Source organism: Ranitomeya imitator, chromosome 4 (genome assembly GCF_032444005.1).
Source record: "Ranitomeya imitator isolate aRanImi1 chromosome 4, aRanImi1.pri, whole genome shotgun sequence".
NCBI lineage: Eukaryota > Metazoa > Chordata > Amphibia > Anura > Dendrobatidae > Ranitomeya > Ranitomeya imitator.
Window position 1 is genome coordinate 71622287 of NC_091285.1, and position 144179 is coordinate 71766465.

Sequence of the window (144179 nt, forward strand, 5' to 3'; positions counted from 1 at the left end):
AACAACTCCAGTTAAAAATACATTTGAACAAAGAGATCCCAGTGATGACGCGTGTTGGTGACATGTGATCACTGTAACAGTGACATATCAATACCACCAAGGTTGACTATGCAGCCACCGAATCATCAGCAATCACAAGTTGACATGGCACTGTGCAATGGCAGCCATTCTAAAGGGGCTTTTCAGAGCTCCATTTTTCGAATTAGCAGGGGTTCTAGACCACCCTTTGTATCAGTGATAACTCACTTTTTGGGGACAATCCCTTAAAGATATCCCTCATAGAATGATGTCCATTTTTCTAACTATCCATGTGATAAGGTCCTGGCTATATAGGTATTGTAATAAAAGACTACATCAGACACAGGAGCCATATTTGGGAATGTTTAATGACTGGTAGCTTAAAATTGGGGAGAAAGTATATTACAAAAATATTAACAAAATACACAACAAAATGAAATGACATGATCAGTAATGCACCAATTATGGATCCATAAAAGAAACATTGCAGCTCTCAATACACTGAAGTGTAAAGATATACACATACATACCTGATTTACAGCTCACACAACTCCACGAGAACATAGGAAATGATGACCCCAATTAAATAATAGTACAACTATACATTGGTAATGTGCTCATAGTTGTTATCTGTGAATGTGCAACTTTACTTATGTTATATATACTTTAAGATATAGCATCTATTCAGCTCTCTACAGCATTCACAGAGGCTTGACAGAATTATTAAAAAAGGAAACAAAAATTAAGCTAGAAATGCGGAGGGAATAAAAGGACATATGGTGCTTTAAAAAAAATATTTAATCAAGCTCGATTCATTCATGTTCTCCAAGATTAATGTAAAAGATAGAATGTTGGAGTTGGAAGGGACCTCCAGGGTCGTCGTATCCAACCCCCTGCTCAATGCAGGATTCACTAAACATCTCAGAAAGATGTCTGTCCAGCCTCTGTTTGAAGACTTCCATGGAAGGAGAACTCGCCACCTCTGGTCTGATGGCTATCATACTCACAAATTCATATATTTAAAACACCACTTCTAGAATTCACTTTGTTCTCTTCCTATATGAAGCTTGAAAAAAAAATCTTTAATGGTCTTTACAAATATGTAAAATTTACTAATTCTATCACTATCCAACCGACAGATATCCGACTGCAGCATTGTTCCAATGGCCTAGGTTGGAGTCAGGAGACACCTTATCTGTGCGGATACAAGACCAGTGCCCTCTGTAAAGGGGACTGGCCAACCTCTTATTTCAGTAGCTAAACCAAATCAATGAGCAGGAACTAGTCTCAGAAACCACATCGGTAACTGCCTGGGGTTGCCGGACAATAGCCCTGTGAATCAGCTCCTATCTGCCAGCATACATGATTTTTCTTTTGATTAGCTAGCCTAAATGTGCATCACGCCAGAAGATAATGTCATGCCAGGCTGGTTAATCAAAAGAAGATCTGGGGATGCCGTCAGATAAGAGGTGGATAGTAAGGCTTCTGTCTTGCGGCCACAGATTAATGACGTGGCTGCTGGATCTGGTCCTGCAAATCAATTTGCACCATCGCTAGTGACAAACAATGCAGTGAAAAAGAATGGGGCTGGCTTATCAGTACAAGATGAAGTAATCCAGGACCATTCACACACGTGATGTCTTAGGCTACTTTCACACTAGCATCGGACTCGGCCTGTCGCAGTGCGTCGGGCCGAGGTTCCGACGCTAGCAGTGAAACGGAGGCACAATGGAGGCAGCAGATGCATTTTTCCTGCACATCCGCTGCCCCATTGTAAGATGGGGGAGGTGGGGGCGGAGTTCCGGCCGCGCATGCGCGGTCGGAAAAAGCGGTCCGTCGGCAGCAAAAAACGTTACATGTAACGGTTTTTGCTCCTGGCGGTCCGCCACAACAGGGCGCAACCGTCGGACGACGGTTGTGACGTGTGTCAATGCATTGCAATGCGTCGCTAATGTTAATCTATGGGGCAAAAACGCATCCTACAAACAACTTTGCAGGATGCGTTTTTTCCCCTAAACGACACATTGCGACGTATTGAAGAAAACGCCAGTGTGAAAGTAGCCTTACTGTCACGGGAAGCTTTCTCTTGTGTCAAATACAAGCCCAATGATAAGCTACTAGGACTTGATCTTTGTTAATACAAGTATATCAGTAAGGTGTACATATTTGTATTTCAAACATCTTAAGATATTTTTCTATAGCTGGACCACCTCTATAATTTCATGATGGTTCTACAAAGCATCACGTCAGTTAGAGCCAGTATCTCTGCCTGCTGGAAGGACAGCGTGATTATTATACCTTCTATATTCTCCTAAAGAAACTCAGAGACCATGGAGGATGAGCGGTCATCTTTTTCATGCTAACAGTGTGACAGGAACTGTCTAATCATCATCCGTAATAGGCATTTGTGTCCACCTTGTGATGAACCTCAATGGTACAGTTCATGCAGTTTCATTATACAGGAAGTTCTCATAATTGAGATGGTGACCCCTTGGAAAGAACACAAAGGTGTGTAATGCACAGGGGTCACTGAGATCGAATTACTCTACTTAAGAGAACGAATCCATGAATTTTCAGACAAAAAAGAACAAATGAATAAGATAATACTAGTTGAATCATAAGTTACAAAGTGAAAAAAAAAAAAAAAAAGATTTTGTATCGGAAAGCTTGTTTAATGACGTTGGAAGATGGTCCAGAGACTGCTTGGTTTAAACCAATCTAATATACTGAATCTAGCAAGGCTATATCTACAAACCAGAAGACTCCTAAGACACAAGACTCCTTGTCATGTTCTTTGGGTGAACTTTGCTCCCTCCTGTACGCTTTGGCCAACATTTAAGGGGTCTTCTGAACTGTATGGTCATCCTGCGATTGCAAGCACCAAGGTTTGGTATGGGCTGTAGTATAATAAGCTTAGCGCAAAAGTAAAACTTAAGTGCCACTACTTTAGTTAAGGAGAAATGAAAACATCCCCATATTCTGTTCTCTTGTTTTCAAAGTATTGCTACAACAAAAGTATCAGATAATTTTATTGCTTCCCTTCACATAAAGCAGCAATTTTACTGTAAGCCTGGTCAGAGGTTAAAGGGAATCAGTCAGTAGGATCGTCCCTCCTGACCGGTCTATATGAGTAAGCAGGTCTTAGGAAGTTTAATAAAATGATACCTCGTTATTTGCGATCTGATATTTTATTCCAGAGATATCCACCTTTTCCATATATGTAAATGAGCTGTTCAGGACTAAGTGGCGGACGCTGATCTGCATGAGAATCTGCCTTCCGAGCCTATTTTATATGAAAGGGGGCATTACTAGTGTGAGACATTTAATAATTGCCACTTTGCTCCCATAACACAGGTCTACAAAGTAAATTTTTTCCAGGTGCCAAGGTTTTATTTTTTTTGACGGATTCAGGGAATTTTGAGGGGGCTGAATTCAAAACTTTCTTTACCTTTGCTGAATTGGTTCAAGTTTTTGAGAATTCATCCATGAAAATAATGCACTGCCCCAATGTATCTTGTGTGTGATAACAAATACAATAGCTTTTGGTCTTTTGACTCTATCAATGTCTTAGGTAATGAAATATCCCATTTAATTAAATATAATAGCAACTTTTTTAAGCCAAAATTCTACTGTAATTAAATGTCTGAGAAACTACAAGCAATCTGAAAAAAACAACAGTCATATTCTTAGTCAGCACCACAAGCTGAATATAAAACCATTCAGACATCGTTGGCGCCAAAATCACTGTCTACAAGTGAATCACTCACAGAGATGCAGTGAGATCAGAACTAACACAGTACAGCAGAAGTAAACTTTATCTTATTACAAACACATTTCCAGATGCAGTCCCCTCAGTGCTTCAGCCTCCATGTCACAGGCAGCCATTGTGGGGAAAAGCAGGACAGCAGAGCTGACAGCATTGGGACAGGACAACTGAAAATGTGCTTGCTGTGTTTGTAATGAGACAAGGCTCAACCTCTGCTGTACTGTATTAGTTATAATCAGGCCCAGCTATGCAGCAGAACTGTCAATATAATGAAAGGGAAAGTCATACTGCAAATGTTTGTGATGAGACAAAGTTCACTGCTGCTTTACTGAGTTAGCTCTGCTGTACTATTTGAGCTGTGTGTGATTATGAGACCAAAGTGATAGCCGTTACTTGGTTAAAATTGGTCACCTTTTATATAAAAAAAAAAAGCTCAGGGGACAGATTGTCATGCAGATCAGTGTTTAGCCCATTGCTCTTAACAGCAAATTTCCATATATGAAAAATGGAGTATCTCTGGAATAAGACATCAGATGGCAGATATCATTCTCTTTCAACTTTCTATGACCCCACACAGACAGGAGGGTTGATCCTAGTGACAGATTCCCTTTGAAGAGGACCTGACTGCTCTCCAGGTGTGCGTGAGCTTTAAAGGGAATCGGTCACCTGAATTTGGCGGGCTATGTAAATGCCCTGTTTTCGGTCCGATGGGCGGTGTTTCTTCTTTTTTCCTCCACCCCATCCTTCCCCGCTGTCCGCAATATTTTCCAGAATTGGAGTAGGTGTCCTCCATAGTTTGCGCGTGCACAATGCAATCTTGTCTCGCGCACGCGCAGTATGCTTTGCCCATCTGCGGGCAAAGCCGAAAAGCATTACTGAGCATGTGCCGGCGCACTATGTCCCGGAACACAGAGAAATACTTCCGGAACATAGTGCGCTGGCGCATGCGCAGTAATGCTTTTCGGTTTTGCCCGCAAATGGGCAAAGCATGCTGCGCGTGCGCGAGACAAGATTTCATTGCACACACGCGAACTATGGAGGACACCTACTCCAATTCCGGAAAATATTGCGGACAGTGGGGAAGGATGGGGTGGAGACAGAAAGAAGAAACAACACCCATCAGACCGGACACAGGGCATTTACATAGCCCGCCAAATTCAGGTGACAGATTCCCTTTAAGGCCGGATCCCATGTAACAATCAGTGTGCATGTTTGTGTAAGTGCCATGTACTTTGCTTAAAGCCATGTGTAATGACCAAGCTATTTCCAATCCATTTCTATTGATGCAGCAGAATGTCACTGACTATTTGGAAGGAAGTCTTAGCAGCCTAACCGCAGTCACTGGCAACAGTGGCACCAAACTACAGATGGCACCCCCGTCAGTAGTCACTGTAGTTTTAGCTGCATTCTTGCACACAAATTACGATAAAATCTGTTGTCAATTATAAAATATACGTGTTTTGGGTTGTGATGTTTTCTGGGTCAGTGCCATGTTTTTATGCTTTAAGTATGATGCTTTTTTTCGTAAATTTTTCCAACAGGTTTCTCTAAGAACTACATAAAAACACAAAAAATGACAATACAAAATGCGAAAAAATTTGAGTGCAATAACATTTTTTTACGTTTTTGCATGCATTTTATAAAAAAACAAAAAAACAAACAAAACAGGTAAAGGGGTCATAAGTAGTTACTGTACTTACACTAAAGGCCCAATTAATTATTGTACTTCTGCCTTTTTTTCTGTCTAGTTTTTAACCAGTTTTTCATTTGCACATTATTCTTTTAATCTGCACTTTTTTTTTTAATCTATTCTATACTTGTTTGTGCATGTGTGGTTTTTTTTCTTTGTGAGAAGGGTTTGGGGTTTCCTATTGTTTTCGCTGATTCAATTTCGACTTAAGAAGTCGCATCACTGCATACACTCAAGTCCCCCTTGATGAGATTTTATGTACAGTAAGTACTGTAAGTTTTGCAACATTTTAGCAGAACATGGAACCTGTTGGGCTAAAAGGTGGCAAAAGAGATTATTAAAGACAAAAATAAAGAAATATTTTTGATTTTATGCAAAATTCATTAACCACGTGCGCCATTTTGAAGACATGTCAACGAATAAAAAAGGACTTAAAAAAAAAAAACATTGTAGAGAAGTGCTGAGTGTAGTACAACAGGTCAATAGATTTTTCATTAATATGGAAAAAAAATGGTCATTTTTGATAAAAACAGTTTTACAGACATTAAAACCATTCCTCCGATGTCCCATCATGATGTATACTTATAAATAATGATCACAGCACAACGATAGGGGTTGTATTCCCAATGATGGAGGTATATGAGGACAACAGACTCATTCAGGGGAAAGATGCTGCAAAGCTCTGAATCCATTCAGCTGCCAGAAGGTGATAAAACAAAGATGACGTCCAGTCGGGCAGAACTACTAAGTATGATCCGCACGTTTCCGAAGGTCCGGACTGTGCACATGAACAACTGGAAGTCCAGAGCATTGTGTCCTATGCATCACTGCTGGCGCACATGAAGGCTTGCTGCTTTTTTCCTAGTAAGAAAAGCATGAAACATGATACGCGTTCTTACTCAAAAAAGAAAATCCTTTTTTTTTTTTTTTTTTAATCAAAACACCAAGTAGATGGAGTAACACAATCATTCACACTTGTCTGACACAGGACTGGGAAAGTGGCCACAGAATGACAGTGCCTGCCGAGGAATACGCCGCTGCTCAACTTCTACATTAATTTGGCTTAAAATATTCATCTATATGTATAAGTAAAAAAAAAAAGAAAAAAGTATGTGACCCCCTAGGATTATCAGCTCCAGAATGTGAGTTTACCCAATTTATATCCCACTCCTAGCTGTCCAGATGAAACAAGGCACCACTCCAGTTGGTTTCTATTGTCCCAGCGTTGGAGTGGTGTGTGTAATCTAAGGTCCCTTCACTTACCAGCCGGCGTCTTCACCTCTTATTGGCCGGCACAGCGCCATCTTATAACTGGCCAGAAGTCAGATGTAACAGTCACGAGCTCTCAATGTAAGTCTATGTATGAGAGCCATCTTCATTGACTTGCATTAAATAATGGCTCGCTCCCGCAAACACTGGAATGACAACCTGCTGTAGACAGACAGGAGCGGCGGCGATGGAAGGTGAAGTCGGCGTATGTTAAAGTATAAGAATAGTGACCTTAGATTAGAAGCACCACTCCAGTGATAAAATTTATTAAAAAAAAATGCTGGTGTGGCGCTTTCAATTGTAATAGAAAAATGTTCAAGAAAATGTCTTGACGGCCAATGGAAGGATCAGTAGAAGTTGACTTGCGACTGGTTAAAGGGGGTCGTCCCATCTCGGACATAAATGTGATATATCTATCCACAGAACGCACACATGGCAACCCCAATAGAAATGAATGAGAGCTGCACACGTCCATTCCTGGTGGCTTGTGACGGGACCCTGTTCTCACGATAGATGCGAGTCCCCCCAGACATTTATGATCAAGAGGACAATACCCCTCTAAAGTAAAAAACAAATATAGGTTACTTTCAATTAAGTTACGGCGTATGAAAAAGCTGATTGGCGATAGGGATGCAGTCAGCGCAGGAAACCCTCGTACGACACCAGCGCAGAAGAGAAACCTTCTGTGCAACGTATGTGACCTGCGCGTTATACAGTCTAACAAGCCTGGACAACCATTCAAAGGAAAATGACCCTTCAGTAGACTTGATTGTCATTTTTCAGACCAATTTCATGTAGAAAGTTAAAGAAATTCAAAGAATTGTCAAACTTTTTAGACCCAGTGTGCCTTTTATTAGCGTGTCGCTACTGTACCCACATCTGTAAAATGATAAAATAAGCTCTTAAGTCCTGTGAATGTGACAACGCTTCCACATTCTCATACTATTGGTCACTGTACAGGAGGAGCCGTGCTCTCCACATCACCTTTAATTGGTATTAAGAGAAGCTGGAGCCTATTGTCAGACTGGTCATTCACATATATGAACATCTGACATGATGACCCTCTCCACTGATGAGATGCGTGAAGGACTAGTGCAAAAAGCGTGCAAGGCAGATGCCATAGGGAACAGATTCCTAACCAAACTAGATGGGCAACCAGCCATCAGCTTTTTATTGTCTGCACTAGCATTTCTAAATCTCTGCCATTTGGATAAAGCAAAAAAGTTATTAAAAAAGCAGGTCGATTTATATACAATGCATGATTGGGGCTTTGTGCATTGTGTCCATTGTGCATTACACCGTTTTCCAATTTCAAAGTGCTATGAAAGTTTAAAGGGAATCGGTCACCAGGTTTTTGCCCTTATCGGAGATCAGCATGATATAGGGGCAGAGAAGATCCCGATTCCTGCAATTTGTCACTTACTGGTCTGCTTGCTGTAGTTTTGATAAAATCACAGTTTTTGCTGCTGTAGCTCTAGCAGTGCTCTGAATACTGAGCTCCTTAGAATCACGCCCATGCCACTGATTGGAAGCTGCTGATCAGTGATGGGGGCGGGGTTACACAGGAGGACTACATGGCACAAGACAACTAGTCTTATAGTGAACCTCCTGCTGATAAAACTCTTATTTTATTGAAACTCCAAGAAGCAGCCCAGTAAGTGATACATTGCTGGAATAAGAGTCTCTGCCGCTTAAATACCTGCTGACAGATTCCCAATTTTGCATGTAAATAATTAGGTCTAGCCACATGTACACGTCTAAGCTGTATCTTACATTTTTGGCTACATAACGTACGCTCTGAAAGTGAACGTACGCTCCACCAGACAGTATTTGGTATCATCATTCCACTGATAAGTTTGTTCTTACTTTATGGCCTTGTTATCATTGGAGAATAGAACTGTTGATGCCACAAATATAATGTTCCTACATAAAGAGATCACGGTAACACTGCATGCAACAGTTAATAAAAAAGGCAACCCCTTTTTGCCGCAAAATAAGTTACACAAGCCAGCAAAGAGACACATAAAAACATAAAAAGGTAAAAGTTACAAATGCCACGTGGCAAAAACTCAGAGAAATAGAGTAAAATATTCCTGGAAAAGTATGAATATGACTGAGACCAGTGTCTAGTCTAAACTTTAGATAAACCAGGTGATCATACAAACATCTGATAATTCCTCCTCCGTGTTTCTGCATACACACATGTAAGCTGCGACGCGCGTCTACTCGACAGGATGTTTGACGTTTGTATCCACAACAGAATGGAGTCCCCTGCTAAGTGCTGTGGGGTAAGGGAAAGCTGCATTGTTGCTTGTGTAACCTAGATTGGAAAGCCGCGATAGAGCTTTTATGCTACCTGGAGGTCTCCCTGGGCTGACTTTGTATCCTGCGGCTTTGGTAGTGCCCAGTGGTCTGCCAGGACTTGTTTTAAAGCCAGCAGCTTTGGTGGTTCCCAGAGGTCTGCCAGTGCTGGTTCTGTAACCTGCCAATTTGGTGGTGCCAGATGGCCGTCCACGTTTGCCAGCTTTGCCAAGGGTCTTCTTTTTCTTTAAATCACTTTTTGTGTCCAGGTCCCTGTTGCTTGTGGTCTGTAAATGTGCCTCATTGATGGTTTCCTGCGTCTGACAGGAGATATTCTTGTGGCTAACCGTATGGCTGTATTTACTTGGCTGGGTGGCGTACAAGCCAAATTGCTCCACACTTCTCATGCTGTCTTGACCAAGGCAGGAAGACTTGCCGCTTCCACAAAAAGCCACACTGTTATTCGCAACCGGACGCATCATTTTCTATTAGGAGAGAGCAAACAAACCTTGTAATAAGCAAGTCACACACAGTCACCCCAGTTCACCCATAGAAGGCATGACCAAAAAAGAGAGGACTCTCCTGTACAGAGAGTAAAGCTGACACGAGGGTCAGATAGCGGGAAGACGCTGTGTATTGTGTGTCTGCCGAAATACTATATTTCCCCACAACAAATAGATATGCCGCAGGGATGGCGTGTGCACAAGAGCGGTGTCTGCGCCACCCTTAGATGCTACACTTAATCGTGACTACGGCATCTAAGCAGTATACCAGGAAAGAGGAAACATACGGCAGCCCAATACCCACCTCCACCATATGGGCCATGCAAGCATAAGTAGTGCAGTGTATTATGTAACTGATCAGACACATACGGCAGTCCATTACCCACCACCACCATATGGGCCATGCAAGCATAAGTAGTGCAGTGTATTATGTAACTGATCAGACACATACGGCAGTCCATTACCCACCACCACCATATGGGCCGTGCAAGCATAAGTAGTGCAGTGTATTATGTAACTGATCAGACACATACGGCAGTCCATTACCCACCACCACCATATGGGCCGTGCAAGCATAAGTAGTGCAGTGTATTATGTAACTGATCAGACACATATAGCAGTCCATTACCCACCACCACCATATGGGCCGTGCAAGCATAAGTAGTACAGTGTACTATGTAACTGATCAGACACATATAGCAGTCCATTACCCACCACCACCATATGGGCCGTGCAAGCATAAGTAGTGCAGTGTATTATGTAACTGATCAGACACATACGGCAGTCCATTACCCCCCACCACCATATAGGCCGTAAGTAGTGCAGTGTATTATGTAACTGATCAGACACATATAGCAGTCCATTACCCACCACCACCATATAGGCCGTAAGTAGTGCAGTGTATTATGTAACTGATCAGACACATACAGCAGTCCATTACCCCCCACCACCATATGGGCCGTGCAAGCATAAGTAGTGCAGTGTATTATGTAACTGATCAGACACATATAGCAGTCCATTACCCCCCCACCACCATATAGGCCGTAAGTAGTGCAGTGTATTATGTAACTGATCAGACACATACAGCAGTCCATTACCCCCCACCACCATATGGGCCGTGCAAGCATAGGTAGTGCAGTGTATTATGTAACTGATCAGACACATACGGCAGTCCATTACCCCCCACCACCATATGGGCCGTGCAAACATAAGTAGTGCAGTGTATTATGTAACTGATCAGACACATATAGCAGTCCATTACCCACCACCACCATATGGGCCGTGCAAACATAAGTAGTGCAGTGTATTATGTAACTGATCAGACACATATAGCAGTCCATTACCCACCACCACCATATAGGCCGTAAGTAGTGCAGTGTATTATGTAACTGATCAGACACATACAGCAGTCCATTACCCCCCACCACCATATGGGCCGTGCAAGCATAAGTAGTGCAGTGTATTATGTAACTGATCAGACACATATAGCAGTCCATTACCCCCCCACCACCATATAGGCCGTAAGTAGTGCAGTGTATTATGTAACTGATCAGACACATACAGCAGTCCATTACCCCCCACCACCATATGGGCCGTGCAAGCATAAGTAGTGCAGTGTATTATGTAACTGATCAGACACATACAGCAGTCCATTACCCCCCACCACCATATGGGCCGTAAGTAGTGCAGTGTATTATGTAACTGATCAGACACATACAGCAGTCCATTACCCCCCACCACCATATGGGCCGTAAGTAGTGCAGTGTATTATGTAACTGATCAGACACATACGGCAGTCCATTACCCCCCACCACCATATGGGCCGTAAGTAGTGCAGTGTATTATGTAACTGATCAGACACATACAGCAGTCCATTACCCCCCACCACCATATGGGCCGTAAGTAGTGCAGTGTATTATGTAACTGATCAGACACATACAGCAGTCCATTACCCCCCACCACCATATTGCTGTGCAAGCATAAGTAGTGCAGTGTTTATGTAACTAATCAAAGGATCGCAAAAAAAAAAAGATGGTGGAAACAAGGTTAACATGAAAAACAACAAACTGAGTGTAACAAATAAAATTATTTATAATAATTAAAAACAATACAAAGAACATGAAGCGCATAGATTGTAAGCTTGCGGTATCTGTTTGATCTGTTTATTGTTATGCTGTAATGCCTATTGTCTGTACAAGTCCCCTCTATAATGTAAAGTGCTGCGGAATATGTTGGCGCTATAGAAATAAAATTATTATTATTCTTATGTTGGCATCACCTCATTTGTAATGACCAGAATTGAAAACCCATGATGCACAATCTAAACGTGGGCTGAACGGACAGCCTGGTGTTAGTAGACCCGTGGCTAGTCCGTGAATGACGGTCTGTGCACAGTGTGACACGGACGTCTGAATGAGGCTTTGATGGTTACATAGGTTGAAAAAACACCTAGGTCCATCATGTCCAACCTTTCTCCACCAATTGTACAGTCATGAGTTGAAACCAGCCAATTGCCAACGTTTGTGAAGGGTGAAGGGTGGCGGGAACGGGCTTTTTTATGAACACTTCTTCTATGATTATTGTACTACGTAAAACGGATTAGGCTAGGGCATACTGAAAAACTCTACACTCACCTACTTAGCTTGTGTAGTTATATTAACACCATACATGAAAAATGCACACAAAATGAATAGTAAATAATATTCCAGCACTTCCTCCCTCAGTCATGGCCATTACCTTGGTCCTATTTTGTCTCATATTGTAATATGTATACATATATACACAATACACTAACCCCAGCCCACCAGCTGAGCATTAACCCATTGTGTTCTCTGCAGGAATAGTACTAGACTGACTGTTTTAGGATCACACAGCCTAAATCAGTAAGGGAAATTATATTTTTTTTTGCTTAATTTAAGCGTTGATTTTCAGGTTTGGTGTTCCTTTATCTTCCCCATCATAAATGTTCAGTAGATATGCATAAAGTGCAGACGCCTTCCCCAGGAGTCTATTAAGACATGTCTATTGCAAAAAACACATTGTTCTTCATTATTATAGGGCAGATTATTGGTGACTGTGGTGATCTTCTATGACGGATTTATTTCATATGTATAAATCTGTAAAGGAACACTAAAGGAAAAAGCGAAGTGGCAATATGGCTCCTTTCTGGGGTATTTTTGAGTTGCGGAATTGTACACCACCCGCTCAGGCCCCATAAGAATGCGATATATATAACATCTTCCTTTAATATCTCCATGCAGAATCGGTAGTGCCGCAAGTCACCTAGTTATACAGAGCAAGTCAATGGTAGATGTACATGCACTCAACACAGAAATTACACATCAAGAAGGAAAAGTCATGGAATTAAGGAAATCACAGGACTGAGAGACAAGATACGCAAAGGATTAGTATGAGCACACAGAAATCCTCACACTTAACACCTTGGCTGCTATCAGTGTCTGAGGAATGTTATGCGACAATGAATGCACTTGGGCAGGCAATTCATCAAGATCCGCTTCTGGCAGGAATTGCCAATGACATCTCAGAGCTGCTCGATGGGACAAAAGTCTTGAGACGCTGTAGGTCATGGTAGTACATTGAAGCCACATAGGATGCCCACAGTAGCTCCAGCATCATGAAGCCTGGCATTGTCATGTTGCAAAAGTAAAAAAAAAAAAAAAAAAAAGTGGAAAACCAGCTCACCTAATAGGCATGTATTGTGGGGAAGCCCGGATACTGTGCAGTCATCACGTGGAACGATGGGGCAGACAGTTAAAGAGAAAATCCAGCTTCCAAAAATATCCACATTTTATTGAGAATAAAATCCAAAGTCCAATGACATGGTTCACAGGAGAATGAGTAGCAGCAGGCCACGCGTTTCGAACAGTGATCCTAGTTAGTTCACCAACCGGTATTGACTTCATTGTATGTATAGGGTGGCTACTTGAGGCATGCAAGATACTGTTGCCAGACAGTGGTTTGCAGTATGTGGCAGTAGTGATAACATCACCCACAATACCACGTAGGGTCAGGTCCAAAAAGGAAGTCATATGAGAATTAGTGCTAAAGGTAAAACGAAGATTGAACTCATTAGAGTTAAAATAACTCAGAAGTTCCGGTATGGCAGATACATCGCCACTCCAAATAAGGAGCATGTCATCGATGCGAAGCTTATTGGATGTTCTGCCTCAACACTTGCTATCCTGCGGGCTTAAACGCTCGCAAAGAAATTGTGTTCCACTATTAAGATATCACTTCTGTATTTAGTTTTTATGTTATTTTTTGTATCTTTGCATGTCAGTTTTCTTAATTGTTGGTTATTTGATGGTCTTTGTGATGTTTTTAACGCACGAATTTACTTATGTGTCAGGTGATAGATTTATCCATTCTGATTGGTTGCATCTGGTATTTAACCATGCTCTGATGCACAATGAGCAGCTTTGAAAAAGAACACACTGTTCGAAACGCCTAGCCTGCTGCTACTCATTCTCCTGTGAACCATGTCATTGGACTTTGGGTTTTATTCTCAATAAAATTTGGATATTTTTGGAAGCTGGATTTTCTCTTTTCCTGTTTGCCCCATTGTCATCTTGCTCCTGGGACATTTTGGAGACATGGCCTTACCACTGTTTCCATGATCGATCCATTCTGGACGTGACATACCAAGCCTATCACATCTAACAGTGTCTACATAACCCATCAGAAGACGTTTGCATATAATTGGGCTGACAGCCACATGTCCAGCTACAGCACAGTTCGTAACGGCTATCTGGGCACAGCAAGACAAAATGGAGGCTGGAATGGAAGCCTTTCCTTTTCAGTGAGGAGTCCTGCTTTCGTCTTGGATACAATGATAGCCATATAGTGGTCTGGAAACCATGGTGGGCAACACCATTTAAAAGGCCTTTACGGGAAAACATCAGACCAGTTCTTCTCCCGAGATTATGCTGTGGTGTAGTATAAAGTACAGTAGCCAGACCCCATTAGTCTTCAACCCAGGTACACCAACAGGTCAGGTTTAACAGGAATCTGTCAGCAGTTTTTACCACCTAATCTGAGAGCAGCATCTGAGACCCCAATTCCAGAGATGTGTCACTTACTTGGCTGCTTAGTGTAGTTTTGATAAAATCTGTTTTAACAGCAGGAGATTATCACTAGAGGACTACTAAAATTACTCCCGGGTAGGTATGCATATTCATGAGCTCTATATAACCCCTTCCCCACCCCTGGTTGACAGTTTACAGTGTACATGTTCTGCATGGGCAGAAAGCTGCCAATCAGGGGTGTGGGCAGAATTATACAGAGCTCAGCATTTAGAGAACTGCTGAATCTGCAACAGATAAAACAATGATTTTATCAAAATGAAAGCGAGTAGCCCAGTAAGTGATATTTCACTGGAATCAGGGTTTCTACCCTTACTTTATGCTGCTCTCAGCAGTAGCAAAAACTTGGTGACAAAATTCCTTTAATTGAATTGGTTGTGATGTCAGTGCCATGGCCAGTTCTTCAAAGTGTCCTGGGAGTTGTTCTTAAACACGACAACACTAAGCCGCATTTTTCCCGTGGCACTAAGAGCAGTCTGTGTGGCCTAAAAATGCTACCATGGCCTGCAGGGTCCCCGGACTTGTCTCCCATTGATCATATCTGGGACATCATTTGCCGGCAAATATAAAGGGTGCTGCCAGCAGCGGATTTTGATGATTTGTATCCCCAAGTGTATACAGCATGGCAGAACAAGTAATACCATCATGTATAGCAGTCAAGGCATGTAGGTGCGTGTATTTCTGCAAGTGACGTTCATGCCCGACACTGAATAAATTGAGGTCAAGGACTATTGATCCTGTGTCTTCCATAATTACACAACATTTCCTCCTAGGTGTAGCAATATCAGTGTTGAGGAGTGTATATTATTGTATGTGGCTATACAGATTGTAAATGAATACAAAATAAAGAACAGCAGAAACAAACAGCTGATCCTCTGATCGGTAACCTGCCTTGATATTTTGTTCATCCAGAAAAAATGGATCGCAAAAACCGGGGTGGGTAAATGATTCACGTACATGCATTCCAGGCAGGTCCTGACGTCGAAACATGGCAAAGTCAGAGAGACTGTATTTAGGAGAAATCCAGAGTAATGTGCACGCCTGCAAGCAGCTCTTCTAATAAAGTGCGGTCTGGAGACGGCCACAGAAAATGCATAAGGGCAGTCACCTCCAGGTTACAGGATTCAACCTGCAGGAGAAAAAAAACAAAACACGGTTTTACTTATCATTTTCTTTACAATGAAAAATACATATATGCACGCAAATCTAAGTTCCCAACGCTTAACCACAGTGGAGATACAGAGGGCTGCCCCATGTACCTTACTCAGAGGTCTCACTTCAGTTGGGACAAAAAACCAAGGTGAAATAGGCGCTAGCACGAGGTCAAGAACACGAAACCAAAACACCAAAAACCCATAAAATTATATTTTATTTATAATTGATTAACACACACAAATGGGGTATTATAAAGGGAGTATGGGTATGTGAGCAGTCTAGAGGGGCAAACCAACCAAAATTATGCCTATATTGCCCTAGCAGGCCCTATAGGCTGATGGCCTACCTGTCAGCGGACGCTGGCACCCTAGATGAGCGATGTGGCTCCCCCGCTCCTCGACGGCTGTCCCTTATTTATAAGCCCCTTAATACTAATTATATATACAACAGAGTCAGACAGATTCACTTAGACCCAATGTACGAATCAAGTAATTCTGCGAGTCTGCCTCTCGATAGTACTAGATCCCATAGAGCTATAGATGTACTGAGGACTGCGGACTTCTGTGGGGTATCTCTGTCTATTGTGAAGCAAAGAATTGCACTAGTATATGGAACATAGATAAGGGGTAAAAAAAATTGGAGGTACAGTGTCCTTGACCTCTAATGGGAGGCTGCACCAAGGGATGGTTCCCTCCATGGAAATCAGTGGTCTACACACATTATGGCAGAAATACAGGAATATTCTGTTCTTGGATCCATTTCAGAATGTTAGATGTTCACAAAGACATTTGGAGAAGTTATTACGTTCTAAAGTGCTGCTGTGCAATAGCCCACATTTCTGCAGTGTACCAGCCAATCTAATCAACAATGGTCGATCTAGCAAATAAAAAGTGCTATAGTGCATGAAATGTAACGTCTCCAAGATGAGAGGCCTCCATACAATATCAATGTTTTCTGGGATCACCTATCTGGTGTCTGGGGGAACCTTTAAGCCTCTTTGCAATCACCAGGAGTGAACAGTTCTACTGTATATTATTTAGAACATTCTTAAGGTACCTTTACACTACACTACGACCTGGCCGTGATCGTTGGTAAGTCGTTGTGTGGTCGCTGGGGAGCTGTCACACAGACAGCTCTCTCCAGCGACCAACGATCAGGGGAACGACTTCGGCATCGTTGAAACTGTCTTCAACGATGCCGAAGTCCCCCTGCAGCACCCGGGTAACCAGGGTAAACATTGGGTTACTAAGTGCAGTGCCGCGCTTAGTAACCCGATATTTACCCTGGTTACCATTGTAAAAGTAAAAAAAAAAAAAAAAAAAAAAACACTACATACTCACATTCTGATGTCTGTCAAGTCCCCCGCCGGCGTTCACAGGGTTAAAACTGCTTTCGGCAAGAGCGCTGCTAATGCACACGCTGCTGCCGAGAGTTTCCCTGCACTGACTGTGTCAGCACCGGCCGTAAAGCAGAGCACAGCGGTGACGTCACCGCTGTGCTCTGCTTTACGGCCGGCGCTGACACAGTGGATGCCGGGGGACGTGACAGACGTGGGAATGTGAGTATGTACTGTTTTTTTTTTTTTTTTTTTTACTTTTACAATGGTAGCCAGGGTAAATATCGGGTTACTAAGCGCGGCCCTGCACTTAGTAACCTGATATTTACCCTGGTTACAAGTGAACACATCGCTGGATCGGCGTCACACACGCCGATCCAGCGATGACAGCGGGTGATCAGCGACCAAAAAATGGTCCTGATCATTCCCCAACGACCTCCCAGCAGGGGCCTGATCATTGGTCGCTGTCACACATAACGAGATCGTTAGCGGGATCGTTGCTACGTCACCAAAAGCGTGACGTTGCAACGATATCGTTAACGATCTCGTTATGTGTGAAGGTACCTTTACACTTAAGGGGGATAACAAAAGGTTATTTTAATCAACAGATCTTAGAATAATAAGAATTTCCACAATTGGATTTGTTTAAATTAAATGTTCCTGTGCTGAGATAATCTTATAAATGTGCCCTGCTGTGTACTGTGTAATGTCTGTGTCTGACCATACAGGGACATGGTCTGATCATACCACAGCTCCTGGGCAGGGGAGGAAGCAAAAGAATATACAGATATTGCAGCACAGGATCACTGCCGATTCTTTTTGTGAGGTAAAACATTTCTCTACCTGTTATTAACCCCTTTACCCCCAAGGGTGGTTTGCACGTTAATGACCGGGCCAATCTTTACAATTCTGACCACTGTCCCTTTATGAGGTTATAACTCTTGAACGCTTCAATGGATCCCGGCGATTCTCACATTATTTTCTCGTGACATATTGTACTTCATGATAGTGGTAAAATTTCTTTGATATTACCTGTGTTTATTTGTGGAAAAAAACGGAAATTTGGCTAAAATTTTGAAAATTTTGCTATTTTCCAAATTTGAATTTTTATGCCCTTAAATCACAGAGATACAGTGGGGCAAAAAAGTATTTAGTCAGTCAGCAATAGTGCAAGTTCCACCACTTAAAAAGATGAGAGGCGTCTGTAATTTACATCATAGGTAGACCTCAACTATGGGAGACAAACTGAGAAAAAAAAATGCAGAAAATCACATTGTCTGTTTTTTTAACAATTTATTTGCATATTATGGTGGAAAATAAGTATTTGGTCAGAAAGAAAATTTCATCTCAATACTTTGTAATATATCCTTTGTTGGCAATGACAGAGGTCAAACGTTTTCTGTAAGTCTTCACAAGGTTGTCACACACTGTTGTTGGTATGTTGGCCCATTCCTCCATGCAGATCTCCTCTAGAGCAGTGATGTTTTTGGCTTTTCGCTTGGCAACACGGACTTTCAACTCCCTCCAAAGGTTTTCTATAGGGTTGAGATCTGGAGACTGGCTAGGCCACTCCAGGACCTTGAAATGCTTCTTACGAAGCCACTCCTTCGTTGCCCTGGCGGTGTGCTTTGGATCATTGTCATGTTGAAAGACCCAGCCACGTTTCATCTTCAATGCCCTTGCTGATGGAAGGAGGTTTGCACTCAAAATCTCACGATACATGGCCCCATTCATTCTTTCATGTACCCGGATCAGTCGTCCTGGCCCCTTTGCAGAGAAACAGCCACAAAGCATGATGTTTCCACCACCATGCTTTACAGTAGGTATGGTGTTTGATGGATGCAGCTCAGCATTCTTTTTCCTCCAAACACGACAAGTTGTGTTTCTACCAAACAGTTCCAGTTTGGTTTCATCAGACCATAGGACATTCTCCCAAAACTCCTCTGGATCATCCAAATGCTCTCTAGCAAACTTCAGACGGGCCCGGACATGTACTGGCTTAAGCAGTGGGACACGTCTGGCACTGCAGGATCTGAGTCCATGGTGGCGTAGTGTGTTACTTATGGTAGGCCTTGTTACATTGGTCCCAGCTCTCTGCAGTTCATTCACTAGGTCCCCCCGTGTGGTTCTGGGATTTTTGCTCACCGTTCATGTGATCATTCTGACCCCACGGGGTGGGATTTTGCGTGGAGCCCCAGATCGAGGGAGATTATCAGTGGTCTTGTATGTCTTCCATTTTCTAATTATTGCTCCCACTGTTGATTTCTTCACTCCAAGCTGGTTGGCTATTGCAGATTCAGTCTTCCCAGCCTGGTGCAGGGCTACAATTTTGTTTCTGGTGTCCTTTGACAGCTCTTTGGTCTTCACCATAGTGGAGTTTGGAGTCAGACAGTTTGAGGGTGTGCACGGGTGTCTTTTTATACTGATAACAAGTTTAAACAGGCGCCATTAATACAGGTAATGAGTGGAGGAAAGAGGAGACTCTTAAAGAAGAAGTTACAGGTCTGTGAGAGCCAGAAATCTTCATTGTTTGTTTCTGACCAAATACTTATTTTCCACCATAATATGCAAATAAAATGTTAAAAAAACAGACAATGTGATTTTCTGGATTTTTTTTCTCAGTTTGTCTCCCATAGTTGAGGTCTACCTATGATGTAAATTACAGACGCCTCTCATCTTTTTAAGTGGTGGAACTTGCACTATTGCCGACTGACTAAATACTTTTTTGCCCCACTGTATGTCACACAAAATACTTAGTACCGTAAGTAACATTTCCCACATGTCTACTTTACATCAGCACAATTTTGGAAACGTAATTTTTTTTTGTTAGGGAGGACATCACATTTGAAGTCATTTTGAGGGGTCAATATGATAGAAAATAACCAAGTGTGACACCATTCTAAATACTGCACCCCTTAAGGTGCTCAAAACCAGATTCAAGAAGTTTATTAACCCTTCTGGTACTTCACATGAATTTTTGGAATGTTTAAAAAAAAAATTAACATTTAATTTTTTTTTCACAAAAAATTTACTTCAGCTCCAATTAGCTTTATTTTACCAAGGACAAAATTTTAACAGGAGAAAATGGACCCCAAAATTGTTGTACAATTTGTCCTAAGTACGCTGATACCCCACATGTGGGGATAAACCACTGTTTGGGTGCATGACAGAGCTCAGAAGGGAAGGAGCGCCATTTGACTTTTGAATGCAAAATTGGCTGTATTTGAGATTGGACGCCATGTTGCGTTTGGATAGCCACTAATGTGCCTAAACATTGAAACCCCCCACAAGTGACACCATTTTGGAAAGTAGACCCCCTAATGAACTTATCTAGATGTGTAGTGAGCACTTTGACCCACCAAGTGCTTCACAATAGCTTATAATGTAGAGCCGTAAAAATCAAAAATAATATTTTTTCCCAAAAATGAACTTTTCGCCCCCAATTTTTTATTTTCCCAAGGTTACCAGAAGAAGTTGTACCCCAAACGTTGTTGTGCAATTTGTCCTGAGTACACTGATACCCCATATGTGGGGGGGGGAACCACCGTTTGGGCGTATGGCAGCGCTCGGAAGGGAAGGAGCGCCATTTGGAATGCAGACTTAGATGGATTGGTCGGCAGGTGTCTGCATTTGCAGAGCCCCTGATGTACCTAAACAGTAGAAACCCCCCACAAGTGACCCCATATTGGAACCTAGACCCCGCAAGTAACTTATCTAGATGTGTTGTGAGAACTTTGAACCCCCAAGTGTTTCACTACAGTTTATAACGCAGAGACGTGAAAATAAAAAATATTTTTTTTCCTAAAAAATGGTTTTTTATCCCCCCAATTTTTATTTTCCCAAGGGTAACAAGAGAAATTGGACCCCAGAAGTTGTTGTCCAATTTGTCCTGAGTACGCTGATACCCCATAGGTTGGGGTAAACCCCTGTTTGGGCACAGGTCGGGGCTCGGAAGGGAAGGAGCACTGTTTTGCTTTTTCAACGCAGAATTGGCTGGAATTGAGATCGGACGCCATGTCGCATTTGGAGAGCCCCTGATTTGCCTAAACAGAGGAAACCCCCAATTATAACTGAAACCCTAATCCAAACACACCCCTAACCCTAATCTCAACGGTAACCCTAACCACACCTCTAACCCTGACACACCCCTAACCCTAAAAGAGTAAATAGCGGCTGACAGCACTCTATATCGGAGCGTCCGTTCACCATCCAGGGAACCGTCCCGGATCCAATGTAGTCAGAGAAACGTAGAAAGAACAGCGCTCCATCCGGGTGTAGAATTTCTTAGAACAAATTTATTAAAGCCATAATCAAGCAACGTTTCGACCGGTATACGGTCTTTGTCAAGCATAAAACACAACAGGGGCAGCCATCTTAAATAGCAAGGGTGCCACACAGTGCACCAATCACCATCGATCACCTCCCCCACATATAATACATAACATCTAGAAAAAACAGACATCAATATTCAATATCTACATGTATCACAAATGAACCATCTTATAATATAAAAAACACCACAAAACGCCGTACAGATGCAGAGTTACTCCCATATTCATCCTGGATTCATACGGTGTTCTTTCCTGTATATTCGTTTCCATAGGGACACTCAGCCAATCATAGGATCCGTTGTCGATGTGTCCATGTCTCCAGGAGCGATCAGCCAATAATATCCTCCGATCTATGCAGTCTCACAGAGGTCACCCAACCCAGCGCCAGTCATTGGGGCAATATCCTATCCAGGTCAATCAACTCACCAAACAGAGCGCATAGATCCGCGCAGCCGCACAGGCAATGAATAGGACACCGCTCACGGCCGTGACCGCGATCCGCCCACCACGCATACCGCGCGTGCGCACCACAGGCACCCAGAACCCAAGTGCCGCATGTATGCGCAGGTGCGCCACACCGATGTTCGGACACCGCCACAGATCCGGAGACGCCGCCCCCTCATATGTCCTGAGAGCGCAACGGCCACCAAGTATGCGGACCGCCAGCAGGAACATAGAAGGCACTAGTAGTGATGCGCTAACGCATCACTATCAGGGTGATCTACACACGAGTCCTCGATCTGTAAATCAAATACACAAAGCACAACCCACATATAGGACACTAAAAAAGCCCCCCTCATATATAACGATCAAAACAGAGGTAACATATGAACAACAATACCACAGACCATATGGAGAACCCCATCCGTCCCATCACATAAAAGCATCATACCAATAGATTTGCACGGCTACACATGTGAAAGAAACCACCAAACCATATAGACACTGAGGCAATCAAATAGCACAACGGAGACAGGAATAGCTATAAATATCCATTCATTCATATTTCTCACAAAGGAAATCCTTCCGATACTAGAAGATCCATCTCCATCACCCTATGATCGTCCCAGTGTCTACAAAATATAAATAAAATCAAAATGTCAAATAAACAAATGTCTATTAAAAGCAAACATATACTGACGAATACCCTGCACAAGGGAATAGAACCAGATTAAACACAAGATAACAGATTGAAATCCAAATTTAAACCCTTAGGCTGTAACGTACCCAATGTGTAAATCCATCTCATCTCTTTTTTCTTTAATATTTGCACCCTGTCACCACCTCTCCTTAACACAGGGACACTATCAATGACCCGGAAGCGAAGTTGATTCACAGAGTGTCTCATTTCCATAAAATGCTTAGGGATTGGTAAGTCTGTTAGGCCTGTTCTGATCGTACTTTTATGCTTGCTAATACGAATTTTGACTGCTGTAGTTGTCTCGCCTATATACGCCAGGCCACATGGGCAAACAATCATGTATATTACATAACTGGACAAGCAAGTATACCTTTCTTTCAAACTGATTTTTCTACCAGTATGAGGGTGATGAAAAACATCACCTTTCAGCATGTTGTTGCAACAGGCACAACCCAGACACGGAAAATTACCGAGCCTGGTTGTGCCCAAAAGTTGTTGTACCGGGGTTCTCTCAGATCCGACATCAGACCTTACCAATTTGTCCTTTAGATTCCGCCCCCTTCTGAACGACATCATCGGTGGTGACCTAAAGCCATCAATGGCCGGCAGGCCACGTTGGAGAAACGACCAGTGTTTTTTCAAGACCCATCCAATCTGGTTACTGGCAGAGTTATAAGTAGACACAAAGGGGATGCGCACATCAGGTGGTCTACTAAGTGGTTTCTTACCGATCCCGTCTCGTGCTATACCGCGGGCCTTAATCCTAAACCCATCCACCACCGTCCTTGGGTATCCCCTCTGTAAAAATTTTTTACACATCTCCTCCAGTCTTTGGTCGACTTTCTCCTCATCAGACACGATGCGTCTAACACGTATGAGTTGACTCCATGGCAGAGAACCCACCATTCTCCTAGGGTGATTACTATCAAACAATAAAAGGCTATTCCTATCAGTCCCCTTGATGTAAATGTCAGTCCTCAACATGCCTCCCTCTTTATAGACCAAGGTGTCCAAAAACTGTATCTGAGTGACAGAATGGGTAAGGGTAAACTGCAATTCGGGGTACACACTGTTGATCTCCCCCCAAAATTCCTCCAGTTCTTTCAACTCCCCATCCCATACAACAAAAATATCATCAATGTACCGCCACCAGGCTCTGACGTGGCGCCAGAAGATGGAATTGTACACGAACCTGTCCTCGAATACCGCCATATAGATGTTAGCATAAGTAGGGGCCACATTGGACCCCATGGCGGTACCCCTAAGCTGCTGGAAATATTCATCACCGAAGAGGAAAAAATTCCTCCTCAGGATGAATTCCAGCAGCGTGAGGACAAGCCGTGCACACTCCGGGGCCACGTCAGAGCCCGATAGCGCACTAGACACTGCTTCTAGCCCCTTCTCATGCTCAATGGACGTATACAATGACGTCACATCGAACGAGGCCAGGATAGTAGAATCAGAAACCGTTACATCACGGATTTTATCAAGAAAATCACTCGTATCTCGGATAAATGACTTAGTTCTTACAGCAAACGGTCGTAATACCTTATCCAAAAAAATTGCCGTTTTGTTGAATAATGAACCTCTACCGGATACTATAGGCCTGCCGGGTGGGTTATTTAGATCTTTATGGATCTTCGGTAATATATATATCACGGGCACTATAGGTGCATCAACAATCAAGTATTCTGACAACTTGTGGTCAATGAGTCCCATAGCAAGGGAATCACTGACCACAAGTTGTAATTCTCTCTGAAGACAAGGAGTAGGGTTAGATGATAATCTCTCATACACCAAATGGTCATTCAATTGCCTACGAATTTCCGCCTTATATTTGCTAGTATCCATAACCACCACCGCTCCGCCCTTATCGGCCGGTTTAATGGTTAATGCGGTGTTCTTTGCTAATTTCTCAAGAGTCAACTTCTCCAGCAAAGTCATATTGTGTCTGGACCTCGGTTTAAAACTAGTTCTGATCTTCTCAATATCTCTTTGTACAAGTTCAATATAGGACTCCACAAAGTGGTTCCTATTCGGTGGTTGGAATCTGCTTTTATTATAAAGTCCCACCTGTTGTAATGAGAAGCTGTTGATTGGCTCCTCGATCTCCACATTACCACCCACAACCTTGCCGGAGAAAAACGATGTCAGCCTCAATCGCCTAAAAAAGGCTTGTAAATCGACCTCAATGTTGAACCAGTCTGGACAATTCGAAGGACAAAACGACAAACCCTTAGACAATACTTTAAGTTCTACTTGTGATAATTCAACAGATGAGATATTTACCACCAATTTGTCTTCGGTTACTGGATCTCCCTCATATTCCTTGTTCTCATCGCAGTATTGCGTATTTGTCGCTGATCCTTCGATGCTCCTTTGTTTCCTGTGCCTCCTGCCACCTCGGTGACCCCGTCTCCTGGAACGGTTCTGTCGACCGGTCCTCTCCCTAACAAAGGGGCGGGTCTGGTATTATGCCCAGTTGTAGATTCGTCCGTGGAATCCGATTCCGCCGTTGTAAAGCCAAAATTCGACTTCTTCCTCCCTTGCTGTTTCTTGTATTTTCTTTGGGTCATCGACCTCCCACGCCCATTACCGGGATTCTGGTTGGTCCTCGTCTGCCAGGCGAAGACCCGACCCATTCTGTAATCCTCTGCATCACGGAACCACTTATTCCTTTTTGTAGTCTCGATCTCACTCCTGTATTTCACGAGATTCTCCTCACTCTTCGTTTTAAGGGGGCCCCACCCCTGTGCTGTCAGCTGTGTTGTTATCTTTAACTCAAGATCACTTATAGTTTTCTTCAGTAGTTCCATCTCCTTTTTGAGAAATTCAATATTGAGGAGCATGATGTCAAAAGCATACTTATTAGAGATAGACTCAAACTTAGTGCAAAATTGCGCATTATCGGGTAACAGAGTAGGTCTCAGGTGTGGCCGAAGTCCCCTCGGAATCCTCCGGACTTTATAGTATTCCGTCAGGGTTACAACGTGGAGTTCCAGAGAGATAAATCTTCTCCTCTCATTCTCCCATTTTTTCTTAAGCATGTCTGCCGTCGGTGTACTTAAAAAGGCAGTATCCAAACTCGACCCAGATAAAATACGTGCAGCATCATCGTCAGTATATGAAAAAAACATGGCATTTTCTAGATCACCCATTTCTAGACTAGCACTTGCCTCCATATTAATGTCCAAGGTGCACGTCAGTCCTGGTTCCAACAGTCCAAAAGAGTAAATAGCGGCTGACAGCACTCTATATCGGAGCGTCCGTTCACCATCCAGGGAACCGTCCCGGATCCAATGTAGTCAGAGAAACGTAGAAAGAACAGCGCTCCATCCGGGTGTAGAATTTCTTAGAACAAATTTATTAAAGCCATAATCAAGCAACGTTTCGACCGGTATACGGTCTTTGTCAAGCATAAAACACAACAGGGGCAGCCATCTTAAATAGCAAGGGTGCCACACAGTGCACCAATCACCATCGATCACCTCCCCCACATATAATACATAACATCTAGAAAAAACAGACATCAATATTCAATATCTACATGTATCACAAATGAACCATCTTATAATATAAAAAACACCACAAAACGCCGTACAGATGCAGAGTTACTCCCATATTCATCCTGGATTCATACGGTGTTCTTTCCTGTATATTCGTTTCCATAGGGACACTCAGCCAATCATAGGATCCGTTGTCGATGTGTCCATGTCTCCAGGAGCGATCAGCCAATAATATCCTCCGATCTATGCAGTCTCACAGAGGTCACCCAACCCAGCGCCAGTCATTGGGGCAATATCCTATCCAGGTCAATCAACTCACCAAACAGAGCGCATAGATCCGCGCAGCCGCACAGGCAATGAATAGGACACCGCTCACGGCCGTGACCGCGATCCGCCCACCACGCATACCGCGCGTGCGCACCACAGGCACCCAGAACCCAAGTGCCGCATGTATGCGCAGGCGCGCCACACCGATGTTCGGACACCGCCACAGATCCGGAGACGCCGCCCCCTCATATGTCCTGAGAGCGCAACGGCCACCAAGTATGCGGACCGCCAGCAGGAACATAGAAGGCACTAGTAGTGATGCGCTAACGCATCACTATCAGGGTGATCTACACACGAGTCCTCGATCTGTAAATCAAATACACAAAGCACAACCCACATATAGGACACTAAAAAAGCCCCCCTCATATATAACGATCAAAACAGAGGTAACATATGAACAACAATACCACAGACCATATGGAGAACCCCATCCGTCCCATCACATAAAAGCATCATACCAATAGATTTGCACGGCTACACATGTGAAAGAAACCACCAAACCATATAGACACTGAGGCAATCAAATAGCACAACGGAGACAGGAATAGCTATAAATATCCATTCATTCATATTTCTCACAAAGGAAATCCTTCCGATACTAGAAGATCCATCTCCATCACCCTATGATCGTCCCAGTGTCTACAAAATATAAATAAAATCAAAATGTCACCCCTAACCCTAATCCCAACCCTATTCCCAACCGTAAATGTAATCCAAACCCTAACTGTAACTTTAGCCCCAACCCAAACTGTAGCCTTAACCCTAGCCCTAACAAGAAAATGGAAATAAATACATTTTTTAATTTTTTTTTATTTTTCCCTAACTAAGGGGGTGATGAAGGGGGGTTTGATTTACTTTTATAGCGGGTTCTTTAGCGGATTTTTATGACTGGCAGCCGTCACACACTAAAAGACGCTTTTTATTGCAAAAAAATATTTTTTGCGTTACCACATTTTCAGAGTTATAATTTTTCCATATTTTGGTCCACAGAGTCATGTGAGGTCTTGTTTTTTGCGGGACGAGTTGACGTTTTCATTGGTAACATTTTCGGGCACGTGACATTTTTTGATCGCTTTTTATTCCGATTTTTGTGAGGCAGTATGACCAAAAAACAGCTATTTGTGAATTTGTTTTTGTTTTTTTCTTTTATACCGTTCCGCGTTTGGTAAAATTAATAAAGCAGTTTTATTCTTCGGGTCAGTACGATTACAGCGATATCTCATTTATATTTTTTTATGTTTTGGCGCTTTTATACAATAAAAACTATTTTATAGAAAAAATAATTACTTTTGCATCGCTTTAGTCTGAGGACTATAACTTTATTTTTTCACTGATGACGCTGTATGGTGGCTCATTTTTTTGCGGGACAAGATGGCGTTTTCAGCGGTATCATGGTTATTTATATCCGTCTTTTTGATCGCGTGCTATTCCACTTTTTGTTCGGCGGTATGATAATAAAGCGTTGTTTTTTGCCTCTGTTTTTATTTATTTATTTTTTACGGTGTTCACTGAAGGGGTTAACTAGTGGGACAGTTTTATAGGTTGGGTCGTTACGGACGCGGCAATACTAAATATGTGTACTTTTATTGTTTTTTTTTATTATTTAGATAAAGGAATGTATTTATTGGAACAATATTTTTATTTTTTTTATTTAGGAAATTTTTTTTTTTTTTTAACACGTTAATTTTTTTTTTTTTACTTTGCCCCAGGGGGGGACATCACAGTAAAGTGACAGATTGCTGATCTGACACTTTGATGTGCACGGTGTCAGATCAGCGATCACACAGGCACAGCAGGGAGGCTTCCCGGCGCCTGCTCTGAGCAGGCGCTTGTAAGCCACCTCCCTGCAGGACCCGGATACAGCCCCGCGGCCATTTTGGATCCGGGGCCTGCAGGGAGGAGACGCTCGGTACAAGGTGAGCACATCGCCTTGTACCGAGGGTCTCAGGGAAGCACGCAGGGAGCCCCCTCCCTGCGCGATGCTTCCCTATGCCCCCGGAACGCTGCAATCATGTTTGATCGCAATGTGCCGGGGGTTAATGTGCTGGGGCGGTCCGTGACTGCTCCTGGCACATAGTGCCGGATGTCAGCTGCGATAGTCAGCTAACACGCGGCCGATCGCTATGACATACTATCCTGTCCCTGGGAATTAAGTCCCAGGTCACCTTGACAGGATAGTACGTCAAATGGGATTAAGGGGTTAAACAAGGTTTTACTTATAAGAAAGAATCATTTGCGATCCTGTGCTGTGCGGTCTGTATATTCTATTTTGCACTTACAGACATATGCATTGGAAAACTCACATGCACCCACACATTATAAATATATATTTACACACACAGTGGCATGAAAAAGTTTGGGCACCCCTGCTCAAAATTATTGTTACTGTTAACAGTTAAACAAGTTAAAGATGAAATGATCTCTAAAAGGCCTAAAAGTTAAAGATGACATTTCCTTTGTATTTTAGACAAAAATGCTGTAGATTTTCATCTTTGCACTTAAAAAATTACAAAAAGGAAAATAGGTCAATGCAACAGTTTGGGTACCCTGCATGGTTAGTACCTAGTAGCACCCCTTTGCAAGTATCACAGCTTGTAAACACTTTTTGTAGGCAGCCAGGAGTGTTTCAATTCTTGATTTTCACCCTTCTTCCTTGGAAAATTCTTCCAGTTCTGTGAGATTCCTAGGTCGTGCCGCATGCGCTACTATTTTGATGTCTAGTCACAGATGTTCAATGATATTGAGATCAGGGGACTGTGAGGGCCATTGCAAAACCTTCAGCTTGCGCCTTTTGAGGTTGTATATTTTTTATTTTGATGTGTGTTTAGGATCATTATCCATTTGTAGAAGCCATCCTCTTTTCAACATCGGATTTTTTACAGATGGTGTTAGGTTTCTGTCAAGAATTTGTTGAAATTTAATTAAATCAATTATTCCCTCTAACCGTAAAATGTGCCACTGGCTGCAACACAACCCCAAAGCGATTCATCCACCCCCATGCTTAATGACTGGCCAGATGTTCTTTTCCTGAAATTTTCTGTACTTCCGATCATGCGCAGTGCACCTCTCTGAAGCCGAGACACCTGTACCCAGCTTCAGAGGATCAATAATGAGCGGGGAAGAAGCCACGCGCATGTATGACGTAAGTATGGTGCTTGCGATGTCCTCGGCGATTGTAAGTTATGTTATCACAACCACAGTGGCATGATAACATGCTTAGTGGGCTAACTAGTCCAGGGACACTAATGCCCCCTTGACTAGCCAAAGCCCTCATCTGCATATCATAAACAGAGTTTATAAATAGTTTTACTAAAGATCTGTTTATGTATGTAATATAACACAGGAACTGTTAGGCAGGGAATGGATTTATGCAGACTAAACTGCTGGTGGTTCTGGGGGCACAGGGGACCTGACAGGTTCCCTTTAACTTTAGACCTTTTAGAGATCATTTCATCTTGGACTTACTTAACTGTTCACAATAACAGGAATTTTGATCAGGGACGCTCAAAGTTCACATGCGTTTTTATGTGTGTGTATGTATATGTGTATATATATATATATATATATATATATATATATATATATATTCACAATCAAACTGGCTACTTTCACACATCAGTTTTTTGGTTTCAGGCAAATATAAAAAAAAGGACCCGTCGCAAATAGTGAAAAACTGATGCGCCGGATCCGTTTTTCTGCTGGATCCGGTTTTGTTTTTTTAACCGGGGATGAGAGAGAGAGAAAGAGAGAGAAACACCAGGATTGGCAAACTCGCCACTGGAACCCTGTGCTCTTCACAGATGAAAGCAGGTTCACACTGAGCACATGTGACAGATATGACAGAGTCTGGAGACGCCGTGGAGAGCGATCTGCTGCCTGCAACATCCTTCAGCATTACCAGTTTGGCAGTGGGTCAGTAATGGTGTGGGGTGGCATTTCTTTGTAGGGCCACACAGCCCTCCATGTGCTCGCCAGAGGTAGCCTGACTGCCATTAGGTACCGAGATGAGATCCTCAGACCCCTTGTGAGACCATATGCTGGTGCGGTTGGCCTGGGTTCCTCCTAATGCGAGACAACGCCAACCTCATTTGGCTGGAGTATGTCAGCAGCTCCTGCAAGATGAAGGCATGAAGCTATGGACTGGCCAGACAGTTCCCCAGACCTGAATCCCATTGAACACATCTGGGACATCATGTCTCGCACCATCCACCAACGTCACGTTGCACCACAGACTGTCCAGGAGTTGGGGAATGCTTTAGTCCAGGTCCGGGAGGAGATCCCTCAGGAGACCATCCACAGCCTCATCAGGAGCATGCCCAGGCATTGTAGGGAGATCATACAGGCATGTGGAGGCCACACACACTACTGAGCATCATTTCCTTGTATTGAGGCATTTACACTGAAGTTGGATCAGCCTGTAATTTGATTTTCCATTTTGATTTTGAGTATAATTCCAAATTCAGACTTCCATGGGATATTAATTTTGATTTAAATTGATCATTTCTATGTTTTATTGTTCTCAACACATGCCACTATCTACTATATAATTGTCTAAGGGTCACTTCCGTCTGTCTGTCCTTCGGTCACGGTTATTCATTCGCTGATTGGTCTCGCCAGCTGCCTGTCATGGCTGCCGGGACCAATCAGCGACGGGCACAGTCCAGAAAAAAATGGCCGCTCCCTACTCCCCACAGTCAGTGCCTGTCAGTCAGTGCCTGTCGCCCGCATACTCCCCTCCGGTCACTGCTAACACAGGGTTAATGCCAGTGGTAACGGACCGCGTTATGCCGCGGGTAACGCACTCCGTTACCGCCGCTATTAACCCTGTGTGTCCCCAACTTTTTACTATTGACGCTGCTTATGCAGCATCAATAGTAAAAAATGTAATGTTAAAAATAATTTAAAAAAAAATAAACCTGCTATACTCACCCTCTTTGGTCGCTCCCGCCGGCCACCATCTTCCGCTGCAGTTTCCGGTGGCAAAGATGGTATGGCAGAAGGACCTGCCATGACGTCACGGTCATGTGACCGCGACGTCATCACAGGCCCTGCGCGCCTGCGCTAGAAAGATGTTTATTTTTTATTTTTTCACCTGTGACAAACCTGGCTGGGCAATATACTACGTAGCTGGGCAATACACTACGTGGCTCTGTGCTGTATACTACTTCTCTGTGCAATATACTACAAGGCTCTGTGCTGTATGCTACGTCACTCGGCAATATACTATGTCACTGGGCAAAATATTACGTAGCTCTGGGCAATATACTACGTCACTCGGCAATATACTACGTCACTGGGCAAAATATTACGTAGCTCTGGGCAATATACTACGTGACTGGGCAATATACTACGTGGCTGGGCAATATACTACGTGGCTGGGCAATATACTACGTGGCTGGGCAATATACTACGTAGCTGGGCAATATACTACGTGGCTGGGCAATATACTACGTGGCTGGGCAATATACTACGTGACTGGGCAATATACTTTGTGGCTGGGCAATATACTTTGTGGCTGGGCAATATACTTTGTGGCTGGGCAATATACTACGTGGCTGGGCAATATACTACAAGGCTGGGCAATATACTATGTGGGCTGTGCAATATACTACGTGGCCTGTGCAATATACTATGTGGACATGCATATTCTAGAATACCCGATGTGTTAGAATCGGGCCACCATCTAGTGTAATGAATAAAGATTTGCAACTGGAATATTTAATTCATTGATATCTAGGATGTGGGATTTTAGTGTTCCCTTTATTATAATTATATATATATACACACACACACACACACAGAGTGGTGTTCAAAATTCCTGCATAGGATAAATTGATTGATTTTTCAAGTTTGAAACGTTTTCTGTCGAATATCTTCGATGCTAATATTATATTATATGGTTTTGTTCAGAATTTTGAGTTCTCTCCCTGTAATATTTTTAGCTTTTGAAGCAGTTTTGCCTGAAATTATTGCAACAATATGGGAATTGAAAGCAGAACTAAATATTGTACAGCTTCAGATCCAAAATTAGCCAATCACAGATGAGGTTCTTGTGACCAATCATAACCTGGATATGGCAGCCAATCACATCTGCTGCTTTGTTTGTTTTATCTGTTGGTCTATCTAGTGAATCATACTGTAGAGTTTTTTGATGGGAGCCTTCTGTCAGCGGAGGATCGTGTGCGAATTGTGGTGCTACATGAAGAGGGTTATACTGGCCCCCAGATCGCAAGGAAGGTCGGCTGTAATCAGAGTACAGTCGTAGAATTTTGCAGAAACATAAGCAGCTTGGAATTACCCAGGATAGGCCCAGATCTGGTCAGCCCAGAAAGTCAATTAAAGGTACCTTCACACTAAACAACTTCACAACGATAACGATAGCGATCCGTGACGTTGCAGCGTCCTGGCTAGCGATATCGTTGTGTTTGACACGCAGCAGCGATCAGGATCCTGCTGTGATGTCGTTGGCCGGAGCTAGAAGTCCAGAACTTTCTTTCGTCACTGGACTCCCTGCAGACATCGCTGAATCGGCGTGTGAGACCGATTCATCGATGTCTTCACTGGTAACTAGGGTAAACATCGGGTTACTAAGCGCAGGGCCGCGCTTAGTAACCCGATGTCTACCCTGGTTACCAGCGTAAAAGTAAAAAAAACAAAAAAAACAAACACTACATACTTACCTTCAGCTGTCTGTCCCCGGCGCTCTGCTTCTCTGCACTCCTCCTGCATCATGTGTCAGCACCGGTCAGCCGGAAAGCAGAGCAGTGACGTCACCGCTCTGCTTTCCGGCCGCTGTGCTCACAGTCAGTGCAGGAAGCAGAGCGCCGGGGACAGACAGCGGAAGGTACGTATGTAGTGTTTGTTTTTTTTACTTTTACGATGGTAACCAGGGTAAACATCGGGTTACTAGGAGCGGCCCTGCGCTTAGTAACCCGATGTTTACCCTGGTTACCGGGGACCTCGGCATCGTTGGTCGCTGGAGAGCTGTCTGTGTGACAACTCTCCAGCGACCAAACAGCGACGCTGCAGCGATCGACATCGTTGTCGGTATCGATCCAGCGTCGCTTAGTGTGAAGGTACCTTAAGGAAGGATAGAGCACTGATAAGAACATCCCTTGCCTACCGAAAGCTCACCTCTCAGCTTCTGCAAGAATGGCGAGAAAAGTGCAATATTGCGGTAGCATCGTCAGCTGTTAGGAAGAGATGTTTGGAAGCAGGATTGAGAGGGTGCAAGGCCCGAAAGAAGCCATTGATGACAGCCATACAAAGACAAAGGCGAAAACTGTGGGCATTGAAATATTTAAAATGGAGGAAGGAGGAGTGGGAAAGAGTGCTATTTAGTGATGAAAGCACTTTTTGCATTTTAGGAAATGATGGCAAGTGTTATGTGAGAAGGTTCCCACATGAAGAGAACAAGCCAGAGTGTTTGAGCTTCTCTGTGAAACATCCGATGAAAGTAATGGTCTGGGGCTGTATGACAGCCAATGGTGTTGGAAGGCTTCATATTGTGGAGGGTATGGTCAATGCAAAAAAATACATAGACATCCTTAATAAGAAAATGCTGCCTTCTGCTCAACACTCTGAATTAAATAAAAAATAATAAATCTTAAAAAGTAAAATTGAAGTACTTGAAAACATGGAGGCCGTGGAAAAATTTTCAAGAGAATGATCAAGTTTGATTCTGCCAAATATCTCCACTTTTAATCTATTGTGTTAGATATTTGCTCATTAATGCGAACATGTGTACTGTTGTTTTTTGCTTTTTATGGTTACCCCTGCTTATCCCCTCATCTTCATCTTTAGTCCCCCCTATCTGTCCAATTCCCCTTCCCCCTCTTCCCTTAACCCCTTCTGATCATCCCTCCCTCTCTCCTCCCTCCTATTCCGAAAGATGTTTTCTGGTTTAATTCTCCAACACTAATGTTTAAGTGCATTTACGAAGCATATGTATTGTTGCATTCTTGTTATTCTTATTCTCTAAATAAAGAATTAAAAAAAAAAAAAAAAAGTAAAATTTAAGTCTGTGTGAACTTGCATTGGAAGTTAATGGACTTAGAAACCTGTTCACCATTCTACACACTGTACTGGTGTAGGTATGGTTATGCTGTAAAAAAAAAAAAATTATCAAAAATGTGCATACCATAACAATTAGTGAGACCGCTAAGTCTTCTGGGTAATTTCGCAATGCATCTCTGGGAACTGAAGCTGGCGGCAGCTGCGCGCGCATCGGCGGACGACGGAAGGTGAGAATAGCAGGTTTTTTGTTTATTTATTACTAGCTATTGAACCCGTTCTACGCCCGGGTGGCGAGCATCTATATTGGTATATGGTCTCCATCCTGGTATGTGCTGCTCCATCCTGCGTCCCCATCCTGTCATGAGCTGCTCCATCCTGCGTCCCCATCTTGTCATGTGCTGCACCCATCCTGCGTCCCCATCCTGGTATGTGCTGCTCCATTCTGCGTCCCCATCCTGTCATGTGCTGCACCCATCCTGCGCCCCCATCCTGCCATGTGTTGCACTCATCCTGCGCCCCCATTCTGTCATGTGCTGCTCCCATCCTGCGCCCCCATTGTGACATGTGCTGCTCCCATCCTGCGCCCCCATTCTGACATGTGCTGCACCCATCCTGCGCCTCCATTCTGACATGTTCTGCACCCATCCTGCGCCTCCATTCTGTCATTTGCTGCTCCCATCCTGCACCCCCATCCTGCGCCCCCGTTCTGTCATGTGCTGCTCCCATCCTGCGCCCGTTCTGTCATGTGCTGCTCCCATCCTGCGCCCGTTCTGTCATGTGCTGCTTCCATCCTGCGCCCGTTCTGTCATGTGCTGCTCCCATCCTGCGCCCGTTCTGTCATGTGCTGCTCCCATCCTGAGCCACCATTCTTTAATTTGCTTCTCCCATCCATAAGCCCCATAAGCTGCTCCATTATGGTTGATGGCCCCCATAAGATGATCCATAGTGTATGCCCCCCGTACACTGCTCCATAAAGGTTTATGGCCCCCATAAGATGCTCCATAGTGTATGCCCCCCGTACACTGCTCCATTAAGGTTGATGGCCCCCATAAGATGCTCCATAGTGTATGCCTCCGTACACTGCTCCATAAAGGTTTATGGCCCCCATAAGACGCTCCAGTGTGTATGCCCCCGTACACTGCTCCATAAAGGTTTATGGCCCCCATAAGACGCTCCAGTGTGTATGCCCCCGTACACTGCTCCATAAAGGTTTATGGCCCCCATAAGACGCTCCAGTGTGTATGCCTCCGTACACTACTCCATAAAGGTTTATGGCCCCCATAAGATGCTCCATAATATATGCCCCCGTACACTGCTCCATTATGGTTGATGGCCCCATAAGATGCTCTATTGTATTATATGCCCCCATTAGATGCTCCATTGTATTATATGCCCCCATAAGATGCTCCATAGTGTATGCCCCATATGCTGCTGCCATATATATAAAAAAAAAAATACCATACTCACCTATGGTCGCTGGGCGCCGAGTGCTGGGGGCCTGAGCAGGCGGGGACACCGGCACTGTGGGGGTCAGGTGCCGGTAACACCGCTAGCTCAGGCCCCCAGCACTTGCTATTCTCACCTGTCTGTCCCGTTCCACCGCTGCGCGCCGACATCTTCCGGCTCCTCTGGCTGTGACTGTTCAGTCAGAGGGCGGCGCCAGCGCGCATTAAGCGCGTCATCGCGCCCTCTGAACTGTGAACGTCACAGCAGAGGACCCGGGAGATGGAGTCGCATTCAGCGCTGGAACGGGGGACAGGTGAATATACTCACCCTCCTGGCGGTCCCTGCTATCCGGTGGAGATCGCGGTGTGCGTTCAGTGTTTACGCATACCGCGATCTCCTGGGAGCGTCACTCTGTGGGGGCCAGACTGCGCCGGCGCTTGCGTTCAGCTAGTTACAGTGGGGCAAAAAAGTATTTAGTCAGTCAGCAATAGTGCAAGTTCCACCACTTAAAAAGATGAGAGGCGTCTGTAATTTACATCATAGGTAGACCTCAACTATGGGAGACAAACTGAGAGAAAAAAATCCAGAAAATCACATTGTCTGTTTTTTTAACATTTTATTTGCATATTATGGTGGAAAATAAGTATTTGGTCAGAAACAAACAATCAAGATTTCTGGCTCTCACAGACCTGTAACTTCTTCTTTAAGAGTCTCCTCTTTCCTCCACTCATTACCTGTAGTAATGGCACCTGTTTAAACTTGTTATCAGTATAAAAAGACACCTGTGCACACCCTCAAACAGTCTGACTCCAAACTCCACTATGGTGAAGACCAAAGAGCTGTCAAACGACACCAGAAACAAAATTGTAGCCCTGCACCAGGCTGGGAAGACTGAATCTGCAATAGCCAAACAGCTTGGAGTGAAGAAATCAACAGTGGGAGCAATAATTAGAAAATGGAAGACATACAAGACCACTGATAATCTCCCTCGATCTGGGGCTCCACGCAAAATCCCACCCCGTGGGGTCAGAATGATCACAAGAACGGTGAGCAAAAATCCCAGAACCACGCGGGGGGACCTAGTGAATGAACTGCAGAGAGCTGGGACCAATGTAACAAGGCCTACCATAAGTAACACACTACGCCACCATGGACTCAGATCCTGCAGTGCCAGACGTGTCCCACTGCTTAAGCCAGTACATGTCCGGGCCCGTCTGAAGTTTGCTAGAGAGCATTTGGATGATCCAGAGGAGTTTTGGGAGAATGTCCTATGGTCTGATGAAACCAAACTGGAACTGTTTGGTAGAAACACAACTTGTCGTGTTTGGAGGAAAAAGAATACTGAGTTGCATCCATCAAACACCATACCTACTGTAAAGCATGGTGGTGGAAACATCATGCTTTGGGGCTGTTTCTCTGCAAAGGGGCCAGGACGACTGATCCAGGTACATGAAAGAATGAATGGGGCCATGTATCGTGAGATTTTGAGTGCAAACCTCCTTCCATCAGCAAGGGCATTGAAGATGAAACGTGGCTGGGTCTTTCAACATGACAATGATCCAAAGCACACCGCCAGGGCAACGAAGGAGTGGCTTCGTAAGAAGCATTTCAAGGTCCTGGAGATGCCTAGCCAGTCTCCAGATCTCAACCCTATAGAAAACCTTTGGAGGGAGTTGAAAGTCCGTGTTGCCAAGCGAAAAGCCAAAAACATCACTGCTCTAGAGGAGATCTGCATGGAGGAATGGGCCAACATACCAACAACAGTGTGTGGCAACCTTGTGAAGACTTACAGAAAACGTTTGACCTCTGTCATTGCCAACAAAGGATATATTACAAAGTATTGAGATGAAATTTTGTTTCTGACCAAATACTTATTTTCCACCATAATATGCAAATAAAATGTTAAAAAAACAGACAATGTGATTTTCTGGATTTTTTTTTCTCAGTTTGTCTTCCATAGTTGAGGTCTACCTATGATGTAAATTACAGACGCCTCTCATCTTTTTAAGTGGTGGAACTTGCACTATTGCTGACTGACTAAATACTTTTTTGCCCCACTGTATATATATATATATAGATAAAATACACATTTTGATAGTACATACATATTACAATCTGACCATGAGGTGGACAGTCCTAGGTAAGTGTATTCTAGGGTTCAATATGTAATAACACTTCTGTGAAATATGCCATCTAATCCATATTCTCTGATTACTAGGGTCCAGTCATATGTGACAGTGACACTATAAAACAGGAGACAGAAAATAGTAGCATAAGCTCGTCTCCCAACAATACTTATCTGTCACCCCTACAGAATATACGGTATGTGGCATTGGAGCACTAGATCTATAGAGCAAAGAGCCCGACATATTATACTGGGAGGTTTGGCTTTTAAAACAAAAAATACAATAAAAGAGGATTTATAACACAGGATGATATACGGTACATATGATAGGAAGCAGCATGTTTTATTATTTAGGATAAGTAACATAGACCTAGAGAAAATTCACAGCAATAAATAGAATAAAGCTAATGGCTGCTCCTGCGACGATGTCTATCTGCTGTCCAGACTGCACTAAAATGGGAGTAGTGCTATGAAATATTAATGTGCCAGCAAAACACTTACTTTATGAATGTAATAATGGCAGCCTACGATAGCACTGGATGGCTCGCAGGAGGAATATTGGCCAGCACATGGAAGAAGAAAGCACTTCTATAAGGCTGCCGTCACACTAGCAGTATTTGGTCAGTATTTTACATCAGGATTTGTAAGCCAAAACCAGGAGTGGAACAATTAGAGGAAAAGTATAATAGAAACATATGCATCACTTCTGCATTTATCACCCACTCCTGGTTTTGGCTTACAAATACTGATGTAAAATACTGACCAAATACTGTAGTGACGGCAGCCTAACACAGGGAATGTCGGCATATTCTATCCCAACGTGTACGCACAAAGCGCCCGTCCTACCCCGCCATACTACTATGCACACAAAATCCCCATCCTACCCCGCCATACTACTATGCACACAAAATCCCCGTCCTACCTCGCCATACTACTATGCACACAAAATCCCCGTCCTCCCCGCCATACTACTATGCACACAAAATCCCCCTCCTCCCCGCCATACTACTATGCACACAAAATCCCTGTCCTCCCCGCCATACTACTATGCACACAAAATCCCCGTCCTACCTCGCCATACTACTATGCACACAAAATCCCCATCCTACCCCGCCATACTACTATGCACACAAAATCCCCGTCCTACCTCGCCATACTACTATGCACACAAAATCCCCGTCCTCCCCGCCATACTACTATGCACACAAAATCCCCATCCTACCCCGCCATACTACTATGCACACAAAATCCCCATCCTACCCCGCCATACTACTATGCACACAAAATCCCCGTCCTCCCCGCCACACTACTATGCACACAAAATCCCCATCCTACCCCGCCATACTACTATGCACACAAAATCCCCATCCTACCCCGCCATACTACTATGCACACAAAATCCCCGTCCTCCCCGCCATACTACTATGCACACAAAATCCCCGTCCTACCCCGCCATACTACTATGCACACAAAAATCCCCTTCCTACCCGCCATACTACTATGCACACAAAATCCCTATAAGGCTGCCGTCACACTAGCAGTATTTGGTCAGTATTTTACATCAGGATTTGTAAGCCAAAACCAGGAGTGGAACAATTAGAGGAAAAGTATAATAGAAACATATGCATCACTTCTGCATTTATCACCCACTCCTGGTCTTGGCTTACAAATACTGATGTAAAATACTGACCAAATACTGTAGTGACGGCAGCCTAACACAGGGAATGTCGGCATATTCTATCCCAACGTGTACGCACAAAGCGCCCGTCCTACCCCGCCATACTACTATGCACACAAAATCCCCATCCTACCCCGCCATACTACTATGCACACAAAATCCCCGTCCTACCTCGCCATACTACTATGCACACAAAATCCCCGTCCTCCCCGCCATACTACTATGCACACAAAATCCCCGTCCTCCCCGCCATACTACTATGCACACAAAATCCCTGTCCTCCCCGCCATACTACTATGCACACAAAATCCCCGTCCTACCCCGCCATACTACTATGCACACAAAATCCCCGTCCTACCCCGCCATACTACTATGCACACAAAATCCCCATCCTACCCCGCCATACTACTATACACACAAAATCCCCGTCCTCCCCGCCATACTACTATGTACACAAAATCCCCATCCTACCCCGCCATACTACTATACACACAAAATCCTACTGTGATGCCTCGGTATAAAAATACTCACTGCCCCCGTCTAGCATCTGTCTTTTATAATACTGATGTCTTCCCAGGGGACAGAGGGGATTACAGGCCCCTTGGACACTAGGGCTTAGATGCGACTGTCCTTCCAATTAAGACAAAAAAATAAATAAAATCTGAAAAAGCATGAATGAATGTTGATAAAAACAAGTTATAGAATTTACTAATACTAGTTCCAGTACGGTGTGTTGGGTGCGCCGGCTGAACACTGGGTATTTCTGCAGGTCCTGGGTTTCGCAGCTCCACTTCCAATCCTAGGCCTGACATACGAGAGAATTCCCAAGTCAGCAGTGTTGTGCGTGAAGGAAACTGACTCCTTTCAATAGCTGAACCAGCCTCCTTTAAGTGTCAAAGCCAATGCATTGCCAGACATGAAGGCTGGCTCAACTATTGAAATTAGCAGCCAGCCAGCTCCCTTCACATACAACACAAGATATGCTCTTTTGAGTTGGGCACAATACGTAAAGTAAAAACTGCCAAACTAGAGTGCTCTATGGCTACGTTCACATTTGCGTTGTGTGTTGTGTCGGCGACGCAACGCACAACGCATGCAAAACGCATGCAAAAACGCATGGTTTTGTGACGCATGCATCCATTTTTGGCTTGCTTTTGGACGCCAAAAAAATGCAACTTGCTGCGTTCTCTGTGCCCTGACGCTTGTGCCAAAAATGATGCATGCGTCACAAAACGCAAGACAACGCATGTCCATGCGCTCCCATGTTAAATATAGGGACGCATGACACATGCGTCGCCGCGGCTGCGCCCGACGGAACGCTAATGTGAATGCAGCCTATCAAGAGGGGGAAATCTAGCCGATACATGACCGCAGTTATGAATATCACATGTGACCACCCACTTGCATGGAAAAACAGGGGAATCATGACAGTGTGAGCAATGCCACAATTCGGTAGTCAGCAGGTGGAAAGAGTGAGTACAGCCTTTTATTCTAAGCCCAGAAAACCCCTGCAGACAGATAATTTACAGAAACATTCTATTTTCCAGAAAGCTGTGCAGTAAGCAATGACCATATAGCTGTCAGAGTATGCAACAAGTGCTGGGCAATACAGTATTGAGCAAACAGGATATGATCAAGACTAGGGGGTCGGCAAGCCAAACCTCCGACTCTTGACTCCTCACTGTCCATGACTCACAGCTCTGACTTCATAGCACTGGTCACTACTGAGCATGTATATAAAGTGCAGCACTGCCTCACTACTGAGCATGTACATAAAGTGCAGCACTGCCTCACTACTGAGCATGTACATAAAGTGCAGCACTGGCTCACTACTGAGCATGTATATAAAGTGCAGCACTGCCTCACTACTGAGCATGTACATAAAGTGCAGCACTGCCTCACTACTGAGCATGTACATAAAGTGCAGCACTGGCTCACTACTGAGCATGTATATAAAGTGCAGCACTGCCTCACTACTGAGCATGTACATAAAGTGCAGCACTGCCTCACTACTGAGCATGTACATAAAGTGCAGCACTGCCTCACTACTGAGCATGTACATAAAGTGCAGCACTGCCTCACTACTGAGCATGTACATAAAGTGCATCACTGGCTCACTACTGAGCATGTACATAAAGTGCAGCTCTGGCTCACTACTGAGCATGTACATAAAGTGCAGCACTGGCTCACTACTGAGCATGTACATAAAGTGCAGCTCTGGCTCACTACTGAGCATGTACATAAAGTGCAGCTCTGGCTCACTACTGAGCATGTACATAAAGTGCAGCACTGGCTCACTACTGAGCATGTACATAAAGTGCAGCTCTGGCTCACTACTGAGCATGTACATAAAGTGCAGCTCTGGCTCACTACTGAGCATGTACATAAAGTGCATCACAGGCTCACTACTGAGCATGTACATAAAGTGCAGCACTGGCTCACTACTGAGCATGTAAATAAAGTGCAGCACTGGCTCACTACTGAGCATGTATATAAAGTGCAGCACTGGCTCACTACTGAGCATGTAGATAAAGTGCAGCACTGAGAAATGGTCATCCGCCACATCCAGCGTCCACATCCCCACAACAGAGACACTCTGAACCTTCCATGACTGGTGTGTGGACAGCGAAAGCTTCAACACAGAAAGCTAACGGAGACATTGTGCCCCCTCACATATAGGCAGTATACTTATACCCAAGGGTTCTTATTTTGCCCCCACTTAGTATTCAACTATCAGGCACACTTGTCCAACTTGAGGCACCCCCTGACTAACAGTATCACCCCATCTTGAGTTTACCATATATATTTCTCTTCCCCAGATCTGCTCTTCTGTGTGCGGCTAGAAGTCACAATCTGGAGACCTTCTCTTCATAGATGGTTGCTGGATTTGGTGCCAATGATGAGTTTACTAGTCCTCCAGTAATAATCTCCTGCGGATAAAACAGTGATTTCATCAAGACTGCACTACTCAGTCCAATAAGTGACACATGACTGGAATCAGCGTCTCTGGTCACTACACATTATCCAGCTGTCAGATTAGTAGCAAAAATCTGCTGACAGATTCCCTTTACCCACTACAAGCCCAAGCTAGTGGTAAATGATAATGTAATACCCAACATCCAGCTTTACATTTTGTTGTATGCCTGCTTCCTATTCCAGTAAATTGCTACATGTATATCCAGCTTTACTGTGGGGAATTCATTTCAGTCTAAACCGATAAATGTCAATTCTACACGGCGAAAAACAACCTAGCTCCTGACTACATTGGGCTAGGTATTATAATTTAGCAGTCTTCATATGTTATTATGTTTCTCCAGAGACATGGACATGAATAGCGGTTTGCGCACTGGAAGAATAAAAATTAAATCACAAAAGTAGGAAAAAAATGAGCCCTTCACCTCTCCTAGATTTATATAAATCTGATTCCAGTATTATAGACCTCTGTATGAGGAAAGTATGTCACATAACTATACATAAATGTTAAAAAAAAAAATTGTTCACAACTTCATCCAGTGGATCAATGGGGCATTGGGGGGACGCCACCAGAACGAATGCATGCCACTGCACCATTCACAGTCTAAGGGACAGCCAGCGACAACATAGCACGGCATTGCTACTGGGTATTTCAGAGCCCTGATTTGGGATTAGTGTAGGTCCCAGGCCTGGAACCCCCCTGATCTGCAAGTTATCACCTTTATTTTGGATAGCGATATCACTTAATGTTGGGAATAACTAGTAATGGGCAAACCTGAACAGTAAAGTTCGGGGTCCAAATCGAACACCTACTGTCCGTCCACGGTCACAGATCCCGAACACGTCCTTCTCCAGTAAGCCCGTGTTACTGTTCGTGTTTCCCATGCTGTCATTGTGTGACCGTGTGAGAAACACCAGTGGCTTTGATCAGCGATAAGATCGTTACCACCACTCACAGAGCGGCGGTTCACATGCTGTCATCTGAGCCAGCAGCTCTTACTAGCGGTAAAAAGGTTACTGCAAGTCACAGGCATCGGCTGATGAGAGTACTACTCATCATCCTACACTTGCTCCCTCTGATAGCAGCAAGAGCAGGCAAGACTGATAAGAGTAGTCATCAGCTTGCGCCTGTCAAATAATTTTATATATTTTTTTTAAATGGCATGGATTCCCTTCTATAACCAGTGAAAGTAAAGCCGATAGCTGCAAGCTGTAACCCCCAGTCGTCAGCTTTATATTAGCTGGTTATCAAAAAATAGAGGGGTCCCCATGCTGTATTTTTTAATATTTAAATAATTTAAAAAACAACATGGGTTCCACCCATTTTTGACAACCAGCCAAGCTTAAACAGACAACTGGGAGATGGCATTCTCAGTCTGGGAATGAACAAATATACCCAGACATTCTTTATAAAAATCTGCTGCCATCTAACAAGATGATGATGATAAAACAAGGGTGGACATTTCAGCAAGACAGTGATCCCAAACACACAGCCAAGGAAACTCTGAACTCAGAGAAAGAAAACAAAGCTGCTAGAATGACCCAGCCAATCTAATAGAAAATTTATGGAAGGAACAGACTTTATAGGAGTCCATGCGACCTTCAGGATTTGAAGAGTACTTGTGTGGAAGAATGGGCCAAAATCACACCTGACCAATGTCTGCGACTAGTTTCTCCATACAGGAGGTGTCTTGAAGCCGTCACCACCAACAAAGGGTTTTGAACAAAGTATGAAATATATTTCAGTAAGCGTGTTCAATACTTTTCCCTGTGTCGTTTCTCATTATTACAGACTAGATGGTGGTCCAATTCTAACGCATCGGGTATTCTAGAATATGTATGTAGTTTATTAATGAAGTTTTCAGAATAATGCAATTTATACACAGGATTCGGCCGTCCCGCCACGACCTATTAGCAAAGCGTGGTTCAAATTCCGTGCCAATTTGCGGGCGGACTGCGCCTGTCGCTGATTGTTCGCGGCCGGGCGTGACCAATCAGTGAAGCCAGGGCTGGCTCCAGGTTTTTGAGGGCCCCAGGCGAAAGGAGTCTCAGTGGGCTCCCCTCTTTAACACCTACCACAATTCATGATGCACAGATACAGCAGAGAAATATAGCACAGCCAAGTAGCGTATAACACAGCCACGTAGTATATAACACAGCCATAGTATATAGCACAGCCCACGTAGTATGTTGCCCAGCCCACGTGGTATATTGCCCAGCCCACGTAGTACATTGCCCAGCCCACGTAGTATATAACACAGCCATAGTATATAGCACAGCCCACGTAGTATGTTGCCCAGCCCACGTAGTATATTGCCCAGCCCACGTAGTATATTGCCCAGCCCACGTAGTATATTGCCCAGCCCACGTAGTATATTGCCCAACCCACGTAGTATATTGCCCAGCCCACGTAGTATATAACACAGCCATAGTATATAGCACAGCCCACGTAGTATGTTGCCCAGCCCACGTGGTATATTGCCCAGCCCACGTGGTATATTGCCCAGCCAACGTAGTATATTGCCCAACCCACGTAGTATATTGCCCAGCCCACGTAGTATATAGCACAGACACGTAGTATATAGGAGACACGTAGTATATAGCAGACACATAGTATATAGCACAGACACGTAGTATATAGCACAGCCACGTAGTATATAGCACAGCCACGTAGTATATTGCACAGCCACGCAGTATATTGCACAACCACGTAGTATATAGCACAGCCACGTACTATATAGCAGAGACGTAGTACATAACACTGCCCATACAGTATATAACACAGGCCACGTAGTATATAGCACAGGGATGTAGTATATTGCCCAGCCACGTAATATATACCACAGTCACGTAGTATATAGCACAGCCCATATAGTATATAGCACAGAGATGTAGTATATAACACAGCCCACGCAATATCTAACACAACCCACGTAGTAAATAGCAATGTGGGCACCATATCCCTGTTAAAAAAAGAAAATAAAAATAGTTATATACTCACCCTCTGTCGGCCCCCCAGATCCAGCTGAGGTGTTTACCGATGCTTCTCGCAACGCTCCGGTCCCAAGAGTGCATTGCGGTGACCGCTATGTCATCATGTTGCGAGACCGCAATGCATGGACCGGTCACCAGAGTGTCGCGAGGAGCGAGAAAGGCCTCGGCTGGATCCGGGGGCCTATGGAAGGTGAGTATATAATGATTTTTTATTTTTTTTATTAATTTTTAACATTAGATCTTTTTTACTATTGATGCCGCATAGGCAGCATCAATAGTAAAAAGTTAGTCACACAGGGTTAATAGCAGTGTTAACTGAGTGTTACACCTCGGCATAAAGCGGTCCGTTAACGCTGCCATTAACCCTATGTGAGCGCTGACTGGGGGGGGGGGAAGAGAGTATGGAGCGGGCAGTGACGGCAGGGGAGTAGGGAGCGGCCACTCTGCCGTCGCCGATTGGTCACTGCAAAAAGTCCACGACCAATCAGCGACTTGGGATTTCCGTGACAGAAAGAAAGACAGACAGACAGAAAGACGGAAGTGACCCTTAGACAATTATATAGTAGACTAGATGGTGGCCCGATTCTAACGCATCGGGTATTCTAGAATATGCATGTCCACGCAGCCACGTAGTATATTGCCCAGCCACGTAGTATATTGCCCAGCCACGTACTATATTGCCCAGCCACGTACTATATTACCCAGCCACGTACTATATTGCCCAGCCACGTACTATATTGCCCAGCCACATAGTATATTGCCCAGCCACATAGTATATTGCCCAGCCACATAGTATATTGCCCAGTCACGTATTGCTCAGCCACATAGTATATAGCACAGCCCACGTAGTACGGTATATTGCCCAGTCACATAGTATATTGTCCAGCACAGAGCCACGTAGTATAGAGACTTAAAAAAATAAAAATAAACATATACTCACCTATAGCCCGTTGAAGTCCTGCTATACTCACCCTCCGCCGCCTTTCCTGCTCCTCGCCACGCTCCTGGGACCGCTCCATTGCAAGCAGCAGCTTCCAGTGGTCGCAGGGCTGGTGTGAGCAGGACCTATGATGACATCGCGGTCACATGATCGTGACGTCACGGCAGGTCCTTGCCGCACACCAGCCTTGGCACCGGAAGCTGCCGCTTGCAATGGAGCGATCCCAGGAGCGTGGCGAGGAGCAGGAAAGGTGGCGGAGGGTGAGTATAGCAGTTTTTTTTTTTTTATTATTATTATTTTTAACATGACCTATTTTTACTATTGATGCTGCGTAGGCAGCATCAATAGTAAATAGTTGGGGACACACAGGGTTAATAGCAGCAGTAACGGAGTGCGTTACACCGCAGGCCGTTACCGCTGCCATTAACCCTGTGTGAGCGGTGAGTGGAGGGGATTACGGAGCGGGCGCCGGGCAGTGAGTGCAGGGGAGTAGGGGAGGGACTAATCGGACTGTGGCCATCGCTGATTGGTCGCGGCAGCCATGACAGGCAGCTGCCGAGACCAATCAGCAAACGAATAACCGTGACAGAAGGACAGACAGACAGACAGAAGTGACCCTTAGACAATTATGTATATAGATAAGTTCATTTCTGGAAATCTATGCTTTGATTTCTTTGCCTGTGTGGATTGGATAGGTTGATACCAACATATGGTGAGAATTTCATGTCAATAGCACCTTATTTCACCAGCTGTAAATGTGCCTGCTGAATGAGCTGTTTATTTGCTGTGATACCTTTATGCACAGAAGAGGATGTTTCAGTTTTCAATCCCTTAGTTTTATAAAACTGCAATTGGCACCAAACCACGTAGGCTGTGTGAACGCTGCATAATGCCGACTATCGAGCATGACTCCCTACACAGCTTTCCAATATATATCGACTAGATATGCAATGCCATACAGATCCGATCCAAGGGTGCAGCATTGTAGAATAAAGAACTGTATTATTTCAACTGTGCCTAATAAAACCCAGCAGGCCTGAACCAGCGACAGTATAATCACGTGAACAGTAATGTGATCCTCACCATGTATACAGGATGTGGCTGTATATATAGCGATGCCAGAGTATTTACATAAAGGGGTTAAACACATGTAACAAAACTGCAGGATAAATCCCTTACAGAGATGTGCTGCACATTATTCCTCCACGCTGCTGCACGATCACAACGCACACGGACCCTGATATTATTACATGTGGTCGTATTTCCTGTGCTTCGCTCAAACATTATTTCTGGGGAACATTCCACCTTCAGCTTTGGTTTTATGTGCTTATTTCCTGAGAAACGCTTTTCCCTTCCAGTTGATTTTTTTATTGCAGTTCTGCTGTACATTTCACCCTCCATTGTAAATCTAACACAAAGGGAAGAATGACATAATATTGGGGAAAGCAGATGCAGAGCCATAGTAAGTGTGGATCAAAGGGGCATAACGTGTCAAAGCATTCAGGGGAGGAATCCACATACATAACCTCTGCTGTGAAAATGTAGATCTCCAGACTACAGAGGCAAATATGCACATTGCCTCTACAGAGAGGAAGAGGGCTTGAACTCTATAGCGCCACCTGTTGGAAGCAGCGATCCTACAAGTCACCACTTACCCTTTAACAAGCCCTGAAATGAGACTTAGAACAAAAACCAAATCAGAATCTCTATTTGCAGATACTGTGTTTCGGGGTATTGCCCCTCATCAGTGCAACGTATGCAAACTGATTTGGCTAGGCAAGAGGTCCTATGAAGAAAAGGCGGCAAATATCATTATCTACACATTGCAGAGGGTCAAAATTATCCATCACCCAGGACAGAGATCCATCTGGTGCAACTACTAGAAATGCGACATGCTTGGCGTACCCACCCTCGGATCCCACTTTACTAGTTTGTTGCCAGAGCAACTGTTAGGCTGTGTGCCCACGTTCAGGATTTTTCGCGTTTTTTTCGCTATACATTAAGCAACCTATTATTAGAATGCAATATGCAATTTTTGTGCACATGCTGCGTTTTTTTCCCGCGGCGGAATCGCATTCCGGAAAAAAACGCAGCATGTTCATTCTTTGTGCGGAATCGCGGGGATTCCGCACACATAGGAATGCATTGATCCACTTACTTTCCGCATGTGGCTATGCCCAACATGCGGGAAGTAAGCGGATCATGTGCGGTTGGTACCCAGGGTGGAAGAGATGAGACTCTCCTCCAGGCCCAGGGAACCATATACCTGTAAAAAAAAAAAAAAGAATTAAAATAAAAAATCATGATATTCTCACCTTCCGGTGGCCCTGGCAGCCTTCCCGCTCCTTGCGATGCTCCCGTTCCCAAGGATGCTTTGCGGCAATGACCTGTGATGACGTAGCGGTCTCGAGAGATGCTACGTTATCTGGGGTCATTGTCGCGAGGCATCACTGGTAACGGGAGCATCACGAGGAGCGGGAGGGTGAGAATATCACGATTTTTTATTTTTTTAAATTATTTTTTAACATTATATTTTTTTACTATTGATGCTGCATAGGCCGCATCAATAGTAAAAAGTTGGTCACAGTTGTCAAACACTATGTTTGACAAGTGTGACCAGCCTGTCAATCAGTTTTCCAAGCAATGCTACAGATCGCTTGGAAAACGCTAGTGTTTAGCGGGAAAACGCATGCCAATTTCTGCATGTGATATACCCGCGGCACAGTTGCGGAATTGCCGCGGAAATTTCCGTGGCAATTCCGGACGTGTGCACATAGCCTAAGGGGGAGTTACTAAGACTGACAATTCATAAGTATACTTTACGAGCCCACTAGAGTAACAACAAGGCTCTTCATGAATTTGGGGTGTCTTTGTCCAAACAACGCAAACTGAAATCTACTCCACCTATGACGCGGACCTCCGGTTTATTAGTTTGTACCAATAGGTGTCCTGAAAGCCCCTGCTCATCACATCAGGAGATCCGGGCACAATTAACCCTTCTATTTCGGTTTTGCCATTTAGTATTCGCCTTCCTGCCATTCTTCAGTATACCGATTACACTACGCTTCTCTCGTGTCTCCATTTCTAGGGCTCATCGTCCCTTCATCGCTGTAGTACATTAGACAGAGGCCTGGAGATAAGAGGAATTGGTGCACATCACAGGACACTAATGGACTCTACATACAGTGGGGGAAATAAGTATTTGATCCCTTGCTGATTTTGTAAGTTTACCCACTGACAAACACATGAACAGGCTATAAATTTAAGGGTAGGTTAATAGTAGGTTAATTTTAACACAGAGATAGAATATCGAAAATAAAATCCAGAAAATCACATTGACAGCTGTCTTAGGCCGGTTTCACACGTCTGTGGCTCCGGTACGTGAGGTGACAGTTTCACATGTCAGTGTTCGTGGGAGCGCACGGATTACACGGACCCATTAAAGTCAATGTGCCGTGCAGGAGACAGCGCTTCTTTAAGCGCTGTCCCCCCCACGTGGTGCTGAAGGGGCCATTCATATCTTCTTTCCAGCAGCGTTCGCTGGAAAGAAGATATGAAAAATCCTTTTTTTTTTTTTGTCCTCGTGTTTAAAATAAAGATCCCTGTCCCCGGAGAAATCTGTACCGGAGTTATCCGTGTCCGTGTGCTCATGTAGCACATCAGTGTGGCACACGTGCGGCAGCCGTGTGCCACCCGTGTGCTGACTGAGGACCACACGGACCGTGCAGGAGACAGCGCTACAGTTAAGCGCTGTCCCCTGCTTTTGGTGCTGAAGCCGGCATTCATTCCTTCTCCCCAGCAGCGTTAGCTGGAGAGAAGGAATGAAAAATCAAGGTTTTTTGTTTTTTTTTTGGTAAAAATAAAGTTTGGGGTCAACTCCCGCCTCCCATCCCCCGTGCGCCCACCCGCTTGCCGAGAAATACTCACCCAGCTCCTGCGATGTATGCTATCAGCGCCGGCAGCCTGTCCTGTGTGAGCGGTCACGTGGTACCGCTCATTACAGTGATGAATATGCGCATATTCATCACTGTAATGAGCGGTACCATGTGACCGCTCACACAGGACCTGCTGCTGGCGCTGAGAGGAGACATCGCGGGAGCTGGGTGAGTATTTCTCGGCGGGCGGGCGCACAGGGGATGGGGATCTCTTCTCTCCTGCAGGGGACAAGAGATGAATGCCGCCTTCAGCACCACACGCAGTGGGGACAGCGCTTACTGTAGCGCTGTCTCTCCTGCGGGCAGTACGTGCACACGGAGGAGTGCACACTGTTCTCCGTGTGCGGGACGTATTGCGGTACGTGCTGCCGGAGAAAAGCGGACATGTCTCCGTGTCTTGCACACGGACACACGGTCGGACATGTCTCCGTGTCTTGCACACGGACACACGGTCCGTGAAAACACGGAGACATGTGCATAGACCCATTCATTAGAATGGGTCTACGTTTGTCAGTGTCTCCGGTATGTGAGAAAACTGTCAGTACACGTGACGGAGACACTGACGTGTGAAAGAGGCCTTAGTGGTAACATTTCTTCGATATTACTTGCGATTATTTATGAAAAAAAACGGAAATATGGCAAAAAATTTTAAAATTTCCCACGTCTACTTTACATCAGCACAATTTTCGAACAAAAATTTTTTTTGTTAGGGAGTTATAAGGGTTAAACGTTGACCAGCAATTTCTCATTTTTAGGCTGGGTTCACATTGCGTTAGTGGGTGTCCGCTGACGGAATCCGTTACATGGCGCAATTAACGCTATGTAACGTATCCGTTAGCGCACCCATTGACCGCAATGTATCTAACACATCGCTAATGTATGCCATTTTTGGCATGCGTTAGCGATGTCCCATTATTTTCTGATGGACCTCGAATGCTGCTTGCAGCGCATCTCCACTAGCGGGATCGCTAAACGCAATCACTTTTTGCACATTGCGTTAGCGCATTCCGTTAGCGTATGCGCTAAGCGGATTGCCCTAACTCAATGTGAACCTAGCCTTACACCATATTTTTTAAGGGACCACATCACATTTGAAGTCATTTTGAGGGGTCTATATGATAGAAAATAACCAAGTGTGACACCATTCTAAAAACTGCACCCCTCAAGGTGCTCAAAGCCACATTCAAGAAGTTTATTAACCCTTTACGTGCGTCACAGGAATAAACAATGTGGAAGGAAAAAATGAACATTTACCTTTTTTTTTGCAAACATTTTACTTCAGAACCATTTTTTTTTTATTTTCACAAGTGTAAAAACAGAATTGTAACCATAAATTTTGTTGTGCAATTTCTTCTGAATACACCGATACCTTATATGTGGGGGTAAACCACTGTTTGGGCGCACCGCGGAGCTTGGAAGTGAAGGAGCGCCGTTTGACTTTTTCAATGCAGAATTGGCTGGAATTGAGATTGGATGCCATGTCATGTTTAGAGAGCCCCTGATGTGCCTAAACATTGGAAACCCCCCACAAGTGACACCATTTTGGAAACTAGACCCCTTAAGGAACTTATCCAAATGTGTGGTGAGCACTTTGAACCCCCAAGTGCTTCACAGAAGTTTATAATGCAGAGTCGCTAAGAATTTAAAAAAAAAAACGCATTTTTTCTACAAAAATGATCTTAGTGCCCAAATTTTTATTTTCACAAGAGTAACAGGAGAAATTAGACCGCAACAGTTGTTGCGCAATTTCTCCTGAGTACGTCGATACCCCATATGTGGGGGTAAACCACTGTTTGGGCGCACTGCAGAGCTTGGAAGAGAAGGAGTGCCGTTTTACTTTTTCAATGTAGAATTGGCTGGAATTGAGATCGGACGCCATGTCGCGTTTGGAGAGCCCCTGATGTGCCTAAACAGTAGAAACCCCCAACAAGTGACCCCATTTTGGAAATTAGACCCCCCCAAGGAACTTATCTAGATTTGTGGTGAGAACTTTGAATGCCCAAGTGCTTCACAAAAGTTTATAATGCAGAGTCGTGAAAATAAAAAATATTTTTTTTTCCACAAAAGATTTTTTAGCCCCCAAGTTTTTATTTTCACAAGGGTAACAAGAGAAATTGGACCCCAAAAGTTGTCCAATTTATCCTGAGTACGCTGATGCCCTATATGTGGTGGTAAACCACTGTTTGGGCGCACGGCAGAGCTCAGAAGGGAGGGAGCACCATTTGACTTTTTTAGCGCAAAATTGGCTGTCGTGTTTGGAGACCCCCTGATGTACCTAAAAAGTGGAAACCCCCCAAATCTAACTCCAATCCTAACCCCAACACACCCCTAACCCTAATCCCAACCCAATCCATAATCCTAATCACAACCCTAACCCCAAAACAACCCTAATCTCAACCATAACCATAACCCTAATCAAAACCCTAAATCCAACACACCCCTAATCTCAACCCTAACCTCAAACCTAACCCTAATCCCAATACACCCCTAACCCTAATCCCAACCCTAACCTTAACCCTAATCCCAAACCTAACCCTAATGCCAACTCTAATCCCAACTTTAGCCGCAACCCTAGCCCTAACTTTAGCCCCAACCCTAGCACTAACTTTAGCCCCAACTCTAACCCTAACTTTAGCCCCAACCCTAACCCTAACTTTAGCCCCAACCCTAACCCTAAATTTAGCCCCAACCCTAACCCTAACTTTAGCCCCAACCCTAACCCTAACTTTAGCCCCAACCCTAACCCTAACTTTAGCCCCAACCCTAACCTTAGCCCTAAGGCTACTTTCACACTTGCGTCGTGTGGCATCCGTCGCAATCCGTCGTTTTGGACAAAAAACGGATCTTGCAAATGTGCCCGCAGGATGCCTTTTTTGCCCATAGACTTGTATTGCCGAAGGATGGCCACACGTCGCGTCCGTCGTGCACTGGATCCGTTGTGTTTTGGCGGACCGTCACCAAAAAAACGTTCAATGTAACCTTTTTTTTTTGTACGTCGCGTCCGCCATTTCCCACCGCGCATGCGTGGCCGTAACTCTGCCCCCTCCTCCCCAGGACATAGACTGGGCAGCGGATGCGTTGAAAAACTGCATCCGCTGCCCACATTGTGCACAATTTTCACAACGTGCGGCGGTACGTCGGGCCGACGCATTGCGACGGCCCCATACCGACGCAAGTGTGAAAGAAGCCTAACCCTAGCCCTAATTTTAGCCCCAACTCCTCTATCTGCCGGCCGGCAGATCATGACGGGCGCACCGCACATGCGCCTGCCATTTTCTTCCTGATGAAGAAGCCGGTGGGCAGGAGGGGACGCAGGAGGATCGAGGGCACCGGTAAGTATAACAGGGTCCCCGAATCCCCCTATTTCTCTGTCCTCTGATGTGTGATCACATCAGAGGACAGAGAATGACAGATCGCTTTTTTTTTTTTTTTGCGACCGCCGGTAAACAGTTAATTATCGGCGATCGCAAAACAGGGGTCGGTAAAAACCGACCCCGATCATGTTTTTTGGGGTCTCGGCTACCCCTGGCAGACGAGACCCCAAAGATCTTCCGGGTGCCGGCCGGCGGGCGCATTTTTTTGCCGGAAAAAGATGGCGTCGCCCATCGGGAGCCACGAGGAGCACCGGGGGAGACAGGTGAGTATCGGGGGGCTATCGGGGACCCCATTTCTCTGTCCTCTGATGTGCGATCACATCGGAGGACAGAGAAATTAAATGGGAAATCTCGTTTTTTTTTTTCGACCGCCGGTAAACGGTTAATTACCGGCGATCACAACCCGGGGGTCGGTAAAAAAAAACCCCGAATCATGCTCTCTGGGGTCTCGGCTACCCCCGGCAACCGAGACCCCAGAGAAAATCCGACTCTGGGGGGCGCTATTCACTTTTTCCACAGCTGTGGTTTAAGTACCCTTAACTGCCGCCGTTAAAAGGCGTATCGGCGGTCGTTAAGGGGTTAATCAGACTAACTCCTACAACACGGGCAAGACCAAAGAGCTTTATAAGGATGTCAGGGACAAAATCATAGACCTGCACAAAGCTAGAATGGGTTACAAAACCATAAGTAAGATGCTGGGTGAGAAGGAGATAACTGTTGGTGCAATAGTAAGAAAATGGAAGAAATATAAAATGACTGTCAATCGATATTGATCTGGGACACCATGCAAAATCTCACCTCGTGGGGTATCCTTGATCATGAGGAAGTAAAACCATTGGTAACACATTACGCCGTAAAGGTTTAAAATCCTGCAGTGCCCACAAGGTCCCCCTGCTCAAGGAGGCACATGTGCAGGCCCGTCTGAAGTTTGCCAATGAACACCTGGATGATTCTGTTAGGGATTGGGATAAGGTGCTGTGGCATTAACTCAACTCGCCGTGTTTGGATGAAGAGAAATGATGCCTATGACCCAAAGAGCACCATCCCCACAGTCAAGCATGGAGGTGGAAACATGGATGGAGCCATGAACTGTAAAATCCTGAGTGACAACCTCCTTTCCTCCGACAGGACATTAAAAATGGGTCATGGCTGGGTCTTCCAGCAAGCCAATGACCAAAAACATACAGCCTAGGCAACAAAGGAGTGGCATAATAAGAAGCACTTTAAGGCCATGGAGTGGCCTAGCCGGTCTCCAAACCTTAATCCCATAGAAAATTTATGGAGTGAGTTGAAGCTCTGAGTTGCCAAGCGACAGCCTCAAAATCTTAGTGATTTAGAGATGATCTGCAAAGAGGAATGGACCAAAATTACTCCTGACATGTGCGCAAACTTCATCATCTGACTGCTGTGCTTACCAACAAGAGTTTTGCCACAAAGTATTAAGTCTTGTTTGCCAGAGGGATCAAATACTTATTTCTCACTGCAAAATGCAAATAAGTTAATAATTTATACAAGGTGATTTTCTGGATTTTATTTTTGATATTTTATCTCTCAATGTTAAAATTAACCTACTCTTAAAATTATCGACTGTTCATGTCTTTACAAAACTGAGCAAGGGATCAAATACTTATTTCCCCCACTGTATTTCCATACTTATATTTGCCTTTTCTGGTTTTGCCCCATAGCCTGTTTATTTTGTTTTCCATTCTCAAACTTCCTTATCATGCCTTTATCGTGCCCAATCAAGCAATGTGTGCGGCATGTATCATGTGGAAAAATGTGACTGATACAGTGATGGGGAATTAAAGGGGTATCCTCAAAATCTAAAGTTATCCATATGAGTGGAGCAGATGTGCATGCTCGGCCTCACCTCTATGAGACAGCTGGAAATAGAAGACCACAGTAGTCGGCGATCTCTGGCAATTCCATAAAGAATGAATGGAAAGGAGATGGCGCATGCCCACCCTCATAACATTCAGATGGGGCTGTGCAAACTCAGTTCTCAGGATCAGAACCAAGCTGTTAGACACCCCATATAGGTAAGGGATAACTAGATTTAGAGAAAAGTCCTTTAAAGCCCATTTAAGGTACCGTCACACATAACGATATCGTTAACTAAATCATTATGCGTGACAGCGACCAACGATCAGGCCCCTGCTGGGAGATCGTTGGTCGCTGGATCTCCGCTGGAATGATCAGGACTTTATTTCGTCGCTGGATCTCCCTCTGACATCGCTGAATCGGCGTGTGTGACGCCGATTCAGCGATGTCTTCACTGGTAACCAGGGTAAACATCGGGTTACTAAGCGCAGGGCCGCGCTTAGTAACCCGATGTTTACCCTGGTTACCATTGTAAAAGTAAAAAAAAAAAAAAACACTACATACTTACATTCCTGTCACGTCCTTCAGTGTCAGCCTCCCTGCGTCCCCCAGTGTCAGCGCCGGCCGGCCGTAAAGCAGAGCACAGCGGTGACGTCACCGCTCTGCTTTCCGGCCAGCGCTTACACAGTGCAGGGAAGCAGACGCTGGGGGAATGTGAGTATGTAGTGTTTTTCTTTTACTTTTACAATGGTAACCAGGGTAAACATCGAGTTACTAAGCGCGGCCCTGCGCTTAGTAACCCGATGTTTACCCTGGTTACCCGGGGACTTCGGCATCGTTGCTCGCTGGAGAGCTGTCTGTGTGACAGCCCTCCAGCGACCACACAACGACTTACCAACGATCACGGCCAGGTCACATCGCTGGTCGTGATCGTTGGTAAATCGTTAAGTGTAACGGTACCTTTAGGCTCATTATTGACCTAACCAGCCTGTGTACGTGTCTTTAGCTTGAAAAGAGTCAAACTGAGCCATTCATTTGAAACAGTCAAATCTTTGACAAACTTACAATACACAGCTGTTTTTTTTTTCTACCAGTTCCTTTATTATCAGTGTGCCATACCCACTTATTTATTTATTTTTAGTCAGTGTAATTTTTTACCATCTGGCGTGTCATCCGGATTTCCTTTACAAAAAAATAAATAAACAGCTCCGTATCCACACTTGCAAATGCAAGCATATAGCACTTTTTTTTTTTTTTTTTTTAAGGCTACCCTATAAAAATCGACAGGGACAAATTGCTTTAGGGTTTTTAAATGCACAGTGGACATAAGATTTCATAAAATCACTCATTTTGCTTAAACTGTTAAATGCAGCAAATGTCCTGCACAATAAAAAAACGCAGCAGTAAAAATAGCAAAACAGTGTTTACTATGTATGAGAACATGACCTAACACATTGGTATGCAGCCAACAGAAAACATACTTGAGAACAATCAAAAATGTACACAGTACATGAAATGTATGAAAAACGCATTTAAATATTTTGCCCCCTCCCGGTTTATCAGCAGGGATGTCGAGTCTGTAAGTCAAACTGCTGACTCCACGACCCGACTCCCCAGTACTGGCTCACTACTGAGCATGTACATAAAGTGCAGCACTGGCTCCCTACTGAGCATGTACATGAAGTGCAGCACTGGCTCACTACTGAGCATACATAAAGTGCAGCACTGGCTCACTACTAAGCATGCACATAAAGTGCAGCACTGGCTCACTTTATGTATGTACATACTGAGCATGTACATAAAGTGCAGCACTGGCTCACTTTATGTATGTACATACTGAGCATGTACATAAAGTGCAGCACTGGCTCCCTACTGAGCATGTACATATAGTGCAGCACTGGCTCCCTACTGAGCATGTACATGAAGTGCAGCACTGGCTCACTACTGAGCATGCACATAAAGTGCAGCACTGGCTCACTTTATGTATGTACATACTGAGCATGTACATAAAGTGCAGCACTGGCTCACTACTGAGCATGTACATGAAGTGCAGCACTGGCTCCCTACTGAGCATGTACATGAAGTGCAGCACTGGCTCACTACTGAGCATGCACATAAAGTGCAGCACTGGCTCACTTTATGTATGTACATACTGAGCATGTACATAAAGTGCAGCACTGGCTCACTACTAAGCATGCACATAAAGTGCAGCACTGGCTCACTTTATGTATGTACATGCTCAGTATGTACATACTGAGCATGTACATAAAGTGCAGCACTGGCTCACTACTGAGCATGTACATAAAGTGCAGCACTGGCTCACTACTGAGCATGTACATAAAGTGCAGAACTGGCTCACTACTGAGTATGTACATAAAGTGCAGCACTGGCTCACTACTGAGCATGTACATTAAGTGCAGCACTGGCTCACTACTGAGAGTGCATGAAGTGCAGCACTGACTCACTACTGAGCATGTACATAAAGTGCAGCACTGACTCATTACTGAGCATGTACATAAAGTGCAGCACTGGCTCACTACTGAGCATGTACATAAAGTGCAGCACTGACTCATTACTGAGCATGTACATAAAGTGCGGCACAGATTAATCTCAACTAAAAGCCTAGATTCTTAAATCAGGAACAGAACAGACATTTACAAGACATGTCATAACTTTCCCAAATCTTATGAAAATATTTACAGCACAAACAGTATTGTACAGTAGTACAGTGTACCCAATTTATTATAAATTTTAGGAGTCGGTCCATTTCATATGACTCCACTCCACATCCCTGTTTATCAGTGCTTGAAGTTACCGCCATGTTCCCAGTTACTTATGGCAACACTTCTTGTCAGTGCTTACACTATTTAGCCATTTCATGTAGGCTTCTACATTCACCTACCTGACAGTACACACACTTGTACACACACTAAAGGACACTATTTCTCCAGCTGTTTTAAAAGATAATGCCATCTATTTTAGCTACAATAAAATGAAATAATGGCCCCACCTAAAGCAACAGGCAGCAAAAACCTAATGTCAGTACATCATCAGCCAGGTGACATTCTTCACATGTATGGTAAATTCGCTATGTACAAGTTGTAGTCTGTAGTAGGGGAAGCAGAGCAGGGTGCTAATTGTCTCAATACACAGTTCACTAACAACGCTTGTGAAAAACCTGCTGCTTTTACAGTAGCCTGAGGCTGGCAGCACACTAACACCGCCGACTATACACAATACCCTACTACCCAGTGTAGTGCAGGCCGGCCGACATGCTCCACAGGGCGGACATCTGGAGATTGGTGCAGGTCTATCAAAGACGAGGAAGAATGAGAACCGTAAACTGACGTATGCTACAGCGACAAGACACTGGGGAAAGATTATACGCTCTCAAAAAAGTAGTCGAACATAACATTACTAGTAATATGTAGGGGCTATGCAATTCTGAAGTTAAAATTACAAAATGAAAAACCCTGATCGAAGACTAGCATCAGGGTTTTGATCAGCTCACACTAATCGCACAACTAGTAATGCCGCAAAAATTCGTATTATTTTTCATATAATTGATTCTTATCCCTGGGTAACTACGGTATGGTAAAGTCATGAGACCACCTCGATGTTTCTATACTGAGAAAAGTGACAAGGAGCACATTGCAAAACAATTATAAGGTAACTTGTCACGACACAGCTGTCGAGTGACCTGGGACCAAGGGCTCCTTCCCTATCCTTAACACTAGGGGGTGCCCTAGCTCACCCTATTCCCCGGGATACTTCTTAAGGTGAAGATGCCAGGGCTGCCACCCTTTCCTTAGCTCCTGAATCAAGCCTAAGTCTGTTCGCTTCCCCCACCCAGGGAAGAGGGGAGCTGCCGTGCACTGCAGTACACCAACCCGACAAACAAGGCAACACAAACAAGGTGTAACTGAAAATACCATGCATACAAATATTCACTCACATATAACAGAGAAATGCAGCGGGAGTGGAGGATGGGGAAAAAAAATAACAGGTGGGAAGGGAATTACTACAAACACAAGCAACCGTCACAGATAACTCCTACAAACTCCTCATATAAGTACCAAAAACACCTCTCCTCCAAGCCATGCAGCATAAGCTAGTTAGAGGGGATAGGAGTGGCTAACGGAGCTCAGACTCCCAGAGATTCCAACATGGCCGATTAACCCCTGTTCTGCCAAAATAAACACCATTTAAAAAGGAGAAATGCTTCTTTTCATCACAGGAATAGGAGCAATCAGACGCTGCGGTCTTCTGGCTCCTCTCTGTTGCGGTAACATATTGACAACATGATTATGATTTAACCCCTGTCCAACGTTGGGCGTAATAGTACGCCCACGTCAGACTCCCTCCCTTTGATGTGGGCTCACCGCCGGAGCCCACATCTTTCCCGCCACATGTCAGCTGTTTTGAACAGCTGACGTGCCCGAAACAGCCGCAGGTGGAATCGCAATCCACCCGCGGTTATTAACTCATTAAGTGCCGCTGTGAAACACTGACAGCAGCATTTTACATGCATTTCCGGTAATTGTGCCGGAAATCTCCGCCTTCGGTGACCTCGTCACGTGATCGCGGGTCACCGATGGGTTGACATGACCACCAGAGGTGGTTGTCACTGCCAGATTGCTATGAGCGCCACCTGGTGGTCAACGCTCATAGCAAGTGAGGTATTCTGCTACATGCATGCGATCTGATCATCGCCTGCATGTAGCAGAGCCGATTGGGTTATGGCCGCTTCCTTCTAGTCTCCCATGGAAACTATCGAAGCATGCTAAAAGTGAAAAAAAAAGTTTAAAAAAATTAAAATAGTCAAATCACCCCCCTTTCGCCCCATTCAAAATAAAACAAACAAAAAAAGTCAAACATACACATACTTAGTATCGCCGCGTTCAGAATCGCCCGATATATTGATAAAAAAAGGATTAATCTGATCGCTAAACGGAATAGCAATAAAAAGTCAAAACCCCAGAATGACGTTTTTGTTTGTTGCAGCGACATTGCATTAAAAACCAATAACAAATGATCAAAAGATAGTATCTGCACCAAAATGGTATAATTAAAAATGGCAGCTCGGCACGCAAAAAATAAGCTCTCAACCGACCCGAGTTCAAAAAAATGGAGACGCTACAGGTATCGGAAAATGGCGCAAATTATTATTATTTTTTTTTAAACAAAGTTTGGAATTTTTTTTACACCACTTAGATAAAGAATCTAGACACGTTTGGTGTCTATGAACTCGTAATGACGTGGAGAATCATAAGGGTAGGTCGGTTTTAGCATTTAGTGAACCTAGCAAAAAAGCCAAACAAAAAACAACTGTGGGATTGCACTTTTTTTTGCAATTTCACCACACTTGGAATTCTTGTCCCGCAAAAAAACAAGCCCTCACATGGTCATATTGACGGAAAAAAAGTTATGGCTCTGGGAAGAAGGGGAGCAAAAAATGAAAACACAAAACCAAAAATACCTCCGGTCATGAAGGTGTTAATCGTGTCTTAAAAGGAAAAAAGATTACCGATGTCATTATGATGTCAAAAGCATTCTTTGTGATTTGATAATACATGACTATTACATCTTCAGGATTTCTTTTGTTTTGGAAATTAAGTTCAGGTTCACAATAAAATCAAGTAATCTATGGATATGTTATGACGCCATAACAAGGAGTTTAGATGTCAGAATAATTAAAGATTACTGATGTCATAATAAAGTAATAGGAGGTCATAATCATGCATTAATAATAATGCACCTGACTTTATAACGCCTGTACCGCCATAGCCTTAAAGGGGTATTTCACTACTTTGGCCTAAAGCTAATTTAACCCAAAAGGATATGATAAAAAAAAATAATAATAATAATAATAATAATAACACACCTGTACTCACTTCCCTGGAGAGCACCAGTCCTCCGCTCTCACAGTTTTGTCCCCTGCTGGCACCAACACACAGCAGAGGGTGTCGTGAGACTGCGAATGTGGAGAAGAGTACAGGTTGCTTAATGATACGCTGCATAATTCACCTTTTGCAGCATAAAATGATGGACAGCGGATGTCAAATCCGTAGCTCCCGTCCACAGTCCATTTACCCTGTAGCAGGTTTATGAGATTTTGTGAAATCTTATCCAAACAAATACTAATGAAACACAGCATATTTTCCAGACAACCCATGTGAACGTAAAGGTATTGTTCAGTTCTTTAACCTCTTCAGCCAAAATGACGTACCAGTACGTCAGAATAGGGATACGCAAGTGTGGAGGTGGATCAACAGTATTACTAGCTCCATAGGGGGGAGATGCTGGCCATGGTAGATACCCGGCATCTGTCTCTAACAGCAACAAGAAAAGCCGAGCTCAGATCACAGCTGTTAACCACTTAGATGCTGCTGTCAATTTAAATGGAACTGCTGCAATCAGAGCACGGACGAATTACCATGGCAGCTGTGTGCCTGCTGAAGTCCCCTTTGTCTACCATATTGGTGCTCCCATGAAAAGGAGACACAGGCTGAGCATCATAGGAGACAGATTTACACTGTATACTGCAATACCCAAAAGGGAAGGTGCCACCAGATATCTTGTAGTTTGTTTTTTTGGTAAACTAAGCTTAAAATCGTAATTAAAACGTATTAATGCAATGTTTGCAAATATTTCTATATGAAAATTATTATACATTTTCTTACAAATATATATATTTACCACTAGGGGGAGCATTTTCCGTTTTAGACCTCAAGCAGCTATAATAAGACTTACCAGCTTTACTGTTAGCAGCAAAATTGGGGCAGTAACTGCTGACATCACCATTTCCCTCCCCTTTTGGGTGGTCTAGTATCACAGGGCAGCGCCATTTTGTGTGTGACTGCTCTGTGATCTGCTATCACCAGCAGTTAGGGTATGTGCACACGATGCGGATTTGCTGCGGATCCGCAGCGGATTTTTCCGCGCAGAAACGCTGCAGATCCGCACTGTGATGTACAGTACAATGTTATTAAATGGGAAAAAAATAGCTGTGCAGATGGTGCGGAAAAATCAGTGCGGAATTGCTGATTTCAAAGAAGTGCATGTCACTTCTTTTGTGCGGATCTGCAGCGTTTCTGCACCCCTCCATGTTAAAATTCCGCAGTGGCAAAATCCGCAGAAAATCCGCACAAAATCCGTGGCTGCGGATTCTACCAGGAGATGCGGATTTTGTGCAGAAAATTCTGCACCTCTTAAGTGTGCACATAGCCTAACTGTTTCTCTCTCTCCCAGAATACATGATTCTCTCACCCCCCTCCACAATGCCCTGCCATTCACTGCAGACCTGCAGCTACTTCTTATCTAAGGCTAGGTTCCCATTGCGTTAATGGGACTGCGCTAACGGACAGCGTTGCACGGCAAAATTAACACCATGCAACGCGTCCATTAGCGCGCCCATTAACAGCAATGGGGACGCGCATCACTAGCGCGTGCCATTTTCGGCACGCGCTAGCGATGTGCCGGTGTTTTGTGGCGCGCCGCAGACGCTGCCCGCGGTCCGTTCCCCGCTCTCGCAGATCTCTGATCTGCGAGAGCGGGGACGTTTAACGCGACCCCTTTATATCACATTGCGTTAGCGCAATCCGCTAGCGCTAGGCGCTAAACGGATTGCACTAACGCAATCTGAACCTAGCCTTAGTGAGCGATGAACCACAGCTCCATCCCAGCACCGACAGCTCTCCTTCCGATAATGCTAATGGTACACTGTTCCTCCTTGATGTCTCTGCTATTCAGCCCGTAATTTTTTGCATTTTACTCCTGTCAATCTAGGATCTGTTCTGCTGGAAGGAGTACTGCTTATGTTAACAGATCCTACTGTGAATTGTGCAGTCCACAGAGGCATGCCCAGTTCACAGCAATGACAGTTCTATTACAGTAGATAAGAGATAACAGAGGGACGCCGATCCTACGACCATGAGGTATGACACTGAAAGTGTTGTGCTGCTGCTGTGAAAGCAAGATGTCAGCCCCCAGTGCCTTCTTTTTATTACTATTATTTATTTATATAGCACCATTAATTCCATGGTGCTGTACATGAGAAAGGGGTTACATACAGGGTTATAGATATCGTTTACAGTAAACAGGTTTACAGTGATAGACTGGTACAGAGGGGCGATAACATACGAAACACACAAAATATGTTTCAAATGCATTCAAAACTTGGTTATAACAGCATGTTATGCTACATTAGATTGATTTATTAATGATCTACAAATGAAGTACCTTCCCTTTAAAGACGTCTAAGAGAACAGAAATGTTTTAAAAATGAAAAAACTAATACGCCCTCTCCCCAACTCTCCAATAAAAACAAACATTCTTGGTATTCCCACTTCCATCATAAATTTTCCATTGTAGCCCAAATAATTTCAACTTTATTTTTACTCCAAAACAAAATAAAAAATAAAAAAAACAATGACAGAATTACAGGGTTTTTTCTTCACCAATTAATTTTTTTCCTGTTCTTCAGTATGAATGGTGTCATTCAAAACTAAAACTTATCTGTGTAAATCACAGCATAATTGACCCCTTAACCAAAGTTATTCTCCCCAGGGTACCCAACTGTCTCACACAGCCTAGCACCCAACCTGCACCTCATTGTAGAAAATTTAAGCAGTTAGGCCGGGATCACACATACGCGAGATACGGCCGAGTCTCGCAGGTGAAAACCCAGCTCTGGCGCCAGTACTCTGGAGCGGGCATGCAGCCGCACAGCAATACATGGAGCTGTACGCTCCGCTCTGAAGTGCCGGCGCCAGAGCTGGGTTTTCACCTGCGAGACTCGGCCGTATCTCGCGTATGTGTGATCCCGGCCTTATTCTGTACCTTTGTTTTTTCTTCATAAGGGGTCAAGAACTTACTGGTAGGTAGTTGCTAACCGCCTGCTACCTTCCTGTACTGCGATTATCTCTTCCAGATCAGCCAGAGATTATGTTGCTTCCTTTGACCTCACATCTACAGTAAAGGTATCGTCACATTAAGCGACGCTGCAGCGATATAGGCAACGATGCCGATCGCTGCAGTGTCGCTGTTTCGTCGTTGTGTGGTCGCTGGAGAGCTGTCACACAGACAGCTCTCCAGCGACCAACGATGCCGAAGTCCCCTGGTAACCAGGGTAAACATCGAGTTACTAAGCGCAGGGCCGCGCTTAGAAACCCGATGTTTACCCTGGTTACCATTGTTTGTAAAAAAACAAACACTATACTTACATTACGGTGTCTGTCGTGTCCCTCGCCGTCACCTTCCCTGCACTGTGTAAGCACCGGCAGTAAAGCAGAGCGGTGACGTCACCGCTGTGCTCTGCTTTACGGCCAGCCGGCGCTGACAGTGCAGGGAAGCAGAACGCCGGGGGACGCGACAGACACCGGAATGTAAGTATGTAGTGTTTTGGGTTTTTTTACATTTACGCTGGTAACCAGGGTAAACATCGGGTTACTAAGCGTGGCCCTGCGCTTAGTAACCCGATGTTTACCCTGGTTACCAATGAAAACATCGCTGAATCGGCGTCACACACGCCGATTCAGCGATGTCAGCGGGTGATCCAGCGACGAAATAAAGTTCTGGCCTTCTGGCTCCGACCAACGACATCACAGCAGGATCCTGATCGCTGCTGCGTGTCAAACACAACGATATCGCTAGCCAGGACGCTGCAACGTCATGGATCGCTATCGTTATCGTTCTAAAGTCGCTCAGTGTGAAGGTACCTTAAGTCTCCCTTACAGTCTACTCTGTTGATAGAGAGCCACTGCCTTTGTCTTACTAATTGATAGCCGGCTCCCTGCAGTTAGGCAGTGGGGAGCCGGCTATCAATCAGCATCACATCGGCAGTGATGCCCTGTAGCCAACTGAAGAGAAGGAACAACTGATGAAATGACGCCACAGTAAGCAGGATAATCGCAAGTAAGAGCGGTCCAAGACTGCTTTGACCCGACCGTGTAGGTAGTTAGCAACAACCTGTCTATAAATTCTTAACCTCATAAGAAAAAAACAACGAAGGCAAGATAATTCCTTTAATACAGCACCAAAGATTTACAATAGTGAAGTATTAAACCAGTAGTCTCATGGTAGCTTTCAGGAGCGCACTGCTGCTCCATTATTTACAGTTCGGACCAGCTGTATGGTTGCACCACGGGCCCAAACTGTGCGCTCTCTAATGCTGCGAGTAGAGAACGCTCAGAGGAACACAAGAGCACTTAAGCTGTCCCGAATCTCAATCCAGTCAACTTCAGAGCAGCGCTGACAAGCTCCATTGGAGAGCTCTAGTAAGCACTATGCTTCTTCAGACACCGCTGATAGACTGCACCAGTGGCTGTGAACTAGGCAACAAGTAGCAAACTATAAAATTAAAAATCCATCCATGCTTGAAAATAGAGCAGATTTTTAAAGAAAATGCAGAATATATACACATTATATACATAAACACAAACTGCTTACAGCTTAACCCCTTAAATGACTTGAGAATGACCCTATAAGGCTGGGTCTACCCAGGCTGTACAGTTGTGGCCAAAAGTATTGAAACCCCTGCAATTCTGTCAGATAATACTCAGTTTCTTCCTGAAAATGATTGCAAACACAAATTCTTTGGTATTATTATCTTCATTTAATTTGTCTTAAATGAAAAAAAACACAAAAGAATTGTCCTAAAGCCAAATTGGATATAATTCCACACCAGACATAAAAGTAGAGCTTTTTGGGCAAAGGCATCAACATAGAGTTTATAGGAGAAAAAAAAAGAGGCATTCAAAGAAAAGAACACGGTCCCTACAGTCAAACATGGCAGAGGTTCCCTGATGTTTTGGGGTTGCTTTGCTTCCTCTGGCACTGGACTGCTTGACCGTGTGCATGGCATTATGAAGTCTGAAGGCTACCAACACATTTCACATTTAGCAGCATAATGTAGGACCCAGTGTGAGAAAGCTGGGTGTCCCTCAGAGTTCATGGGTCTTCCAGCAGGACAATGACCCAAAACACACTTCAAAAAGCACTAGAAAATGGTTTGAGACAAAGCACTGGAGACTTCTAAGGTGGCCAGCAATGAGTCCAGACCTGAATCCCATGGAACACCTGTGGAGAGATCTAAAAATGGCAGTTTGGAGAAGGCACCCTTCAAATATCAGGGACCTGGAGCAGTTTGCCAAAGAAGAATGGTCTAAAATTCCAGCAGAGCATTGTAAGAAACTCATTGATGGTTACTGGAAGCGGTTGGTCGCAGTTATTTTGGCTAAAGGTTGTGCAACCAAGTATTAGGCTGAGGGTGCTAAAACTTTTGTGTGGCCTTTTTTTGCCTTTTGCTTCATTCTCTTTTGTGTTTTTTTATTTAAGACAAATTATATGAAGATAATACCAAAGAATTAGTGATTGCAATCATTTTCAGGAAGAAACTGAGAGAATTGCAGGGGTGTCAATAATTTTGGCCACAACTGTAGCTGAGACCCACTCCTTGTGACCTAGACGTGCACTGTGTCTGTGCTATTTTCCACCAAAATGGAAAAGAAAGTGGTCGAACAGGTAAGTTGCCAGGGTCACAGCACAAGTCTGAACAAATCTAAATCTAACAAACCATTGGTGACTTGTATAATAACATCACACCCAAAATCACTGGCCAGCCGGGGCCTAGATCCTTCTACATACCCTGTGGGTGCACACTGCCAAACCTCAGGATATCCGCACAGGTCAGGACAAACATCATCATCAACAAGACATGGGAAAGAGCAAGGCAGCGTGCAGGATGAGTGTCATGTCATCTGGCAGCACAGGATAAGGTGCAGGATGAGTGTCATGTCATCTGGCAGCACAGGATAAGGTGCAGGATGAGTGTCATGTCATCTGGCAGCACAGGATAAGGTGCAGGATGAGTGTCATGTCATCTGGCAGCACAGAATAAGGTGCAGAATGAGTGTCATGTCATCTGGCAGCACAGGATAAGGTGCAGGATGAGTGTCATGTCATCTGGCAGCACAGGATAAGGTGCAGAATGAGTGTCATGTCATCTGGCAGCACAGGATAAGGTGCAGAATGAGTGTCATGTCATCTGGCAGCACAGGATAAGGTGCAGGATGAGTGTCATGTCATCTGGCAGCACAGAATAAGGTGCAGAATGAGTGCCATGTCATCTGGCAGCACAGGATAAGGTGCAGAATGAGCGGCATGTCATCTGGCAGCACAGGATAAGGTGCAGAATGAGCGGCATGTCATCTGGCAGCACAGGATAAGGTGCAGGATGAGCAGCATGTCATCTGGCAGCACAGGATAAGGTGCAGAATGAGTGTCATGTCATCTGGCAGCACAGGATAAGGTGCAGGATGAGCAGCATGTCATCTGGCAGCACAGGATAAGGTGCAGAATGAGCGGTATGTCATCTAGCAGCACAGGATAAGGTGCAGGATGAGCAGCATGTCATCTGGCAGCACAGGATAAGGTGCAGGATGAGTGTCATGTCATCTGGCAGCACAGGATAAGGTGCAGGATGAGCAGCATGTCATCTGGCAGCACAGGATAAGGTGCAGGATGAGTGTCATGTCATCTGGCAGCACAGGATAAGGTGCAGGATGAGCGGCATGTCATCTGGCAGCACAGGATAAGGTGCAGGATGAGCAGCATGTCATCTGGCAGCACAGGATAAGGTGCAGGATGAGCGGCATGTCATCTGGCAGCACAGGCACAGGATAAGGTGCAGGATGAGCGGCATGTCATCTGGCAGCACAGGATAAGGTGCAGGATGAGCGGCATGTCATCTGGCAGCACAGGCACAGGATAAGGTGCAGGATGAGCAGCATGTCATCTGGCAGCACAGGATAAGGTGCAGGATGAGCAGCATGTCATCTGGCAGCACAGGCACAGGATAAGGTGCAGGATGAGCGGCATGTCATCTGGCAGCACAGGATAAGGTGCAGGATGAGCAGCATGTCATCTGGCAGCACAGGATAAGGTGCAGGATGAGCGGCATGTCATCTGGCAGCACAGGATAAGGTGCAGGATGAGCAGCATGTCAACTGGCAGCACAGGATAAGGTGCAGGATGAGCGGCATGTCATCTGGCAGCACAGGATAAGGTGCAGGATGAGCGGCATGTCATCTGGCAGCACAGGCACAGGATAAGGTGCAGGATGAGCGGCATGTCATCTGCCAGCACAGGCACAGGATAAGGTGCAGGATGAGCGGCATGTCATCTGGCAGCACAGGATAAGGTGCAGGATGAGCGGCATGTCATCTGGCAGCACAGGATAAGGTGCAGGATGAGCAGCATGTCATCTGGCAGCACAGGCACAGGATAAGGTGCAGGATGAGCAGCATGTCATCTGGCAGCACAGGCACAGGATAAGGTGCCGGATGTGCAGCATGTCATCTGGCAGCACAGGATAAAGTGCAGGATGAGCAGCATGTCATCTGGCAGCACAGGATAAGGTGCAGGATGAGCGGCATGTCATCTGGCAGCAGAGGATAAGGCGCAGGATGAGCAGCATGTCATCTGGCAGCACAGGATAAAGTGCAGGATGAGCAGCATGTCATCTGGCAGCACAGGCCCAGGATAAGGTGCAGGATGAGCGGCATGTCATCTGGCAGCACAGGATAAAGTGCAGGATGAGCAGCATGTCATCTGGCAGCACAGGATAAGGTGCAGGATGAGCGGCATGTCATCTGGCAGCACAGGATAAAGTGCAGGATGAGCAGCATGTCATCTGGCAGCACAGGCCCAGGATAAGGTGCAGGATGAGCAGCATGTCATCTGGCAGCACAGGATAAAGTGCAGGATGAGCAGCATGTCATCTGGCAGCACAGGATAAGGTGCAAGATGAGCAGCATGTCATCTGGCAGCACAGGCCCAGGATAAGGTGCAGGATGAGCAGAATGTCATCTGGCAGCACACGATAAGGTGCAGGATGAGCAGCATGTCATCTGGCAGCACAGGATAAGGTGCAGGATGAGCAGCATGTCATCTGGCAGCACAGGATAAGGTGCAGGATGAGTGTCATGTCATCTGCCAGCACAGGATAAGGTGCAGGATGAGCGGCATGTCATCTGCCAGCACAGGATAAGGTGCAGGATGAGCGGCATGTCATCTGCCAGCACAGGATAAGGTGCAGGATGAGCGGCATGTCATCTGGCAGCACAGGATAAGGTGCAGGATGTGCAGCATGTCATCTGGCAGCACAGGATAAGGTGCAGGATGAGCAGCATGTCATCTGGCAGCACAGGCACAGGATAAGGTGCAGGATGTGCAGCATGTCATCTGGCAGCACAGGATAAGGTGCAGGATGAGTGGCATGTCATCTGGCAGCACAGGATAAGGTGCAGGATGAGCGGTATGTCATCTGCCAGCACAGGATAAGGTGCAGGATGAGCGGCATGTCATCTGGCAGCACAGGATAAGGTGCAGGATGAGCAGCATGTCATCTGGCAGCACAGGATAAGGTGCAGGATGAGCGGCATGTCATCTGGCAGCACAGGATAAGGTGCAGGATGAGCGGCATGTCATCTGGCAGCACAGGATGAGGTGCAGGATGAGCGGCATGTCATCTGGCAGCACAGGATAAGGTGCAGGATGAGCGACATGTCATCTGGCAGCACAGGAAAAGGTGCAGGATGAGCGGCATGTCATCTGGCAGCACAGGATAAGGTGCAGGATGAGCGGCATGTCATCTGGCAGCACAGGCACAGGATAAGGTGCAGGATGAGCAGCATGTCATCTGGCAGCACAGGCGCAGGATAAGGTGCAGGATGAGCAGCATGTCATCTGGCAGCACAGGATAAGGTGCAGGATGAGCGGCATGTCATCTGGCAGCACAGGATAAGGTGCAGGATGAGCGGCATGTCATCTGGCAGCACAGGATAAGGTGCAGGATGAGCGGCATGTCATCTGGCAGCACAGGATAAGGTGCAGGATGAGCAGCATGTCATCTGGCAGCACAGGCACAGGATAAGGTGCAGGATGAGCGACATGTCATCTGGCAGCACAGGATAAGGTGCAGGATGAGCGGCATGTCATCTGGCAGCACAGGATAAGGTGCAGGATGAGCGGCATGTCATCTGGCAGCACAGGCACAGGATAAGGTGCAGGATGAGCAGCATGTCATCTGGCAGCACAGGCGCAGGATAAGGTGCAGGATGAGCAGCATGTCATCTGGCAGCACAGGATAAGGTGCAGGATGAGCAGCATGTCATCTGGCAGCACAGGATAAGGTGCAGGATGAGCGGCATGTCATCTGGCAGCACAGGCACAGGATAAGGTGCAGGATGAGCAGCATGTCATCTGGCAGCACAGGATAAAGTGCAGGATGAGCAGCATGTCATCTGGCAGCACAGGATAAGGTGCAGGATGAGCGGCATGTCATCTGGCAGCACAGGATAAGGTGCAGGATGAGCAGCATGTCATCTGGCAGCACAGGCACAGGATAAGGTGCAGGATGAGCGGCATGTCATCTGGCAGCACAGGATAAGGTGCAGGATGAGCAGCATGTCATCTGGCAGCACAGGATAAGGTGCAGGATGAGCGGCATGTCATCTGGCAGCACAGGATAAGGTGCAGGATGAGCAGCATGTCAACTGGCAGCACAGGATAAGGTGCAGGATGAGCGGCATGTCATCTGGCAGCACAGGATAAGGTGCAGGATGAGCGGCATGTCATCTGGCAGCACAGGCACAGGATAAGGTGCAGGATGAGCGGCATGTCATCTGCCAGCACAGGCACAGGATAAGGTGCAGGATGAGCGGCATGTCATCTGGCAGCACAGGATAAGGTGCAGGATGAGCGGCATGTCATCTGGCAGCACAGGATAAGGTGCAGGATGAGCAGCATGTCATCTGGCAGCACAGGCACAGGATAAGGTGCAGGATGAGCAGCATGTCATCTGGCAGCACAGGCACAGGATAAGGTGCCGGATGTGCAGCATGTCATCTGGCAGCACAGGATAAAGTGCAGGATGAGCAGCATGTCATCTGGCAGCACAGGATAAGGTGCAGGATGAGCGGCATGTCATCTGGCAGCAGAGGATAAGGCGCAGGATGAGCAGCATGTCATCTGGCAGCACAGGATAAAGTGCAGGATGAGCAGCATGTCATCTGGCAGCACAGGCCCAGGATAAGGTGCAGGATGAGCGGCATGTCATCTGGCAGCACAGGATAAAGTGCAGGATGAGCAGCATGTCATCTGGCAGCACAGGATAAGGTGCAGGATGAGCGGCATGTCATCTGGCAGCACAGGATAAAGTGCAGGATGAGCAGCATGTCATCTGGCAGCACAGGCCCAGGATAAGGTGCAGGATGAGCAGCATGTCATCTGGCAGCACAGGATAAAGTGCAGGATGAGCAGCATGTCATCTGGCAGCACAGGATAAGGTGCAAGATGAGCAGCATGTCATCTGGCAGCACAGGCCCAGGATAAGGTGCAGGATGAGCAGAATGTCATCTGGCAGCACACGATAAGGTGCAGGATGAGCAGCATGTCATCTGGCAGCACAGGATAAGGTGCAGGATGAGCAGCATGTCATCTGGCAGCACAGGATAAGGTGCAGGATGAGTGTCATGTCATCTGCCAGCACAGGATAAGGTGCAGGATGAGCGGCATGTCATCTGCCAGCACAGGATAAGGTGCAGGATGAGCGGCATGTCATCTGCCAGCACAGGATAAGGTGCAGGATGAGCGGCATGTCATCTGGCAGCACAGGATAAGGTGCAGGATGTGCAGCATGTCATCTGGCAGCACAGGATAAGGTGCAGGATGAGCAGCATGTCATCTGGCAGCACAGGCACAGGATAAGGTGCAGGATGTGCAGCATGTCATCTGGCAGCACAGGATAAGGTGCAGGATGAGTGGCATGTCATCTGGCAGCACAGGATAAGGTGCAGGATGAGCGGTATGTCATCTGCCAGCACAGGATAAGGTGCAGGATGAGCGGCATGTCATCTGGCAGCACAGGATAAGGTGCAGGATGAGCAGCATGTCATCTGGCAGCACAGGATAAGGTGCAGGATGAGCGGCATGTCATCTGGCAGCACAGGATAAGGTGCAGGATGAGCGGCATGTCATCTGGCAGCACAGGATAAGGTGCAGGATGAGCGGCATGTCATCTGGCAGCACAGGATAAGGTGCAGGATGAGCGACATGTCATCTGGCAGCACAGGAAAAGGTGCAGGATGAGCGGCATGTCATCTGGCAGCACAGGATAAGGTGCAGGATGAGCGGCATGTCATCTGGCAGCACAGGCACAGGATAAGGTGCAGGATGAGCAGCATGTCATCTGGCAGCACAGGCGCAGGATAAGGTGCAGGATGAGCAGCATGTCATCTGGCAGCACAGGATAAGGTGCAGGATGAGCGGCATGTCATCTGGCAGCACAGGATAAGGTGCAGGATGAGCGGCATGTCATCTGGCAGCACAGGATAAGGTGCAGGATGAGCGGCATGTCATCTGGCAGCACAGGATAAGGTGCAGGATGAGCAGCATGTCATCTGGCAGCACAGGCACAGGATAAGGTGCAGGATGAGCGACATGTCATCTGGCAGCACAGGATAAGGTGCAGGATGAGCGGCATGTCATCTGGCAGCACAGGATAAGGTGCAGGATGAGCGGCATGTCATCTGGCAGCACAGGCACAGGATAAGGTGCAGGATGAGCAGCATGTCATCTGGCAGCACAGGCGCAGGATAAGGTGCAGGATGAGCAGCATGTCATCTGGCAGCACAGGATAAAGTGCAGGATGAGCGGCATGTCATCTGGCAGCACAGGATAAGGTGCAGGATGAGCGGCATGTCATCTGGCAGCACAGGCACAGGATAAGGTGCAGGATGAGCAGCATGTCATCTGGCAGCACAGGATAAAGTGCAGGATGAGCAGCATGTCATCTGGCAGCACAGGATAAGGTGCAGGATGAGCGGCATGTCATCTGGCAGCACAGGATAAGGTGCAGGATGAGCAGCATGTCATCTGGCAGCACAGGATAAGGTGCAGGATGAGCGGCATGTCATCTGGCAGCACAGGATAAGGTGTAGGATGAGCAGCATGTCATCTGGCAGCACACGATAAGGTGCAGGATGAGCAGCATGTCATCTGGCAGCACAGGATAAAGTGCAGGATGAGCGGCATGTCATCTGGCAGCACAGGATAAGGTGCAGGATGAGCAGCATGTCATCTGCCAGCACAGGCACAGGATAAGGTGCAGGATGAGCGGCATGTCATCTGGCAGCACAGGATAAGGTGCAGGATGAGCGGCATGTCATCTGGCAGCACAGGCACAGGATAAGGTGCAAAATGAGCAGCATGTCATCTGGCAGCACAGGATAAAGTGCAGGATGAGCAGCATGTCATCTGGCAGCACCGGATAAGGTGCAGGATGAGCAGCATGTCATCTGGCAGCACAGGATAAGGTGCAGGATGAGCGGCATGTCATCTGGCAGCACAGGCACAGGATAAGGTGCAGGATGAGCAGCATGTCATCTGGCAGCACAGGATAAGGTGCAGGATGAGCGGCATGTCATCTGGCAGCACAGGCACAGGATAAGGTGCAGGATGAGCGGCATGTCATCTGCCAGCACAGGATAAGGTGCAGGATGAGCAGCATGTCATCTGGCAGCACAGGATAAGGTGCAGGATGAGCAGCATGTCATCTGGCAGCACAGGATAAGGTGCAGGATGAGCAGCATGTCATCTGGCAGCACAGGATAAGGTGCAGGATGAGCAGCATGTCATCTGGCAACACAGGCACAAAATAAGGTGCAGGATGAGTGTCATGTCATCTGGCAGCACAGGCACAGGATAAGGTGCAGGATGAGCAGCATGTCATCTGCCAGCACAGGATAAGGTGCAGGATGAGCAGCATGTCATCTGCCAGCACAGGATAAGGTGCAGGATGAGCGGCATGTCATCTGGCAGCACAGGCACAGGATAAGGTGCAGGATGAGCAGCATGTCATTTGGCAGCACAGGATAAGGTGCAGGATGAGCGGCATGTCATCTGGCAGCACAGGCACAGGATAAGGTGCAGGATGAGCTGCATGTCATCTGCCAGCACAGGATAAAATGCAGGATGAGCAGCATGTCATCTGGCAGCACAGGATAAGGTGCAGGATGAGCAGCATGTCATCTGGCAGCACAGGATAAGGTGCAGGATGAGCAGCATGTCATCTGGCAGCACAGGATAAGGTGCAGGATGAGTGGCATGTCATCTGGCAGCACAGGATAAGGTGCAGGATGAGCGGCATGTCATCTGCCAGCACAGGATAAAATGCAGGATGAGCAGCATGTCATCTGCCAGCACAGGATAAGGTGCAGGATGAGCAGCATGTCATCTGGTAGCACAGGATAAGGTGCAGGATGAGTGGCATGTCATCTGGCAGCACAGGATAAGGTGCAGGATGAGCAGCATGTCATCTGGCAGCACAGGATAAGGTGCAGGATGAGCAGCATGTCATCTGGCAGCACAGGATAAGGTGCAGGATGAGCAGCATGTCATCTGGCAGCACAGGATAAGGTGCAGGATGAGTGGCATGTCATCTGGCAGCACAGGATAAGGTGCAGGATGAGTGGCATGTCATCTGGCAGCACAGGATAAGGTGCAGGATGAGCGGCATGTCATCTGCCAGCACAGGATAAAATGCAGGATGAGCAGCATGTCATCTGCCAGCACAGGATAAGGTGCAGGATGAGCAGCATGTCATCTGGCAGCACAGGATAAGGTGCAGGATGAGCAGCATGTCATCTGGCAGCACAGGATAAGGTGCAGGATGAGTGGCATGTCATCTGGCAGCACAGGATAAGGTGCAGGATGAGTGGCATGTCATCTGGCAGCACAGGATAAGGTGCAGGATGAGCGGCATGTCATCTGGCAGCACAGGATAAGGTGCAGGATGAGCGGAATGTCATCTGGCAGCACAGGCACAGGATAAGGTGCAGGATGAGCAGCATGTCATCTGGCAGCACAGGATAAGGTGCAGGATGAGCGGCATGTCATCTGGCAGCACAGGATAAGGTGCAGGATGAGCAGCATGTCATCTGCCAGCACAGGATAAGGTGCAGGATGAGCAGCATGTCATCTGCCAGCACAGGATAAGGTGCAGGATGAGCAGCATGTCATTTGGCAGCACAGGCACAGGATAAGGTGCAGGATGAGCGGCATGTCATCTGGCAGCACAGGATAAGGTGCAGGATGAGCAGCATGTCATCTGGCAGCACAGGATAAGGTGCAGGATGAGCAGCATGTCATCTGGTAGCACAGGATAAGGTGCAGGATGAGCAGCATGTCATCTGGCAGCACAGGATAAGGTGCAGGATGAGCAGCATGTCATCTGCCAACACAGGATAAGGTGCAAGATGAGCGGCATGTCATCTGGCAGCACAGGATAAGGTGCAGGATGAGCAGCATGTCATCTGGCAGCACAGGATAAGGTGCAGGATGAGCGGCATGTCATCTGGCAGCACAGGATAAGGTGCAGGATGAGCAGCATGTCATCTGGCAGCACAGGATAAGGTGCAAGATGAGCGGCATGTCATCTGGCAGCACAGGATAAGGTGCAGGATGAGCAGCATGTCATCTGGCAGCACAGGATAAGGTGCAGGATGAGCGGCATGTCATCTGCCAGCACAGGATAAGGTGCAGGATGAGCGGCATGTCATCTGGCAGCACAGGATAAGGTGCAGGATAAGCGGCAAGTCATCTGGCAGAACAGGATAAGGTGCAGGATGAGCGGCATGTCATCTGCCAGCACAGGATAAGGTGCAGGATGAGCAGCATGTCATCTGGCAGAACAGGATAAGGTGCAGGATGAGCAGCATGTCATCTGGCAGCACAGGATAAGGTGCAGGATGAGCAGCATGTCATCTGCCAGCACAGGATAAGGTGCAGGATGAGCGGCATGTCATCTGGCAGCACAGGATAAGGTGCAAGATGAGCGGCGTGTCATCTGGCAGCACAGGATAAGGTGCAGGATGAGCGGCATGTCATCTGGCAGCACAGGCACAGGATAAGGTGCAGGATGAGCAGCATGTCATCTGGCAGCACAGGAAAAAGTTCAGGATGAGCAGCATGTCATCTGGCAGCACAGGATAAGGTGCAGGATGAGCAGCATGTCATCTGGCAGCACAGGCACAAAATAAGGTGCAGGATGAGCGGCATGTCATCTGGCAGCACAGGCACAAAATAAGGTGCAGGATGAGCAGCATGTCATCTGGCAGCACAGGATAAGGTGCAGGATGAGCGGCATGTCATCTGGCAGCACAGGATAAGGTGCAGGATGAGCAGCATGTCATCTGGCAGCACAGGATAAAGTGCAGGATGAGCAGCATGTCATCTGGCAGCACAGGATAAGGTGCAGGATGAGCAGCATGTCATCTGCCAGCACAGGATAAGGTGCAGGATGAGCGGCATGTCATCTGGCAGCACAGGCACAGGATAAGGTGCAGGATGAGCAGCATGTCATCTGGCAGCACAGGATAAGGTGCAGGATGAGCGGCATGTCATCTGGCAGCACAGGATAAGGTGCAGGATGAGCGGCATGTCATCTGGCAGCACAGGATAAGGTGCAGGATGAGCGGCATGTCATCTGGCAGCACAGGCACAGGATAAGGTGCAGGATGAGCAGCATGTCATCTGGCAGCACAGGAAAAAGTTCAGGATGAGCAGCATGTCATCTGGCAGCACAGGATAAGGTGCAGGATGAGCAGCATGTCATCTGGCAGCACAGGCACAAAATAAGGTGCAGGATGAGCAGCATGTCATTTGGCAGCACAGGATAAGGTGCAGGATGAGCAGCATGTCATCTGGCAGCACAGGATAAGGTGCAGGATGAGCGGCATGTCATTTGGCAGCACAGGCCCAGGATAAGGTGCAGGATGAGCAGCATGTCATTTGGCAGCACAGGATAAGGTGCAGGATGAGCGGCATGTCATCTGGCAGCACAGGCCCAGGATAAGGTGCAGGATGAGCAGCATGTCATTTGGCAGCACAGGATAAGGTGCAGGATGAGCGGCATGTTATCTGGCAGCACAGGATAAGGTGCAGGATGAGCGGCATGTCATCTGGCAGCACAGGCCCAGGATAAGGTGCAGGATGAGCAGCATGTCATCTGGCAGCACAGGATAAGGTGCAGGATGAGCAGCATGTTATCTGGCAGCACAGGATAAGGTGCAGGATGAGCGGCATGTCATCTGGCAGCACAGGATAAGGTGCAGGATGAGCGGAATGTCATCTGGCAGCACAGGCACAGGATAAGGTGCAGGATGAGCAGCATGTCATCTGGCAGCACAGGATAAGGTGCAGGATGAGCAGAATGTCAACTGGCAGCACAGGATAAGGTGCAGGATGAGCGGCATGTCATCTGGCAGCACAGGATAAGGTGCAGGATGAGCGGAATGTCATCTGGCAGCACAGGCACAGGATAAGGTGCAGGATGAGCAGCATGTCATCTGGCAGCACAGGATAAGGTGCAGGATGAGCGGCATGTCATCTGGCAGCACAGGATAAGGTGCAGGATGAGCGGCATGTCATCTGGCAGCACAGGATAAGGTGCAGGATGAGCGGCATGTCATCTGGCAGCACAGGATAAGGTGCAGGATGAGCAGCATGTCATCTGGCAGCACAGGATAAGGTGCAGGATGAGCAGCATGTCATCTGGCAGCACAGGATAAGGTGCAGGATGAGCGGCATGTCATCTGGCAGCACAGGATAAGGTGCAGGATGAGCAGCATGTCATCTGGCAGCACAGGCACAGGATAAGGTGCAGGATGAGCAGCATGTCATCTGGCAGCACAGGATAAGGTGCAGGATGAGCGGCATGTCATCTGGCAGCACAGGATAAGGTGCAGGATGAGCAGCATGTCATCTGGCAGCACAGGATAAGGTGCAGGATGAGCGGCATGTCATCTGGCAGCACAGGATAAGGTGCAGGATGAGCAGCATGTCATCTGCCAGCACAGGATAAGGTGCAGGATGAGCAGCATGTCATCTGGCAGCACAGGATAAGGTGCAGGATGAGCGGCATGTCATCTGGCAGCACAGGATAAGGTGCAGGATGAGCAGCATGTCATCTGGCAGCACAGGATAAGGTGCAGGATGAGCAGCATGTTATCTGGCAGCACAGGATAAGGTGCAGGATGAGCAGCATGTCATCTGGCAGCACAGGCACAGGGTAAGGTGCAGGATGAGCGGCATGTCATCTGCCAGCACAGGATAAGGTGCAGGATGAGCGGCATGTCATCTGGCAGCACAGGATAAGGTGCAGGATGAGTGTCATGTCATCTGGCAGCACAGGATAAGGTGCAGGTTGAGCAGCATGTCATCTGCCAGCACAGGATAAGGTGCAGGATGAGCGGCATGTCATCTGGCAGCACAGGATAAGGTGCAGGATGAGCGGCATGTCATCTGGCAGCACAGGATAAGGTGCAGGATGAGCGGCATGTCATCTGGCAGCACAGGATAAGGTGCAGGATGAGCAGCATGTCATCTGGCAGCACAGGATAAGGTGCAGGATGAGCGGCATGTCATCTGGCAGCACAGGATAAGGTGCAGGTTGAGCAGCATGTCATCTGCCAGCACAGGATAAGGTGCAGGTTGAGCGGCATGTCATCTGGCAGCACAGGATAAGGTGCAGGATGAGCAGCATGTCATCTGGCAGCACAGGATAAGGTGCAGGATGAGCGGCATGTCATCTGGCAGCACAGGATAAGGTGCAGGATGAGTGTCATGTCATCTGGCAGCACAGGATAAGGTGCAGGTTGAGCAGCATGTCATCTGCCAGCACAGGATAAGGTGCAGGATGAGCGGCATGTCATCTGGCAGCACAGGATAAGGTGCAGGATGAGTGTCATGTCATCTGGCAGCACAGGATAAGGTGCAGGTTGAGCAGCATGTCATCTGCCAGCACAGGATAAGGTGCAGGATGAGCGGCATGTCATCTGGCAGCACAGGATAAGGTGCAGGATGAGCAGCATGTCATCTGGCAGCACAGGATAAGGTGCAGGATGAGCAGCATGTCATCTGGCAGCACAGGATAAGGTGCAGGATGAGCGGCATGTCATCTGGCAGCACAGGATAAGGTGCAGGATGAGCAGCATGTCATCTGGCAGCACAGGCACAGGATAAGGTGCAGGATGAGCAGCATGTCATCTGGCAGCACAGGATAAGGTGCAGGATGAGCGGCATGTCATCTGGCAGCACAGGATAAGGTGCAGGATGAGCAGCATGTCATCTGGCAGCACAGGATAAGGTGCAGGATGAGCGGCATGTCATCTGGCAGCACAGGATAAGGTGCAGGATGAGCAGCATGTCATCTGCCAGCACAGGATAAGGTGCAGGATGAGCAGCATGTCATCTGGCAGCACAGGATAAGGTGCAGGATGAGCGGCATGTCATCTGGCAGCACAGGATAAGGTGCAGGATGAGTGTCATGTCATCTGGCAGCACAGGATAAGGTGCAGGTTGAGCAGCATGTCATCTGCCAGCACAGGATAAGGTGCAGGATGAGCGGCATGTCATCTGGCAGCACAGGATAAGGTGCAGGATGAGTGTCATGTCATCTGGCAGCACAGGATAAGGTGCAGGTTGAGCAGCATGTCATCTGCCAGCACAGGATAAGGTGCAGGATGAGCGGCATGTCATCTGGCAGCACAGGATAAGGTGCAGGATGAGCGGCATGTCATCTGGCAGCACAGGATAAGGTGCAGGATGAGCAGCATGTCATCTGGCAGCACAGGATAAGGTGCAGGATGAGCAGCATGTCATCTGGCAGCACAGGATAAGGTGCAGGATGAGCGGCATGTCATCTGGCAGCACAGGATAAGGTGCAGGTTGAGCAGCATGTCATCTGCCAGCACAGGATAAGGTGCAGGATGAGCGGCATGTCATCTGGCAGCACAGGATAAGGTGCAGGATGAGCGGCATGTCATCTGGCAGCACAGGATAAGGTGCAGGATGAGCGGCATGTCATCTGGCAGCACAGGATAAGGTGCAGGATGAGTGTCATGTCATCTGGCAGCACAGGATAAGGTGCAGGATGAGCAGCATGTCATCTGGCAGCACAGGATAAGGTGCAGGATGAGCAGCATGTCATCTGGCAGCACAGGATAAGGTGCAGGATGAGCGGCATGTCATCTGGCAGCACAGGATAAGGTGCAGGATGAGTGGTATGTCATCTGGCAGCACAGGATAAGGTGCAGGATGAGCAGCATGTCATCTGGCAGCACAGGATAAGGTGCAGGATGAGCAGCATGTCATCTGGCAGCACAGGATAAGGTGCAGGATGAGTGTCATGTCATCTGGCAGCACAGGATAAGGTGCAGGATGAGCAGCATGTCATCTGGCAGCACAGGATAAGGTGCAGGATGAGCAGCATGTCATCTGGCAGCACAGGATAAGGTGCAGGATGAGCGGCATGTCATCTGGCAGCACAGGATAAGGTGCAGGATGAGTGTCATGTCATCTGGCAGCACAGGATAAGGTGCAGGATGAGCAGCATGTCATCTGGCAGCACAGGATAAGGTGCAGGATGAGCAGCATGTCATCTGGCAGCACAGGATAAGGTGCAGGATGAGCGGCATGTCATCTGGCAGCACAGGATAAGGTGCAGGATGAGCGGCATGTCATCTGGCAGCACAGGATAAGGTGCAGGATGAGCGGCATGTCATCTGGCAGCACAGGATAAGGTGCAGGATGAGCAGCATGTCATCTGGCAGCACAGGATAAGGTGCAGGATGAGCGGCATGTCATCTGGCAGCACAGGATAAGGTGCAGGATGAGTGGTATGTCATCTGGCAGCACAGGATAAGGTGCAGGATGAGCGGTATGTCATCTGGCAGCACAGGATAAGGTGCAGGATGAGCGGCATGTCATCTGGCAGCACAGGATAAGGTGCAGGATGAGCGGCATGTCATCTGGCAGCACAGGATAAGGTGCAGGATGAGTGGTATGTCATCTGGCAGCACAGGATAAGGTGCAGGATGAGCGGTATGTCATCTGGCAGCACAGGATAAGGTGCAGGATGAGCGGCATGTCATCTAGCAGCACAGGATAAGGTGCAGGATGAGCGGCATGTCATCTGGCAGCACAGGATAAGGTGCAAGATGAGCGGCATGTCATCTGGCAGCACAGGATAAGGTGCAGGATGAGTGGTATGTCATCTGGCAGCACAGGATAAGGTGCAGGATGAGCGGCATGTCATCTGGCAGCACAGGATAAGGTGCAAGATGAGCGGCATGTCATCTGGCAGCACAGGATAAGGTGCAGGATGAGCAGCATGTCATCTGGCAGCACAGGCACAGGATAAGGTGCAGGATGAGCAGCATGTCATCTGGCAGCACAGGATAAGGTGCAGGATGAGCGGCATGTCATCTGGCAGCACAGGATAAGGTGCAGGATGAGCGGCATGTCATCTGGCAGCACAGGATAAGGTGCAGGATGAGCGGCATGTCATCTGGCAGCACAGGATAAGGTGCAGGATGAGCGGCATGTCATCTGGCAGCACAGGATAAGGTGCAGGATGAGCGGCATGTCATCTGGCAGCACAGGATAAGGTGCAGGATGAGCAGCATGTCATCTGGCAGCACAGGATAAGGTGCAGGATGAGCAGCATGTCATCTGGCAGCACAGGATAAGGTGCAGGATGAGCGGCATGTCATCTGGCAGCACAGGATAAGGTGCAGGATGAGTGGTATGTCATCTGGCAGCACAGGATAAGGTGCAGGATGAGCGGCATGTCATCTGGCAGCACAGGATAAGGTGCAGGATGAGCAGCATGTCATCTGGCAGCACAGGATAAGGTGCAGGATGAGCAGCATGTCATCTGGCAGCACAGGATAAGGTGCAGGATGAGCAGCATGTCATCTGGCAGCACAGGATAAGGTGCAGGATGAGCGTCATGTCATCTGGCAGCACAGGATAAGGTGCAGGATGAGCAGCATGTCATCTGGCAGCACAGGATAAGGTGCAGGATGAGCAGCATGTCATCTGGCAGCACAGGATAAGGTGCAGGATGAGCGGCATGTCATCTGGCAGCACAGGATAAGGTGCAGGATGAGTGTCATGTCATCTGGCAGCACAGGATAAGGTGCAGGATGAGCAGCATGTCATCTGGCAGCACAGGATAAGGTGCAGGATGAGCAGCATGTCATCTGGCAGCACAGGATAAGGTGCAGGATGAGCGGCATGTCATCTGGCAGCACAGGATAAGGTGCAGGATGAGCGGCATGTCATCTGGCAGCACAGGATAAGGTGCAGGATGAGCGGCATGTCATCTGGCAGCACAGGATAAGGTGCAGGATGAGCAGCATGTCATCTGGCAGCACAGGATAAGGTGCAGGATGAGCGGCATGTCATCTGGCAGCACAGGATAAGGTGCAGGATGAGTGGTATGTCATCTGGCAGCACAGGATAAGGTGCAGGATGAGCGGTATGTCATCTGGCAGCACAGGATAAGGTGCAGGATGAGCAGCATGTCATCTGGCAGCACAGGATAAGGTGCAGGATGAGCGGCATGTCATCTGGCAGCACAGGATAAGGTGCAGGATGAGTGGTATGTCATCTGGCAGCACAGGATAAGGTGCAGGATGAGCGGTATGTCATCTGGCAGCACAGGATAAGGTGCAGGATGAGCAGCATGTCATCTAGCAGCACAGGATAAGGTGCAGGATGAGCGGCATGTCATCTGGCAGCACAGGATAAGGTGCAAGATGAGCGGCATGTCATCTGGCAGCACAGGATAAGGTGCAGGATGAGTGGTATGTCATCTGGCAGCACAGGATAAGGTGCAGGATGAGCGGCATGTCATCTGGCAGCACAGGATAAGGTGCAAGATGAGCGGCATGTCATCTGGCAGCACAGGATAAGGTGCAGGATGAGCAGCATGTCATCTGGCAGCACAGGCACAGGATAAGGTGCAGGATGAGCAGCATGTCATCTGGCAGCACAGGATAAGGTGCAGGATGAGCGGCATGTCATCTGGCAGCACAGGATAAGGTGCAGGATGAGCGGCATGTCATCTGGCAGCACAGGATAAGGTGCAGGATGAGCGGCATGTCATCTGGCAGCACAGGATAAGGTGCAGGATGAGCGGCATGTCATCTGGCAGCACAGGATAAGGTGCAGGATGAGCGGCATGTCATCGGTCACCATAGGCACCAGATGCAGTTTATTCTATTTTGCCATTAGACAGATGTAAATCCTGCTGGACACCAATAATCCCCAGAGACATCACACGTCCATCTCATACATGGCCGGACTGTCCGGCAGCACTGATCACACACACATGCTCGGGGATGTACGACCACAGATGCAGCGACCACCTACAAGTGGACCGCACAGCCCTCTGCTCCATTGTCTGCACACTTAGGACAATGGCCGTGAACAGCACAGCGACCATCACAGGCTTCACCTCGTTCTCCGGGGGTCGCTGCTGACAGCCGCTCCGCAGCTCTAGGCGCCTTGGTCTGAACGGCGGTACCGAGCCTGTCGCCTTGTGGACCGGACCTTCGGCTTCCAGGCCGTCGGGGAGGAGGAGAAACAGGGAGGATGGAGAGGAGGAGGAGAGAGAGGAGGAGGAGGAGGGCGGTAAAGATGTCAAACGTCCAGAAGTGTCAGAGATTCGGCGCGGCGGCCATTTTGCGATCTGTGTATGCGGAAGTAAAGAAAGGCGGAGCCTGGCTCCATGTTCTCACAGGAGGAGACCTGTGTGTGCACTACAGTACTGGTGTCACTATGGATATACGGGACCTGTACGTGCACACGGCCATATATATATTATACGTGACCTGACCTGTATGTGCACACGGCCGTACTGTGGTGTCACTATATATATATTATACATGACCTGACCTGTATATGCACACGGCCATATATATATTATACATGACCTGACCTGTACGTGCACACGGCCATATATATATTATACATGACCTGACCTGTATGTGCACACGGCCGTACTGTGGTGTCACTATATATATCAGACATTACCTGACCTGTATGTGCACACGGCCGTACTGTGGTGTCACTATATATACATGACCTGTATGTGCACACGGCCGTACTATGGTGTCACTGTATATATTACATGACCTGACCTGTATGTGCACACGGCCGTACTGTGGTGTCACTATATATATTATACATTACCTGACCTGTATGTGCACACAGCCGTACTGTGGTGTCACTAAATATATTATACATGACCTGACCTGTATGTGCACACGGCCGTACTGTGGTGTCACTATATATATTATACATGACCTGACCTGTATAAGCACACGGCCGTACTGTGGTGTCACTATATATATTATACATGACCTGACCTGTATGTGCACACGGCCGTACTGTGGTGTCACTATATATACATGACCTGACCTGTATGTGCACACGGCCGTACTGTGGTGTCACTATATATATTATACATGACCTGACCTGTATGTGCACACGGCCGTACTGTGGTGTCACTATATATACATGACCTGACCTGTATGTGCACACGGCCGTACTGTGGTGTCACTATATATATTATACATGACCTGACCTGTATGTGCACACGGCCGTACTGTGTTGTCACTATATATATCAGACATGACCTGACCTGTATGTGCACACGGCCGTACTGTGGTGTCACTGTATATATCAGACATTACCTGACCTGTATGTGCACACGGCCGTACTGTGGTGTCACTATATATATTATACATTACCTGACCTGTATGTGCACACGGCCGTACTGTGGTGTCACTATATATATTATACATTACCTGACCTGTATGTGCACACGGCCGTACTGTGGTGTCACTGTATATATCAGACATTACCTGACCTGTATGTGCATACGGCCGTACTGTGGTGTCACTATATATATTATACATGACCTGACCTGTATGTGCACACGGCCGTACTGTGGTGTCACTATATATATCAGACATGACCTGACCTGTATGTGCACACGGCCGTACTGTGGTGTCACTATATATATCAGACATGACCTGACCTGTATGTGCACACGGCCGTACTGTGGTGTCACTATATATATTATACATTACCTGACCTGTATGTGCACACGGCCGTACTGTGGTGTCACTATATATAATTATGCATGACCTGACCTGTATGTGCACACGGCCGTACTGTGGTGTCACTATATATATTATACATTACCTGACCTGTATGTGCACACGGCCGTACTGTGGTGTCACTATATATAATTATGCATGACCTGACCTGTATGTGCACACGGCCGTACTGTGGTGTCACTATATATAATTATACATGACCTGACCTGTATGTGCACACACCCGTACTGTGGTGCCACTATATATATCAGACATTACCTGACCTGTATGTGCACACGGCCGTACTGTGGTGTCACTATATATATTATACATGACCTGACCTGTATGTGCACACGGCCGTACTGTGGTGTCACTATATATATCAAACATTACCTGACCTGTATGTGCACACGGCCGTACCGTGGTGTCACTATATATATTATACATGACCTGACATGTATGTGCACACGGCCGTACTGTGGTGTCACTATATATATTATACATGACCTGACCTGTATGTGCACACGGCCGTACTGTGGTGTCACTATATATATCAAACATTACCTGACCTGTATGTGCACACGGCCGTACCGTGGTGTCACTATATATATTATACATGACCTGACCTGTATGTGCATACGGCCGTACTGTGGTGTCACTATATTATACATGACCTGACCTGTATGTGCACACGGCCGTACTGTGGTGTCACTATATGTATTATACATTACCTGACCTGTATGTGCACACGGCCGTACTGTGGTGTCACTATATATATCAGACATTACCTGACCTGTATGTGCATACGGTCGTACTGTGGTGTCACTATATATATTATACATGACCTGACCTGTATGTGCACACGGCCGTACTGTGGTGTCACTATATATATTATACATTACCTGACCTGTATGTGCACACGGCCGTACTGTGGTGTCACTATATATATCAGACATTACCTGACATGTATGTGCACACGGCCGTACTGTGGTGTCACTATATATAATTATACATAACCTGACCTGTATGTGCACACGGCCGTACTGTGGTGTCACTATATATATCAGACATTACCTGACCTGTATGTGCATATGGCCGTACTGTGTTGTCACTATATATATATTATACATGACCTGACATGTATGTGCACACGGCCGTACTGTGGTGTCATTATATATAATTATACATGACCTGACCTGTATGTGCACACGGCCGTACCGTGGTGTCACTATATATATTATACATGACCTGACATGTATGTGCATACGGCCGTACTGTGGTGTCACTATATATATTATACATGACCTGACCTGTATGTGCACACGGCCGTACTGTGGTGTCACTATATATATTATACATGACCTGACCTGTATGTGCACACGGCCGTACTGTGGTGTCACTATATATAATTATGCATGACCTGACCTGTATGTGCACACGGCCGTACTGTGGTGTCACTATATATATTATACATGACCTGACCTGTATGTGCACACGGCCGTACTGTGGTGTCACTATATATATTATACATGACCTGACCTGTATGTGCACACGGCCGTACTGTGGTGTCACTATATATATTATACATTACCTGACATGTATGTGCATACGGCCGTACTGTGGTGTCACTATATATATTATACATGACCTGACCTGTATGTGCACACGGCCGTACTTTGGTGTCACTATATATATATTATACATGACCTGACCTGTATGTGCACACGGCCGTACTGTGGTGTCACTATATATATTATACATGACCTGACCTGTATGTGCACACGGCCGTACTGTGGTGTCACTATATATATTATACATGACCTGACCTGTATGTGCACACGGCCGTACTGTGGTGTCACTATATATATTATACATTACCTGACCTGTATGTGCACACGGCCGTACTGTGGTGTCACTATATATATTATACATGACCTGACCTGTATGTGCACACGGCCGTACTGTGGTGTCACTATATATATCAGACATTACCTGACCTGTATGTGCACACGGCCGTACTGTGGTGTCACTATATATATTATACATGACCTGACATGTATGTGCATATGGCCGTACTGTGGTGTCACTATATATATTATACATGACCTGACCTGTATGTGCACACGGCCGTACTGTGGTGTCACTATATATATCAGACATTACCTGACATGTATGTGCACACGGCCGTACTTTGGTGTCACTATATATATTATACATGAGCTGACCTGTATGTGCACACAGCCGTACTGTGGTGTCACTATATGTATTATACATGACCTGACCTGTATGTGTACACGGCCGTACTGTGGTGTCACTATATATATTATACATTACCTGACCTGTATGTGCACACAGCCGTACTGTGGTGTCACTATATATAATTATACATGACCTGACCTGTATGTGCACACGGCCGTACTGTGGTGTCACTATATATATTATACATGACCTGACCTGTATGTGCACACAGTGGTGTAGGAAGAGGGGTGCGGGGGGGGCGGGCCGCCACCGCGCCACACTCTGCGGGGGGCGAGTCACTGGGCCGCGGCCGGCGCTGCAGGAGGAGGGGAAAAAAAAAAAAAGATGTGTGCCCTTTAAATCTCCGCCCCCCCCCCACCCCCCTGTGCCAGCGCTAATACTCACCTCTTCTGGTTCCTGCGGCTGCGCGGTAGCTGCAGCGTCTTCAGCGCCCTCTGACTCTGCGACGTCTCAGGGCAGAGGGTGCGATGACGTCATCACTGCGCGCTCAGCCTCTTTCCTGAGCGTTGCAGAGCCGGAGAGACGTTGAGTGCACTGGACCTGCGCTGGGAACGGGAGAGGTGAGGATGTAAGAAGGTGAACTGTAGTCCCACTGAGAGGGCACTAGGACCCTGTGGTTTTTGCCTGTTGCAGCAGAGGACGGACCGTGCAAAACTCCCAGAGACAATGTGTGCTGGGGGGTGGGGTCTAGTGTCTCGTGTGTAAAGTGAAACTAGGAAGTGAGAGCTGAGAGAGAAAAGGCGGGAAGCAAAGGCAGAAGCTGCTGTGAGATCTTAAAAAGAGACTGTGTGTGGATTTACTGCAAGTGTTTTTGGAGGAAAAGAAACTTTTGAGAGACTTTTTGTTGCTAACGTTCCCCTGGAGAAGAGCTAACCTTTTGTTTAACTCTGTGAGAGACTTGTGTTGCTAACGTTTCCTGGAGAGGAGCTAACCCTTTATCTAAGAAAAGACTGAGACTTTACTAAGAACCCAGTACGAATTTGGAAGTCTGTGGATTCCCTGTGCATTGAGTGGAGAAACAAGTCTGGGCAGACTGCTGATACAGAGACAGACGGGTTATCGTGGAAGCATTCCTAGGAGCTACAGAAGCAGAGACAACATCGTGAGACCACTAACTAAGTCCCCGGCGTTTGGGCTCGGCATCGGCCGACAAGACAAGAGGAGCTTGCTGTAACTTATTGGCGCTGAAGATATGGACTGGCTGCAGCCTGTGTGGATTCCTGCCTGAGAGGAAATCCATCTCAGGATACGGTACCATAGTTATAGATACCCGGGTATCTCTGCTCAGAGTGTTAAATTGTTACTTTAGAGGTGTATCTTATATTAGAGTTGTGTAAGTTATACTCAGTGTGCCGTTCCAGGGCCTCCCCTTGATAACACTACATTCAATTTACACTTGTTCCTGTTTTTAGTTGCCTGTTAGGTAAATTTCTTACTAGTCTGTTGTAGTATACAGTTCTCAGGAGACCTTGGAGTGGCACAGTGATTTCAGCTGCTGCTGAGCTAGTGTATCTTTGGGGTGCATCTGCCTTAATATTCTCCATATTACCTTGATTATTTTGCCTTTGAGTAAATACCGTTGGAGATTTCTGCCTTGGTCTTGGTTTGTGACTCACTGGATCTTATTCGGACCTCTGGTCATTACATTTTTGGCGTAGTCGGCAGGATCCAGTGTTTGTCATGGACAAGGGCGAGGGTGGAAATGACCCCGCTGTATCCGCATCCTCCTCGGGGGTTGGGGTTCCCCTGGCAGCCGCGGCGACTCCGGGAGGGTATGTGCCTGTAGGAGCTTTACTTCAGCACATGCCGAAATACGATGGGCGCAATATGGCGTTGCAAGATTGGGCTGAGAGAATCCGGAGTATTCTGCGCATGTGTAATTTGACCCCCGCGTTACGCGCTGAGCTGGTATTAAATGCACTGGAGGGTGATATTAGGCGTATGGTGATGGTGCGCCCAGAATCAGAGAGGGATACATTAGAAAAGATTTTGGAACTGTTAGAGGGGAGTTTGGAGGGCCGAGCGCGTGTGGCCCAGCTTCGGTCCCTATTCTTTAATCATCCCCAGAGAGAGTGTGAGTCCCTGATGCAGTACTCTAATATTTTGCAAGAGATGTTGAATGAGATGCAGCGACTAGACCCGGGGGCCATGGGGGCGTTCCGGGAGGTAGACCGCTTGCTCCGGGACCAATTCATCACCGGTTTAGCCAATAGACTTCTCCGGGACAAACTGTTGGAAATGGCCCGGGTTGCACCAGAGTTATCTTTCTGGCAGATTTACCGAGCTGCAGTGGAAAGGGAAGAGAAATCAGCCTATGTTCCCGAGGGGTCAGTGAACAGTGCCCAGCTGGAGGAAGGTGGGTCATCAGGGTCGGGGGGAGAAGGGCTGGTAAGCGTGGTACAAGATTTGCGTGCTGAGGTGAAGGAGTTGAAGCTGAAATTGTCTCAACTGACAGTTGATCCCGCCTCTACCCCCTCACGGGAACCTCCTGCCCCACCCCCTGGAACGGTGACCCCGCAAATGGCCAGGTCGTCCTATCAGAATGAGTCAAGCCCTCACCCACGAGGAACAATCACCTGCTGGAAGTGTGGCCGCCAGGGACACATCTCGCGTTACTGCCGGGCGCTTACAGCCCCAGAAACCCCATCGCTGGCTTTAAACTTCCGGCCGCTGCCATGAGAGGGCAAGCAGCAGCGGCCCCACCCACACAAAGCCCTCGACGGAATGAACAAGATTTGTTTGCATGTAGTCCAGTGATAGAAGCAGAGTTTGAAGGGCGGAAGATGAGGTGCTTGGTTGATACGGGATCCGAATGTACTATAATGCCTCTAGAAGTATATGAGAGATACTTCAGTCGACTAGTGATTCCAGAGGATGGCCGAGTGATACGGCTGACCGCCGCAAATAATGGTCAATTGTCAGTCAAAGGGATCGTCTGGATGCAACTAAAAATGTTTGGTCAAGAGCTGGGGCAGAAAGGGGTAGTACTGGTGGATCACCCCCCTAGAAGAGGGATGGAAGTGACGCTCGGAATGAACGTGCTGCGAGATTTGAATCACCAGATGTATGCCAGTGAAGGACCCCGAGACTGGGCCCGTGCGACAAGACACCGACCCACACAGAGAATTCTACACCGTCTAGTGCTGAGTTGCGACTTGCTGAAAAGTGCACAGAGATTGAATGGGCTTGAAGTGCTACTTGAGCCCACCCGAGAGGGTTCCTCATTTGCCAAGGTACATGTGGCCCGGTCTTTGGCGATTGTGAAGAATGGACGAGTGCCGGTCCGATGCATCAATGTTTTAGATGAAGCTGTTGCAATTCCCGCTGGGACCATACTGGCTGAACTGTTCGTGCCAGCAGAGAAGGTGCCGGAAAATGCAGGGTTCGAATTGCGACCAGACCAACAGTCATCCTGGACATTCGCGGTCGAGGTAGGCCGGACTGAACCTCCTACGGAGGAATGGAATGTTCATGTGATCATGGAGCAGATGGGAGTGGATCGGGAGAAGCTGACCTCCGTGCAGTTGGAGCAGTTGGAGAGAGTTCTGTGGGAACATCAAGAGACCTTTTCCCGACATGGAGAGGACTTCAGGTGTACCCAGACGATTGAGCATGAGATTCCAACGGGGGATACTCCACCCATTAGAGAAAGATATCGTCAAATTCCTCCGGCGCTCTATCAAGAGGTGAAGAGCATGGTGGCCAGTATGCTGGACAACCAAGTGATCCGAGAGAGCCGGAGTCCCTGGGCAGCCCCTGTAGTCTTGGTCCGCAAGAAGGATGGGACACTCCGATTTTGTGTGGACTATCGGAAATTGAATGCCCACACCGTACGGGACGCATATCCTTTACCCCGTATTGAAGAATCCCTGTCGGCCCTGGGTCGGGCCAAGTATTTCTCAACGTTGGATTTGGCAAGCGGGTACTGACAGGTCCCAATGGCTGAAAAAGATCGGGCCAAGACGGGATTGTCTTGCCAATGGGGCTCTTTGAGTTCAACCGGATGCCCTTTGGCCTCGCTACCGCCCCGGGAACCTTCCAACGCCTGATGGAACATTGCTTGGGCAATCTAAATTTTGAATCAGTCCTGATATATCTAGATGACATTGTGGTGTTCGGAACCTCATTTGAAGATCATCTGGAGAAGCTGCGTCAAGTTCTCCGGTGGCTCAAGAGCTACGGCCTGAAAATAAAGCCAAAAAAATGTCAACTGTTACGAAACCAGATTGAATATTTGGGGCATCTGGTGACCCCAGACGGGGTACTACCTTTAGCCAGTAAGATTAAGGCGGTACAAGAGTGGCCACCTCCTTGTGACCTGCGAGAAGTGCGGGCCTTCCTGGGCCTAGCAGGATACTATCGGCGGTTTGTGCCTAAATTCTCACAAGTGGTGAGTCCCTTGAATGAACTTTTGAGAGGGACAGCGCTGGGTCCTCGAAATCGCCCCATTCCATGGGGGCCCCTACAGAAAAAGGCATTTGATGGAGTGAAAACCGCCCTAATGAGTGCCCCATTGCTGGCCTACGCCCGGTTTGACACCCCTTTTTTGTTGTATACCGATGGTAGTCTTCATGGGTTGGGGGCAGTACTAGCACAGGTGCAGGACGGCCGAGAACGAGTGATTTATTATGGCAGCAGATCTTTAAGAGACTCCGAGCGAAATCCGGCTAACTACAGCTCATTCCGGCTGGAATTGCTGGCCCTGGTGTGGGCAATGACAGAACGCTTCGCCGAGTATCTAACAGGAGCTGAGGTGCTAGTCATGACAGATAACAACCCGCTAGCTTACTTAGAGAATGCAAAACTGGGGGCGTTGGAGCAGCGGTGGGTCGCCAGACTGGCCAAGTTCAATTACCGTATTAAATTTCACTCTGGTCGCGAGAACGGCAATGCAGATGCATTGTCAAGAGTGCCCCTTGGGTCATCCGGGGAAGATGTTGACGAACAACTTGAGGATACTGAAACTCCAGCTTTGGGGCAAATACCTATCTTCCAAAGTGTGGTACACTCAAGTGGGGTGGCCACCGGGATGCCCTGTGTCCTGGGTAAAACACCCTCAGATTGGACAAGAGTCCAGGACGAGTGTCCGGACGTTGCACTTGTGCGCCGTTGGGTACAAAACAAGGCCTGGCCCAGTGGAGAGGACAAGGCTCAGTTGTCCATGGAAGGAATGAAACTCCTTCGACAATGGGATAAATTGTGTGTGGAACAAGGTCTTTTGTATCGTAAGGTGTACCTGCCATCGGAGCTGCAGCATCGGTACCAACTGATAATTTCTGTGGGGATGGGGCCAGTGGTCGCTCGTGAGGCGCATGAGAAGGGGGCCCATTTTGGATGTGAAAAGACACTTTAGTGGTTGCAGCGAGTCCTCTACTGCCCTGAGTTGGGAGGGATGGTGGCCGACGCGTGTCGGCAGTGCCGAATTTGTGGGCTCAACAAAAGCCCTGAGCAGCGAGCTCCCACACAGTCTATTAAGACTTCAGCTCCACTGGAACTACTCATGATTGACTACGTGTTGATAGGGTACTCTACGTCAGGGTACTCCTATTGCCTGGTGATGACAGATCACGTTGCCAAGTATGCTGTAGCGGTGCCGACAAGAGATCAGACGGCCAAGTCGGCGGCTGAGGCAGTGTGCCGACATTTCTTCCAAGTGTTCGGGTGTCCGCAGAGAATACATTCAGATCAAGGGGCCTGCTTTCAGGGGACGCTGATAAAAGAGTTGCACCAGCTCTATGGTATCGAGCAGTCGAGAACAACGCCTTACCACCCTCAGGGTAACGGGGCGTGTGAGCGTTTTAATCGGACCCTGTTGCAAATGTTGAGGTCCTTAGAGAGTCAGCAACAGACATGCTGGCCTGAGTATCTCCCAGAATTGATGTGGGCTTACAATAACAGGGTGCACAGTACTACTGGTTACTCACCACACATGTTGATGTTTGGTAGACCTGGCCGAGACATTGAGGATTTGAACATGCCAGATCCCTCCTCCGCCCCCCTTCGGACTGCATCTGAGTGGGTACGAGAACATCGGCGGCGGTTGAGGGTGGTGCATCAGGTGGTGGGCGACCGCCTTCGCCAGGTGGTCCATAAGGACACGCGACCTGTACAAACAGAGCTGTTCTCTCCGGGAGACAGAGTGTTGGTGAGGACAAAACGACGGTCAGGAAAGCTGAGTGACCGATGGGAGGCGATACCGTATCTGATAAAAAAACAGGTGAACCCTGAGATTCCAGTGTACGAGGTCGAACCGGTGGGGACAGGGGGGCCAACCCGTAATTTGCATCGTAACATGTTACAGCGGTGCTGGTTTGAAGATTCGGCGCCTACCCCCCTAGAGCCAGAGGCCATATTTCAATGGGCGGAAGCTCTGAATGATCTTGAGTTTGATGGTGTGCTTACTCCTGCGCCTGCTTATTTGCCCCCTGTGACCGATCTGGCCTCGGGTGATGAGAATGTTGGTGATATGGAGGATGTTGTTGAGGAGAGTGCATCAGGTCAACTGCTTGGTCCTGACGCTGTATCACAGGACATCGAGCCGCAGGAGGAGACAACTCCACTTACGCCCACTAACACGACCACGGAAGAGACTCTAGCTCCCTCTAAGGTCGCACCTGTTGATGTAGGACTCAGGAGAACTACACGATCTACGGCAGGAATACCGCCTCAGCGATATGCTCAAGATGAATTTGAGTGGGAAGGTATGTCGAGGACGCCAACCTCTAGTGGGGTGGTATGTAAGAGGGTGAACTGTAGTCCCACTGAGAGGGCACTAGGACCCTGTGGTTTTTGCCTGTTGCAGCAGAGGACGGACCGTGCAAAACTCCCAGAGACAATGTGTGCTGGGGGGTGGGGTCTAGTGTCTCGTGTGTAAAGTGAAACTAGGAAGTGAGAGCTGAGAGAGAAAAGGCGGGAAGCAAAGGCAGAAGCTGCTGTGAGATCTTAAAAAGAGACTGTGTGTGGATTTACTGCAAGTGTTTTTGGAGGAAAAGAAGCTTTTGAGAGACTTTTTGTTGCTAACGTTCCCCTGGAGAAGAGCTAACCTTTTGTTTAACTCTGTGAGAGACTTGTGTTGCTAACGTTTACTGGAGAGGAGCTAACCCTTTATCTAAGAAAAGACTGAGACTTTACTAAGAACCCAGTACGAATTTGGAAATCTGTGGATTCCCTGTGCATTGAGTGGAGAAACAAGTCTGGGCAGACTGCTGATAAAGAGACGGACGGGTTATCGTGGAAGCATTCCTAGGAGCTACAGAAGCAGAGACAACATCGTGAGACCACTAACTAAGTCCCCGGCGTTTGGGCTCGGCATCGGCCGACAAGACAAGAGGAGCTTGCTGTAACTTATTGGCGCTGAAGATATGGACTGGCTGCAGCCTGTGTGGATTCCTGCCTGAGAGGAAATCCATCTCAGGATACGGTACCATAGTTATAGATACCCGGGTATCTCTGCTCAGAGTGTTAAATTGTTACTTTAGAGGTGTATCTTATATTAGAGTTGTGTAAGTTATACTCAGTGTGCCGTTCCAGGGCCTCCCCTTGATAACACTACATTCAATTTACACTTGTTCCTGTTTTTAGTTGCCTGTTAGGTAAATTTCTTACTAGTCTGTTGTAGTATACAGTTCTCAGGAGACCTTGGAATGGCACAGTGATTTCAGCTGCTGCTGAGCTAGTGTATCTTTGGGGTGCATCTGCCTTAATATTCTCCATATTACCTTGATTATTTTGCCTTTGAGTAAATACCGTTGGAGATTTCTGCCTTGGTCTTGGTTTGTGACTCACTGGATCTTATTCGGACCTCTGGTCATTACAAGGATTTTACTTTTTTTTTTTTTCTTTGTCTGACTCTGTCTGTCTGGGGGCAATGCTGGAGACCCTGGGGCAGATTTCTGGACAGACTGGGGCAGATTTCTGGACAGACTGGGGCAGATTTCTGGACAGGCTGGGGCAGATTTCTGGACAGACTGGGGCAGATTTCTGGACAGACTGGGGCAATGCTGGAGACCCTGGGGCAGATTTCTGGACACTGGGGCAATGCTGGACACTGGGGCAGATTGCTGGACACGCTGGGGCAATGCTGGACACTGGGGCAGATTGCTGGACACACTGGGGGCAATGCTGGACACACTGGGGGCAATGCTGGACACACTGGGGCAATGCTGGAGACCCTGGGGCAGATTGCTGGGCACACTGGGGCAGATTGCTAGACACACTGGGGCAATGCTGGACACTGGGGCAGATTGCTGGACACACTGGGGGCAATGTTGTAGACCCTGGGGCAGATTGCTGGACACACTGGGGCAATGCTGGACACTGGGGCAGATCGCTGGACACACTGGGGGCAATGCTGGACACACTGGGACAATGCTGGAGACCCTGGGGCAGATTTCTGGACACACTGGGGGCAATGCTGGACACACTCGGGGCAATGCAGGACACACTGGGGCAATGCTGGACACACTGGGGCAGATTGCTGGACATACTGGGGCAGATTGCTGGACACACTGGGGGTAATATGCTGGACACACTGGGGCAGATTGCTGGACAACCTGGAGGTAATATGCTGGACACACTGGGGGTAATATGCTGGACACACTGGGGCAGATTGCTGGACAACCTGGGGGTAATATGCTGGACACACTGGGGGTAATATGCTGGACACACTGGGGCAGATTGCTGGACACACTGGGGGCAGGACTTGAGGCATGGGCAGAATGTAGATACGGGGCATGATTGGAGACACGGGGCAGAATGAAAGACATGGGGCAGGATTGGATCATGGGGCAGGATGGATACGATGGAGACTGATGGGGCAGGATGGGGAGATCATATGGTGTAGAATGGATACTCATGAGGGCAGGATGCGAGAACATATGGCTGGAGCCAGGAATGAGATAAACGGGGCCAGGGTGGGGAATAGTATTACCATAGGGGCTAATTAAGGGATGTTATTACTGCAGTGATGTATTTATTTTATTTTTTGAGTATACTGTTTTAAATGGGGGGGCGGTCCTGTTAGTGTGCAGAGTGACACTATATCACCTTTTTTTCTTCATGTGGTGTAATGTAGAAGTTGTTAAAAATTAAGTAATGTGTTCTGCAAGCGGAGCTCGAGATAACTGTGTTATTTCCTGCAGAAACGAGTGCTGGCTGGGAGAAATGATGGCGGTCTGTGCTGGATGAAAGATGAATGAAGGACTTCATCTAGAGACGTCACTGGTGAGTCAGTGTTACCTATACACTGACACTATACACTGTACACTATATACAGAGGTCCTGTGTACAATGTCACCAGTGATCACTGTATTACCTATACATTATATACAGAGCTCCTGTGTATAATGTCACCGGTGATCACTGTATTACCTCTACACAGACACTGCACACTAAGTACAGATCTCCTGTGAATACTGGCACTTATGGTGATAGTATTGTGTTTTTTTTCTTTATTACTGATCAGTATTGTAGTATTCAGTCACTATGTGGTGGTAATATGTGATCTGGAAATGGTGTTGTGGTATTTGTCCCTTGTATGTGCTATTTGGTCACCAAGTGGTGGTAATATGTGATCTGGTCATGGTGAGGCGGTATTTGTCCCTTGTATATAGTATTATTCGGTCACTATGTGGTCTGGTCATGGTGTGGTGGTGTTTCTTCCTGTATGTGATATTATTGGTCTTGGTATAGTGGATTCTGTTGTGTATGGCAGTCATTTGTTCTCTCTGATATTAATTAATTAGAAGTCACAGGTTTGGCATGTGGGGGTGACACCATTAGGCCCAGTTTAAGTTCTACAAAACAGGAAAGCTATTTTTGGTAAACTTTGTGTGTATTGAGCGGGGGGGGGGGGGGGGGCACCAAACTCGGGAGCAGCCCCGGGCGGCAAAAGCTCTAGCTACGCCTCTGTGTGCACACGGCCGTACTGTGGTGTCACTATATGTATTATACATGACCTGTCCTGTATGTGCACACGGCCGTACTGTGGTGTCACTATATATATTATAAATGACCTGACATGTATGTGCACACAGCCGTACTGTGGTGTCACTATATATATATTATACATTACCTGACCTGTATGTGCACACGGCCGTACTGTGGTGTCACTATATATATCAGACATTACCTGACCTGTATGTGCACACGGCCGTACTGTGGTGTCACTATATATATTATACATGACCTGACCTGTATGTGCACACGGCCGTACTGTGGTGTCACTATATATATTATACATGACCTGACATGTATGTGCACACGGCCGTACTGTGGTGTCACTATATATATTATACATTACCTGACCTGTATGTGCACACGGCCGTACTGTGGTGTTACTATATATATTATACATGACCTGACCTGTATGTGCACACGGCCGTGCTGTGGTGTCACTACTGCCCTCACTAAAGTCTCTAATGATCTAATAACAGCTAAATCCAAAGGTCATTGCTCTCTGCTGATTCTCCTGGATCTCTCTGCCGCATTTGATACTGTGGATCACCAGCTCCTTCTCACCATGCTCCGCTCCATAGGCCTCAAGGACACAGCCCTCTCCTGGTTCTTCTTCTACCTCTCTGACCACTCCTTCACTGTATCTTTGCCGACTCCCCTTCCTCTCCTCGTCCCCTTACTATCGGGGTTCCGCAGGGCTCAGTCCTGGGCCCCCTCCTCTTCTCTCTATACACTGCCCCTATTGGACAAACAATCAGCAGATTTGGGTTGCAGTACCATCTCTATGCTGACGACACCCAATTATACACTTCTTCCCCTGACATTACCCCCACTCTAATTCAAAATACCAAGGATTGTCTGTCTGCTGTCTCTAACATCATGTCCTCCCTCTATCTGAAACTAAATCTCTCCAAAACTGGTACTTGTGTTTCTCCCTTCTACTAACCTCACTCTACCCAGGGCTGCCACTAGAAATTTCGGGGCCCCATACTGGCAAAATTTTCGGGGCCCCCTTGAGACTCCGCCCAGGCTTCACCCCAGCCCCGCCTCCACGCTCCACCCCTCGAACTGTCCACAGTCCCACCGCTCTCTCTTGGAAAAACTCCACTTCTCACCTACCACACATTAACAGTTCCCATCACCAGATCACACATACAGCCAGCAGCTTTTGTTTTGGCCAAAAGATTTTTTAAGCCGCCACCATAACACGGTAGACACTTTTGGCCGGGCCCTACTCTACTGTAACCTATTAAATATTTGTTAAAAATATGCAATACAATTTAGGTATATTTTTATTTATTTTTCAATGTTTAAAATGACCAATAATATCACATACAAGGAACAAATACCACAACACCATGACCAGACCACATATTACCACCACAGTGATCGAATAATATCACATACAAGGAACAAATACCACAACACCATGACCAGACCACATATTACCACCACAAAGTGACCGAATACTACAATTCTGATCAGTAATTAAAAAAAAAGCACCATACTATCACCATAAGTTCCATTATACACAGGAGATCTGTACTTAATATGCAGTGTCTGTGTACAGATAATACAGTGATCACTAGTGAAATTATACACAGGAGCTCTGTATATAGTATACAGTGTATAGTGTCAGTGTATAGGTAACACACTGACTCGCCAGTGACGTCTCTAGGTGAAGTCCTTCATCTTTCATCCAGCACAGACCTCCATCATTTCATCCAGCCAGGGCTCCTCTCTGCAGGAAATAACACAGTTATCTCGAGCTCCGCTTGTAGAATACATTACTTAATTTTTCACAACTTCTACATTACACCACATGAAGAAAAAGAGGCAACATAGTATCACTCTACACAGTAACAGGACCGCCCCTTCATTTAAAACAGTATACTCAAAAAATAAAATGAATACATCACTGCAGTAATAATATCCCTAAATTAGCCCCTATGGTAATAATATTCCCCATCCTGGCGTCAGTCATATGTTCTCCCATCCTGCCCTCATGAATATCCATTCTGCCCCATATGATCTCCCCATCCTGCCCCATATGATCGCCCCATGTGATCTCTCCATCCGGCACCATCTGTCTCCATCATATCCATCCTGCCCCATGATCCTGCACGATCTGTCTCCAATTCTGCCCCCAGTGTCTCCAATCATGCCCCATGTCTCCATTCTGCCCCCTATGTCTCCAACCATGCCCCTGTGTCTGCAATTCTGCTACTTGTCTCCAATTATGCCCCCTGTGTCTCCATTCTGCCCCATCTGTCTCCAATCCTCCTCCATCTGTCTCCAGTCATGCCCCCATGTCTTTCATCCTGCCCCGTGTCTCCAATCATGCCCCGTATCTCCATTCTGCCCCGTGTCTCGCATTCTGCCCCAATGTCCAGCATTCTGCCCCAATGTCCAGCATTCTGCTCCCGGGTCTCACAGTCTGCCCCTGTGTCCAGCATTCTGCCCCTGTCACTGTGTCCAGCATTCTGCCCCTGTCACTGTGTCCAGCATTCTGCCCCTGTCACTGTGTCCAGCATTCTGCCCCACTGTGTTCAGCATTTCTGCCCCACTGTGTCCAGCATTTCTGCCCTTGTGTGTCCAGCATTTCTGCCCCACTGTGTCCAGCATTCTGCCCCACTGTGTGTCCAGCATTTCTGCCCCACTGTGTCCAGCATTCTGCCCCATTGTGTCCAGCATTTCTGCCCCACTGTGTCCAGCATTCTGGCCCACTGTGTCCAGCATTCTGGCCCACTGTGTCCAGCATTTCTTCCCCTGTGTGTCCAGCATTTCTGCCCCACTGTGTCCAGCATTCTACCCCACTGTGCCCAGCATTTCTGCCCCTGTGTGTCCAGCATTCTGCCCCACTGTGTGTCCAGCATTTCTGCCCCACTGTGTCCAGCATTTCTGCCCCACTGTGTCCAGCATTTCTGCCCCACTGTGTCCAGCATTTCTGCCCCACTGTGTCCAGCATTCTGCCCCACTGTGTGTCCAGCATTTCTGCCCCACTGTGTCCAGCATTCTGCCCCACTGTGTCCAGCATTCTGCCCCTCTGTATGTCCAGCATTTCAGCCCCACTGTGTCCAGCATTTCTGCCCCACTGTGTCCAGCATTTCTGCCCCTCTGTGTCCAGCATTTCTGCCCCACTGTGTCCAGCATTCTGCCCCATTGTGTGTTCAGCATTTCTGCCCCACTGTGTCCAGCATTCTGCCCCACTGTGTCCAGCATTCTGCCCCACTGTGTGTCCAGCATTCTGCCCCACTGTGTCCAGCATTCTGCCCCACTGTGTGTCCAGCATTCTGCCCCACTGTGTGCCCAGCATTTCTGCCCCACTGTGTCCAGCATTCTGCCCCACTGTGTCCAGCATTCTGCCCCACTGTGTCCAGCATTCTGCCCCACTGTGTCCCCTCCCAGGATCGCCGCTCTTAATAAAAAAAAAAAAGTTCTGCTTACCTGCCGCGCTCTTGCTCTCTCCACGCAGCTGCAGCGTGCACTCGCCGGCGACTGACAATGACGTCAGACGCCGGCGACCTGCACGCTGCGGCTGGCGGCTGTTAACTATTGACGTGCGGGCGCTGGCCCGCACGTTAATAGCGTTAAACAGCTGTAGCGCCGGCCGCCGCTAAGGGCCCGGTTCAGCCTGCGGCTGACGGTAGGGGCCCGGTGAGCAGGTAAGAGGTATGCGGGCCCCCTCTGCTCACCGGGCCCCATACGCCAGTCACGGCTGTAATGCCCTGATGGCGGCCCTGACTCTACCCAACATCGAAATTACCCTGGAGGGTTCAACCATAACTCCCAAGCAGCATGCCCACTGTCTTGGGGTCATATTCGACACTGAACTTTCCTTTACTCCCTATATCCGATCACTCATTCGCTCTTGTCACCTGCATCTTAAAAACATCTCCAGAATCCGACCTTTTCTCACCTTTGAAACTGCTAAGACTCTTACTGTCGCTCTTATTCATTCTCGTCTGGACTACTGCAACTCTCTTCTGATCGGTCTCCCTCTTTCCAAACTTTCTCCTCTCCAATCCATCTTGAATGCGGCAGCCAGGGTCATATTTCTGTCCAGCCGCTTCACCGATGCCTCCATCTTGTGCCAGTCATTACACTGGCTACCCATTCGCTACAGGGTCCAGTATAAACTCATCTCTCTCACCCACAAAGCTCTCCACAGTTCTGCCCCGCCTTATATCTCCTCTCTCATCTCTGTCTATCGCCCTACATGTGCCCTCCGTTCGGTGACCCCTCCTCAAGGGGGGAGTACTGTTGTGAGTTCTGCTCTTGGGCTCCCTCCGGTGGTTATGAGTGGTAGTGCTGCGGTAGTAGGATCGCAGCATTTATCAGGTGTATCTATTTTTTGCAATTTGGGCTGGGCTATTTAGCCCTGCTTTATCCTTTAGTCAGTGCCAGTTGTCCATTGTTTTTGGAGGATTCACATCGCTTCTGGTCTCTCCTGTTTGCTGTGCTTTTCTACAAAGATAAGTCCTTGCTTTGTTTTTGCTGTCCACCTGCTGTGGACCTTATAGTTCTGTGCATTTTCATGTTTTGTCTTGTCCAGCTTTGTCTGTGAAGGATTTTTTGCAGCCAAGCTGTGTCTCTGGAGATGCAGACATACCCTCCATGTCTTTAGTCAGATGTGGTGTTTTGTATTTTCTGTGGTGGCTATTTTCTAGTGTTTTAATACTGACCGCATAGTACTCTGTTCTATTCTTTCTTTTTAGCTAGTATGGCCTCCTATGCTAAATCCTGATTTCATGTCTGCGTATGTTATTTCCCTCTCCTCTCACAGTCAATATTTGTGGGGGGCTGTCTATCCTTTGGGGATTTTCTCTGAGGCAAGATAGGTTTCCTGTTTCTGTCTTTAGGGGTAGTTAGTTCTTAGGCTGTATCGAGGGGTCTAGGGAGTGTTAGGTACCCCCCACGGCTACTTCTAGTTGCGCTGCTAAGTTCAGGGTTTGCGGTCGGTACAGGTACCACCTTCTCCAGAGTACGTCTCATGCTGCTCCTAGGCCACCAGATCATAACAGACGATAATGTCATAAAGGTTGCCTCGCCCAATCAGCGATGGCCACAGTCTGCCGCTAATTCACCTCGACCAATCAGCGACGGGCACAGTATCGACGTAGATGTCATAATGGTTGCCATGGCGACAATGATGTCATAAAGGTTGCCTCGACCAATCAGCGACGGGCACAGTCTGCCGTGAATTCTGGAATCATCATTGTCCATATACTACAGGGACATGCATATTCTAGAATACCCGATGCGTTAGAATCGGGCCACAATCTAGTATATTATACATGACCTGACCTGTATGTGCACATGGCCGTACTGTGGTGTCACTATATATATTATACATCACCTGACTTGTATGTGCACACGGCCGTACTGTGGTGTCACTATATATATTATACATGACCTGACATGTATGTGCACACGGCCGTACTGTGGTGTCACTATATATATTATACATGACCTGACCTGTATGTGCACACGGCCATACTGTGGTGTCACTATATATATTGTACATGGCATGACCTGTATGTGCACACGGCCGTACTGTGGTGTCACTATATATATTATACATGACCTGACATGTATGTGCACACGGCCGTACTGTGGTGTCACTATATATATTATACATGACCTGACCTGTATGTGCACACGGCCGTACTGTGGTGTCACTATATATATTATACATGACCTGACATGTATGTGCACACGGCCGTACTGTGGTGTCACTATATATATTATACATGACCTGACCTGTATGTGCACACGGCCATACTGTGGTGTCACTATATATATTATACATGGCATGACCTGTATGTGCACACGGCCGTACTGTGGTGTCACTATATATATTATACATGACCTGACATGTATGTGCACACGGCCGTACTGTGGTATCACTATATATATTATACATGACCTGACCTGTATGTGCACACGGCCGTACTGTGGTGTCACTATATATATTATACATGACCTGACATGTATGTGCACACGGCCGTACTGTGGTGACACTATATATATATCAGACATTACCTGACCTGTATGTGCACACGGCCGTACTGTGGTGTCACTATATATATTATACATGACCTGACCTGTATGTGCACACAGCCGTACTGTGGTGTCACTATATATATTATACATGACCTGACATGTATGTGCACACGGCCGTACTGTGGTGTCACTATATATATTATACATTACCTGACCTGTATGTGCACACGGCCGTACTGTGGTGTCACTATATATATTATACATTACCTGACCTGTATGTGCACACGGCCGTACTGTGGTGTCACTATATATATTTTACATGACCTGACCTGTTGTGAATTCTGTGGCAGAGCTCCCTCCTGTGGTCACAAGTGGTACTTCGGCTGATTCTCTCTGTGAGCTTCCATTGGTGGAGGAGAGTGGTATTGCGGCTTCTGAGTTTCCTTCCTCAGGTGATGTGGTGAAGTCGTTAGGTGCTGCTCTATTTAACTCCACCTAGTGCTTTGATCCTGGCCTCCAGTCAATGTTCTAGTATTGGACCTGTTTCCTCCTGGATCGTTCCTGTGGCCTGCTGCTCTGCATAGCTAAGTTCCGCTTTTGCTATTTTGTTTGCTGTTTTTTCTGTCCAGCTTGCTTATTTGTTCTTTTATTGCTTGCTGGAAGCTCTGGGACGCAGAGGGTGTACCTCCGTGCCGTTAGTTCGGTACGGAGGGTCTTTTTGCCCCCTTTGCGTGGTTTTTTGTAGGGTTTTGTGTTGACCGCAAAGTTACCTTTCCTATCCTCGCTCTGTTCAGAAAGTCGGGCCTCACTTTGCTAAATCTATTTCATCTCTACGTTTGTCTTTTCATCTTAACTCACAGTCATTATATGTGGGGGCTGCCTTTTCCTTTGGGGTATTTCTCTGAGGCAAGGTAGGCTTATTTTCTATCTTCAGGCTAGCTAGTTTCTCAGGCTGTGCCGAGTTGCATAGGGAGCGTTAGGCGCAATCCATGGCTGCCTCTAGTGTGGTTGGAGAGGATTAGGGATTGCGGTCAGCAGAGTTCCCACGTCTCAGAGCTCGTTCTATGTTTTTGGGTTATTGTCAGGTCACTGTATGTGCTCTGACTTCTATGTCCATTGTGGTACTGAATTACCTTATCATAACAGTACTGGAGGCCCAAAGTACTAATGATTCTCAATAGAGGGAAAAAAGAAGTTCTGAGACCATTTTTTTTTTCTCTGCACTGTGTTTTGCCTTTTTTTTCCCCTAGACATTTGGGTGGTTCAGGACACAGGTGTAGCGATGGACATTAAAGGTCTGTCTTCATGTGTGGATCAGCTCACGGCAAGAGTACAAAATATTCAAGACTTTGTGGTTCAGAATTCTATGTTAGAACCAAGAATTCCTATTCCTGATTTGTTTTTTGGAGATAGAACTAAATTTCTGAGTTTCAAAAATAATTGTAAACTATTTCTGGCTTTGAAACCTCGCTCCTCTGGTGACCCAGTTCAACAAGTTAGGATCATTATTTCTTTTTTACGTGGCGACCCTCAGGACTGGGCATTTTCTCTTGCATCAGGAGATCCTGCATTAAGTAATATCGATGCGTTTTTCCTGGCGCTCGGATTGCTGTACGATGAACCTAATTCAGTGGATCAGGCAGAGAAAAATTTGCTGGCTCTGTGTCAGGGTCAGGATGAGATAGAGGTATATTGTCAGAAATTTAGAAAGTGGTCCGTACTCACTCAATGGAATGAAGGTGCGCTTGCAGCTATTTTCAGAAAGGGTCTCTCTGAAGCCCTTAAGGATGTCATGGTGGGATTTCCTATGCCTGCTGGTCTGAATGAGTATATGTCTTTGGCCATTCAGATCGGTCGACGCTTGCGTGAGCGTAAATCTGTGCACCATTTGGCGGTATTATCTGAGCATAAACCTGAGCCTATGCAGTGCGATAGGACTTTGACCAGAGTTGAACGGCAAGAACACAGACGTCTGAATGGGCTGTGTTTCTACTGCGGTGATTCCACTCATGCTATCTCTGATTGTCCTAAGCGCACTAAGCGGTTCGCTAGGTCTGCCACCATTGGTACGGTACAGTCAAAATTTCTTTTGTCCGTTACCTTGATCTGCTCTTTGTCATCTTATTCTGTCATGGCATTTGTGGATTCAGGCGCTGCCCTGAATTTGATGGACTTGGAGTATGCTAGGCGTTGTGGGTTTTTCTTGGAGCCCTTGCAGTGTCCTATTCCATTGAGAGGAATTGATGCTACGCCTTTGGCCAAGAATAAGCCTCAGTACTGGACCCAGCTGACCATGTGCATGGCTCCTGCACATCAGGAGGTTATTCGCTTTCTGGTGTTGCATAATCTGCATGATGTGGTCGTGTTGGGGTTGCCATGGCTACAAGTCCATAATCCAGTATTAGATTGGAAATCCATGTCTGTGTCCAGCTGGGGTTGTCAGGGGGTACATGGTGATGTTCCATTTCTGTCTATTTCGTCATCCACCCCTTCTGAGGTTCCAGAGTTCTTGTCTGATTACCGGGATGTATTTGATGAGCCCAAGTCCGATACCCTACCTCCGCATAGGGATTGTGATTGTGCTATCGATTTGATTCCTGGTAGTAAATTCCCAAAAGGTCGACTGTGTAATTTATCTGTGCCTGAGCACGCCGCTATGCGGAGTTATGTGAAGGAGTCCTTGGAGAAGGGGCATATTCGCCCGTCATCGTCGCCATTAGGAGCAGGGTTCTTTTTTGTGGCCAAGAAGGATGGTTCACTGAGACCTTGTATAGATTACCGCCTTCTAAATAAGATCACGGTTAAATTTCAGTACCCCTTGCCGTTGTTATCTGATTTGTTTGCTCGGATTAAGGGGGCTAGTTGGTTCACCAACATAGATCTTCGTGGTGCGTATAATCTTGTGCGTATTAAGCGAGGCGATGAATGGAAAACTGCATTTAATACGCCCGAGGGCCATTTTGAGTATCTAGTAATGCCATTCGGACTTGCCAATGCTCGATCAGTGTTTCAGTCCTTTATGCATGACATCTTCCGAGAGTACCTGGATAAATTCCTGATTGTGTACTTGGATGACATTTTGATCTTCTCGGATGATTGGGAGTCTCATGTGAAGCAGGTCAGAACGGTGTTTCAGGTCCTGCGTGCTAATTTTTTGTTTGTGAAGGGATCAAAGTGTCTCTTTGGTGTTCAGAAGGTTTCATTTTTGGGGTTCATCTTTTCCCCTTCTACTATCGAGATGGACCCTGTTAAGGTCCAAGCCATCCATGATTGGACTCAGCCAACATCTCTGAAAAGTCTGCAAAAGTTCCTGGGCTTTGCTAATTTTTATCGTCGCTTCATCTGCAATTTTTCTAGTATTGCTAAACCATTGACCGATTTGACCAAGAAGGGTGCTGATGTGGTCAATTGGTCTTCTGCTGCTGTGGAAGCTTTTCAAGAGTTGAAGCGTCGTTTTTCTTCTGCCCCTGTGTTGTGTCAACCAGATGTTTCACTTCCATTCCAGGTCGAGGTTGATGCTTCTGAGATTGGAGCAGGGGCTGTTTTGTCGCAGAGAAGTTCTGATTGCTCGGTGATGAAACCATGCGCCTTCTTTTCCAGGAAGTTTTCGCCTGCTGAGCGAAATTATGATGTTGGCAATCGAGAGTTGCTGGCCATGAAGTGGGCATTCGAGGAGTGGCGTCATTGGCTTGAAGGAGCTAAGCATCGCGTGGTGGTCTTGACTGATCATAAGAACTTGACTTATCTCGAGTCTGCCAAGCGGTTGAATCCTAGACAGGCTCGTTGGTCGCTGTTTTTTGCCCGTTTTGACTTTGTGATTTCGTACCTTCCGGGCTCTAAAAATGTGAAGGCGGACGCTCTGTCTAGGAGTTTTGTGCCCGACTCTCCGGGTTTATATGAGCCGGCGGGTATTCTCAAAGAGGGAGTAATTGTGTTTGCCATCTCCCCTGATTTGCGGCGGGTGCTGCAAAAATTTCAGGCTAATAAACCTGATCGTTGCCCAGCGGAGAAACTATTTGTCCCTGATAGGTGGACGAATAAAGTTATCTCTAAGGTTCATTGTTCGGTGTTGGCTGGTCATCCTGGAATCTTTGGTACCAGAGAGTTAGTGGCTAGATCCTTTTGGTGGCCATCTCTGTCGCGGGATGTGCGTTCTTTTGTGCAGTCCTGTGTGATTTGTGCTCGGGCTAAGCCCTGCTGTTCTCGTGCCAGTGGGTTGCTTTTTCCCTTGCCGGTCCCGAAGAGGCCTTGGACACATATCTCTATGGATTTTATTTCGGATCTTCCCATCTCTCAAAAGATGTCAGTCATTTGGGTGGTCTGTGATCGCTTCTCTAAGATGGTCCATTTGGTACCCTTGTCTAAATTACCTTCCTCCTCTGATTTGGTGCCATTGTTCTTCCAGCATGTGGTTCGTTTACATGGCATTCCAGGGAGAATATCGTTTCTGACAGAGGTTCCCAGTTTGTTTCAAGGTTTTGGCGAGCCTTTTGTGCTAGGATGGGCATTGACTTGTCTTTTTCCTCGGCTTTCCATCCTCAGACTAATGGCCAGACCGAACGAACCAATCAGACCTTGGAAACATATCTGAGATGCTTTGTTTCTGCTGATCAGGATGACTGGGTGTCCTTTTTGCCTTTGGCTGAGTTCGCCCTTAATAATCGGGCCAGCTCGGCTACCTTGGTTTCGCCATTTTTCTGCAACTCTGGGTTCCATCCTCATTTCTCTTCAGGACAGGTTGAGTCTTCTGACTGTCCTGGTGTGGATACTGTGGTGGACAGGTTGCAGCAGATTTGGACTCATGTAGTGGACAATTTGACCTTGTCCCAGGAGAATGCTCAACGTTTTGCTAATCGCAGACGCTGTGTGGGTCCCCGACTTCGTGTTGGGGATTTGGTTTGGTTATCTTCTCGTCATATTCCTATGAAGGTTTCCTCTCCTAAGTTTAAACCTCGTTTCATTGGTCCGTATAGGATTTCTGAGGTTCTTAATTCTGTGTCTTTTCGTCTGACCCTTCCAGATTCTTTTTCCATACATAACGTATTCCATAGGTCATTGTTGCGGAGATACGTGGCACCTATGGTTCCATCTGTTGATCCTCCTGCTCTGGTTTTGGTGGAGGGGGAGTTGGAGTATATTGTGGAGAAGATTTTGGATTCTCGTGTTTCAAGACGGAAACTCCAGTATCTGGTTAAGTGGAAGGGTTATGCTCAGGAAGATAATTCCTGGGTCTTTGCCTCTGATGTCCATGCTCCCGATCTTGTTCGTGCCTTTCATATGGCTCATCCTGGTCGTCCTGGGGGCTCTGGTGAGGGTTCGGTGACCCCTCCTCAAGGGGGGGTACTGTTGTGAATTCTGTGGCAGAGCTCCCTCCTGTGGTCACAAGTGGTACTTCGGCTGATTCTCTCTGTGAGCTTCCGTTGGTGGAGGAGAGTGGTACTGCGGCTTCTGAGTTTCTTTCCTCAGGTGATGTGGTGAAGTCGTTAGGTGCTGCTCTATTTAACTCCACCTAGTGCTTTGATCCTGGCCTCCAGTCAATGTTCTAGTATTGGACCTGTTTCCTCCTGGATCGTTCCTGTGGCCTGCTGCTCTGCATAGCTAAGTTCCGCTTTTGCTATTTTGTTTGCTGTTTTTTCTGTCCAGCTTGCTTATTTGTTCTTTTATTGTTTGCTGGAAGCTCTGGGACGCAGAGGGTGTACCTCCGTGCCGTTAGTTCGGTACGGAGGTTTTTTTTGCCCCCTTTGCGTGGTTTTTTTGTAGGGTTTTGTGTTGACCGCAAAGTTACCTTTCCTATCCTCGCTCTGTTCAGAAAGTCGGGCCTCACTTTGCTAAATCTATTTCATCTCTACGTTTGTTTTTTCATCTTAACTCACAGTCATTATATGTGGGGGCTGCCTTTTCCTTTGGGGTATTTCTCTGAGGCAAGGTAGGCTTATTTTCTATCTTCAGGCTAGCTAGTTTCTCAGGCTGTGCCGAGTTGCATAGGGAGCATTAGGCGCAATCCACGGCTGCCTCTAGTGTGGTTGGAGAGGATTAGGGATTGCGGTCAGCAGAGTTCCCACGTCTCAGAGCTCATTCTATGTTTTTGGGTTATTGTCAGGTCACTGTATGTGCTCTGACTTCTATGTCCATTGTGGTACTGAATTACCTTATCATAACACTGACCTGTATGTGCACACGGCCGTACTGTGATTTCACTATATATTATACATGACCTGACATGTATGTGCACACGGCCTACTGTGGTGTCACTATATATATTATACATGACCTGACCTGTATGTGCACACGGCCGTACTGTGGTGTCACTGTATATATTATACATGACCTGACATGTATGTGCACACGGCCGTACTGTGGTGTCACTGTATATATTATACATGACCTGACCTGTATGTGCACACGGCCGTACTGTGGTGTCACTGTGTATATTATACATAACCTTACCTGTATGTGCACACGGCCGTACTGTGGTGTCACTATATATATTATACATGACCTGACATGTATGTGCACATGGCCTACTGTGGTGTCACTATATATATATTATACCTGACCTGTATGTGCACATGGCTGTACTGTGGTGTCACTATATTTTACTATACATGACCTGACGGCAAATTTTAGGCCACACCTCTGACCACACCCATTTCACAACTAGTCACGCCCCAACCACACCCATTTAGCACTTCTGATCACAATGTTTCGTAAACAATAATTATAAACAAAAAAAATATGGCCACACAGTGCTCCATACTGTATAATGGCCACACATGATGCTCCATACTGTATAATGGCCCCACATGATGCTGCGTACACTGTACTGGCCCCACGTGATGCTCCATACAGTATAATGGGCCCACATGATGCTGCATACTGTATAATGGCGACACATGATGCGCCATACTGTATATTGGCCACACAGTGCTCCATACTGTATAATGGCCACACATGATGCTCCATACTGTATAATGGCCACATGATGCTCCATACTGTATAATGGCTACACATGATGCTCCATACTGTATAATGGCCACACATGATGCTCCATACTGTATAATGGCCACACATGATGCTCCTTACTGTATAATGGCCACACAGTGCCCCATACCAAATAATGGCCACACATAATGCTCCATACTGTATAATGGCCACATTATGCTCCATACTGTATAATGGCCCCACATGATGCTGCGTACAGTATGCTTGCCCCACGTGATGGTCCATACAGTATAATGGCCCCACATGATGCTTTGTGTTGTGAATTCTGCTCTTGGGTTCCCTCCAGTGGTTGTTGGTGGGAATGCAGTTGTCTCTGACTCGCAGTCCTGGCCAGGTGTATCGGATAATTACAATTCTGACTGGGATATTTAGGTGTGCAGGATCCTTTAGCCCTTGCCAGTTGTCAATGTTTCTTTGGAAGTGTTGGATCTCTGCCTGGCCTCTCCTGCTTATCTGCCAGTTCAGCAAAGATAAGTGTCTGTTTCTTTTCCTGTGGCACACATGCAGTGTGCTTATTTTCAGTACTTTTCGTTTGTTTTTCTTTTGTCCAGATTAGACTGTGTCTGTGTTTTCTCAGTCTGGTTGGTTTCACTGGAGTTGCAGATATACGCTCCTACATCTTTAGTTGGATGTAGGAAGTTTTTTGTATACTCTGCTGTGGATTTTTTGAATGGTTTTAATACTGACCGCACAGAACTCTGTCCTATTCTGTCCTATCTAGCTAGAGTGGCCTTCTGTGCTAAATCCTGTTTTTTCTGCCTGTGTATGTTTTTACCTCTCCGACTCACCACCAATATTTGTGGGGGGCTGTCTATCCTTTGGGGATTTTCTCTGAGGCAAGATAGTATTCCGATTTCCATCTATAGGGGTATTTAGTTCTCCGGCTGTGACGAGGTGTCTAGGTGTGTTAGGTACACTCCATTGCTACTTCTAGTTGCGGTGTTAAGTTCAGGGTTGCGGTCAGTATAGTTACCACCTACTCCAGTGAAAGTTTTCATGCTGCTCCAAGGTCACCGGATCATAACAGTACAACTGGCCAACAATGAGTTAAATGCATGTCAGAAGAAAGGAAGGAAGCTCTTGAGCCATTTTTTTTTCTCCAGTCTGTTTTGTGTTCTCTTCCCTCTTAATATCTGGGTGGCTGAGGAGCCTGGTGCAAGCATGAGTGTTCAGGAATTAGCTTCTCGTGTAGACCAGCTTGCTGCTAGGGTGCAAGGTATTTCTGATTATATTGTTCATACTCCTGCTTTAGAACCGAAGATTCCTACTCCTGATTTGTTTTCTGGTGACAGGTCTAAATTTTAGAGTTTTAAAAACAACTGTAAACTGTTTTTTGACCTGAGACCTCGATCCTCTGGTGATTCCATTTAGCAGGTAAAGATCGTAATCTCCCTGCTGCATGGCGACCCGCAGGATTGGGCGTTTTCCCTGGAATCTGGGAATCCAGCTTTGCTTAATATTGACTCCTTTTTTCAGGCTTTAGGACTATTATATGATGAACTTAATTCTGTGGATCCAGCTGAGAAGACCTTGTTGGCCCTGTCTCAGGGTCAAGAGGCGGCAGAATTGTATTGTCAGAAATTCAGAAAATGGTCTGTATTGACTAAATGAATGATGCTTTGGCAGCAATTTTCAGAAGGGGGCTTTCTGAATCCGTTAAAGATGTTATGGTGGGGTTTCCCACGCCTTCCGGCCTGAGTGATTCTATGTCTCTGGCCATTCAGATTGACCGGCGCTTGCGGGAGCGCAGAACTGTGCGCGCTGTGGCGTTATCCTCAGAGCAAATTTCTGAGCCTATGCAATGTGATAGAATTCTGTCTAGAACGGAACGACAAGGTTTCAGACGTCAAAAAAGGTTGTGTTATTATTGTGGCGACGCTTCTCATGAAATTTCTGTCTGCCCTAAGCGGACAAAGAGGATCGCCAGTTCAATTACCATCAGTACTGTACAACCTAAATTTCTGTTATCTGTGTCCTTGATCTGCTCATTGTCATCATTTTCTGTCATGGCATTTGTGGATTCAGGCGCCGCTCTGAACTTAATGGACTTAGAATTGGCCAGACGTTGTGGTTTCCCCTTGCAGCCTTTGCAGAACCCTATTCCTTTAAGGGGGATTGATGCTACACCGTTGGCTAAATAAACCTCAGTTTTGGACACAGCTGACCATGCGCATGGCGCTAGCCCATCAGGAAGATTGTCGATTTCTGGTGTTGCATAACTCGCATGATGTTATCGTGCTGGGTTTTCCATGGTTGCAGGTACATAATCCTGTGTTGGACTTGAAGTCCATGTCTGTGACTAGTTGGGGTTGTCAGGGGGTTCATAATGATGTTCCTTTGATGTCAATCTCCTCTTCTTCACCTTCTGAGATTCCAGAGTTTTTGTCTGATTTTCAGGATTTATTCAATGAGCCCAAGTCCAGTTTTCTTCCACCGCACAGGGACTGTGATTGTGCTATTGACTTGATTCCAGGCTGTAAGTTTCCTAAGGGTCTACTTTTTAATCTATCTGTGCCTGAACATACCGCCATGCGGAGCTATATTAAGGAGTCTTTGGAGAAGGGGCATATTCGGCCATCTTCTTCACCGTTGGGAACGGGGTTCTTTTTTGTTGCTTCAAAAGATGGTTCCTTGAGACCCTGTATAGATTATCGCCTCTTGAATAAAATCACGGTCAAGTTTCAATACCCTTTACCTTTGCTTTCCGATTTGATTGCTAGGATTAAGGGAGCTAGTTAGTTTACCAAGATTGACCTTCGAGGGGCATATAATCTTGCTCGTATTAAGCAGGGTGATGAATGGAAAACTGCGTTTAACACGCCCGAAGGCCATTTTGAATACATTGTGATGCCATTCGGACTCTCTAATGCTCCATCTGTTTTTCAGTCCTTCATGCATGATATCTTTCGGACTTATCTTGATAAATTCTTGATTGTATATTTGGACGATATTTTGATTTTTTCCGATGATTGGGAGTCTCATGTGCAACAGGTCAGGATGGTATTTCAGATCCTTCGTGACAATGCCCTGTTTGTGAAAGGGTCTAAGTGTCTCTTTGGGGTGCAGAAAGTCTCTTTTTTGGGCTTCATTTTTTCTCCTTCGTCTATAGAGATGGATCCGGTTAAGGTTCAGGCCATTCATGATTGGATTCAGCCCACATCCGTGAAGAGCCTTCAGAAATTTTTGGGTTTTACAAATTTTTATCGCCGTTTCATTGCTAATTTTTCCAGCGTGGTTAAACCCTTGACCGATTTGACGAAGAAGGGCGCTGATGTGGCAAATTGGTCCTCTGCGGCTGTCTCTGCCTTTCAGGAGCTTAAACGTCGATTTACTTCTGCTCCAGTGTTGCGCCAACCGGATGTTTCTCTTCCGTTTCAGGTTGAGGTTGACGCTTCTGAGATTGGGACAGGGGCCGTTTTGTCTCAGAGGGATCCTGTTGGTTCCTTAATGAAACCGTGTGCCTTATTTTCCCGTAAGTTTTCGCCTGCTGAACGCAATTATGATGTCGGCAATCGGGAGTTGTTGGCTATGAAGTGGGCGTTTGAGGAGTGGCGACATTGGCTTGAGGGAGCTAAGCACCGTATTGTGGTCTTGACCGATCATAAGAATTTGATTTACCTTGAGTCTGCTAAACGGCTGAATCCTAGACAGGCTCAATGGTCCTTGTTTTTTCCCCGTTTTGATTTCGTGGTCTCGTACCTTCCGGGTTCTAAGAATATTAAGGCTGATGCCCTCTCTAGGAGTTTTTTGCCTGATTCTCCTGAAGTCTTAAGGTACCTTCACACTAAACGATATCGCTAGCAATCCGTGACGTTGCAGCATCCTCGCTAGCGATATCGTTTAGTTTGACACACAGCAGCGATCAGAATCCTGCTGTGAGGTCGTTGGTCGGGGCTAGAGGGCCAGACCTTTCTTTGGTCGCTGGCTCTCCCGCTGACATCGCTGGATCGGCGTGTGTGACACCGATTCAGCGATGTCTTCACTGGTAACCAGGGTAAACATCGGGTAACTAAGCGCAGGGCCGCGCTTAGTAACCCGATGTTTACCCTGGTTACCATCCTAAAAGTAAAAAAAACAAACACTACATACTTACCTAACGCTGTCTGTCCTCCAGCGCTGTGCTCTGCACTCCTCCTGTACTGGCTGTGAGCGTCGGTCAGCCGGAAAGCAGAGCGGTGACGTCACCGCTCTGCTTTCCGGCCGCTGTGCTCACACAGACAGTACAGGAGGAGTGCAGAGCACAGCGCTGGAGGACAGACAGCGTTAGGTAAGTATGTACTGTTTGTTTTTTTTACTTTAGGATGGTAACCAGGGTAAACATCGGGTTACTAAGCGCGGCCCTGCGCTTAGTTACCCGATGTTTACCCTGGTTACCTGCATCATTGGTCGCTGGAGAGCGGTCTGTGTGACAGCTCTCCAGCGACCAAACAGCGACGCTGCAGCGATCCGGATCGTTGTCTGTATTGCTGCAGCGTCGCTTAATGTGAAGGGGCCTTTAGAGCCGGTCGGTATTCTGAAAGAGGGGGTGGTCCTTTCTGCCATTTCCCCTGATTTACGACGGGTTCTTCAGGAATTTCAGGTTGACAAACCTGACCGCTGTCCTGTGGGGAAATTGTTTGTTCCTGACAGATGGACTAGTAGAGTGATTTCTGAGGTTCACTGTTCCGTGTTGGCCGGTCATCCTGGCATTTTTGGTACCAGAGATTTGGTTGGTAGGTCCTTTTGGTGGCCTTCATTGTCACGTGATGTGCGTTCTTTTGTGCAGTCCTGTGGGACTTGTGCGCGGACCAAGCCTTGTTGCTCCCGTGCTAGTGGGTTGCTTTTGCCATTGCCAGCCCCTGAGAGGCCCTGGACGCATATTTCGATGGATTTTATTTCTGATCTTCCGGTCTCCCAGAAGATGTCTGTTATCTTGGTTGTTTGTGACCGGTTCTCTAAGATGGTTCATTTGGTGCCCTTACCTAAATTGCCTTCCTCCTCTGATTTGGTTCCGTTGTTCTTTCAGCATGTGGTTCGTTTGCATGGTATTCCGGAGAATATTGTTTCCGACAGAGGTTCCCAGTTTGTTTCTAGGTTTTGGCGGGCCTTTTGTGCTAGGCTGGGCATTGATTTGTCTTTTTCTTCTGCATTTCATCCTCAGACAAATGGCCAGACCGAGCGTACTAATCAGACCTTGGAGACTTATTTGAGATGCTTTGTGTCTGCTGATCAGGATGATTGGGTGGCCTTTTTGCCATTGGCCGAGTTTGCCCTTAATAATCGGGCTAGTTCTGCTACCTTGGTTTCGCCTTTCTTTTGTAATTTTGGTTTTCATCCTCGTTTTTCTTCTGGGCAGGTTGAGCCTTCTGACTGTCCTGGTGTGGATTCTGTGGTGGACAGGTTGCAGCAGATTTGGGCTCATGTGGTGGACAAGTTGGTGTTGTCTCAAGAGGAGGCTCAACGTTTTGCTAATCGTCGTCGGTGTGTTGGTTCCCGGCTTCGGGTTGGGGATCTGGTCTGGTTGTCTTCCCGTCATGTTCCTATGAAGGTTTCTTCTCCTAAGTTTAAACCTCGATTTATTGGTCCTTATAGGATTTCTGAGATTATTAATCCGGTGTCTTTTCGACTGGCGCTTCCGGCCTCTTTTGCTATCCATAATGTCTTCCATAGATCTTTGTTGCGGAAATATGTGGAGCCCGTTGTTCCCTCTGCTGATCCTCCGGCCCCTGTGTTGGTTGATGGGGAGTTGGAATATGTTGTTGAGAAGATTTTGGATTCCCGTTTTTCGAGGCGGAAGCTTCAGTACCTGGTCAAATGGAAGTGTTATGGCCAGGAGGATAATTCTTGAGTTTTTGCCTCTGATGTCCATGCTGCTGATTTGGTCCGTGCCTTTCATCTGGCTCGTCCTGATCGTCCTGGGGGCCCTGGTGAGGGTTCGGTGACCCCTCCTCAAGGGGGGGTACTGTTGTGAATTCTGCTCTTGGGTTCCCTCCAGTGGTTGTTGGTGGGAATGCAGTTGTCTCTGACTCGCAGTCCTGGCCAGGTGTATCGGATAATTACAATTCTGACTGGGATATTTAGGTGTGCAGGATCCTTTAGCCCTTGCCAGTTGTCAATGTTTCTTTGGAAGTGTTGGATCTCTGCCTGGCCTCTCCTGCTTATCTGCCAGTTCAGCAAAGATAAGTTTCTGTTTCTTTGTTATGAAAGGCAATTCAGTACCACAATGGACATAGCGGTCAGAGCACATACAGTGATCTGACAATAACCCAAAATCATAGAACGAGCTCTGAGACGTGGGAACTCTGCAGACCGCAATCCCTAATCCTCTCCAAACAACACTAGAGGCAGCCGTGGATTGCGCCTAACTCTGCCTATGCAACTCGGCACAGCCTGAGAAACTAACTAGCCTGAAGATAGAAAATAAGCCTACCTTGCCTCAGAGAAATACCCCAAAGGAAAAGGCAGCCCCCCACATATAATGAGTGTGAGTTAAGATGAAAAGACAAACGTAGAGATGAAATAGATTCAGCAAAGTGAGGCCCGACTTTCTTAACAGAGCGAGGATAGAAAAGGTAACTTTGCGGTCTACACAAAACCCTAAAGAAAACCACGCAAAGGGGGCAAAAAGACCCTCCGTACCGAACTAACGGCACGGAGGTACACCCTTTGCGTCCCAGAGCTTCCAGCAACAAATTAGACAAGCTGGACAGAAAAAATAGCAAATAGCAAAGAAGAACTTAGCTATGCAGAGCAGCAGGCCACAGGAATGATCCAGGGAAAAGCAAGTCCAACACTGGAACATTGACAGGAAGCCAGGATCAAAGCATTAGGTGGAGTTAAGTAGAGAAGCACCTAACGACCTCACCAGATCACCTGAGGGAGGAAACTCAGAAGCCGCAGTACCACTTCCCTCCACCAACAGAAGCTCACAGAGAGAATCAGCCGAAGTACCACTTGTGACCACAGGAGGGAGCTCTGCCACAGAATTCACAACAGTACCCCCCCCTTGAGGAGGGGTCACCGAACCCTCACCAGAGCCCCCAGGCCGATCAGGATGAGCCACATGAAAGGCACGAACAAGATCGGGAGCATGGACATCAGAGGCAAAAACCCAGGAATTATCTTCCTGAGCATAACCCTTCCACTTAACCAGATACTGGAGTTTCCGTCTAGAAACACGAGAATCCAAAATCTTCTCCACAATATACTCCAATTCCCCCTCCACCAAAACCGGGGCTGGAGGATCAACAGATGGAACCATAGGTGCCACGTATCTCCGCAACAATGACCTATGGAATACGTTATGTATGGAAAAAGAATCTGGAAGGGTCAGATGAAAAGACACAGGATTAAGAACCTCAGAAATCCTATACGGACCAATGAAACGAGGTTTAAACTTAGGAGAGGAAACCTTCATAGGAATATGACGAGAAGATAACCAAACCAGATCCCCAACACGAAGTCGGGGACCCACACGGCGTCTGCGATTAGCGAAACGTTGAGCCTTCTCCTGGGACAAGGTCAAATTGTCCACTACATGAGTCCAAATCTGCTGCAACCTGTCCACCACAGTATCCACACCAGGACAGTCCGAAGACTCAACCTGTCCTGAAGAGAAACGAGGATGGAACCCAGAATTGCAGAAAAATGGCGAAACCAAGGTAGCCGAGCTGGCCCGATTATTAAGGGCGAACTCAGCCAAAGGCAAAAAGGACACCCAGTCATCCTGATCGGCAGAAACAAAGCATCTCAGATATGTTTCCAAGGTCTGATTGGTTCGTTCGGTCTGGCCATTAGTCTGAGGATGGAAAGCCGAGGAAAAAGACAAGTCAATGCCCATCCTACCACAAAAGGCTCGCCAAAACCTTGAAACAAACTGGGAACCTCTGTCAGAAACGATATTCTCTGGAATGCCATGTAAACGAACCACATGCTGGAAGAACAATGGCACCAAATCAGAGGAGGAAGGCAATTTAGACAAGGGTACCAGATGGACCATCTTAGAAAAGCGATCACAGACCACCCAAATGACTGACATCTTTTGAGAAACGGGAAGATCAGAAATAAAATCCATAGAGATATGTGTCCAAGGCCTCTTCGGGACCGGCAAGGGCAAAAGCAACCCACTGGCACGAGAACAGCAGGGCTTAGCCCGAGCACAAGTCCCACAGGACTGCACAAAAGAACGCACATCCCGTGACAAAGATGGCCACCAAAAGGATCTAGCCACTAACTCTCTGGTACCAAAGATTCCAGGATGACCAGCTAACACCGAACAATGAACCTCAGAGATAACTTTATTGGTCCACCTATCAGGGACAAACAGTCTCTCCGCTGGACAACGATCAGGTTTATTAGCCTGAAATTTTTGCAGCACCTGCCGCAAATCAGGGGAGATGGCAGACACAATTACTCCTTCCTTGAGGATACCCGCCGGCTCAGACAAACCCGGAGAGTCGGGCACAAAACTCCTAGACAGAGCATCCGCCTTCACATTTTTAGAGCCCGGAAGGTACGAAATCACAAAGTCAAAACGGGCAAAAAACAGCGACCAACGAGCCTGTCTAGGATTCAACCGCTTAGCAGACTCGAGATAAGTCAAGTTCTTATGATCAGTCAATACCACCACGCGATGCTTAGCTCCTTCAAGCCAATGACGCCACTCCTCGAATGCCCACTTCATGGCCAGCAACTCTCGGTTGCCCACATCATAATTTCGCTCAGCAGGCGAAAACTTCCTGGAAAAAAAAGCGCATGGTTTCATCACTGAGCAATCAGAACCTCTCTGCGACAAAACAGCCCCTGCTCCAATCTCAGAAGCATCAACCTCGACCTGGAACGGAAGAGAAACATCTGGTTGACACAACACAGGGGCAGAAGAAAAACGACGCTTCAACTCCTGAAAAGCTTCCACAGCAGCAGAAGACCAATTGACCAAATCAGCACCCTTCTTGGTCAAATCGGTCAATGGTTTGGCAATACTAGAAAAATTGCAGATGAAGCGACGATAAAAATTAGCAAAGCCCAGGAACTTTTGCAGACTTTTCAGAGATGTCGGCTGAGTCCAATCATGGATGGCTTGGACCTTAACAGGATCCATCTCGATAGTAGAAGGGGAAAAGATGAACCCCAAAAATGAAACCTTCTGCACACCAAAGAGACACTTTGATCCCTTCACAAACAAAGAATTAGCACGCAGGACCTGAAAAACTGTTCTGACCTGCTTCACTTGAGACTCCCAATCATCCGAGAAGATCAAAATGTCATCCAAGTACACAATCAGGAATTTATCCAGGTACTCTCGGAAGATGTCATGCATAAAGGACTGAAACACTGATGGAGCATTGGCAAGTCCGAATGGCATCACTAGATACTCAAAATGACCCTCGGGCTTATTAAATGCAGTTTTCCATTCATCTCCTCGCCTGATTCGCACCAGATTATACGCACCACGAAGATCTATCTTGGTGAACCAACTAGCCCCCTTAATCCGAGCAAACAAATCAGATAACAATGGCAAGGGGTACTGAAATTTAACCGTGATCTTATTTAGAAGGCGGTAATCTATACAAGGTCTCAGGGAACCATCCTTCTTGGCCAAAGGCGTGGCATCAATTTCTCTCAATGGAATAGGACACTGCAAGGGCTCTAAGAGAAACCCACAACGCTTAGCATACTCCAAGTCCATCAAATTCAGGGCAGCGCCTGAATCCACAAATGCCATGACAGAATACGATGACAAAGAACAGATCAAGGTAACGGACAGAAGAAATTTTGACTGTACCGTACCAATGGTGGCAGACCTAGCGAACCGCTTAGTGCACTTAGGACAATCAGAAATAGCATGAGTGGAATCACCACAGTAGATACACAGCCCATTCAGACGTCTGTGTTCTTGCCGTTCAACTCTGGTCAAAGTCCTATCGCACTGCATAGGCTCCGGTTTAAGCTCAGGTAATACCGCCAAATGGTGCACAGATTTACGCTCACGCAAGCGTCGACTGATCTGAATGGCCAAAGACATAGACTCATTCAAACCAGCAGGCATAGGAAATCCCACCATGACATCCTTAAGGGCTTCAGAGAGACCCTTTCTGAACATAGCTGCCAGCGCAGATTCATTCCATTGAGTGAGCACGGACCACTTTCTAAATTTCTGACAATATACCTCTATCTCATCCTGACCCTGACAAAGAGCCAGCAAATTTTTCTCTGCCTGATCCACTGAATTAGGTTCATCGTACAGCAATCCGAGCCCCAGGAAAAACGCATCGATATTACTCAATGCAGGATCTCCTGGCGCAAGAGAAAATGCCCAGTCCTGAGGGTCGCCGCGCAAAAAAGAAATAACAATCAAAACCTGTTGAACTGGATCACCAGAGGAGCGAGGTTTCAAGGCCAGAAATAATTTACAATTATTTTTGAAACTCAGAAACTTAGTTCTATCTCCAAAAAACAAATCAGGAATAGGAATTCTTGGTTCTAACATAGATTTCTGATCAATAGTGTCTTGAATCTTTTGTACTCTTGCCGAGAGCTGATCCACAAATGAAGACAGACTTCTAATGTCCATCGCTACACCTGTGTACTGAACCACCCAAATGTCTAGGGGAAAAAAAAGGCAAAACACAGTGCAAAGAAAAAAAAATGGTCTCAGAACTTCTTTTTTCCCTCTATTGAGAATCATTAGTACTTTTGGCTTCCTGTACTGTTATGAAAGGCAATTCAGTACCACAATGGACATAGCGGTCAGAGCACATACAGTGATCTGACAATAACCCAAAATCATAATCATAGAACGAGCTCTGAGACGTGGGAACTCTGCAGACCGCAATCCCTAATCCTCTCCAAACAACACTAGAGGCAGCCGTGGATTGCGCCTAACTCTGCCTATGCAACTCGGCACAGCCTGAGAAACTAACTAGCCTGAAGATAGAAAATAAGCCTACCTTGCCTCAGAGAAATACCCCAAAGGAAAAGGCAGCCCCCCACATATAATGAGTGTGAGTTAAGATGAAAAGACAAACGTAGAGATGAAATAGATTCAGCAAAGTGAGGCCCGACTTTCTTAACAGAGCGAGGATAGAAAAGGTAACTTTGCGGTCTACAGAAAACCCTAAAGAAAACCACGCAAAGGGGGCAAAAAGACCCTCCGTACCGAACTAACGGCACGGAGGTACACCCTTTGCGTCCCAGAGCTTCCAGCAACAAATTAGACAAGCTGGACAGAAAAAAATAGCAAACAAATAGCAAAGAAGAACTTAGCTATGCAGAGCAGCAGGCCACAGGAATGATCCAGGGAAAAGCAAGTCCAACACTGGAACATTGACAGGAAGCCAGGATCAAAGCATTAGGTGGAGTTAAGTAGAGAAGCACCTAACGACCTCACCAGATCACCTGAGGGAGGAAACTCAGAAGCCGCAGTACCACTTCTCTCCACCAACAGAAGCTCACAGAGAGAATCAGCCGAAGTACCACTTGTGACCACAGGAGGGAGCTCTGCCACAGAATTCACAACATTCTTTCCCTGTGGCACACATGCAGTGTGCTTATTTTCAGTACTGTTCGTTTGTTTTTCTTTTGTCCAGATTAGACTGTGTCTGTGTTTTCTCAGTCTGGTTGGTTTCACTGGAGTTGCAGATATACGCTCCTACATCTTTAGTTGGATGTAGGAAGTTTTTTGTATATTCTGCTGTGGATTTTTTGAAGGGTTTTAATACTGACCGCACAGAACTCTGTCCTATTCTGTCCTATCTAGCTAGAGTGGCCTCCTGTGCTAAATCCTGTTTTTTCTGCCTGTGTATGTTTTTTCCTCTCCGACTCACCGCCAATATTTGTGGGGGGCTGTCTATCCTTTGGGGATTTTCTCTGAGGCAAGATAGTATTCCGATTTCCATCTTTAGGAGTATTTAGTTCTCCGGCTGTGACGAGGTGTCTAGGTGTGTTAGGTACACTCCACGGCTACTTCTAGTTGCGATGTTAAGTTCAGGGTTGCGGTCAGTATAGTGGCCACTTTCTCCAGTGAAAGTTCTCATGCAGCTCCAAGGTCACCGGATCATAACAGCTTTGTACAGTATAATGGCCCCACACGATGCTGGATACAGTATAATGGCCACACATAATGCTGGGTACAGTATAATGGCCCAGCTACGCAATATATTGCCCAGTCACATACTATATTGCCCAGCTATGTACCATATTGACCAGCGAAGTAGTATATTGCCCAGCCAGGTAGTATATTGCCCAGCCAGGTAGTATATTGCCCAGTCACGTAGTATATTGCCCAGTCACGTAGTATATTGCCCAGTCACGTAGTATATTGCCCAGTCACGTTGTATATTGCCCAGTCACGTAGTATATTGCCCAGTGATGTAGTATATTACCCAGCCACATAGTATATTGCCCAGCCACGTAGTATATTGCACAGCAACGTAGTATACAGCACAGACACGTAGTATATTTGCCAGTCACGTAGTATATTGCCCAGTGATGTAGTATATTACCCAGCCACGTAGTATATTGCCCAGTCACGTAGTATGTTGCCCAGTGATGTAGTATATTACCCAGCGACGTAGTATATTGCCCAGTCACGTAGTATATTGACCAGTCACGTAGTATACTGCCCAGTCACGTACTATATTGGCCAGCCACGTATGTAACAGGTTAAAAAAGATTTAAAATAAAAAATAAACATACTCACCTTCTGAAGGGCTCTTGTATTCCTGGCGCCTGTGTGCGGTGCTTGCGGCAGCTTCCGGTCCCAGGGTTGGTATGAGCGCAGGACCTGTGATGACATCACGGTCACATGACCGTGACATCATGGCAGGTCCTTCTCGCAAAGCATCCTTAGCACCGGAACCTGCCACTTGCACTGCCGAGGACAGTGCCATGTCGGAGGGTGAGAATAACGTTTTTTTTTGTAACATTAGATCTTTTTACTATTAATGCTGCATAGGCAGCATCAATAGTAAAAACTTGGTCACACAGGGTAAATAGCAGCGGTTATGGAGTGCGGTACCCGCGGCCTGTTACCGTTGGCATTAACCCTGTGTGAGCGGTGAGTGGAGGGGAGTATGCGGGCGCCGGGCACTGACTGCAGGGGAGTAGGGAGGGACTAATTGGACTGTGCCCGTCGCTGATTGGTCGCGGCAGCCATGGCAGGCAGCTGGCGAGACCAATCAGCGACGTGGGATTTCCGTGACGGAAGTTGCCAACAGACAGAAAGACAGACAGATGGAAGTACCCCTTAGACAATTATATTATATCTATCTATCTATCAAACTATCTATCTTTCTATCTATCTATCTATCTAATATATATATATATATATATAATATATATATTATATATATATATATATAGTTTTAATAGATGCCATGTAGAAATTTAATATCACAAGTCCCCTACATATAATAAACTGGCACCCTTTAGCACTTTTCGTATGGCACTAAAGGATGTTTAGCCTTATTAAATCTACTAAAGAAACAATTTTACAAAAAATGATGTGGGGTCCACCCTAATTTTAATAACCAGTAAAGGCAAAGCAGACAGCTGTGAGCTGATATTAATAGGCTGGGAAGGTCCCTGATTATCTTATACCGTTCATCAGTCACCGAGTCACACTGGCCTCTATGAGACTTGGCGACTCTGATGTGCGGTGTGGTTACTGATGTCACCGCTGCTCAGTGGCGCTGGGCCTGGAGGGAGCCGGCAACTTTGAGTCTCTACTGGAGCGCTGTTCTCAGAACTGCTATCAACAAATTACCCAAAAGGGTAAATAAAGCCTATTTTATTGGATGTAATAAAACAAGATTTTTAATAAAGTTTAATTAAAAAGTGCACTCTAAGGCCGGCCTCACACTAGCGAGTTTTACGGACGTATGAGAGGTGCAGAAAATACGGATTGCATACGGTACAATGATTCTCTATGGCCCAGCTACTGTCTGCCGTATTTATTGATCCGTATTATACGGTCTTCTACGGTCGTAGAAAATCGCAGCATGTTGCGTTTGTCACCGTATTGCGCAAAAAATACGCCAATGAAAGTCTATGGGGGCGAGAAAGAAACAGATTACACACGGACCAACAGTGTAACTTGCGAGAAATACGCAGCAGTGTTCTATAGAAAAGCCGGCAATTCAGTGCGGTGTACAGTAAAATCACACTGACAGGTTAGATTAGAATAGCTAAGATAAATGTCTACACATAGTATAGGGGTATATATATATATATATATATATATATATGTCAGTGAGACACATATATGTATATATATTAATATTTCATACAGAGCTAGATAGCTTATAAGCCGGTAATTCAATTGCCGGCTTTTCCTATCTCCTTCTCAAACCCGACATGATATAAGACATGGTTTACATACAGTAAACCATTTCATATCCCTTTTTTTTTTGCATATTCCACACTACTAATGTTAGTAGTCTGTATGTGCAAAATTTGGGCGCTCTAGCTATTAAATTAAAGGGTTAAATCGCGGAAAATATTGGTGTGGGCTCTCGCACAATTTTCTCCGCCAGAATGGTAAAGCCAGTGACTGAGGGCAGATATTAATAGCCTGGAGAGGGTCCATGGTTATTGGCCCCCCTGGCTAAAAACATCTGCCCCCAGACACCCCAGAAAAAGAAAACCCACTATAAACAGAAATAGCTAGGGTTAGGGTTAGGATCCCTAGTAACCCTAGGGATCCTAACCCTATCCCTAACCCAAACCCTAACCCTAAGGGATCCTAACCCTAACCCTAACGGATCCTAACCCTAACCCTAACGGATCATAACCCTAACCCTAAGGGATCCTAACCCTAAGCCTAAGGGATCCTAACCCTAACCCTTAGGGTTAGGATCCCTTAGGGTTAGGGTTAGGGTTGGGGGTTGGCTTATCAGTGTGTATTCTTGTGTTTTTCTATTAAAACGCTTGCGTTTAAAAACGCATGCAAACACATGTGCTTAAAAACGCATGCGTTTACATAGACAGCCATACTTTTTTTGCCGCAAAAAAAGCATGCGTTTTTTTGCGGCAAATAAACGCCGCTAGAAGTTACTACATGTTGCATTTCTGCAACACAACGCATGCATATAAACGACGCATGCGGCGGCAAAACGCATGCAAAAAAAGCGTGCGTTTTTAATGTTAAGTATAGGGAAAAACGCATGCTTTTTTTGCGCTAAAACGCGGCAAAAAACGCAAATGTGAAACCAGCCTCACTGGCATATACATATATATTGTGATGCAGTGACCCCTGTGACAGCTAGGGGGCGCTGTGCGTGCTCCTTAGGATGTGCATGGAGGCAGGGGTGGATTAAGGGTAGCCAGGGCCCCGGGCTGTTCAGACACTGTGGGCCCCCCCCGGTCATGTGACGGGGGTCATGTGACGGGGGTCATGTGACGGGGGTCATGTGACGGGGGTCATGTGACGGGGGTCATGATATACCCGAACCAGATTATTCCAGAAAAATGGCCGGGCCCTACTCTACTGTAACCTATTAAATATTTGTTAGAATCTGCAATACAATTTAGGTATATTTTGACCAATAATATCACATACAAGGAACAAATACCACCGCACCGTGACCAGACCACAAATTACAACCACAGTGATCGAATTATATTACATACAAGGATCAAATACCACCGCGCCATGACCAGACCACAAATTACAACCACAGTGATCGAATAATATCACATACAAGGGACAAATACCACAACACCATTTCCAGACCACATATTACCACCACATAGTGACTGAATACTACAATACTGATCAGTAAAAAACAACAACACAATACTATCACCATAAGTGCCAGTATTCACAGGAGATCTGTACTTAGTATGCAGTGTCTGTGTAGAGGTAATACAGAGATCACTGGTGGTATTATACACAGGAGCTCAATATAGTATACATTGTATAGTGTCAGTGTATAGGTAACACTGACTCACCAGTGACGTCTCTAGGTGAAGTCCTTCATCTTTCAGCCAGCACAGACCGCCATCATTTCTCCCAGCCAGGACTCGTTTCTGCAGGAAATAACACAGTTATCTCGAGCTCCGCTTGCAGAACACATTACTTAATTTTCACAACTTCTACATTACACCACATGAAGAAAAAAAGGTGATATAGTGTCACTCTGCACAGTAACAGGACCGCCCCCCATTTAAAACAGTATACTCAAAAAATAAAATAAATACATCACTGCAGTAATAATATCCCTAAATTAGCCCCTATGGTAATAATATTCCACATCCTGGCCCCGTGTGTCTCATTCCTGGCTCCAGCCATATGTTCTCGCATCCTGCCCTCATGAGTATCCATTCTACCCCATATGATCTCCACATCCTGCCCCATATGTCTCCATCGTATCCATCCTGCCACATGATCCAATCCTGCCCCATGTCTTTAATTCTGCCCCGTGTCTCCAATCATGCCCCGTGTCTACATTCTGCCCATGCCTCCAGTCCTGCCCCCATTGAGTCCAGCAATCTGCCCCAGTATGTCCAGCATATTGCCCCAGTGTCCAGCAATCTGCCCCAGTGTCTCCAGCATATTGCCCCCAGTGTGTCCAGCATTGCCCCCAGACAGTGTGTCCAGCAATCTGCCCCAGTGCGTCCAGCATTGCCCCCAGACAGTGTGTCCAGAATATTACCACCAGTGTGTCCAGAAATCTGCCCCAGTAAGTCCAGCATTTCCCCCAGTGTCTCCAGCATTGCCCCAGTGTCCTCCAGCTCCAGCAATCTGCCCCAATGTCCTCCAGCATTGCCCCAGTGTCCTCCAGCATTGCCCCAGTGTCCTCCAGCAATCTGCCCCAGTGTCATCCAGCAATCTGCCCCAGTGTCATCCAGCAATCTGTCCCAGTGTCATCCAGCAATCTGCCCCAGTGTCATCCAGCCATCTGCCCGTGTCCTCCAGCATTGCCCCAGTGTCTTCCAGCATTGTCCCAGTGTCCTCCAACAATCTGCCCCAGTGTCTTCCAGCCATCTGCCCCAGTGTCCTCCAGCCATCTGCCCCAGTGTCCTCCAGCCATCTGCCCCAGTGTCCTCCAGCCATCTGCCCCAGTGTCCTCCAGCCATCTGCCCCAGTGTCCTCCAGCATTGCCCCAGTGTCCTCCAGCATTGCCCCAGTGTCCTCCAGCCATCTGCCCCAGTGTCCTCCAGCATTGCCCCAGTGTCCTCCTGCCATCTGCCCCAGTGTCCTCCAGACATCTGCCCCAGTGTCCTCCAGCCATCTGCCCCAGTGTCCTCCTGCCATCTGCCCCAGTGTCCTCCTGCCATCTGCCCCAGTGTCCTCCAGCCATCTGCCCCAGTGTCCTCCAGCCATCTGCCCCAGTGTCCTCCAGCATTGCCCCAGTGTCCTCCAGCATTGCCCCAGTGTCCTCCAGCCATCTGCCCCAGTGTCCTCCAGCATTGCCCCAGTGTCCTCCAGCATTGCCCCAGTGTCCTCCAGCCATCTGCCCCAGTGTCCTCCAGCATTGCCCCAGTGTCCTCCTGCCATCTGCCCCAGTGTCCTCCAGCCATCTGCCCCAGTGTCCTCCAGCCATCTGCCCCAGTGTCCTCCAGCCATCTGCCCCAGTGTCCTCCAGCCATCTGCCCCAGTGTCCTCCAGCATTGCCCCAGTGTCCTCCAGCATTGCCCCAGTGTCCTCCTGCCATCTGCCCCAGTGTCCTCCAGCCATCTGCCCCAGTGTCCTCCAGCCATCTGCCCCAGTGTCCTCCAGCATTGCCCCAGTGTCCTCCAGCAATCTGCCCCAGTGTCCTCCAGCATTGCCCCAGTGTCCTCCAGCATTGCCCCAGTGTCCTCCAGCCATCTGCCCCAGTGTCCTCCAGCATTGCCCCAGTGTCCTCCAGCATTGCCCCAGTGTCCTCCAGCCATCTGCCCCAGTGTCCTCCAGCATTGCCCCAGTGTCCTCCTGCCATCTGCCCCAGTGTCCTCCAGCCATCTGCCCCAGTGTCCTCCAGCCATCTGCCCCAGTGTCCTCCAGCCATCTGCCCCAGTGTCCTCCAGCCATCTGCCCCAGTGTCCTCCAGCATTGCCCCAGTGTCCTCCAGCATTGCCCCAGTGTCCTCCAGCCATCTGCCCCAGTGTCCTCCAGCATTGCCCCAGTGTCCTCCTGCCATCTGCCCCAGTGTCCTCCAGCCATCTGCCCCAGTGTCCTCCAGCATTGCCCTCAGTGTGTCCAGTCCACCGTTGTAAAAAAAAAAAAAACAAAGTCTCCTCACCTGTCCTCGCTCCAGCGCCGCGGTGAGCTCCCTCCAACAGAGCACACTCGCCGGCGACTGACAATGACGTCAGACGCCGGCGACGTGTGCGCCTGCGGCCGACATCAGCCGCCAGCCTCCAATTGGCTGGCGGCTGGTGTTAACTATTGACGTGCGGGCGCTTGCCCGCACGTCAATAGGAAACCGCCGCAGGCAGCGCCGGAAGGGGCCCGGTGAGCAGATGAGAAGGGGCCCCATGCGGGCCCCCTCTCTCTGCCCACCGGCTACGGCAGGGGGCCGGGGGCGGGCACATAAATGCCGGCGGCGGCCGCCGGCAGCGGCATTCGAATAACAGATGATCAGAGGGTCAACAGTGCGGTAGCCCAGGGCCCCCCCAGACCACTGGGCCCTGGGCTACCGCCCATATTGACCCTCTGATAATCCGCCCCTGCATGGAGGCATATCTATTGTGATAGTCATGGTGAAACAGGGACTGGCTGTGTTGTGAATGGCCGATATGTGTCGCAGAGGGAGTCTGCGTAGTAAGTCTGATGCAATGTTGTTGTTCTGGGACCTGTAGTCCCTCAAGAGTGTATATGTATGGTGTAGCTGTAAGGGATACTTACTAGGCTAGTTGTGTGAGATGGGTGGGACAAACTAGCCACACATCCACACTCCCATCCAGGGGAGTGGTTAAGGGTATATAATGTGACCAGGGTGTGGGTCACATGTTCCTGTGTATGGTCGCTGTGAGTGACCTGTGTGTTCCCGTGTGGTTCCAGTGGAAGGTCCTGGAGAGCCTGTGTGTTGGGAGGTCCTGGGAGTAGGACCGGATCCCTGAATAGCACACTGAACCACCTGTGTTGGATTTCCTGGGAGTAGGAGTCCTGAATAGCACATGGTGGGGCTTTGGACCTGGTGAGCCTGGTGTGTTAGATTTCCTGGGAGTAGGAGTCCTGAATAGCATACTGTACAGCCTGTGTTGGATTTCCTGGGAGTAGGAGTCCTGAAGAGCACATGGTGGGGCTTTGGACTTGCTGGTGGCCTGGGGTGTTGGACAAGGCCCTGAATAGTACCTGGACAGGTCACATGTGCGGTTCATGTGGGGAAGCTTTCCCGGAGGAGTGGACTGACGAGGAGTCAGCAGGTGGAGCAGGAGCTCCCGTCAGGTACCTATACAGACTGTTGGTGCTTGTAATGTTCTTTGAACTGTGTGGTCTCCCACGGTGACTGAACGGAGTGAGGTTCGGCGTGTTTAGAGACCGCGACCCAGTGTCATATGCGCTGTATGTGACTTGGGACATTGGTGAACTGTACGGTGTATGGACACCCATGGTAACTGGACGAAGTGAGAGGTCCAGCATGTTTAGTGTCCGTGAGGCAAAGCCGTATATGAAGTGTACAATCTAAAGCTGCAAGTTAATATCACCAGTTGGTGCCTATTGTGTTCTATGGAATGTATATGGACTGTGCATAACCCGGTTTATGACCCTTTAATAAACCATATGGACTGTTTCGTGTTCAAAAATCGTGCCTGACTACGTTAATCCCGTGCCAAGCGAGTGTCCCCCAATACACTTAGTGAGAGCAATCTTACATAATATATATATATATATATATATATATATATATATATATATATATATATACTATATAATTGTCTAAGGGTCACTTCCGTCTGTCCTTCTGTCTGTCTGTCTTTCTATCACGGTTATTCATTCGCTGATTGGTCTCGCCAGCTGCCTATCATGGCTGCCGCGACCAATCAGCGACGGGCACAGTCTGGAAGAAAATGGCCGCTCCTTATATACTACATGACTGGGCAATATACTACGTGGCTGAGCAATATACAACGTGACTGGGCAATATACTACGTGGCTGTGCAATATGCTACGTAACTGGGCAATATACTATGTGGCTGCGCAATATACTACATCACTAGGCAATATACTACGTGACTGGGCAATATACTACGTGGCTGGGCAATATACTACGTGGCTGCACAATATACTATGTGGGCTGCGCAATATACTACGTCACTAGGCAATATACTACGTAACTGGCCAATATAATACATGACTGGGCAATATACTACGTAACTGGGCAATATACTACGTGACTGTGCAATATACTACGTGGCTGGGCAATATACTGCGTGACTGGGCAATATACTACGTAACTGGCCAATATACTACGCGGCTGCGCAATATACTACGTCCCTTTGCAATATACTACGTCACTGGACACTATACTACGTCACTGGGCAATATACTACGTGGCTGGGCAATATACTACGTGGCTGGGCAATATACTACGTGGCTGGGCAATATACTACGTGGCTGGGCAATATACTACGTAACTGGGCAATATACTACGTAGCTGTGCAATATACTACGTGGCTGTGCAATATACTACGTGGCTGGGCAATATACTACGTGGACATGCATATTCTAGAATACCCGATGCGTTAGAATCGGGCCACCATCTAGTATATATATACAGTATATATGTTTTTACGATTATTTGAGCCCATGGATCCATTTTATGTCGGTTTTGCAAGCCTGCGAGAAAATCTCGCAGTACGGATGCCATTTGGATTACATACGGAGGATGCCATGTGCAAAATACGCTGACACACCCTGCCTACGGATGACATACGGATCACTATTTTGGGGACTTTTCTGCCTATTACGGCCGTAAATAACGGACCGTATTTTTATACGCTGAGTGTGAGGCCGGCCAAATATTTAAAATTGCTGCATTATCAGATCTTCACTCTCTTCTTTGTCGCATTTTAAGCAGACTAGCTTTGGTGTTTATTCCATATAGATTTATATATGGTTCTTCTGCCTCTCATCGCCAGGCACAAATCTTGGTCTATATGCTCTGCATGCCGAGTATGTCCTTCTATCCAGGTTCTGCTATTATATTTGTATGACAACATACCGGTTCTTTTTGTTGTCCAATATAATAATTTATTATCCATTTTTTACTGAGACCTTTGGTACAATATATTGACTTGCTTTTATTACTTGCCTATTTTGCATTGCTACTTTGGGATTATATAAAAAGTGGCTTTCCTCCTTTTTCTATATGGGGTTCAGTTGGTATTGGTTATATTTCAGTTATATACATTCTATATCATGTAATCCATAGGGCTTCACCCTCCCTGTACCAGCGTTCCATAATTATGTTTTTTCTTATTTTGTATATATTATTAATTTTTGGGGGAGTGGTTGCAATGTATTTTCTGCATCTATCTTTATTATTGTCTTGCACATGTGCCTAGGGCGCCAGGATGCGGGGAGCGGCACCTGAGCAAGTTTTTTTTTTAAGTCCGAGGTCGGTCACCCACCCACCCACCTCCTTGAAGACATCATACTCACCCTCCTCCAGCGGTGCCTGCAACTCCGATGGTCTCAGCGCCAGCAGCTCTTCCTGTGCTCAGCAGTCATGTGGTACCACTCATTAAAGTGATGAATATGGATATGTCTCCACTCCCATAGGCGTGGGCCACATATTCATCACCTTAATGAACGGTACCACGTGACCGCTCACACAGGAAGAAGATGCTGGCACCTGAACAACAGAGAGAGATGCAGGGATTGCGCGAGGACTTGGAGGGTGAGCCCAGCCAGAGTCATATGTAGGGGGGTGCAGCCGGGCTGCCTAATGCATTGGTCTGCAGTGTCTCCCCCGGTGGCTGCATTCTGACGCCCCCAGACTGAGAGTCAGCTGTTCTCTGTGCTGACTGTCAAGCTGACAGCCGGCACAGAGAAGCTGCAGCATGCTGGCTCTCTCCTGTTTCCTGCCCGCAGTTCCTCTCACACAGACAGCAGCACCGCTGGATGACATCATCATTTAGGGGCGGCTGTGCCAGAGAGTGGAAGGCGACGGAGATGCTGAGGCAGAGTGGAGAGTGTGTGTTGTGCGTGTGTGCGTGTAGCGCTGCAGGGAATGTGCAGAGAGGTAAATAGTGTGTGTTTCTGTGTGTGTGTAGGAGGAGGAGAGGGCAATGATGGGGCTGATGGGGAGAAGGCAATGATGAGGTCAGTGGGGGAGGAAATGATGGAAGTTGTGGAATGGGCAAGGATGGAGATGATGGGGAGGAGGAAATGATGGATGTGGTGGAAAGGACAATAATGGGGGTGGTGGGAGAGTGGAAATGATGGAGGTGGTGGAATGGGCAATGATGGGGGTGGGGAGACGGAGAAGGCAATGATGGAGTTGGTGGAATGGGCAATTATGGTGGTGGGGGAGGAATGCAATGGTGGTGGTGGGGGAGCAGGAAATTATGGAGGTGGTGGAAAGGGCAATAATGTGGGGGGAAGGGGGAGTAAATGATGTAGGTGGTAGAATGGGCAAAGATGGTGGTGGTGGTGGACAGGATAATGATGGTGGAGGGGGGAGATGATGGAGGTTGTGAAATGGGCAAGGATGGTGATGGTGGAAAGGACAATGATGGCGGTGGTGGAAAGGGCAATGATGGGGATGGTGGGGGAGGAGGAAATGTTGGATGTGGTGGAAAGGTCAATGATGGGGATGGTAGGTGGGAGGAAATGATGGAGGTGCCGGAGAAGGCAATCATGGTGGTAGTGGAAAAGACAATGATGGGAGTGGTGGGGAAGGAGGCAATGATGGGGTGATGGAGGTGGTGGAAAGGGCAATGATGGGGTGGTAGGGGAGAAAGCAATGATGGATATGGTGGAAAGGGTAATGATGGGGAGGTAGGGGAAAAAAGCAATGATAGTGGTGGTGGAGAAGTGTTATGACCTGGTGGTCAAGACAATAATGGACCTGGTGGTAAGAGCACACGGAATGACCTGATAGTTACTGATAATAAAGGACGAGCTCTGAGACGTGGGAACTCTGCTGACCGCAATCCCTAATCCTATCACACACACTAGAAATAGCCGTGGATTGCTCCTAACGCTCCCTATGCAACTCGGCACAGCCTAAGGAACTAGCTAGCCCTGAAGATAGAAAAATAAAGCCAACCTTGCCTCAGAGAAATTCCCCAAAGTAAAAGGCAGCCCCCCTCACATATAATGACTGTGAGTAAAGATGAAAATACAAACACAGAGATTAAATAGATTTAGCAAAGTGAGGCCCGACTTACTGAACAGACTGAGGATAGGAAAGGTTGCTTTGCGGTCAGCACAAAAACCTACAAAAAGACCACGCAGAGGGCGCAAAAAGACCCTCCGCACCGACTCACGGTGCGGAGGCGCTCCCTCTGCGTCCCAGAGCTTCCAGCAAGCAAGACAACAATAAAAATAGCAAGCTGGACAGAAAAATAGCAAACCAAAGAAAATACAAGCAGGAACTTAGCTTCTGCTGGGAAAACAGGTCACAAGAACGATCCAGGAGTGAACTAGACCAATACTGGAACATTGACAGGTGGCATGGAGCAAAGATCTAAGTGGAGTTAAATAGAGCAGCCAGCTAACGAATTAACCTCGTCACCTGTGGAAGGAAACTCAGAAACACCCACCAGAGGAAGTCCATGGACAGAACCAGCCGAAGTACCATTCATGACCACAGGAGGGAGCCCGACAACAGAATTCACAACAGTACCCCCCCTTGAGGAGGGGTCACCGAACCCTCACCAGAGCCCCCAGGCCGACCAGGATGAGCCAAATGAAAGGCACAAACCAGATCGGCAGCATGAACATCAGAGGCAAAAACCCAGGAATTATCTTCCTGACCATAACCCTTCCGCTTGACCAGGTACTGGAGTTTCCGTCTCGAAACACGAGAATCCAAAATCTTCTCCACCACATACTCCAACTCCCCCTCAACCAACACCGGGGCAGGAGGATCAACGGATGGAACCACAGGCGCCACGTATCTCCGCAATAACGACCTATGGAACACATTATGGATGGCAAAAGAAGCAGGAAGGGCCAAACGAAATGACACAGGATTGATAACCTCAGAAATCTTATACGGACCAATGAAACGAGGCTTAAACTTAGGAGAGGAAACCTTCATAGGAACATAACGAGACGACAACCAAACCAAATCCCCAACACGAAGTCGGGGACCCACACAGCGCCGGCGGTTAGCGAAACGTTGAGCCTTCTCCTGGGACAATGTTAAATTGTCCACCACATGAGTCCAAATCTGCTGCAACCTATCCACCACAGTATCCACACCAGGACAGTCCGAAGACTCAACCTGCCCTGAAGAGAAACGAGGATGGAAACCAGAATTGCAGAAAAACCGCGAAACCAAAGTAGCCGAGCTGGCCCGATTATTAAGGGCGAACTCAGCCAACGGCAAAAAGGACACCCAATCATCCTGATAAGCAGAAACAAAGCATCTCAGATATGTTTCCAAAGTTTGATTAGTTCGTTCGGTTTGGCCATTTGTCTGAGGATGAAAAGCCGAGGAAAAAGACAAATCAATGCCCATCCTAGCACAAAAGGATCGCCAAAACCTCGAAACAAACTGGGAACCTCTGTCAGAAACGATGTTCTCCGGGATACCATGTAAGCGAACCACATGCTGGAAAAATAATGGCACCAAATCAGGGGAGGAAGGCAATTTAGACAAAGGTACCAAATGGACCATCTTAGAAAAGCGATCACAAACCACCCAAATGACCGACATCTTTTGAGAGACGGGGAGATCCGAAATAAAATCCATAGAAATATGCGTCCAGGGCCTCTTCGGGACCGGCAAGGGCAAAAGCAACCCACTGGCACGAGAACAGCAGGGCTTAGCCCGAGCACAAGTCCCACAGGACTGCACAAAAGAACGCACATCCCGTGACAAAGACGGCCACCAAAAGGATCTAGCCACCAAATCTCTGGTACCAAAGATTCCAGGATGCCCAGCCAACACTGAACAATGAATCTCAGAGATAACTCTACTAGTCCATCTATCAGGGACAAACAGTTTCTCCGCTGGGCAACGGTCAGGTCTATCAGCCTGAAATTTTTGCAGCACCCACCGCAAATCAGGGGAGATGCAGACAAAATTACCCCCTCTTTGAGAATACCCGCCGGCTCAGGAACACCCGGAGAGTCAGGCACAAAACTCCTTGACAGGGCATCAGCCTTCACATTCTTAGAGCCCGGAAGGTACGAAACCGCAAAATCAAAATGGGAGAAAAATAACGACCATCGAGCCTGTCTCGGATTCAACCGTTTGGCAGACTCAAGATAAGTCAAATTCTTGTGATCTGTCAAGACCACCACGCGATGCTTGGCTCCTTCAAGCCAATGACGCCACTCCTCGAATGCCCACTTCATGGCCAACAACTCTCGATTACCAACATCATAATTACGCTCAGCAGGCGAAAACTTTCTAGAAAAGAAAGCACATGGCTTCATCACCGAGCCATCAGAACTTCTTTGCGACAAAACAGCCACTGCTCCAATCTCAGAAGCATCAACCTCAACCTGAAACGGGAGCGAAACATCTGGCTGGCACAACACAGGGGCAGAAGAAAAACTACGCTTCAACTCCTGAAAAGCCTCTACAGCTGCAGAAGACCAATTGACCACATCAGCACCCTTCTTGGTCAAATCAGTCAACGGTTTAGCAACACTAGAAAAATTAGCGATGAAGCGCCAATAAAAATTAGCAAAGCCCAGGAACTTTTGCAGGCTCTTCACAGATGTCGGCTGAGTCCAATCGTAAATGGCCTGGACTTTAACAGGGTCCATCTCGATAGTAGAAGGGGAAAAAATGAACCCCAAAAATGAAACCTTCTGAACTCCAAAGAGACACTTTGACCCCTTCACAAACAAGGAATTCGCACGAAGGACCTGGAACACCATTCTGACCTGCTTCACATGAGACTACCAATCATCCGAAAAGACCAAAATATCATCCAAATACACAATCAGGAATTTATCCAGGTACTCTCGGAAGATGTCATGCATAAAGGACTGAAATACTGATGGAGCATTGGAAAGCCCGAATGGCATAACCAGGTACTCAAAATGGCCCTCGGGCGTATTAAATGCTGTTTTCCATTCATCGCCTTGTTTAATACGCACAAGATTATACGCCCCTCGAAGATCTATCTTGGTGAACCAACTAGCCCCTTTAATACGAGCAAACAAATCAGACAGCAACGGCAAAGGATACTGAAATTTGACTGTAATTTTATTAAGAAGGCGGTAATCAATACAAGGTCTCAAAGAACCATCCTTCTTGGCCACAAAAAAGAACCCTGCTGCTAACGGTGATGACGACGGGCGAATATGGCCTTTCTCCAAAGATTCCTTTATATAACTCCGCATAGCGGCGTGTTCTGGCACAGATAAATTGAACAATCGGCCTTTAGGAAACTTACTACCAGGAATCAAATTAATTGCACAATCGCAATCCCTATGAGGAGGTAGGGCACTGACTTTGGGCTCATCAAATACATCCCGATAATCCGACAAAAACTCTGGAACTTCAGAAGGAGTGGAAGACGAAATAAACAAAAATGGAACATCACCATGTACCCCCTGGCAACCCCAGCTGGACACAGACATAGATTTCCAGTCCAATACTGGAGTATGAACCTGTAGCCATGGCAACCCCAAAACGACCACATCATGCAGATTATGCAACACCAGAAAGCGGATATCCTCCTGATGTGCAGGAGCCATGCACATGGTCAATTGGGTCCAGTACTGAGGCTTATTCTTGGCCAAAGGCGTAGCATCAATTCCTCTCAATGGAATAGGATACTGCAAGGGCTCCAAGAAAAAACCACAGCGCCTAGCATACTCCAAGTCCATCAAATTCAGGGCAGCGCCTGAATCCACAAATGCCATAACAGAATAGGATGACAAAGAGCAAATCAGAGTAACGGACAATAGAAATTTAGACTGTACCGTACCAATGGTGGCAGACCTAGCGAACCGCTTAGTGCGCTTAGGACAATCGGAGATAACATGAGTGGAATCACCACAGTAAAAACATAGCCCATTCCGACGTCTGTGTTCTTGCCGTTCAGCTCTGGTCAAAGTCCTATCACATTGCATAGGCTCAGGCCCATGCTCAGATAGTACCGCCAAATGGTGCACAGCTTTACGCTCACGCAAGCGTCGATCGATCTGAATGGCCAAAGATATAGACTCATTCAGACCAGCAGGCATGGGAAATCCCACCATGACATCCTTAAGGGCTTCAGAGAGACCCTTTCTGAAGATTGCTGCCAGGGCACATTCATTCCACTGAGTGAGCACAGACCACTTTCTAAACTTCTGACAATATATCTCCGCTTCATCCTGACCCTGACACAGAGCCAGCAAGATTTTCTCTGCCTGATCCACTGAATTAGGTTCGTCATAAAGCAATCCAAGTGCCAGGAAAAACGCATCAACATCACGCAATGCCGGATCTCCTGGCGCAAGGGAAAATGCCCAGTCTTGAGGGTCACCACGTAACAAAGAAATAATGATCTTTACTTGTTGAACAGGGTCACCTGAGGAGCGAGGTTTCAAGGCAAGAAACAATTTACAATTATTTTTGAAATTCAAGAACATAGATCTATCACCAAAAAACAAATCAGGAATTGGAATCTTAGGCTCTGACATCGGATTCTGAACCACAAAATCTTGAATGTTTTGTACCCTTGTAGTGAGATTATCCATCCAAGAGGACAGACCTTGAATGTCCATGTTTACACCTGTGTCCTGAACCACCCAGAGGTAAAGGGGAAAAGAGAGACAAAACACACTGCAAAGAAAAAAAAATGGTCTCAGAACTTCTCTTATCCCTCTATTGAGATGCATTAGTACTTTGGGCCACCTGTACTGTTATGACCTGGTGGTCAGGACAATAATGGACCTGGTGGTAAGAGCACACGGAATGACCTGATAGTTACTGATAATAAAGGACGAGCTCTGAGACGTGGGAACTCTGCTGACCGCAATCCCTAATCATATCACACACACTAGAAATAGCCGTGGATTGCTCCTAACGCTCCCTATGCAACTCGGCACAGCCTAAGGAACTAGCTAGCCCTGAAGATAGAAAAATAAAGCCTACCTTGCCTCAGAGAAATTCCCCAAAGGAAAAGGCAGCCCCCCACATATAATGACTGTGAGTAAAGATGAAAATACAAACACAGAGATGAAATAGATTTAGCAAAGTGAGGCCCAACTTACTGAACAGACTGAGAATAGGAAAGGTTGCTTTGCGGTCAACACAAAAACCTACAAAAAGACCACGCAGAGGGCGCAAAAAGACCCTCCGCACCGACTCACGGTGCGGAGGCGCTCCCTCTGCGTCCCAGAGCTTCCAGCAAGCAAGACAACAATAAAAATAGCAAGCTGGACAGAAAAATAGCAAACCAAAGAAAATACAAGCAGGAACTTAGCTTCTGCTGGGAAGACAGGTCACAAGAACGATCCAGGAGTGAACTAGACCAATACTGGAACATTGACAGGTGGCATGGAGCAAAGATCTAAGTGGAGTTAAATAGAGCAGCCAGCTAACGAATTAACCTCGTCACCTGTGGAAGGAAACTCAGAAACACCCACCAGAGGAAGTCCATGGACAGAACCAGCCGAAGTACCATTCATGACCACAGGAGGGAGCCCGACAACAGAATTCACAACAGAGAAGGCAATGATGGATGTGGTGGAAAGGGCAATGATGGGGGAGAATGCAATGCTGGTGGTGGTGGAATGAGCAATAATGGGGGTGGTGGGGGAGGAGTAAATGATGGAGGTGGTGGAATGGGCAATGATGGGAGTGGTGGTGGAATGGGCAATGGTGGGAGTAGTGAGGGAAAAGACAATGATGGGGTGATGGGGGAGGAAGAAATGATGGAGGTGATGGAATGGGCAATGATATGAGGTGGTGGGGGAGAAAGCAATGATGGTGGTGAAGGCAATGATGAAGGTGGTGAAGAGCGCAATGATGGGGTAGAGGTCAATAATGGGATGTGGGGGGAGGAGGACAATGAGGGGTGTTGGGGATTGGAATGGGAGTAAGGGGGACTTATATCGGACTTAGGAACATGGAGAGGTGGAGGAAGACATTATTATCACTTACAGTGGGGCAAAAAAGTATTTAGTCAGTCAGCAATAGCGCAAGTTCCACCACTTAAAAAGATGAGAGGCGTCTGTAATTTACATCATAGGTAGACCTCAACTATGGGAGACAAACTGAGAAAAAAAAATCCAGAAAATCACATTGTCTGTTTTTTTAACATTTTATTTGCATATTATGGTGGAAAATAAGTATTTGGTCAGAAACAAACAATCAAGATTTCTGGCTCTCACAGACCTGTAACTTCTTCTTTAAGAGTCTCCTCTTTCCTCCACTCATTACCTGTAGTAATGGCACCTGTTTAAACTTGTTTTCAGTATAAAAAGACACCTGTGCACACCCTCAAACAGTCTGACTCCAAACTCCACTATGGTGAAGACCAAAGAGCTGTCAAAGGACACCAGAAACAAAATTGTAGCCCTGCACCAGGCTGGGAAGACTGAATCTGCAATAGCCAACCAGCTTGGAGTGAAGAAATCAACAGTGGGAGCAATAATTAGAAAATGGAAGACATACAAGACCACTGATAATCTCCCTCGATCTGGGGCTCCACGCAAAATCCCACCCCGTGGGGTCAGAATGATCACAAGAACGGTGAGCAAAAATCCCAGAACCACGCGGGGGGACCTAGTGAATGAACTGCAGAGAGCTGGGACCAATGTAACAAGGCCTACCATAAGTAACACACTACGCCACCATGGACTCAGATCCTGCAGTGCCAGACGTGTCCCACTGCTTAAGCCAGTACATGTCCGGGCCCGTCTGAAGTTTGCTAGAGAGCATTTGGATGATCCAGAGGAGTTTTGGGAGAATGTCCTATGGTCTGATGAAACCAAACTGGAACTGTTTGGAAGAAACACAACTTGTCGTGTTTGGAGGAAAAAGAATACTGAGTTGCATCCATCAAACATCATACCTACTGTAAAGCATGGTGGTGGAAACATCATGCTTTGGGGCTGTTTCTCTGCAAAGGGGCCAGGACGACTGATCCGGGTACATGAAAGAATGAATGGGGCCATGTATCGTGAGATTTTGAGTGCAAACCTCCTTCCATCAGCAAGGGCATTGAAGATGAAACGTGGCTGGGTCTTTCAACATGACAATGATCCAAAGCACACCGCCAGGGCAACGAAGGAGTGGCTTCGTAAGAAGCATTTCAAGGTCCTGGAGTGGCCTAGCCAGTCTCCAGATCTCAACCCTATAGAAAACCTTTGGAGGGAGTTGAAAGTCCGTGTTGCCAAGCGAAAAGCCAAAAACATCACTGCTCTAGAGGAGATCTGCATGGAGGAATGGGCCAACATACCAACAACAGTGTGTGGCAACCTTGTGAAGACTTACAGAAAACGTTTGACCTCTGTCATTGCCAACAAAGGATATATTACAAAGTATTGAGATGAAATTTTGTTTCTGACCAAATACTTATTTTCCACCATAATATGCAAATAAAATGTTAAAAAAACAGACAATGTGATTTTCTGGATTTTTTTTTCTCAGTTTGTCTCCCATAGTTGAGGTCTACCTATGATGTAAATTACAGACGCCTCTCATCTTTTTAAGTGGTGGAACTTGCACTAATGCTGACTGACTAAATACTTTTTTGCCCCACTGTATGTCTCACACAGTCCCTTAGTATAGAGTGTACGTTACTATTAAGTATAACACATTATAAAAAGCACAGTCCCTTAGTATATAGTGTACTCACTTATTCTGTATAACACCATCCTTAGTTACATAGTTTTTTCTTTTATTATGTATAACATCGTCCCTTATTACATACCATCCTCTCTAGTTATATATGGTGCCATCCCTTATTATATAGCTTCCTCTGCTGTTATGTACAGTGCTGTCTCTTACATCGTGTATTCTTGTTAATTTAGTTATTCACAGCACCCTCTTTTATTACATAGTCCCCTCTCTATTTAGATATAAAATGACTGTTGATGGAGAAGTCGGTGACCAGACGACCAGTCCAACAGCTCCACCATTAGAAAAGAAGCTTTCCCATGCTCCATCAGCCATCATTGCATTATACAGCTAACAAGAGAGGACGGTATGCAATAAAAAACAGGGCGCTACATAATCCAATATGTAAGGGACGGTACTGTACAAATCAAGAGAGAGCACTGTATAATAAGGGATGGCAATATACATAATAAAAGAGATTATGTAATATATACATGTGTGTGGCTATATATATCAGTTAGGTCCATATATATTTGGACAGAGACAACATTTTTCTAATTTTGGTTATAGACATTACCACAATGAATTTTAAACAAAACAATTCAGATGCAGTTGAAGTTCAGACTTTCAGCTTTCATTTGAGGGTATCCACATTAAAATTGGATGAAGGGTTTAGGAGTTTCAGCTCCTTAACATGCGCCACCCTGTTTTTAAAGGGACCATAAGTAATTGGACAGATTCAATAATTTTAAATAAAATGTTCATTTTTAGTACTTAGTTGAAAACCCTTTGTTGGCAATAACTGCCTGAAGTCTTGAACTCATGGACATCACCAGACGCTGTGTTTCCTCCTTTTTGATGCTCTGCCAGGCCTTCACTGTGGTGGTGTTCAGTTGCTGTTTGTTTGTGGGCCTTTCTGTCTGAAGTTTAGTCTTTAACAAGTGAAATGCATGCTCAATTGGGTTGAGATCAGGTGACTAACTTGGCCATTCAAGAATATTTCACTTCTTTGCTTTAATAGACTCCTTGGTTCCTTTGGCTTTATGTTTTGGGTCATTGTCCATCTGTAGTATCAGTTTGGCCAATCAGTTTTGCTGCATTTGGTTGGTACTGAGCACACAGTATGGCTCTGAATACCTCAGAATTCATTCGGCTGCTTCTGTCCTGTGTCACAATAAACACTAGTGACCCAGTGCCACTGGCAGCCATGCATGCCCAAGCCATCACACTGCCTCCGCCGTGTTTTACAGATGATGTGGTATGCTTTGGATCATGAGCTGCACCACGCCTTCGCCATACTTTTCTCTTTCCATAATTCTGGTAGAGGTTGATCTTGGTTTCATCTGTCCAAAGAATGTTCTTCTAGTACTGTGCTGGCTTTTTTCGATGTTTTTTTTAGCAAAGTCCAGTCTAGCCTTTTTATTCTTGATGCTTATGAGTGGCTTGCACTGTGCAGTGAACCCTCTGTATTTACTTTCATGCAGTCTTCTCTTTATTGTAAAATTGGATATTGATACGCCGACCTCCTGGAGAGTGTTGTTCACTTGGTTGGCTGTTGTGAAGGGGTTTCTCTTCACCATGGAGATTATTCTGCGATCATCCACCACTGTTGTCTTCCGTGGGCGCCCAGGTCTTTTTGCATTGATGAGTTCACCAGTGCTTTCTTTCTATCTCAGGATGTACCAAACTGTAGATTTTTGCTACTCCTATTATTGTAGCAATTTCTCGGATGGGTTTTTTCTGTTTTCGCAGATTAAAGATGGCTTGTTTCACCTGCATGGAGAGCTCCTTTGACTGCATGCTTACTTCACAGCAAAACCTTCCAAATGCAAGCACCACACCTCAAATCAACTCCAGGCCTTTTATCTGCTTAATTGAGAATGACATAACGAAGGGATTGCCCACACCTGTCCATGAAATAGCCTTGGAGTCAATTGTCCAATTACTTTTGGTCCCTTTAAACATAGGGTGGCACATGTTAAGGAGCTGAAACTCCTAAACCCTTCATCCAACATGTGGATACCCTCAAATGAAAGCTGAAAGTCTGAACTTCAACTGAATCTGAATTGTTTTGTTTAAAATTCATTGTGGTAATGTCTATAACCAAAATTTGAAAAATGTTGTCTCTGTCCAAATATATATGGACCTAACTGTATATAGCTGTGTCGCCATAAAAGGAGGGGGGCCCAGACACATTTCTTGCACAGGGGCCCCAAGCTGTCAGTGTCTGCCCCTGCCCAGGGATCAATTGTGCTCGCATCTTACAGAAGTGAGTACAATTGAGGCTCTGACTGCAAGGTCAGAGCGATGCGAACAGCGTGA

At 46.7% G+C, this 144179-nt stretch overlaps 1 protein-coding gene across 5 annotated transcripts; it reads right to left on the reverse strand.

Annotated features, from left to right (window-relative positions):
- Nucleotides 1-368: 368 nt before the first annotated feature.
- On the reverse strand, nt 369-84357 carry C4H5orf24 (chromosome 4 C5orf24 homolog). 5 transcript variants are annotated; one of them, XM_069763816.1, is made up of 4 exons: nt 84114-84357; nt 15607-15778; nt 9100-9529; nt 369-6335 (listed from the first exon to the last, which is right to left on the reverse strand). In XM_069763816.1, the coding sequence occupies exons 2-4, from the start codon at nt 15637-15639 to the stop codon at nt 6292-6294; spliced, it is 507 nt and encodes a 168-aa protein (XP_069619917.1). In that variant the 5' UTR covers nt 15640-15778; nt 84114-84357; the 3' UTR covers nt 369-6291. The 5 variants fall into 5 exon arrangements, with proteins under 5 accessions (XP_069619917.1, XP_069619916.1, XP_069619914.1 ...); XM_069763815.1 differs by having other exon boundaries at nt 15541-15778; XM_069763813.1 differs by lacking the exon at nt 369-6335 and adding an exon at nt 42508-42640 and having other exon boundaries at nt 7573-9529; nt 15541-15778; nt 84114-84330.
- Nucleotides 84358-144179: the final 59822 nt, after the last annotated feature.

Coding starts and splice junctions, on each gene's coding strand:
- C4H5orf24 (XM_069763811.1), bottom strand. CDS start 15,639: ATGTTTCGACGTCAGGACCTGCCTGGAATGCATGTACGTGAATCATTT. Junction 9,530..15,540: donor TGGATGAACAAAATATCAAG/GCAGGTTACCGA, acceptor CTCTCCTAATAG/AAAATGATGCGTCCGGTTGC.